At 45.9% G+C, this 144,179-nt stretch overlaps 1 pseudogene; it reads right to left on the minus strand.

The window, feature by feature from the left end:
* Positions 1-38,165: 38,165 nt before the first annotated feature.
* Positions 38,166-104,211, minus strand: LOC146190215 (uncharacterized; annotated as a pseudogene).
* Between the last annotated feature and the right edge of the window lie 39,968 nt (positions 104,212-144,179).

Below are 144,179 nucleotides of genomic sequence, written 5' to 3' on the forward strand. Positions count from 1 at the left end.
ATAGTGGAATCATATTGTATTTCAACGGATAATAAGTGTGTCAGCAAGACTTCTCTTGCTCTTTCAAGCAGAGAGGTGTCTTTTTTAAGTGATTTTTTGTGCAGCAGGTGAACCCAGGGGTTGTTTCACGTGACTGTTTCGTTTTCTTTATATTTGTTTTTTCTGGGCCTTGGAGTAAAGGGCTTAGGCATAGTTGTGAGTCAGCGCTTGTACTGTGGCTTTCTTATATCTTGTCCTTTGTCTTCGTGTTCGCGCTGTTTATACTAAGCGAGCATGGCGACATTATCCTAGAAGCAATGAACAATAATTTCAGAGTTATCATTACTGAGTACGCTGTAGAAGTAGCCGGTAGGATTGTTAGAGAGGATACCGGTAAGCTGTCTTAGGAGACTAAAGATTTCATTAAGAAACGCAAGAGTATGAAAGCTTCCGATCCAACAGATCAGATCGAATTGGCCGAGATATCAAAGCTGGCCGATATAAGGAAAGGTGGCCGATATAAGGAAGTAACCCATGGAGGAAATTGAGCAAAAATTGGGCATAGGCAAAAACCAGATGTATGTGGTAAAGGACAAGGCGGGAATTCATGGACGAATATGGACAATATATAGTCAAAGTAGCCGAGGAGTTCTATACAGATCTCTACAGTAGCCAAAGTAGTCAGGACCGTAACGAGATTGGCAGTAGGGAAAAACAGTCAGACGTTCCACCAGTGACGAAGGACGAGGTTAAGAAAGCATTAAAAACTATTAAAAGGGGGAAATCAGCAGGAGAGGATCAGATAACTACAGATTTGCTGAAGGACGGGGGAGATATCGTGCTAGAAAAACTGGCCACCCTGTATACGCAGTGCCTAGTGTCATCGACGGTGCCGGAACCTTGGAAGAACGCAAACATTATCCTTATTCATAAGAAAGGGGACTCTGAAGACCTGAAAAATTACAGACCAATCAGCTTACTGTCTGTTACGTATAAGGTATTTACTAAGATAATCGCTAATAGAATCAGGACAACATTAGACTGCAATCAAGCAAAGAATCAAGCAGGTTTTCGGAAACGGTACTCTACTATCTATCATATTCATACCTATCACATCATATTCTATCATAGCTGATAGAAAAATGGTCGGAATATAACCAGCTCTTATACATAGCATTCATTGATTACGAAAAAGCATTTGACTCAGTTGAAACCTCGGTGGTAATGCAGGCATTGCGAAATCAGCGGGTAGACGAGCCGTACGTGAAAGTGCTGGAAGATATATATAATGGCTGCACAGTCCGATAGTTCTGCATAAAGAAAGTAAAAAATTTTACATAAACCAAGGTGTTAGGCAAGGTGACACGATCTCCCCAGTATTATTCACAGATTGCTCAGAGGAAGTATCACAGACTTGGAATGGGAGCCGTTAGGGATAAAGGTAGATGGAGAATACCTAAGTAATCTGCGATTTGCTGATGAAATTGCCTTGCTAAGCAACTCGGTGTATGAACTGCAAACAATGATTGATGACCTAGACAGGAAAAGTAGAAAGGTAGGCTTGAAAATCAATATGCAGAAGAATAAGGTAATGTTCAACAGCCTCTGGAAGGAACAGCAGTTTACATTAGGTAGCGAAGTACTGGAAGTAGTAACGAATATGTCTACTTAGGACAGGTAGTAACCGCTGATCCGGGCCATGAAAAGAAAATAACAAGAAGAATAAGATTGGGATGGAGCGCATTTGGCAATCACTCACAGATTATGACTAGCAGCTTATCGCTCAAGAGGAAAGCGTACAACAGTAGCATCTTACCTGTACTAACCTATGGGGCTGAAACAGGGACGCTAACCAAGAGAGTTCTACTTAAGTTGTGGACAACCCAGAGGGCTATGCAACAAAAAATGGTAGGGGTAACATTAAGAGATAGGAAGCGTGCAGAGTGGGTCAGAGAAATAACTCAAGTTACCGACATTCTAGTGGAAATTAAGAAGAAGAAATGGACATGGGCAGGACATGTATTGCGACGAGATGATAACCGATGGTCGCTTAGGGTAACAAACTGGATTCCAAGGGAAGGAAAGCGTAGCAGGGGGTGGCAGAAAATTAGGTGGGCGGATGAGATTAAGAAGTTCGCAGGGGTCAAGTGGATGCAGCTAGCACAGAACCGGGTTAAGTGGAGAAATATGGGAGATGCCTTCGCCCTGCAGTGGGTATAGTCAGACTGATGATGATGATTATGATGATGATGATGATGATGTTCCAACTAGCCCAGTCTCAAGCACTTCTTAACTACTACAGTTGTCTCTGCCATAAGCCTCAGCGTCTTTGAATACCGGCATGATACAGCGTTCTGAGGAAAGACAGCCATCCTGTCTAGCCACGGCCGCAGATTGGCTTGCGGACACTGCCTGGCTTGTGAAATGCGGCTGACCAGCATGCTCTACTTGCTTTGCCGTCGTCGTCGCTGCCTTGTGGCTGTGGGGGCGTGCGTGCGGTTCTCTGTAGTTCTGTACTCCCTTGTCACTTGTCCTCGACTAGTATGCGGCCTTCGGATATCACCACCTCCATTGATGAGTGTCAAAATCTGCTGAAGCAACGACTGACAGGCTCAAACCGTGGAGGCACAGGCGCCGCTTCGTGCTAGTACCTGACTTCGGAGTCAGCATTGTACAACAGAATTTATTAAGGCCGGTAAACCCGTGTAGGTTTTACACTTTCTTTAGTGCGTCGTTGAACAGGATGGAATCCAAGGTGTGCGGAGAATACACAAACCATTTATTTACTAGGTGGGATGATACCAGGTAAGAAATAAAAGATGGAACTGAAAGATTCACAACTTATTCAACGCAAGAGTGCGACAACACAAAACCAAATTCTACAATTTAAGTCAATATACAATCAAAGCGTGCAATCTATGACAGGCTGCAAATTAAGACAAGAATAGAAAACGTAAAGACAGTCAAACACGGTGAAACATGGTCATCGACGCGGTGCCGGCTCGAAGGGGGCCGACTCGATGCGATGAAGGCTAGCAACCGATACCTGAACTTGATCCCTAAGCGGCCCACAAACAGAACACACACCCTATTTAACAGCGTGCTTCTATACAATTATGTTCGGTGTTCTCGCGTTGTTCATGGGCACGGTTCTCTTGATCAGGCAGCACGCAGAACGTGCCCCGAACAAACGGTGAACGACCAGAAGCGGAAGGGGCAGTGATCGCTGCAATTCTCCTTACGGCTTCATCGCATGAATTAAGCGTGAAGGCCTCCTGCTGAACAGACACATGCATCTTCAGCCCACGTGGCCAAAATAAAGTTGTCCTGTGACAATGATGAACCCTGCGCACATGTCTCTCCTTTGTCGTGCGCGCTCTATTCGGCACCAACAATGGCATCATCCTCTAGCTATCTGACTTTCCTCTTCCATCCCCTCCGCACTGAGCAGTGCTGCTATAGAGGGTGGCAAAATGTAGTCTTCACATATCTATAGCATGCATCATAGTGAAAATGCCAGCAGAATGCGTCGAGTGGTAATGCTGTGCAATGTGCAGTTGCCATTACTGAGCCTCACTCAAGCAATCTTCGCAAAAATTGCAAAGTATTTATTATTACAGCGTTTTTCTGGATCGGGGTGTTATCGTAGCCGGTGCTAGGCGCAGTATTTCAATTCAGAACTAAAACTAGTTCTTTTGTTTAGGTCTGAGTTATATGTGTGATGACTTTCGATCATGATCTACGGAGACATAGGTACCTCATAAATGCAACCCCTTTTTACATAAAGCTTTCGCGCACACCCCTGATTTTAAATGTTCATATCGTTATTAGTATCTTGAAATTGAAAGCATTTTTGTTTCTCGCAGAGTTTTCTTTCGAGTACCATCAACGTTTCTGTTTGAGTAGACTAACCGATCAAAATTGATTTCTTATAGAATCATAAAATATTGAATGAAAAAGCCGGCATCAGAGAGTAATGTAGATGGCTGATAATATATACAGTGTGAAATTAACAACTGGGCTTTCTTCTCATGAAAATACACACTGTGAGCCATTTTCACATAGCACTGTTAGCAAGAGTGAGTGCGCATCATAATACTCCTGTAAAGGTTTGTAAAAAGGATTATTTAGTAGTAGTAATCACTGAAGCTGGGAAAAGCCCCGTCAGTAATATCTATATGTTTTTAGTTTTAAAAATGGCATTCCGATTATATTTGCTGCATGAGCAATTTCCGTGATTACACAGCCTACAGAAAGGAAATCGTGTCCATAGAGAGTACTGGCCACTCCTACGAGCCGCACCCAAACGGGTCGGCTGTCACTTGCCGTTCGCACGTGAGGGCTCGTAAATTAACACCTGACTGATAAGGACTGTGTGAATTCTACCAAAGCCAACCGAATCAGGTGCAAGAGCCATTTCCACCTATAACGCCAACTGCTTTTCAAACGTGACTGCATCGTGCTCTCGGTGGAAGAAGAGTTTTATACGGAGTGAGTGCAGCGGAGTCAGGATTGTCTTCGCCCGTGAGTGGCACGCGTACGACGATGACAACGAAAACCGTTTTCCGGATCTCTTAAAAAGGTGTTTGTTAACCATTAGAGTCCACTACAAGCCACTTCTTGCAATAATGTGCTTAACAGCAGCAGTGAAATGGAAACTAAAGAATCTGTCTCAACCAGCCTGCTAGTCGTCATGTCTTAGCAGCATTTTAGTAGCACCCTGCAAGTTTTGGGAGCAAACGCTTTGGATTATATACCTTTAACGGGGGTTGAAGGCTATGGAGCCTAATTATTAGACGAATAATTAACAAAAGCTACCTGATCAACGTTTTAATTTTGAATTTCGAGGGCAATATAATATGCCAATACTTAGGTCATCAATATAAAAGTCGAGTCGCTTTTATTTTCTTAAACGGCATTACAGCTCGGCTATAGGCATCTTAAATATCGCAAGGTTGGCGTTCGTAAAGTTCATATTATAAAATGACGCCGCTGTGATTGGTATTCTCGACAAAGTCTATTTACCTCCGTCTTCGTGGTCAAATATGCAAATGGCGTCTGTATCTGATGCAGAAAAATCGAAAAGACAGCCTACTCTTGCAATGCGTGAAACCTAAGCAAACGAGATTTTGGACGCATACTTTGGACGCTGCAGATTTCGAGCCATGTTTGTAAATAAGAAAGTTAATGAAGGTCGTTCAAATTTACAGTTCACGGCATGTAATTTTCCTACGTAATATTTTGTCCCTAATATCCCGAAAAAACCATTAGGTTTTGCTTAATTTATTGCCTAATAATCAAGATATCATTAACCTACATAACGTCTGTATTGTTGTGCAACATGCCTGAAAATATCGTACTGAGGTCCTTCTTAGTTTCCAAATTACAAATAAGTAAGCAATACAGACTTCACCCGTCACACTCCGGAACATCTAGGCAGTCTTTCTTTCTTCATTGATTGCAGCGTTTTAGGCGAAAGCCTCTGTGGCCTCGTCGTTGTCGTCAGCAAAAGTGTCACGCTTTTGTGGCGGCTCTGATTGGTCGAGAGGGGATGACGTCATGGAGGTCTCGACCAATCACAGACCACTATCACAGTATGCGCGAATGCATGCCTTATATTGCCATATGTTAATGATCAATTACTGACAATAGCTGATTTATTATTAAATTATTATTACTAATTACCGACTTACTAATTACAAATGAAGCATACAAAATGATTGTTATTAATTAGTGGCAGCTGGTTAAATAAGTATTTACTAATTAATGCCGCGCACCCGGTATAATCAACACACAACAGTAAACGTAGAACAACTGCAAAGATACAAGGAGCGCGACCTCGTCGCTACCAAGCAGAATTCACTGAATAAATGCACTCGCAGAATTCGAAAGAGTAGTCGCTCGCTTTACTCGTAGCAGCCTTCATTGCTACATGCGCAACAGTCGCGTAGCAGAATGCAGCACTCAGGTTTTCGTCTTGCTTCACTTTAGTCGCCAAAGTGCCCTGGAATTTTTTTCGTGTGTTTTTGTGCGCGCACATAAATGCTATCAAGTTTGCATTTGATTTATCAAGGATGTATCGCTATTCTCTTGTTATCAGCTCTGAAATCGCACGCTTATTTCCATGAGAGTCGTGGTGGGCAGAGACCAAAAAAAGGCAAAGGAGTTTTGATGTCCATCGTGACTGCAGCGAGGTTAGGCACAAAAATGTGTTACCAAATCGAGCAAATTCGCTGTACTTCAGCGCTACTGCAGATGCACTATCAAGCCATGATCGCACCAAAGTACCCTGTGGAAGAGTCTGCGGTACGCAATTATCTCAGTCTACACGTTAGGCGACAAACAATGATGTGGCTGCCTCAAAAAGAGTATCACTTTGAGATATATCTGACGAAATGCAGGAGAAGGTTTAAAACTTCAGAAGCGTACTCCGCATTGGTGTGGCCGCGCCTGTACAGAGACGTTGACAATAGTTGTGAATACCGTCGAAACAGTCATTCTAGGTTTATTTGACAACTACTAAAGAGGACCAATTCCTTCTGAGATTACTGTACGAGTATGACATATTGCTTGATATAGACCCCGAGAGAGACGTTTTGATGAAGGTGGAAAGTCATGCACACAAGTGATGCGTGATGTTAGTTAGTTCCCGTAAAAGAACTGCGGGTCGTGAAATCTCCCGAAGCTGTTCACTACGAGGCTTCTCAGAGCCTGTCTGACGCTGAAACAACACACAACATAGATGATGCAGTAAAGCAAAGCTGGAAGAAACGCCCTGAGAATCAAATACAGTGTAACAAAGTCGGCGATTAGTGCATTTAACGATAGTGCGACGAAGTAACATCAATGTAGGCACTTAAACCCCGCACGCGGAGAGGGAGTAAGCTATAGCAGTATCTCTTAAAGCAGGGAAATCATCTTTCAAAGTGAAGTGTAAACAATGATTTTTTCAGATCACAAAAAAGCAAAGAGAAATAGAATGTGGGAACAAATGGTCAGATGTTTGTAGGTTTAGAACACGATAGCAGGTAGCCCGTAAAAAACAAAGATTGTACAGGTTTATTTATTTATTTATTTATTGTACCTCAAAGGCCCCTGTTATGGGCCATTACATGAGGGATGGGCATGACAGTTAAAAAATTATGATTTCGATCTTTATCTTGAAATGAATGGGGTTGATAAGGTGCACGGCTTCCGGCGGCAGATCGTTCCAGTCCCAAGATTATTTCAGAAAAAAAAATGATCGGAGATGAGCAGACGTTTTGGCGGCGGGAGGGTAGATGGTCATGTGGTGGTCAATTCGACTGGAGAGACGATGAGCTGGTGATATGACTGAGGCTCCTAGAGATGAATGATAAAACTTGTGAAAAAGGCACAATCTAAACATTTTTCGCCGTGATTCAAGATTAGGTAGTGAGGCTCGTGCTTTTAAAGCAGACATGCTAGTATGGTATGAGTAATCTGAATATACGAAGTGGATAGCGCGATTTTGAATTTTTTCTAGTGTTAACGATAGGTTAGCTTGATGAGGGTCCCATACTGATGAAGCGAATTCTAATTTAGGCCGGACGAAAGTTAGGTATGCTAACAATTTAATAGAAGGGATAGCAAAAAGAAGATTACGGTGCAAAAACCCAAGAGTGCGATTAGCGTTATTAGCGATATTACTTATATTTAAGGACCAATTTAGGCTATGTGTTAGGGTAATGCCTAAATACTTACAGGTGGAAACGGGAGACACTTCAGAATGGAAAAGAACATATTTGTGAGGAATCTGGGAATGCCTGCGATGAAAAAAGATCAAGCATGTCTTAGTAATTTTAAGAGACATTAACCAATAGTTACACCAAGTTTCTATTTCTACAAGATTTTTTTGAAGAATGTCGGCGTCAGCGCGGTTAGAAATCGAGCGGTAAATTACACAATCGTCAGCGAATAAACGAATGGTAGAGGTGATGTTAGACGGAAGATCGTTAATTTAAATGAGGAAGAGCAAGGGTCCAAAAACAGTACCTTGGGGGACACCCGAGGTGACTGAAGAACGAGGGGAAGAGTATTTATTAGCATAGACGAATTGTTCTCTGTTAGTCAAGAAGTTAAGGTTTAGGCGCGAGTGCTTTAGCAGTAATCGTTTATGCGGAACTTTATCAAAAGCCTTTTCAAAGTCTAGTAAGAGCGCGTCAACAGAAATGTTTAGGTCAAGGTTAGAACTAAGGTCGTTAATAAAAAGGGCTAGTTGGGAATCACAGGAAAGCCGATCCTTATATGAAGCCATGCTGGTTAGGGTGAAAAAAATTGACCGAAACAAGAAATTTGACTATGTGTGAATAAATGACATGTTCGATTAACTTCGAGCAGACACTTGTGAGAGAAATGGGGCGGTAGTTTTTACATGAAGATGGACCTTTTTTGGGGACTGGGACGATCTTACCGATTTTCCAGTCTTGGGGAAGTACAGCTGATGACAAGGACTGTTCGAAAAGGTGGCATAAAAAGACACTAACAACGTTTTTAGTATTTTTTAAAAGTTTTGAGTTTAGGCCATCAATACCGGATGAAGATGTGACTTTCAATGATTCAGTTAATTTCATTATTCCGTTAACATCGAACAAAATGTCTTGCATGGCTGGGTGATCTAATACAGGGAAGTTTGGCAGTATGGTGTCGGGTTCTTCAGTAAAAACTGAGCAAAAAAAGGTGTTAAGAGTGCAGCTAACATCGTGTTCTGGAATGGGGTTATTGTCTTCGTCGAGTAACGTTAGTGGCATGGGGCGTGTAAGGTTAATAGTGTTCCAAAATTTCCTGGGGTTGGCACGCAGCATGGACGGCAATACTGTAGAAAAAAAGGAACGTTTGGTTTGGCTGGCTAGAGATAAGAGAAACTAAAGGAGTACTCTTCCTTCCTAAAGGAAAACAAGTACTTTACCGCCCCTCGTTATACCCCAATGGCAGTGAAATCGAGTACGTGGACACATTCAAATCATTAGGTGTAACGTTTAGCAGTACGATGAGCTGGGATGCCCATGTTAATAATATTGTCTTAACGCTTTCTAGAATGGTCGGAATTACTTCACGTAACAGGCATATTCTACCTATCAAAACTAAAATTACTTTATATAATGCATTTTTTTATTTGCACCTTAGCTATTGCCTCCTTGTCTGGGGCCATACAACGGTATCTAATGTCATTAAACTGCAAACATTAAAAAAAAAATGCTTCGCGCAATTGTCAACGGGACGTATGATTCGCCTACTAGACACATTTACCTACATTATAATATTGTACCTTTCAACAAATTATTTGACTACAGATTTGCATGTCTCTATAAATTAACGATAAAAAAGGGTCATTCATTTTTTTCTGAAATTGTTCTTATTACATGTCGCCACTCATCATACGACATCAGACTGCAGAGTAGGTTTGCATTACCAAAGTGCAGAACTAACTATGGGTTTTGTATGTTGAGATTTATTGTGCCAAAGTTCCTAAATACCCCTTTGAGTAACCAAGTGAATATTATGTCTTTTTCTTCCATTCGTAAAAGCTTTATTCAGCAATCTATGCTACAGTGATGTCAATTGTGTTTGAACGTACTGTGCCACTCTGTGTTATAGCCTCACGGTCTTCTGCGTCTATTATTGCTGCCAGTTATGAGATATGTTCTGTCAACCTTGTTCTGTAGATGCACTTGTATTCTTTTTTTTTTACCAGTGGTTGTTCTTGCCTTGTGCCTACTGCTGACTTGTAGGGGTGGTGAGGCCCGTCAAGCGGTGCATAATTCACTGCTTTTTTCTCACCATACCCAGTTTGCATGTACAAACTGAAATAAAGATTGATTGATTTTCGGCACAATTATATTTCCTCCACGCGAAAGCGGTGTTCAAGCGTTTCGCTGATCGAAACAGTCTTTTCTTTTTGTTGTTGAGGCGCTTCAACTCCTTATTAAACCACGGAGATGATGTTTTTTCGGTGATAGTGATAGTGGGTATGTGCTTCTTTATTAGTTCATGCATTTTGAGTTTGAAAAGTGACCAGTTGCTTTCAACTGAACGGAATGAAATATTTATGGCGTACTCTGCCCAAAAGTCGGAGGGGGCAGCGTTCACGGCTGCGTAATTGCCTTTGTCGTAGAGCGTTAGTGTTTTTTTTTTTTTTTTGGGTATGATAGTTGACATGAAAATGTCGTTTGGATTACAGAGTGGTCACTAAGCCCAGGTAAATGGAGTGGCAGTGAAACATTATCAGGGTGAGAAGTTAGAACGAGATCGAGAATGTTGGAAGAATGATCATTCTGCCTAATAGGGTTAGACACTAGCTGAGACAAACCAAAGGTTAGGCAAGAGTTAACAAAGTCGCTTTCGATGTTATCTTTGGATGTAGTCGAGGGGAGGTCAAACCAAGTGATGGATGGAAAGTTAAAGTCGCCATAGAGAATAATGGGAGTGTGTTGACGTCAAGCAGTTATGACGCGAAGCGCTTCATGAAAGTGCGCAACAAAGGAATCCTTGAAATCAGGAGGTCAAACGCCGATGATAACTGGGGGGTAAGTAGCATTGCACTGGATGAAGAGTAATTCAAGAGGAGATGAATGTTTGAGCTCAGAGCAACCATATGAATGATGAGTAGCGATAAGTACACCTCCTCCTCGCCTGCTCATCCTATCACGTCGAAAGATATTGAAATCGGGGAAAACGGAATATATCCCAGAGTCTTCTATGGACGAGTTTAGCCATGTTTCGGTTAGGACCAATATGCCGCATTCTGCCGTTCGTACGAGACTGTCAGTGGTGTCCAGCTTAGGTAGGAGGCTACGGATGTTAGTGTAAAGAATGGACAAAGGGCGATGATCTGACTTCTGGGAAAGTTTATGTATTAGCTATGAGTGCAGGGAACGACTTTCTTTGAAGCGTGGTCATAAGTGTAAGTGGTGCGACCGATGATGAGCTTATTGTGGCGAAGTTTAATTTTTTTCTTTTGCGATTTCCCGAATGCCACTAGCAGCTTCCTCACGAAAACTGTATGTTTAGAAAAGTCTTCAGAAATAGTGAAATCAGTGTTTTTGAGTTTGTTAGCTGAAAAAAGAACGTTTTCTTTGGATTTGAAATGCGCGAAATTAACTATGATTGGCCTTTGTTTACACAGGTTACACAAACTACAGTGATACCCCGAATCGCAAGTTGTTCATGAAGGAACTTTTCGGATAGCATAAGTTTTCATCGAAATAAACAGTACATCTTAGAACCCTCATCCCCCCCCCCCCCCAAAAAAAAAAAAAAAGTATTTGGGTTTCTTGTTTCTATTTTATAAGCGTTCCCGCTACTATGTCTAGCAGTTTTAGCAACACAAATTGTTCTAAGACAGATTTTTGCATGCACAGGTCTGCAGCAATGTATTCAAGGGTACATATTCAGCGCTTGCTTTGAATTATAAGTGTTTTCCAAGAATGCCCTAATCAGTTGCAACTAAGGCTGTGCAACCGGCAGCAATGGAATATTGAAAACGTTCAATGCGTGAAAGGAAACTGAACTATATTTGAGATGCACTTTTCTGACTTCCGATGTTTCGACCCAACTTTCGATAATGAAACCTTACAAGGGCATCAACATTTAAGTTTGATGGTCATCAGTTTACAATCTCCTTTCTGGCTTTTATCAGCGCCTGAAACCTCTGAAAGAAACTTTACAAGGGCACCAACATTTAAGTTGATGGTCATCGGTTTCACAATGTCCTTTCAGGCTTTTATCAGAGCGGAGACGTACTAGTGTATACGTATACCTGTTTACCGAACGGCTTCTACGCAGACGCACGGACCACACCTTGCCCCACCTCTGCAACTGTGTATGTGCCGCGGATGTCCGGTAAACCTGTGCACGTCGAACAAGTATTTCTGCGCCCCGCTATATCTCTCTAACGTGAAAGATACGAAAGCTGAATAGTTAATGTAAGTTATTTAACTTTCTGTGTTTAAGCCATATAACACACCCTATGACCGGCTTCTGCAGTAAGCACAGCGAGTTATCTTTAATAGGTTCTATAATATATAAAGTTGTGCTGTAAATAACATGATTCTTTATAGGAGAGGTGCATCTTGCGGCACATAGAGCAATGGTTAATAATAAAACTGATATATTTCCTAAAATTGAGCACTAATTCGTGCACACTACCACTATACTAAAACCTATCGCCGTGGACGTCCAGTAATCTTTTACACGTCGAGCTAGTACGTCTGCGTCATACTAGATATCTCTAACGTGAAAGATATGAAAGCTGAATAGTTAATGTCACTTAATAAACTTTCTGTGTTTAAGCTCAATGACACACACAATGACCGGCATCTGCGCACATAACACACTATAACCGGCATCTGCAGTAAGCACAGCGACGCATCTTTAATAGATTGTATAATATATTGCCGCGAAACCTTCAAACCTGTATTTGTTGTTTTTTAGCAGCCGCCGGCATGCGGCCTTATCACTATGATTCCGGAAGGCGTATCAATTTTGTATGCTCTTTTTATTAATGCCAGATGTAGCGAGAGGCACCTTTATCAGTTTCATTGTCGCGTAAGATGCGCCGAGGTTTGTCTCGAAGATTCCGATTACTCGCTTATGCTTCTATGTGCTACTATCAGTTTACGGCGTTATCTAGAGGGTTCTGAGCAGCCTTTTAATTGAGCGTTGACGAGTACGACGGGCATTCTTAGTTCGACGATCGACGAGCACGTTTGTTGCTCTCGCCGCCGCCGAGTTGCTTAGTGCGCAAGTCAGTCCAATAAAGAGTCACTTTCAGTACTACCACGCCTGTGTCTTTTTTGGTGCTTACGGTCTTGTCGCCATTACGTGACAATCTAAAGCTGTACTGTAAATAAAATAATTCCTTATAGAAGAACAGCATCCTACGGTAAATAAAGCAATGAATAATATTGAAGCTGATATATTTCCTAAAATTGAGCACTAATTCGTACACACTGCCACTAAATTGGAATGCATAACGCGACAAGACACCGTATTCACTTCTGATGGTATTTTCTGCTTCACAGAGGACACAAAATGAGAATAAACCTTTTGCCGCAATGCTCCACAGTAACTACAATATACTTAAATTATATTGAAAGCACAGAGGGGACAATATTTCGTGAATATTTAATTTGTTAGGATCTCTTTAGTGAATGTACATGTGTTTGGAGAAATTTGTCCCCAGTAGTTTACATTGATTGTTTGCAGGTATGGTGCAAGACAACGGCAGTCGATGTCAGTCTGCTTTCTAAGAGGACGGACATGATTCTTTATACACTTGGTCCATTTTATTATCAGGAAATACATGGGAAATAATTAACAGCTTCACCGGTCGCTCTACTAATTGGCAGAGAAAATGCCGCATCAGAGCGGCAAAATTTTCGCCATGGTCCACGACTTGCCTACGAAATCGCTCGGATCACGTTAAGATGTGAACAAAAATGTGTTCAAACATACGCGTCATGGGAGAGGTTTACCCAATATAATTGTGTACCAATATGTCACTATTAAAATCCCTATATGTCCGTTAGGTGCAGACATTAAATGCAGGTTTGTTTACTTTGTTACCAGCTTACATACAGCGACCGTTATCACATCACATTTTGCCCGGGATTGCATAAGCTATGTGTAGAAATTGGCTTCACGCTGCCCTCAGCGCGTAACTAAACAGTTCGGAATTCTATAGAGCTGAACTGCAGCCACCCTGCAAATAAAGAGCTAAACAACGAAGAGGCCAAAAGTCTTCGCAGACTACAGGCCGGAAATTACCCCAAACCAATATGGCTGCACTACTTAAACATAGAAGACAGACAACATGAAAACTCTAAACACTGCGGACTACGAAGTAAGATAAGAGAGGAGCGCCGATTCTGGCACGCTGCAATGCATTCGGCGTAGGCCGATTTTGTTACACGAACGCCAAGCCACGTCCGGCGCTCAGCTTCGAACTGTACTCTCTCTCTCTGCTTCCCTTTCCTCGCCGACGCGGATTTGGCCACGCTTTTCTCCTCCCCAATCTTCCTTGCAGAATAGATGGATTGATGGATGGAATATAAGAGCGTCCCCTTTGAAACGGGGTGGTAGCAGTAGCTATCATGGTCATTTTTCTTCCTATATCTTAATTATTGTTTTTGATTGGTTAACTATACCATCATTCTATTCATTAAACTTTTGTTTCTACATTACTAACATTATGCCACTACTCTGCTTTTAATTCACCAATCTTTCAGTCGTTTTTGCTAGCTTCGATCGCTGGTTTACTCACCCGGCCAATGGTATCTCTAAGCCCCAGAGCTTCAGGAACAGTGACTGCGCCTACATCAACTTCCGGGTGATACCATTATATTCGAGTATAATATGGTCAATTGTTTCACTGCAGTTACCACATACAGCACATGCGTCATCTTTATTATTAATTTCGTTCTGTAGCTGCGTGTTCTAAGGCACCTTGATCTAGCTTAAAAAAGTAGGGCACTGCCTCTTGAGTTATCAAAGAAAGCTTCCTTCCTGATCTGCCTTTTCCACTTTCGGTATAATTCCACGCTCTGTTTCTTTTACATCGAATTTATCCAATTTTTACCTGCTGTGTTTTTCACCTGTTGCTTAACGCTCTTTATTTCTCAGTCTTTGTGTCTAGCATACTTACTAGTTAGTTTCCTAGTTCTTTTCCTCCATTGTGAGTCAACGCTTTTTAAGTGTAGGTATTTAAACACCTACACCTGTCAACAGTGTTGCGGAACGAAATGCACCCGAGCTTGATCCAGGCGACCGCGCGAGCGTTGCGTACAACTGGCGGAGGCCAGACGGAGGGGTAGCTTTGCGCGTCGTCTGCCAGCCGGAAAACGCACAAGTGGAATCGTGATCATCGCCAATTTGTATCTTTTTTTAAATGTAAAACTTTAAAATAAAGCTCCGTCAGAGTTTTTTTTTTTTTTGTCGTCTGCGTATTTCCTTGAAAATGAGTCGACAGGGGCATGCAGACGAAAACCTACGCAGCGAGATAACCAGTACGCCAACGGAACGGCACACAGCAAGACATACGTGTGAGGAGCGCATACTGTGCACTGCTTCTTTTTTTATATGCGGATGGTAGGATAGGCGATGAAGTGTTTCAAAGAAAACGAAAAAGCCCCCTTGTTTTGGCCTCAAACTGATTCAAAACTTTTCGATCAATGGACGCAGAACATTCCGCAGATTGGCCAGGAATTAACTCAAGAGGACAGGGTGTGTGCGCGGCATTTCAAGGATGAATTTCTTTCTCTAAAATACTATAGCAGCTATAAAAAAAGAACGTATTGCTTAATGAAGAAAAACGGGCTCACCTTGTCAAGGGCGCAATTCCCGCCGTATTTCAGAAAAATTAAGAACCGAAAGCTGTTCAGTAATCCGAATCGGGGGGGAAATTCGTGAGCTGTATTTGAAGCAGATGAGCGCAACGGGACTGAATAGATATATGCCAGTGATAAGGCAGGCAACAGGTGACACCTCAGTGCAGCTCGAAGATGCAGACAACACAATTTCAAGGGATATATTCTCCACGGCGAAGCATGCGATACGCAAGTGCAGCGACAAGAAGCAGACGCGGCGGCAGCACGCCCCGTCGGAGCGGAGGCGCGGCGGCGGCACGCTAGCAGAGTCGGTGATAAATACTAGCTCCATCTATCGGATCTGCCGCCATGCTTTCTCCGGCGTAGCAAAATTTCGCCCTTTCAAAGAGCGGAGTCGGCGCTCTTGTCTATCTTACTCCGTGCTGCGGACAGAGACCACATAATCTGGCAATGCCCCTTTTCACCTGGGGCAATGGCCAACATTCAGGATTTGGTAGCTTGGGAACCCCTTCCAGAAAGTGAAAACCTTGAAACCCAAAAAGAAGTCGTCCGCCTGGCAGCTGAGGCCGCGAGGAATCAGAGTATTCTTGAGCGCTTCTAGTCGTGGAGTCCCAGCCTCCTTTTCGGGTCTGCGTACATGAGTAGGGGAACCTCCTCCTATATCGGTGGCTGTAAAGTTTTTCAATCAATTATTTAATTATGTAACAATCCCACGTAATGTTGTTCTCAACGCCTGTTTTCTCCATTGCCACCTCAAAGGTCGCCAGTAGCCTGCCCCTGACTTCCACGGCGCATTCTCTGAGATCTAGGATCTCCGTAAAATTACTTTCATTTGCCAGTACCAAATGGATCACATTCGGATAGTTACCTGCGACACGGTGTGTCAAAGCAGAAGCTTGTCGGAAAAGCAGAGCTCGTCGTCAAAGGTTTAGTGCAAGTGTTTGATCTGGAGAACAAGAACACAAAGCGCTTTTTCTTTCGTTCGGTTTTCGTGCTCCTTTATGTTTTCAGGGTTAAACAGGCATAGTATTTACGCGTGATCTCCAGAGGCGCGTCAGCGAGGATTGCATAACCTACGTTGTGAAAAGCCGTGCTCCTCGCTACCCTCCCCCAATCCTCCTCCCCCTCCTTGTCAGAGAAGAAGGAAGAACTCTTCTTAGAAGACACGACAGATTTTTATGCTCTTTCCCAAGTAACACTTTTTAAAGTTTTTTTTTTTTTTTTTGCTTTGCATACAGTGTTACCTTCACCGCTCTCCCTTCGTGGCACACAGCTCGTTTAGAGAGTGGGTCAGCCAAGAGAATGGTTGGGTTTGGTTGCGCTAGCGTAGACTGAGCAGGTAATACCATGTGTCTGTGAATGCTGAATTATTTTTCAAGAATTTTTCTGAAACAAGCTTTCATATGCAGCGTTCAAAAATATGTTAAAATTGTTGTGACCTTTAATAATAGTGTAACTATTGAAGGTGTAACATGAGTCGATTACAACGCATCTACGTAGTCCATTTGAGAACCCTTTATATAAACTCTTTATATACATGCTGTGATATCTAGGGAAGTATGGTAAGCCTGGAGACTGGTCCTCTGAAAGTTTTTTTAGGGCTTTATAAAAGCTCATATAAGGCTGCTTCCTAAAACGCCGGAAGGTTTCGCACGAGAGGCGTAGCTTTATATGAGGGATACATCACTTTTTTTCATTATTTCCACTGCTGCTGTGTACGCTGTTACATTTTTTTATTCCCTTCAGTTATATTTACTATTCTTGTGAACGAAGCCCTGCCATCAGCATAATGAATGCAAATGTATGGAAAGCTCAGCTGTGAAGTCTTCTCGGGCTGCGAGTCTAGACCTTCTGAGTGCCATTTTATGATAATCTCAGCGCTCTGTTTACACTCATGCTCACATTTACATCACGCACGCTGTGGAACGCTGTCTACTTCTACCAAACATATTTCGCCATGCTATGCGCACCGCCGTTGCTACTAGCTGAACGAATAAAACGGCGCGAAAAAGACGGGACGTAAGAAACACACAGGCACAAACAAGGCTCATGTCCCATCTTTTTCGCGCAGTTTTACTCGTTCAATTAGTATGAACCAACTAGCCCTTCAGAGTGTATTACTTCTGTGTTGCTACTAGCACTCAGTTTCAAATCTGCCATCCACATCAGCGGTATTATCGCTGCATATAATACCCAAAACATACAATTTATTATTCATTTCTTTAAGTCTCCTCACATTTTTTACTAATGCCGAAGTATTTCCATATACAAATCTCAAAAAAGAATAAATCGAATACTCCAGCTTCTAGTTCCACGCAAACATTCGTTATAGTTGCGTAAGTTTCTCTATCATAAAGAACGGCAATAAAAAATCCAAGAGATCTCAAACAAACTGGTGAATTGTTTACTATTGAAAGCCCTCTAACGTGCCGGAAAAACTTACAGAATACAGCAGAAAATATCTGCAAAAAGTGATCCGTATTTTATGCTTATATGAGCAAAATAAATTAGACGAGCTAGTAAAACACAACATATATTTGATGAATACATCAAGCCATTTGTTATCGTAGACGTAGCTTATGGCAATGATCCTGCTTAATTAACGGTGCAATGTATGTTGCACGTTATAAGACGATATGGTAAAAAAAAAAAAAAGCTTTGCTTCTATATATCCGTGATTTTGTACGCGAAAAAAAAACATTGTCGGGTTCTAATAATGGTGATAAGTTTGAAAAAGTGTTTTTCAATAGAGGCTGGTGCAAAAGTTGTTTCTTTATTATCGCCCTCGAATTGACTTCGTACATAAAAAAAAAAATGGTTTGCGGTGTGTTTTTTTTTTTTCTTGGATAAATGCACCACATTGTACTGATCTTTTCTAACAAGGTGACAGGGTTAAGAGCAATTTATAAATGAATAAAAGAAACGTTTCAGCAACATTAGCAACGGCAGTCCTTTTTATGAAGAAAGCAAGCATGTAGATGAACTAACCAAAGAGTCAAGTTATTAGTACCTTTTTTTTTTTACGCACTTATCTCGCTCACAGTCTGATTACTTTTAATGTGGTGCTGTAAGTATCGCTGTGCGACGAGGGCCTATGATTAGAGCTGACTTACTTGTTTATTGCTTGTCTCATTCAGTTTTTGCAGCAGTGGCGATGTCACGAAGCACATTCGCTTCCTCATTACCGATAGCAAAGGGCACTGCTACAGCCACTCGGGGCGTCAGTGTTTCCTCGACGACGCCGCGGGAACCTCCCGCGCCCATTAAGCAGGCCTACACCTCTTATGGGTAGCACACTATTCTGTAATGCTGGTCACGAGTGCATTCGGCTTTCGCTTTGCCCTTTCGCAATCAGAATAGCAAAGTGTGAGCGACAGAAAGTTCTTGCCTCTTAGCAGAGCATTAGCTGCGAGATGTTGCGAAATACACTGAGGAATATGCGAGGGGAAGACGCTAATGGCACAGAGTTATTCTGGGAGGTTTCTTTGGCGTTCCGACCAGCTGCCATTCCCGGATATCCGAACTACACACTCCCTTCGACCTCACGTTGACGTCGCGGGGGCTGGAGCTCTGTATATAAAAGGAAGAGCGAGAAACTAATTTGAATAAATTTCATGGTTACCACCATTCATGCTCGCCCTAATCGCACAAAACGTCAAGAGAATACAAATAGACGCGAATGGCGATATTACAAGCAGGAACAGCAGCGTATTAAAACAGCGTGAAGTAAATTTGCGCGATTACAAAATGGCACAAAGAGAAAATAATGCCAAAATACGCAACAGAAAAGCATGACGAGAGCACAACGCAGCTCACAATATTGAAGCTCTGCGTGAGCAGTTAATCGTTATTGGATTCGGCCTTGCCGTGGCTGCCCTTTGCGCGGCCGCCGCCCGCTTCCCTGTTCTCCTTTTTCCCTTTCTCCCGCCTTAGGCGACGGAGAGATGTCTGGACGACTTGTCACTGGACGGATGGATGGATGGATGGATGAACGGACGGACGGACGGATGGATGGATGGATGGATGGATGGATGGATGGACGGACGGACGGACGGACGGACGGACGGACGGACGGACGGACGGACGGACGGACGGACGGACGGAAGGATGGATGGATGGATGGATGGATGGATGGATGGATGGATGGATGGATGGATGGATGGATGGATGGATGGATGGATGGATGGATGGATGGATGGATGGATGGAATGTAGGAGCGTCCCCTTTGAAACGGGGTGGTAGCAGTAGCTGTCATGCTCATTTTTTTCCTATATCTTAATTATTGATTTCAAGTTCAAGTTCAAGTTCAAGTTTATTTCCTTTTAGCAAGAAAAGGAGGGGCCAGAACTAAAAGCTGTAAAAACAGCTTGACGGGGTCCTGGCCCCCTTGGTTAACTAGACCATCATTATAGTTACTAAATTTTTATTTCTACATTACTAACATTATGCCACTTCTCTGCTTTTAAGCCACCAATCTTCCAGTCGTTTTTTGCTAGCTTCCACCGCTGGTTTACTCACCCAGCCACTAGTATCTCTAAGTCCCAGAGCTTCAGGAACAGTGACTGCGCCTACATCAACTTCCGGGTGGATACCATTACATTCGAGTATAATATGTTCAATTATTTCACTGGAGTTGCTACATACAGCACATGCGTCATCTTCATTGCTAAACTTCTTTTTGTAGCTTCGTGTTCTAAGGCACCCTGATCTAGCTTCAAACCGTAGGGCACAGTCTCTTCAGTTATCAAAGAAAGCTTCCTTCCTGATCTGCATTTTCCACTTTCGGTATAATTCCACACTCTGTTTCTTCTCCATCGAATTTATCCCATTTTTACCTTCTGTGTTTTTCACCTGTTGCCTAATGCTCTTTATTTCTCCGTCCTTGTGAATAGCATACACACTAGTTAGTTTCCTAGTTCTTTTCCTCCATTGTGAGTCAACGCTTTTTAAGTACAGGTATTTAAATACTTTAGCTGCCCATATGTTACTGTCCAACTATCTCAGGCGTTCCTCATATAATACTTTACTCTGAGCTTCCCGTACTTCGAAAGATGCCCAGCCCATATCTCCCTGTACCGCCTCATTTGTGGTTTTGCCGTCGGTACCTAGTGCTAATCGTCCAACGGATCTCTATTTATTTCTAATATAGACTGTGCCTCTGATTTTAGGCACAAAACCGCCTTTCCGAAAGTAAGTCCAGGCTCCATAATTTCTTTCCAAATACTCCTCAAAACCTCATACCTGTTGTATCCCCACAATGCCCTATGCTTCATTATCCAGAAATTCCTTCGCCCTTCGGCCTTAAGTGATTGCTCATGTTTTCCAATGTATGCCAATCCTTCGTTTACCCATACCCCTAGATATTTATATTTAATGCCCAGAGTAGCAGAGTTCTGCTACTCTGGGCATTTCATGGCCTTGTATTTTAGGACCCTGGTCAGTTGAGCCGTTGAGAATCATCAGACCCGACTTAACTGAGCTAAAACTGAAGCCTAGAGCACCCCCTTCGTTTTCGCAATACTTAACTAGAGTTTGCCATTCTTCCAGACTCTCAGCTAGTGTCACAGTATCGTCTGCATACATCAAACCGGGGAGGCGCTGCTCTACCGCCTTTCCACCTTATCTATGTGACAGGTTCAAACCTAGGTTACTGTCTTGTATCCTCCGTTCCAGGTGTATCATATAAAGCATGAACAGCAGCGGTGATAGAGGACTGCCTTATCTTAATCCTTTGCATACTTTGACATCTTCCGTACTTCTTATCCCTTCCCATGTAATTTCTACTTTGTTATCCCGGTATATTTTCTGTAGGAACTCTATTATTTCAAAACCTATACCTTCTTCTTTTAATGTGTTCCACAGGAGTTCCCTGTTTACGTTGTCGTACACCCCGCTTATGTCCAGGAAGGTCAAATACAAGGTCTACTTTCCACTCTTGATATTTCGATGCATTGGGTAAGCACGAAGAGGCTATCATCAAAGCGCCTACCATTTCTAAAGCCGTTATGAAGTTCTCCGAGAATCTTGTTACTTTCTACCCATGCTTGCACCTTTAATTTCACCGCCTGCATGGCCAACCTGTACATAACAAATGTTATGGTAATAGGCCCGTAGGATTTTATGTGCATCCTCTCTCCTTTCCCTTTATAAATTAATTTCATTTTACTCTGCCGCCAGCTGTCCGGAATTCGCTTATTAGTTATGAGTGTTTCCAGAGCTTTTAACAACGTTTCGTTACTTTTTGGACCGAGTTCATTAATCAGCTTGATCGGAGTTCCATCTATTCCTGTAGATGTGTTTTTAGGAATAATTTGTTCTGCCTTTTCCCGGTTTAGATTGGTCGGTTCTAAGCTGCTTTGTATTCTGCTACCCTGTGTTGCTTCCTGATTTGCGGAGATTACCCTATCGTCGTTTTTAAATGACTCGGCTATAACTGATGTAATGTAGTTCACTGCGTTGTCTCCCTTTAAACAATTTCCCTCGTTATCTTGAATCCAATCTTGCTTTCTTTGATCCGTTTTCCCTAGCCAGCTTATATGGTTCCAGACTTTTTTTGCCGCGCCTCTAGAAGCATTGTGTATGTCAGTCATCCAGCGATCAGTGGACTGTTTTATTTTACTTTGGACGAAGGCCTGTACCTCAAGTTTCTTTTGTCGATATGATTTCCATTTGTGGTCGATTTCCTCCTGAGATACCTGTGCTTTCTTTGCCGCTCAGTGTTCCCTTGAAGCAGCCCGTCGTTGTTCAATAGCTTCCCTGATTTCCTTAATTCACCTGCTCCGTGGCTTCCTCTTTCCATTCCAGCGGTTTGCTACTTTAACCTCCTTAATTTTCCTACTTATGAGTAGTTCTACCTGTTCATAATCCCAGTCTTCCATGGGGCTTTTCTCTATTGATTCCTCTATGTCTGCTGCTATCTGCGCTATTTGATCGTCGTTTAATTTTGCGTTTACGTTTTGTCTAAGTTCCATTTCTCTTTTCATCAAGGGCCCCATCTGCAGATTAATACGTTTATGATCACTTCCCAGACTATACTCTCCTTCTTCGTCTATTTCCATTTTTCTAACCTTGCTATAAATTTCCTGCGACATTAGAAAATAGTCAATGGTCGTCTGCCTGTTGCGGAATTCCCACATGATTTGGCCTTCATCATTTTGTTTCTCTGTTTACTATAACTCGATCGCGTCGCTCACAGACATCAAGCATTAGCTTCCCGTTACAATCCGTGCATCCATCCAGATCGTCGATGCGGCCGTTCATGTCCCCGAGTAGAATATTATTGGCCCCGTTTCCAAACTGGCTTATATCGTCACTGAGACATTCAACAAGATCCTTGTTTTCTTGCCTGCATTGGTGTCCTGTTCCTAAGTAAACTACCCCTAGCCATGTCCTTTGCCGGCAATTGTTCTTGATACCCACATATGTTCTTTACACGATGATTTAATTCTTTGCCAATTTGTTCCGTGGCGTATCAACACACCTACCCATCCACCCTTTTTTTCCGTTCTCGTTCTGTTGCACCCTTCCCAGACGTAGCCTTCTGTAAACGGCGGATCTTCTAGATACCCGAGATGAGTCTCGCAAAAAGCGTACACTCATATATTGTCATCCTTCAACTGCTGTTCTATCTCTAGCCATTTCGCTCTTTTTCTACCTCCTTGCATGTTTATGTAGCTGATCTTAGTGTTAAATTTCTTTTTTGTACTTTTCTTTCTCGACCTCCTCCTTGCCATTTTTGTGGGCTCAGCCTCCGTTATTACACTTTCTTCTGCTTCACTTCTAACTACCTCTGTGCACGGAGTCCTCGCGGACCCCATAAAAAAGCTACAGCCCTGCCTGCCAAGCGCCAGCCGATCTCTGCTCCCACCCTTCTGTTAAAATGGATGCCATCTCGCTGAAAAGCCTTACTAAAATCTGCTTTATGCACCTCCCTGTTTACCTCAACCACTTCGAAACGCTTCTCCAGGCTTAACTTCCTTATGTCCTGATTAACTGTCACCACGTCCTTTTCCAGCTTTCCGTTCAATCCTAGCACTTCCGGTACTGTGCATACAACTATCAGCGCTTCCTGTGCTATATCCCTGATATCGTCAACTCCCTTAGCTAAACTTTCCACCACTCCTGCAGCGTCACCATTTAGGACATGGTTTAGCCCCGCGGCTACCATCACCATACGGCGCTCTGGGGAATATTTCAACAGCCTATTTTTACTCTCATTCAGCACTGCCCTAATTGTGCTCCCTGGGAAGGCTCCAACTAACACTCGCTTATCACCCTTTACACGTTCCAAGATATCTCGCTTGCACCTGCTCATGTTAGAATCTCCGCCGATAAGCACCTGGGCCTTCTCTCTCCTTCTCCCAAGTGCTGGCTCCTGTTTTCGGTTATCTGTGTCCTTCTCTCTGGGATTTTCATAATTATCATCATCATCACCCTGACTATACCCACTGCAGGGCGAAGGCCTCTCCTATATTTGTCCACTTAACCAGGCTCTGTGCTAGCTGCATCCACTTGACCCCTGCGAACTTCTTAATCTCATCCGCCAACCTAACTTTCTGCCGCCCCCTGCTACGCTTTCCTTCCCTTGGAATCCAGCTTGTTACCCTAAGCGACCATCGGTTATCCTCTCTTCGCTATACATGTCCTGCCCATGTCCATTTATTCTTCTTAATTTTCACTATAATGCCGGTAACTTGAGTTATTTCTCTGACCCACTCTGCACGCTTCCTATCTCTTAAGGTTACCCCTACCATTTTTCGTTCCATAGCCCTCTGGGTTGTCCTCAACTTAAGTAGAACTCTCTTGGTTAGCCTCCACGTTTCAGCGCCATAGGTGAGTACAGGTAAGATGCAACTGTTATGTACTTTCCTCTTTAGCGATACCGGTAAGCTGCTAGTCATAATCTGCGAGTGTTTGCCAAATGCGCTCCATCCCAATCTTATTCTTCTTGTTATTTATTTTCATGGTCCGAATATGCGGTTACTACCTGTCCTAAGTAGACATATTCGCCTACTACTTCCAGTACTTCGCTACCTAATGTAAACTGCTGTTCCTTCCCGAGGATGTTGAACATTACCTTAGTCTTCTGCGTATTGATTTTCAAGCCTACCTTTCTACTTTTCCTGTCTAGGTCATCAATCAGTATTTGCAGTTCATCCCCCGAGTTGCTTAGCAAGGCAATGTCATCAGCAAATAGCAGATTCCTGAGGTATTCTCCATCTACCCTTATACCTAACTGCTCCGATTCCAAGTCTCTGAATACTTCCTCTAAGCAAGCTCTGAATGGTACTGCGGAGATTGTGTCTCTTTGCCTAACACCTTTCTTTATGGGAATTTTGTTACTTCCTTTATGCAGAACTATGGTTGCTATATGTCTACTATATGGCGAATATGTCAACTTAGGACAGGTAGTAACCGCATATTCGGACCATGAAAATAAATAACAAGAAGAATAAGATTGGGATGGAGCGAATTTGGCAAGCACTCGCAGATTATGTCTAGCAGCTTACCGGTATCGCTAAAGAGGAAAGTACATAACAGTTGCATCTTACCTGTACTCACCTATGGCGCTGAAACGTGGAGGCTAACCAAGAGAGTTCTACTTAAGTTGAGGACAACCCAGAGGGCTATGGAACGAAAAATGGTAGGGGTAACATTAAGAGATAGAAAGCGTGCAGAGTGGGTCAGAGAAATAACTCAAGTTACCGACATTCTAGTGGAAATTAAGAAGAAGAAATGGACATGGGCAGGACATGTAGTGCGAAGAGAGGATAACCGATGGTCGCTTAGGGTAACAAACTGGATTCCAAGGGAAGGAAAGCGTAGCAGGGGGCGGCAGAAAGTTAGGTGGGCGGATGAGATTAAGAAGTTCGCAGGGGTCAAGTGGATGAAGCTAGCACAGAACCGGGTTAAGTGGAGAAATATGGGAGAGGCCTTCGCCCTGCAGTGGGTATAGTCAGGCTGATGATGATGATGATGGTTGCCTGTGCAGCCACTATATATATCTTCCAGTACTTTCACGTACTGCTCGTCTACCCCCTGATTTTGCGATGCCTGCATCACCGCCGAGGTTTCAACTGTCTCAAATGCTTTTTCGTAATCAATGAATGCTATGTATAAGGACTGGTTATATTCCGAGCATTTTTCTATCACCTGATTGATGGTATGGATATGATCGATAGTAGAGTACCGTTTCCGAAACCTGCTTTATCCTTTGCTTCATTGAAGTGTAAGGTTGTCCTTATTCTATTAGCGATTACCTTAGTAAATACCTTATACGTAACAGACAGTAAGCTGATTGGTCTGTAACTTTTAAGGTCCTTAGAGTCCCCTTTCTTATGAATGAGAATAATGTTTGCATTTCTCCATGATTCCGGTACTGTCGATGACACCAGGCACTGCGTATACAGGGTGGCCAGTTTTTCTAGCACGATATCCCCCCCCCCCCCCCGTCCTTCAGCAAATCTGTAGTTATCTGATCCTCTCCAGCTGATTTCCCCCTTTTCATAGTTTCTAATGCTTTCTTGACCTCGTCCTTCGTAACTGGTGGAACGTCTTTCCCTGCCGCTAATCTCATTACGGTCCTGACTACTTTGGCTACTGTAGAGATCTGTATAAAACTCCTCGGCTACTTTGACTATCTTATCCATATTCGTGATGACGTTGCACGCCTTGTCCCTTATCGCATACATCTGGTTTTTGCCTAAGCCCAATTTCTTCTTTACTGCTTTAAGGCTTCCCCCGTTCTTTACGGCATGCTCAATTTTCTCCATGTTCATCATCATCACCATCAGCCTGATTATACCCACTGCAGGGCGAAGGCCTCCCCCATATTTCTCCACTTAACCCGGTTCTGTGCAAGCTGCATCCGCTTGACCCCTGCGAACGTCTTAATCTCATCCGCCCACCTAACTTTCTGCCGCCCCCTGCTAGGCTTTCCTTCCCTTGGAATCCAGTTTGTTACCCTCAGCGACCATCGGTTATCCTCTCTTCGCACTACATGTCCTGCCCATGTCCATTTCTTCTTCTTAATTTTTGCTAGAATGTCGGTAACTTGAGTTATTTCTCTGACCCACTCTGCACGCTTTCTATCTCTTAATGTTACCCCTACCATTTTTCGTTCCATAGCCCTCTGGGTTGTTCACAACTTAAGTAGAACTCTCTTGGTTAGCCTCCACGTTTCAGCCCCATAGGTGAGTACAGGCAAGATGCAACTGTTGTATACTTTCCTCTTGAGCGATACCGGTAAGCTGCTAGTCATAATCTGCGAGTGCTTGCCAAATGCGCTCCATCCCAATCTTATTCTTCTTGTTATTTCCTTTTCATGGTCCGGATCTGCGGTTACTACCTGTCCTAAGTAGACATATTCGTCCACTACTTCCAGTATTTCGCTATCTAATGCAAACTGCTGTACCTACCCGAAGCTGTTGACCCGCCGGGGTGGCGCAGTGGTTACGGCGCTCGACTACTGTTCCCAAGGACGCGGGATCGAATCCCGGCCTCGGCGGCAGCTTTTCGATGGAGGCGAAAAGCAAGGCGCCCGTGTGCTGTGCGATGTCAGTGCACGTTAAAGAACCCCAGGTGGTCGAAATTTCCGGAGTCCTCCACTACGGCGTCTCTCATAGCCTGAGTCGCTTTGGGACGTTAAACCCCACAAACCAAACCAAACCAAACCGAAGCTGTTGAACATTACCTTAGTCCTCTGCATATTGATTTTCAAGCCTACCTTTCTACTTTTCCTGTCTAGGTCATCAATCATTATTTGCAGTTCATCCCCCGAGTTGCTTAGCAAGGCAATGTCATCAGCAAATCGCAGATTACTGAGGTATTCTCCATCTACCCTTATCCCTAACTGCTCCCATTCCAAGTCTCTGAATACTTCCTCTAAACAAGCCGTGAATAGTACTGGAGAGATTGTGTCTCCTTGTCTAACACCTTTCTTTATAGGAATTTTGTTACTTTCTTTATGCAGAACTATGGTTGCTGTGCAGCCACTATATATATCTTCCAGCACTTTCACGTAAGGCTCGTCTACCCCCTCATTTCGCAATGCCTGCATCACCGCCGAGGTTTCAACTGAGTCAAATGCTTTTTCGTAATCAACGAATGCTATGTATAAGGGCTGGTTATATTCCGAGCATTTTTCTATCACCTGATTGATGGTATGGGTATGATCGATAGTAGAGTACCGTTTCCGAAACCCTGCTTGATCCTTTACTTGATTGCAGTCTAAGGTTATCCTGATTCTATTAGCGATTACCTTAGTAAATACATTATACGTAACAGACAGTAGGCTGATTGGTCTGTAATTTTTAAGGTCCTTAGAGTCCCCTTTCTTGTGAATGAGGATAATGTTTGCATTCTTCCATGGTTCCGGTACCGTCGATGACACCAGGCACTGCGTATACAGGGTGGCCAGTTTTTCTAGCACGATATCCCCCCCGTCCTTCAGCAAATCTGTAGTTATCTGATCCTCTCCAGCTGATTTCCCCCTTTTCATAGTTTCTAGTGCTTTCTTGACCTCGTCCTTCGTCACTGGTGGAACGTCTGACTGTTTTTCCTACCGCCAATCTCACTAGGGTCCTGACTACTTTGGCTACTGTAGAGATCTGTATAGAACTCCTCTGCTACTTTGACTATCGTTTCCATATTAGTGATGACGTTGCCCGCTTTGTCCCTTATCGCATACATCTGGTTTTTGCCTATGCCCAATTTCTTCTTTACCGCTTTAAAGCTTCCCCCGTTCTTTACAGCACGCTCAATTTTCTCCATGTTATGCTTCCTTATATCGGCCACCTTGCACTTATTGATTAGCTTTGATATCTCGGCCAATTCGATCTGGTCTGTTGGATTGGAAGCTTTCATACTCTGGCGTTTCTTATACAAATCTTTCGTCTCCTTAGAGAGCTTACCGGTATCCTCTCGAACTATCCTACTGCCTACTTCTACAGCGCACTGAGTAATGATATCTCTGAAATTATTGTTCGTTGCTTCTAGGGTAATGTCGCCATTTTCGGTTAGAGCTGAATACCTATTCTGTAGCGAGATCCTGAACTCTTCTGCCTTCCCCCTCATCGCTAATTCGTTAATGGGTTTCTTTCTTACTAATCTGTTGCGTTCCTTCTTCAGATTTAGGCTAATTCGGGACCTCACCATCCTGTGGTCACTGCATCGCACTTTCCCGATTACCTCTACATCTTGCATAATGGCGGGGGTTGAACACAATATGAAGTCGATTTCATTTTTAGTCTCTTCGTTAGGACTTTTCCATGTCCATTTCCGGTTCTTCCGTTTTCTGAAGAAGGTATTCATGATTCGGAAGTTATTGCGCTCTGCAAACTCAACTAGTAACTCCCCCCTGCTATTCCTAGAACCAATGCCATAGTCACCTACTGCCTTGTCTCCTGCCTGTTTTTTCCCTACCTTGGCATTGAAGTCGCCCATTAGTACAGTATACTGCGTCTTTACTTTTCGCATTGCCGATTCTACATCGTCATAGAAGCTTTCAACTGTCTGGTCATCATAACTACATGTAGGTGCATAGGCCTGTACAACCTTCAGTTTATACCGATTATTAAGCCTAATTACAATGCCTGCAACCCTCTCATTAATACTATAGAAATCATCTATATTACCCGCTATATACTTATCGACAAGGAAACCTACTCCTAGTTGTCGCCTCTCTGGTAAACCTCGATAACACAGTACATGTCCATCCTTCAGTACAGTATATGCCTCATTCGGCCTCCTAACCTCACTAAGTCCTATGACATCCCATTTCATGCCCTCTAGTTCCTCTAACAGCACTGCTAAACTAGCTTCACTAGCTAGGGTTCTAGCATTAAACGTTGCCAGGGTCAGTTTCCAATGGCGGCTTGTCCAGCGGAGCCAGGCTTTCTTAGCACCCCCTGCTGCGTCACAGGTCTGACCGCCGCCGTGGTCAGTTGTTCCGCAGCCGCTGGTGACTGAGGGCCGGGGTTTTATGGAGCTTATCATAGGAGGTTGCGGCCAATTACTGCACCAGGGTGGCCAACTCCTGTTCTGGTGAGGGAGTGCGTTGCCGGAGGTGTTCACCGGCATCAGGTCGCACCCCAAACCTGCCTATGCAATTCCATCGACACGCGGATTTTTATTTTTTTTTTCATCCGGTGGAGAATTGCGCGGCACCGGGATTTGAACCCCGGTCCTCTTGCATGCGAGGCGGATGTTCTACCGCTACGCCACCGCTGCGCATTCTCCATGTTATACTTCCTTATATCGGCCACCTTGCGCTTATTGATTTTAATTTTCCTTACTTCTTTCTTTTTTTCCCGCTTCTTAGTAGCTGCTTCTAAATAGCTCTGTCTGTTCGGATCCGCCTCACCTACTTTGCTTATGCCTTCCATGCCAGTGCTGGTCCCAGCCACGTCGCCCGCACTGGAATGTTCGTCCTCGTTGCTTCCAAGGACAAAATCCGCCTGACCTACTTTTCTTACGCCTTCCATGCCAGTGCTGTTCCCAGCCACGTGGCCCGCACTGGAATGTTCGTCCTCGTTGGTGCCAAGAACAAAGTCGGCCTTCATTTTTTTTTTCATTTGAGGAAGCTGTCCAAGCAGTTTCTGATTTTCTGCCCTTAACAAACGTACTTCATTTTCTTAATCATCCACACGAGACACTAAACTGCCCCTTTCTTAATCAAATCTATCTAAGCGCGCACTCAGCACCCAAAACCGACACAAAAAGTCGCTGCCTTTCGCTACGCCTACAGAGTCAAAACGCGTTTCCTTGAGATAAACCTGCGCCTCACACTGAGTACACTTTACCTTCTTTTGATTGCACATCTTAAGCATGTATCGACTGAACTATATCTATTACGAATTCTCAGAATATGCAAACTGTCAAACGAAGACACAAGAAACGACTAGCAGACACGCGTTAAAATCAATTCTGCGAAAGCCAATAGCCTAGAAAAACAAATTATTTATCTAAACACAATAGTTAAAAAATGAACGCCGAGAAAACCTAGCTGCCGGCACGAAGAACCAGGCCGCTAGGACAAAGAGCTAAAATCTATTCTTTAGGCTGCACCTAACCTAACTAGCTGAAAGCGAAATAAAGTTAATAAAAGAGAGAACTCATCTGTTTGACGCTTCGGAAGCTCCCGCTGTCGCCAGTCCGTCCGTTTCCGGTAGCCACGTGCAATCGGAGGAGCGATGTAACACGCGTCCACACCAGACAGCTGTCAACGAGATCACCACACTGGCGCCTCCTGGTGGCAAGACTTGTGATGACGTGAGCACACATTCTTCTTACGCCCACGGGTACTGTCTGTCGTCTGCTTGTGATCGCACGTGGACCGAAATGTCGTCAAGCAGCGCTTCAGACTCCAGTTTCGAAATTATTTCGGGCGATGACGCGGATGTCGGCGACATTGCGAGGGACACCCTGCCCCTTTGGTTGCGATGTTTCTTAAGGGTGCAAAATCGCTTTCGACAGCTATTTTTGAGCATCTTACCTGTTCCCATTTCCATGGCCACTTTTTCTGTTGTGCAAAAAAAAACGAAGAAAATTGCATAACGCGAACCTATTAACGAATGCTTTTATTCATCAGTATTTTTTAAACCATATTGCTTGGCTTTCGAGAAATACAATTGACATATTGGACATATAGTATAGCGATATAATTGCCTGGCACAAATTCACATGCTTCATATTAACGAAAACCATTTTCTTGCTTGATATATATTTTGTGGCTATCTTTTTCTTATATAGTTGCTGTAATGTAGATTTTGATGTAGATTTTTTTTTCCAAAAATTGACGAGCATGCTTGTTTTGGTTTGTAGTTTTCTGTAAGCATACATTATTATCGATCTCTTCTTGGGTATTCTGAAATAAATAAATCAGTGCACAGAATTAGCGTACATTGCTCAGCCAAATGATAGTGTCCACTTTTCAGCCGCAACAGCATACCGGCAGTTCGTGCGGTGGGTGTGGCACTGCCTTGGAAGAAGCAACCGGACTGTCCTGCCGAGCTGTGTGGTTAGGACCATACGTGACATATTCCCTTCAGAAGAATACTGTGGCTTTAGGTACCCCGAGTATTACAGAAAAATTTCCAAACGAAAATGATTCACTTTTATTCAGATGCAGTGTACTTGAATAGAAGACAGTACTCATACTCTTTGATTTCCTCTACCTTCTCCTCGCTATCCCTTTATTTCCGCCGCCCCAGTTCAGGTGCTTCAGATATAAGATAGCAGATACCGGGGCTGGCAAACATCTTTTCTTTCCTTTTGTACATACAATAAATAACCACAACAACAACTCATAGAAGCAGGAACACTCACGTGGAATTTGCAAAGAAAAATAACCAAAAAACATTCAATGAAACTTTGCATGCACATCCTTGTGATTCATCGTACTGGCTGTACAAGAAACAAAAGCACGGTACCATATAATCTCATGCCACTTTATCCTATAGTTGTATTGGACTATATACCACAGCAGTTACATGTGAAAATAGCCACAAGAAAATAGAGTACCTGCGATTGCTGAAAACACCTGTATGAGCTAAGTACATGATCACACTACTCATACGCTTGCAGGCAGTACGACAGCAAGGTTAGTGGATGCTCCGAATTGTAAACCTGCCGCTAACACAACAATATGGGAGGCGGTACTGGACACACTTACGCAACTGAAACACCTCAATCAGAGCAGCTTACATCATGGATAGAAGTAGCCGAAGCAAGTGGCAACAGATTACACAATGGAACTGCATAGGGCTCTCTAATAAAGTTAGGGAAATAAAGACAAAATTATTGAACGGCAAGCTGCATTCATGGGTATTCTTGATACAGAAACATAATAAGTTATATTCAATAACAGGATAAATGGGGTACCAGTGTCCGTCTATCCCTGATAAACGAGCAAGAGCAGAGACCGAAATGCCAGGAAAAGCTGCCGTCTATATTACGGCCAACATTCCCTAAACACCACTTGACTTGAGCAAGTGTTGCAACACTCGGCAGGAAGTAGTTGCTGTACTCACGCATCCAAACAAAACGCCCCTGATATTAGTCTCTTGTATGCTTGTGCAAGAAACACAGGACTTAATCTTGGATGGGTTAAGCATATTCGTCATTCATACCCTGGAATTGCGATACTTATCGGTGGAGATTTTAACGCTCCGCACATTGTATGGGAATATGATTATGATTCTAAAAGGGATGATCAAGTTCACACTGCATGCACAGAAATGGAATTTACACTGCTAAATCATCCAGGAGTCGCAACACTACCTGCAACACAAACACACTCACCAGACGGTACAGTGGAGATAAAAGAGGAATAACATCAACATTTACCAAATTGGAGTTATTGGCTGCTATAGAAGACGCGAATGGTAAAACTGCGCCTGGACATGATGATGTTCATTATGAAGTCTTCAAGGATTTACAAGGAACCGCAGTTGACAGCTTGTTGGATGTGGTAAATGAGGTATGGCAAGGAGAGATTCCACTAGGCTGAAAACACACGGTGGTGGTCCCAATAACACAGGCTGGGAAACCAGCCTAGAATCTTTGCGGCCTATCTCGCTAACACCCACAATTTGCAAGATTTACGAAAAGATTATAGCTACCCACCTGTCATGGTGGTTGGAAAGTAATCAAAATACCATGCTTGGCACAGACAATGGACTGGCTATGCTGGCTGAGGAGGTCATACAAGTGTCTCCTTATAGCCACTTTGTACACACTGTAGCGGCTAACGACGTAACGAAGGCATACGACACCGTGTTACATGCCAAGATTCTTAGCAACATGGAATTTACGGGCATTCCCTTACAGGTCATAAAAGCAGTACATAATCTGCTTAAGGACAGAACATTTTCTATGTGGATAAACGAAAAATGAATTTGCAATTAGTACATCTCAAACAGAGGCGCGCCACAAGGGTCATTGGTAGCACCTTTGCTATTCAATATGGCACTGACCCTTCTTAGCAAGGGGTGCTATGAATTCATGGCTCCACTGGACAGGCCGCCATTGCAAACTGACCCTGGCAACGTTTAACCCTAGAGCCCTAGCTAGTGAAGCTAGTTTAGGAGTGCTGTTAGAGGAACTAGAGGGTATGAAATGGGATGTCATAGGGTTTAGTGAGGAATTAGGAAGCCGAATGAGTCATGCACAGTAGTGAAGGATGGGCATGTACTGTGTTATCGAGGTTTACCGGAGAGGCGAGAACTAGGAGTAGGTTGCCTTGTCAATAATTAGATAGTGGGTAATATAGATGAATACTATAGTATTAATGAGAGGGTGGCAGGCATCGTAATTAGCCTTAATAAGCAGTATAAACTGAAGGTTGTACAGGCCTATGCACCTACATGTAGTTATGATGACCAGGCAATTGGAAGCTTCTACGAAGATGTAGAACCGGCAATGCGAAATGTAAAGAAGCAGTATACTGTACTAATGGGCGACTTCAATGCTAAGGTAGGGAAAAAACAGGCAGGAGACAAGGCAGTAGGTGACTATAGCATTGGTTCTAGGAATAGCAGGGGGGAGTTACTAGTTGAGTTTGCAGAGCGCAATAACTTACGAACCATGAATACCTTCTTCAGTAAACGGAAGAAACGGAAATGGACATGGAAAAGTCCTAACGGAGAGACTAAAAATGAAATTGACTTCATACTGTGTTCAACCCCCGCCAGTATGCAAGATGTAGAGGTAATCGGGAAAGTGCAATGCAGTGACCACAGGATGGTGAGGTCCCGAATTAGCCTAAATCTCAAGAAGGAACGCAAAAGATTAGTAAAAAAAAAATCCATCAACCAATTAGCGGTGAGGGGGAGGGCAGAAGAGTTCAGGATCTCGCTACAGAATAGGTATTCAGCTCTAACCGAAAATGGCGACATTACCCTAGAAGCAATGAACAATAATTTCAGAGATATCATTACTCAGTGCGCTGTAGAAGTAGGCAGTAGGATAGTTAGAGAGGATACCGGTAAGCTCTCTAAGGAGACGAAAGATTTGTATAAGAAACGCCAGACTATCAAAGCGTCCAATCCAACAGACCAGATAGAATTGGTCGAGATATCAAAGCTAATCAATAAGCGCCAGGTGGCCGATATAAGGAACTATAAGATGAAGAAAAGTGAGGATGCTGTAAAGAACGGGGGAAGCCTTTAAGCGGTAAAGAAGAAATTGGGTATAGGCAAGAACCAGATGTATGCGATAAGGGAGAAGGCGGCCAATGTCATCACGAATATGGACAAGTTAGTCAAAGTAGCCGAGGAGTTCTATTCAGATCTCTACAGTAGCCAAAGTAGTCAGGACCGTAATGGGATTGGCGGTAGGGAAAAACAGTCACACGTTCCACCAGTGACGAAGGACGAGGTCAAGAAAGCATTAGAAAGTATGAAAAGGGGGAAATCAGCTGGAGAGGACAAGATAGCTATAGGTTTATTGAAGGACGGGGGGGATATCGTGCTAGAAAAACTGGCCACCCTGTATATGCAGTGCCTGGTGTCATCGACGGTACCGGAACCATGGCAGAATGCAAAGATTATACTCATTCATAAGAAAGGGACTCTAAGGGCCCTAAAAATTACAGACCAATCAGCTTACTGTCTGTTACGTATAAGGCGTTTACTAAGGTAATTGCTGGTAGAATCAGGACAACCTTAGGCTGCAATCAAGCAAAAAATCAAGCAGGTTTTCGGAAACGGTACTCTACTATCGATCATATCCATACCATAAAGCAGGTGATTGAAAAAGGCCGGAATATAACCAGCCCTCATACATGACATTCATTGACTACGAAAAAGCATTTGATGTAGTTGAAACCTCAGCGGTGATCCAGGCATTGCAAAATCAGGGGTAGACGAGCCGTACATGAAAGTGCTGGAAGATTTATATAGTGGCTGCACAGCAACCATAGTTCTGCATAAGGAAAATAACAAAATTCCCATCAAGAAAAATGTGTTAGGCAAAGAGACACGATCTCCCCAGTACTATTCACAGCTTGCTCAGAGGAAGTATTCAGAGACTTGGAATCGGAGCAGTTAAGGATAAGGGTAGGTGGAGAATACCTCAGTAATCTGCAATTTGCTGATGACATTGCCTTGCTAAGTAACTCGGGGGATGAACTGCGAATAATGGTTGATGGCCTAGACACGAAAGGTAGCAAGGTAGGCTTAAAACTCAATATGTTGAAGACTAAGGTAATGTTCAACAGTCTCGGGAAAGAACAACAGTTAACGTTAAGTAGAAGTAGTAGGCGACTGTCTACTTAGGACAGGTAGTAACCGCAGATGCGGACCATGAAAAGGAAATAAGAAGAAGAATAAGTTTGGGATGGAGCGCATTTGGCAAGCACTCGCAGATTATGACCAGCAGCTTACCGGTATCGCATAAGGGGAAAGTATACAACAGTTGCATCTTACCTGTTCTCACCTATGTGGCTAAAACGTGGAGACTAACCAAGAGGGTTCTACTTAAGTTGAGGACAACCCAGAGGGCTATGGAACGAAAAATGGTAAGGGTAACATTAAGAGATAGGAAGCGTGCAGAGTGAGTCAGAGAAATAACTCAAGTTACCGACATTCTAGAGGAAATTATAAGGAAATGGGAATGGGCAGGACATGCAGTGCGAAGAGAGGATAACCGATGGTCGCTTAGGGCAACAAAGCGGATTCCAAGGGAAAGAAAGCGTAGCAGGGGGCGGCAGAAAGTTAGGTGGGCGGATGAGGTTAAGAAGCTCGCAGGGGTCAAGTGAATGCAGCTAGCACAGAACCGGGTTAATTGAAGTAATATGGGAGAGGCCTTCGCCCTGCAGTGGGTAGGGTTAGGCTGATGATGATAATGATGATAAACCCATTGGTGTGGAATTTCGCTGAAATATCAAAAGTGCGGTTCATGATATGCGGAGATGATGTCGCGATTTGGTCTGCTCATAAACAACTTGAGAGACAGAAGCTGCATCTGCAAGAGGCTTTACATACCATAAATGAGTACGTCCGAGATACAGGTCTGGAATTGTCACCTAAAAATCTAGCTACATTCATGTTACAAACAAGAATGGCAGAAAACAATTGGCAACGCAACGAGTCACCCTAAAGATTGGAAATCAGGCATTGCAAGAGGTGACGAGTTCAGAGTTCTTGGCTTAGAAATTCACAAATCCGGCAAAGAAACACAATGGCTCCATAAGATAACAAAAGCAGCTGCGACTTCTTTAAATTTGATAAAACGCATTTTGTCTTGGAGAGGAGGAGCTCGAGCGGACATGGCCAGACGTCTTGCGCAATTGGTGTTACAGCCGAGGAAACTATACCAGGCACAATTACAGACTCACGAGGTGGCAGTAGGCGGAATAGAAAATAATAAATAGAAATCCAATGCGCACAACCGCGGCTTTACCAAAATTTACCCCTATTATTCTCCAAGAATTTGTACAGCTGAGTATGTTGGCAGAATTAATTGAACAACGAGAGGCAACAAGGAATGTGAAACGAAAGTATGTTATGCCCATAGCATCCTTGTATGACGAAGTGGCAGTGCAAACACCAACAATGGTTGACCTCCATCGATCCTCGGCCCAGTCACATAACTGCATCACACTTTCAAAACCCTGAAACTGTTGCTCATTTGAATGGCAAGTCTCATCACTACGCGCTGACCAAAAAAAAAAGCAGGGCACCTTTAGTGAGGCCAGGTGCTTTAAAAATGGAATTAAGAGTGAATGTACCCAAGAGTGCTAACGTAGTGCTAACGTAGTGCATTTTGTGGTTCTTTCCTTCTTTCTCCGAAAAAGGCGAAGTCATTGTTAAAATTAGAAATGCAAATGAAAGAGTTAAAAATAAAATGAGCCCGGAGACGCCCACCCTATCCCAGTCCCAAAACCGTTTCGAGCTCAATATTTCCCGTTTGTGTAGCATCAAAGCGTGCTGGTAACTTTGCAGTCTGAATACAGACGTCGGTTTGCATTTTTTGGGGGAAACGAGAGTTCAAAAGTTAAATTTTTAAAATGCAAATTAAAAGGCTTTCACCTGTGCATATATGGCATATGAAGGGCTCTGCTTGGGACCTAACTACAACGTGTGGTCTCATACTGGGCAATCACCTGTCGTAAGCCGCTTGCTCAGTGAATTTTCGCGCTACTTACACGTGCTAGTGTTTCTGCATTTTTCGGAAATATGTGCTTTTGATGTGATGTTTTGCTGAATTGTCAATCGTGGGGCACGGTCGCTGCGTCCAAGTGTTAAAAAAAAGCCACATCACTCGCACCGCGTGGCTACGTGCCGAGCAAACTTGACTTTGAAGCAAACCATGAGGACTGAACAGGTAGAAAGGAAGTTGAAATTCGGTGCCTAAAACAAGAGAGGGGGGGGGGGGGTGAGCCTTGCCTCTTCATTGGTTACGGGTGACCCTAGTGACACCACTGGGTAAAAGAGCGGGCTAGCTAGCAACATACTTTGGCACATATGGCTGCCTTTGAAAGGGGGCATGCGCTTGTTATCAGGAGTATATGGTAAAATTGTGTCCATTCTAGGGAATGGCTGATGCCCATAAAGAAGGAAGAGAAAAGTAAATGCCGGAGAATTGCAAGTAGCTGCTGGCAACTATCGGGCATATAGTTACTTGGTAAAGATGGTTGTCTCATAAAGCTAAAGGTAATGTTTGCTGCAGTGGTTGGCGAGGTGGAAATGGCGCTAATAATGAACGCAAGCCACTTTCCGCTGCTCTACAGGTATATCAGTTACGGTAAGAGTCGAAGTGAGAATCTGCTGCTAAGGGACATACCACAGCTTTGGGAAAGCAAAATGTGAGCCTACACAGTAGGTGTCTGGCCATAAAATGCTAGAACTGCGGTGTAGGGCACAGGAGCAATGAAAGGAACGAGGTGAGGAGCATGAGCTCCATCGTATTGTTCTTGAATGACCCACTGCAACACCAGCACCAGATGAGAGACTGTCATTACACAGGAACACCCTAATAGCCGGCATGCAACTTTGTCCCTAACAGACTGCTTGATCTGGCTATGTGAGGCACAGAAAAAACTTCAACATAAGCAATCGCGTGTCATTATTTCAATTCACTGTAACGTGCCTGCTAGCTTCATAGAACGAGAATAAACAATATATCAGTAATTATACTGTAATTTTTTGTGCACAGAGTGACCTAAACCTACCTTTGCAATCTGGGCTATCACTTGGCCATTTACACTGAAGCATTACAAGAAAAGAAAATTAACTTATAGGTTGTTTAGCAATAATAGGAGCGTATCATGCGGCGAACCACGTACACTAGTAACATGCTATGCATCCTTACAGAAAAGAAAACATATGCAACTAAAGTTAGATGTCTGCATTCCTTTTAACTGAAGCCGACACTATCATCATCTGCAAAGAAGGTTCACTCAGATGAGCTAGGCATTTGGGGGTCATGTAGTTCATAACGTGACCTGCGTGTTTCCACGAGATCTGATATGTTGACGACCTCATAAGCACTTGTGAGGGGAGGTGGCGGGGACAAGGTTCACTCAGATGTGATAGGCATTTGGCGGTGATGTAGTTCATAACGTGACCTGCGCGCTTCCACGAGATCTATGTTGACGACCTCATAAGCACTTGTAAGGGGAGGTGGCGGGAACAGCCGCCTGGCAGCCGGGCTGTCTGAGTCCATTTCTCCCTGCACAGCACAGAGGAGGCGCCCCACATACCCTACAAGAGCCCATAAAGACACAAATGTTTTGAGCAAGCAGAATAATATGGAAGCATAAACCAATTAGTCAGTCTTACAGTTAGTTTCTTTACTGGCTTCGTGTCGCACAATGAATTATCAATTAATGATCACGGCCCTCCAGATATTGTGCGCACTAGCCAACTAGGCTAGAGGTGAAAAGCATCACAGCCTCTTGGGTCATTTTTACCTCAGCATAAAAATGACAGCCACAACCTGCTTGAAAAAAAAAGATTACATCCCGCATAATAACTTGTGAGGGAGAAAAGGTGTGCATTCCTTTGTAGGGGAGCATGCATATAGAGAACAATGCTATTCAAGTTATTTGAAATTAACCTAATTAAACTTACACAACAAGTTACTAGCATGTTCAGTTAAGTTTTGGGTTGTGTAGTGTTGAGGCTATGTATAGACTATGAGTGATGCCATTGAGGAAGGCTCCAGATTATTCTTCAATCATAAAAAAAAATTAATCTGGTGCATTTTATGCGCACTGAACTGTTATTGGACAGTGGAGAGGCATTTTAATTTTTTTTATGTTGAAGTGCAGCTGTCTTCAACGCGATTTCATCCTTCAGTCTCCGGACCAGTCGACAAAACATTGCACTCACTATCTTTGCCAATTTTCCAACTTTCTGCTAGTGCAATGTAATGTGTACAACGAAAGGAAGTGTAATATGTAATACTTTTATAAAACAGTTATCTTATTCAAGCATGGCAAACTGAGAAGAAATACTCTACAAACCATAAGTAGGTGCTTCCTTGATGGAGCACACGGAGACCTCCCCTTTCCTCGTTTTTGGATACCTCCGCTGCCATCGCTGCTCTCCACTTTTTGTCACCGAGTGAATGTTGCCGGCATTCTCATTATAATGTAGAGCCGACAGGGCAGTCCTATAAAGTGTCATAATGCACCGTTGTCCAAGTTCCAAGCGGAGACAGGGCAACAATATATAATTTCAAATGAAATGGTAACATTGAGAAGAAAACGAACAAAAAAAAAGAAAATATAAGCAAAAAGATGCATATTTCATCCTGTTGTTTTGAGCAAGCTGCCTGCTTTATGGGTATTGCTGTGGCATGAAAATTGTTATCAACTAAGTTTTTAGGCAGAAGCCTCTTAGAACCATGACATTGGTAAGGCCATCTTGGCAAGGTTGCTTGATGGAGCCACAACACCCACACCTGAAAGCATGCACAATGAAAACTGCATTAAAGCAACTCATGCAGACCATAAAGTGCAGGATATAAATCAGGATGCACTGTAAACAGAATCATCCGATTCACAGTAAAATTCAATTTTTTAGAGCTTTGTAGAGGTTTGTTTAGCTTTTGCTCAATCGGAATTCCGCGACCTGCTCGTGGAAGTGTAGCAGCACTCTGCACAAAATGAAAGCACCAGATGCCACCTAACCCCCCCCCCTCCCCCTCATGTTATTCAAGAGGTTCCCAACACATTCATGGCTGAGAACTGCGTTAGACCATCCCCAGCAATATGCCCCTCGCAGAACCTAATAATACTAAACACTTTCCTGAAAAATAAAGCGATGTGTAAGGAAGCTGAACTTGAAACATACACCAACCACGAGTGTTACAGGTGACAAAAACAAGATGCAGAAAGAAACAAAACATGTTTCAAAAAGGAAACTAATGGTTTAAACACTAAAAAAATCTATTGGTTAGAGAACAGCCTCCTTGATTTCACTGCAATAAATACTTTTCCCTTTAAGAGAGCCAACAGTTATTTTTTCCCAAGTTTATCAGAGTGCCTACTGCATTAAGGGGACATATGTGGCCCACTTTCTTAGCACTGCTAATTAGTGTGGTAGGTTGGAAATAGTGGAGAAAGCATTCTTTTGCTATAAATCATGAGGCCACTAGTTGAAACTGTAATAATTACAAAGAATTCATGTTAGCCAAGGCTTGAAAGGCAGCTGGACCTTGATTGAACAGACCCACCTTTCTTGCATTCCATGATATGAAAAGGCATAAGCCTTTGGTGCAAACGGGTTGATGACTGCATGGAACGATTCCACACCAAATGTTTGCTGGTGGGGTGACAACTGCCGAATGTCATTCAGGAGACGCTTGCAGTTCAAGAGGCGGCAAAGTTTGTTAAAAGCATCTGAGTCTGAAACAATATGTGCAATAAGAACAAAACAGATTTGAGTACCAAGAAACTGCAAGGAAGCTTGCATTACCACAAAAAACAAGCTAAATGTCTGTTTTCATAACTGAGTGGTGTGCCTCTGCATAGATTAATTTACTACTGTAACGGGTACCCTTTTGCTCAGATAAAATACAAGAAATGCTCAATGCATAGTAAAACTTCAACACCATGACAAGTAATAATATTTGAAATTAGTCTATATTTCAAGGTTCTTTTCTCTCGGTCTTGTTAAACTTTCTGAATGTTAAATCTATAACTAACAAATTCAGAGATTAGTGATTGACTCTTTCATGAACCACGAACCATTCCAACACATAACTAGGCATCTATTTAATTTATAACAAGCAATTTTAGCTGTTCAATATCATTCTAAATTAAATGAAGATGATGTTAATACTTATAAAGAGCACCTGGATGAAACCACTTCAGTGGTTGCGGTTGGCCATGTTGGCACCTGTCATACAGGCCACCGTGGCCATGGTGCTTATTCTGCACGGGGTTCAGCAGACCCAGCCACACATGGTCAACCAGGTCTCCACTGCCAGCACCAGCACTAACCGAAAAATAAAGGTGATTGATTATGGACTTGGTCCACAGCCCAATCAGTTCACAATCTGCGGAATTTGAGGCCGCAAGAAGCTTTTTCCTCAGCCCTGGAAAGAGAACATGGGTATCACTGAAAGTGACAAAGCATGTTGTCTTTGTGTTAAGTGCATTCTTCTGCAACTGACCTTTGCTCACATGCCACGTATCAAAGAGATGAGTCGTCTTCGCCCGGTTGGTCCGAAGTTACTTCCGTACCTGAGGATGACGATCTGTTACGATTTCATTGATTGTCATGTCATGGCTATCCAAAGAGGCCAATGCCCTCTTTAGGCCCTCCAACTCCATGTTGCCACTGCAAGTGACTTCAGTAGACTGTAAGAAATTGTATATTTACATAATGAGCTAGACTTCTGGAAAGAAAACTGTAGTCAAGACTAGTACAAAATTATTCTTGTTCAACTAAACATACTTCTGTGGCAGCTAGCCCACCAGAAAACAAATTTTTCGGCAAACAATTCGTGGCAGACAATTGTTTATTATGTGCTTTGAAAGCCACCATAAAAAAACAAACTTTTAGTCGTGAAGCGTGGTATGCTGCATATTTTTTTAACACTGACTTTTTCTTCCATACTACTAGCCTGATTCCAGGTGTTACTAGAAACATAGGCCATAAACATACTAACATGTATATGCCATACTTACGCCATATTTCCTAAAATACTAAATGCAGTACACGCTGTGTTTTTTCATTCATACTGCTGGCTGTTCTTTCTCGTACTTTCATCAATTCTTTCTGTTATTACCTTACTTCAAATTAATCAGAAAGCATGAGTGGCTGTTGCCTGCCTTAGTGTGCTTCCCATAATGGGCCTCTCATTTCTCTACATTTGTTGGCTTACGTGCCTGCTAGGCTGAACACACCAGTAAAGGTGATGAGTTATTTTAACATGTAAGAAAAATGATGGGTATGACTAATGGTTAGGTGCTTAGGAGAGTTTACTCTCACCTGCACAAGCTGGACATCAATGATTTTATTGTCAGATGTTTCGAGCAAGGAGTACGTGCCATATTTAGCACCATAGCCTGGGGAGTCTGCTTGGCTATCCCCTGCAAGTTTCGCCCCATTGCTTCTCACTTTCAGTGCGTCGAGCAATGCCTCCGCTGCTCTTGCCACACCTTGGGTAATAAAACAACAAGATATGCTTTGTAACATATTTGCAATAGAAATGAAAATTTTCTGTTAGTGACTTTTGTTTGGTCAGAAATACACATTTTCTGAGCAATGCATGCACAAGTTCACCACATGTTCGGCTCATTAAATTTACACACCTTCTGCACTGCTAAAAAATCAGAAGCGGCTCTGTATGCGGTCATACGTTCGCGGTCGTACGTAGTAGTTGCAGAGTGCCCTCACATCGTGGTGAGTTTGGCAATCTCACTTCATTTGGTCAGGCTAAAGAAGGAAATAAACAAGTAATAAATAAGTAAATAAATAACAAGTAAACAAGTAATAAGCAAGTAAGTCTCAACACAGCACATGCCTTTAAGGTTAGAATATACATTTTTGAAATCGCAATGTCTTCAAATTTTTTGTCTGAGTTCTTGACTCTGTATTTAAATGGCCATCTCTTTAAAGTCAACATCAAAAAAAAAATAGTGCGCACATCTTTACAGCTGCTCTCACTGCCGGTTCTTTTGAGCACTCGGTTAGCTACAGCTGCGGCAATGGCGAAATCATTATCTTGCAGTTACTAATCAGTCAAGCATAGCATGCTTAGATAAAAACAAACATGACGAAAACGAAGCAATCACGTGAAACAACCCCTGGGTTCACCTGCTGCACAAAAAGTCACTCAAAAAAGACACCTCTTTGCTTGACAGAGCAAGATAAGTCTTGCTGACACACTTATTGTCTGTTGATATCAATTTGATTCAACTATCTCTCTCGTCATCTTTTCTTTGTGGCGATACAAAATCCTAGCCTGGTCAAACATAGGAATGCACTTCTTCTCCTTCTTCATTGTTTCACATGAATGCTAATATGAAACCAGAAATGTTTTGTCCTTACCACATTCCAGGTTGTTCTGGTGTTCCAGTACTCTCTTAATAAATCATCCTGTTTGTAATAAATCGTCGACCTCGTCACGTAGTGGTGACGAGGTCGACGACACAAATGAAAGGTCGATGATTGCACTAAAGAAACTCTTTAGTGCAGGACAACCTCGACGTCGCCGCCTACCTGCAGCGTGCAGAGGAAGCCCGACGACTCGCACGGCTGCGCCTTAAAGACAACAGCGCACCGACAGCCGACGATACAACTTACGCCGGCGCCACGCAGAGTACAATCCAGGAGACCAAGTGTGGGTTTGGACACCAATTCGCCGTCGCGGACTTAGTGAAAAGTTGTTGCGTCGTTACTTTGGGCCGTACAAAATCATTCGCCGCGTTGGACCACTGGACTATGAAGTCATTCCCAACGGAACATCAGCATCACAAAGGTGACGCGCACGCCCAGAAATAGTACATGTCGTACGACTGAAGCCTTATTACGCGCGTTAAAGAATCTGTGGTGTTTAAACTTCGCAGTGTTTGTTTAAGTTGCTTTGTTTTGGAACATCGAGGCGATGTTTTTTTAAAGGGGGGAGTAATGCCGCGAAACCTTCAAAACTGTATTTGTTGTTTTTTAGCAGCCGCCGGCATACAGGCTTATCACTCTGATTCTCGACCGCGTATCAGTTCCGTAATTTTTGTTTGTTAATGCTCGATGTCGCGAGTCACACCTTTATCAGTTTTGTTGTAGCGCAAGGTGCACCGAGATCTGTCTCGAAGGTTCCGGCCACTGGGGTGTCTTTCCAAAATGTTCCAGACCGTGCTGGTAGCTGTTTGCGACGTTATCTAGGTTGTTATGTGCAGCCTTTAAATTGAGCGTTGACGAGTGTGACGAGCATTCTTTGTTCGACGATCGACGAGCACATTTGTTTCTATTGCCGCCGCCGAGTTGCCTAGTTCTTTTGCGGGCGCAAGTCAGCCCAAATAAAGAACTTCCACTACTGGAGGCTTGTCGGAGACGCCGCCTACCTTGTCTGCCCCCTCCCCCCCCCCCCTTTCTCTTCAGCTTTACGCCACCTAAACATCCATGGTACCGATGGCTCGAGGTCGCATCGGGCAGCTGGGCGAGGCGGGGGTTGCGTGTTCTTGTCTTTCGGTTCTTCGGGTACGTCGGATCTTTGCTCTAATCTGGTCTCTGGTCAGTTCATGTATGCGCCTTGTTTTCAGACCTGGGCGGGGGGTTGGGCGGCGGTAGTCGGTCGGGTTTGGGCAGGAAGGGCTGGAGAGAAGCTACGCGGCGATATCTGTTGAAACTTGCGTTTTTCTCTCTATTTTTTCTCCCTTTGTGTAAATATGTTCGCCTGACACGAAACAGGCGCCTTTCAGCAATTTATGGCCGGCGACAGCTCCTCCCCGGGTCACCCTCTGCGGGATGCCATGGGAGAGTGGCCAACGCCGGGACAAGCGGACCGCGGACCCCTCCGACCGGAGGGAAAAAGAATGCGGGCAAACAGAACGAACGGGGAGCCCCATCGATAAGCATGTCTTTTGGAGCTCTTGCTCCCCTCTTAAAGAAGTTGTATCTGGTTCTTAATTGTTTGTTGTAAATAAACGAAGTTACTTAAAACTACAACAGCCGTAACGAATTGAATCAGTTACAACAGTAAAAATTTTGGTGCCGAAACCAGGGAATGGAAATCAGGACTATCGAACGGACCCAGCGACTAAACGACCTACGACAGCAGCGACATGGATGTTCTGAGGAAAAAGAGAAAGACCATCAAAAGCCAAGCGACGCGGCTGACGAAAGAAACGAACGACATCTTGGGCGCTGAACCACCATTCACCATCGAAAAGTTGAGCGTTCTCATCGAACGTTTACAATTGGTAAAGCAACAGCTTATCGATGTGGATGCGGCAATAGAACCTACCGTTAAAGAAGATGAAGCAGAAGCTGAATTTGAGCAAGTCATCGAATATAGCGACAGAGTGACTACCTGCATCTGCCGTCTAAAATTGAGAAAAGATGAAGCTGAACACGAAATCAGGACTCAAGATATCCGGAATCAAGCTTCAATTGGTACCAGTCCCGCGGCTCGGAAAATTAGACTTCCGAAGCTGGATCTGGCCAAATTCGACGGCAAACTGAAAACCTGGCAGCCATTCAGGGAACAGTTCGAGGTGGCAGTTCACAAGAACATAAATCTTTCCAACATAGATCGCCTAAATTACCTCAAGACGCTGCTGACACGAGAGGCCAAGACAGCTATCGCCGGATTGAAAGCATCAGGTGATTGCTACAATGACGCGGTCGACATTTTGCAGCAGCGCTTTGGGAATCAGGAAGCGTTGATTCAGGATCACATGTAACGCCTGATTGATGAGAACCTGTATTATCTGCGAAGAACGTGGCGGCCTTGCGGCGGCTATATGATGATGTACAAGTTCACATGCGGGGACTCAAGGCGCTGGGCATTGACGAAGGTGGTTACCAGGCAATGATGTACCGTCCTTCTCCGTGCTATGTCGAAGGAGTTGATCCTGGACTTTCATCGAACGTATGCTGAGGCCCACAAGGCAACAGCGGCAACGATGGGCGACGATTCAGGGTCAACAAGCTCGCCATCAGACACCGCACAGGTGACGCCTCTGCAATCTCTGCTGAAGTTATTCCGCTTGGAGCTGCAGGGCCGCGAGGACGATGGAGGACAGGCCCGACGACACGCATGGTAAGCCTCCTTCTCATTTTGATGGGCACAAGACACGGATTCAACAAGAGAACTTTCACCCTTCTTCCGCCTCAGCCCTGCATGGCGCCGCATCCTGCATGGAAGGCGTATTTTGCAAATGGAAAGGTCATGACAGCCAAGAGTGCCAATCAAAGATGTCAGTCAAAGAAAGAAAAGCAATATTAATAGCTAAAGGTGGATGCTTTCGGTGCACGAAGCATGGACATCGTTCAAGGCAATGCAGAGTCCATATCAGCTGCAAAAAGTGCAAGCGCAGACATGCGACAGCGTTATGCGACCCTGCAATCAACGAAGCCGAGAACACATGGTCGGCCAACGAAGGGGTGCAACCAGTAAACCTGCATGCTTCAGGATCAGAAGACCCCAGTCATCGCACCGTCCTAATGCCTACCGTGACAGCCATGAACAAGGGAAGTAAATCACGAAAGGTTTCCCGAGTTCTCTTTGACAGCGGCAGTCAGAGAACATTCATTATAGAAGACTGCTCTAAAAAAGTTGGTTGCAAATTGCTCGGAACAGAGATACTGTCGATTGGGGGTTACGGACGACTGCAAAAGCAGCGCACATTCCGGCGCGTTGAGGTGTGTACATCGGCAAAGGACGATCCGAAAACTAAATTCAAATTTGAAGCCTTAGAAATGCTTACAATATGCGAACAGGCCATTCCTTGTCCAGATAAGCGAATTATAGAGGCTCTCCACGAGCTTTCTTTGCCATCGGGTGACGAATGCTGTTATCCCAATACAGCAGGGATCGACGCACTGGTGGGCTCAGATCACTTTTGGGAGTTTCTAACTGGCAAGGTTACGAAACGCGGAGACAGGCTAACAGCACTCGAAACAGTGTTTGGCTGGGCAGTGCAGGGGCAAACGTTTTTCCCCCTGCAAAGATGTCACTTGCGCCCGTGCAGTCGTGCTAAGAACTACGGTTGCAGACCAACACGTTGAGCCCGTTTTGAGGCGTTTCTGGGAGCTGGAAAGCATTGCAGTCTCCGATACACAGGAAGATACCTCCGACAAGTACCTCTGGGAAGGCTTTACCAAGATCGTAAAAGTTGTTGATCAGCGGTATGAGGTGAAGCTTCCTTGGAAGGATCAAGTCGATCTTCAAGACAATCGAGCAGTAGCAGAAAAACGATTCCGCCAGCTGGGGAAAAGACTGACGCCTGCTCTAATGAGTGAGTACGATGCCGAAGTGCGACGCTTGGTGACCGAAGGCATAGCGGAGATCGTGCCCGATGAGGCTTGTAACGACGGTCAACATATTTACTATATGCCCCACCAGCCTGTACTTCGTGAGAGCAGCAGCACGACAAAGTTGAGAATTGTCTTCGACGCGACGGCTCATGGATTGGGAGCAAAATCTCTTAATGAGAATTTAGCATGTGGACCAAATTTAAATCAAGAACGTCTTCGGCTGCTGCCGAATTTCCGACGCCATCGAATCGCGCTGGTGGCCGATGTGGAGAAGGCATTTCTACAAGTTAGGGTCTGAAGACACGGATTCATTGAGGTTTTTGTGTTATGAAAGCAGTCCCAAGATGGACAAACCGCTCCTCAGAACCGTAGAGTTAAGAATGGCACGCGTGCCATTTGGAGTTACGTCTAGCCCCTTCCTGGTGGCGGCAACGCTGCGACACCACTTGGACAGTGTCAAAGACCAATACCCCGATACTGCTGAGCTTCTCAAGGGAATCATTTACGTCGACGACTTGCTGTGTGGCGCTGCCAACGATGAAGAAGCCGCAGAAATCTATGAGCAGGCCAGCGTAATTTTTGAAGCAGCCTGTTAGGTTTGGGGCGCGTGCGTGCCTGGGTTGCGTACCGCTGCCAGCTGTTATTACGTGCGGCGCGCGGCCCCTCGGTAGCGTTGGCCTGGCGGCTCCGTGGACGGCGGACGGCATCAAAGGTGCCAGCAAAGACGAGGCGTCTTTTAACGAAACAACCTTTACTGCAACATCATGAAGAAACGGGCAGTGAAGCTGACCCGGAGAGATTACAGACACTCTCACACAGCTGGTGTCTAGCGTCGTGCCAACGGCGTGTGAAAGTAGTCTCTAACTCAGCGGAGTCGGCCGCTGCTTTTTATAGGTTTTCCCGTTCACAGGGAAAGGGTAAACCCTCACAGGAAATGGAGCGCCCAACGTGTCTGGGCAAGATGGGATGACTCAATCGCAAGTGGTCCGAACGCATCTCCTCCACCTCCTGCAGACGGGCGAGGGCGACGCTCTCTCCCTCGAGTTCCAGGCTTGGCCGGCGTTTGCACACACACGCACGCACACACATTTGGCGCGTGGCAGGATCACGTTGAGACTTGTCGGCGGGAGGAAGCGTTGCGCGGCCGATGAACGGCGTCAAAATGGCCGATCCGCTCGCGGTTCTGCCTGTTGCTATGTGGTGGCCGCGTCAGCTGTCCCACTTCTCGGTGGAGAAACGTAACAGACTGCCCCGCCGGGGAAGGGAGATCCCGAAGGGCAGGGGACTGCATCCGCTGTCCGGAGGGATCGGGATGTTGCTGCTAGCCGGGGTCATCCGACTCTGTTTCTCTTGAGCCAAACAGCCTGAAGAAGTCCTTGGCAAGTCCGGTTTCCAAGGCACTCTGCAACTTGTCTTCAGGAGAGATTTCTGACAACCCACAACGTCACAACCACGCTAAAAACTCAACCGTTCAGCCAGCAAGCACGGCACAAACTTCACCAAGTTTTGCCAGACTATTTCCCTCTTATGCCCCCATCTATATTAAAGGGCAGCTCAGCAGCACTTGGAACGCGTCCACAAATTTGAAAATTGCGCTTTCAAAAAAGTTACTTCAAACAAAGATAATACAATGCAATCTGTTCAAAATCCTATGTCAGGAAGAAAAACACCAAGAAGTGAAAACTGGGGCTTCTTCTCACATTATGGGCTTCGACTTAAGCCATCGGCATTACCGTTGAGATCACCCTTTTCACTAAAGCTTCGGCTGTCCGTTTCACGGAACAACCGTACCTTCCTGTTTCTGTGCAAAGAAACATATGAGCATGAATCACTCACTTTTCGGAACAACCTATCCCTCTCCTTACGGGTTGCGCACCAGTCACGCATTTTCTCGGCACGGGCGCATTTGTGCCTTTGGGATAATCGCTTTCTTTTTCGCGATAGCCTCAACTTGCTCCACTCTTTCTCGCGCCTGCCTTTCCGCTTTTTTCTGCGGCAGCACTGGAACACGGGCTTTCTGCTTTCTTTTTGCAATCGTATGCGTTTGGTCTCCTTACGATGGCAGCATTCTTTCTTGCGCCTGCATTTCCGCGTTTTTCGGTGGCAGCACTTGAATACTCTAGTCCCACTTTCTTTCGGCGCGAGCTCTGGCAAGCTAGTGGTCAACGTTCTAGCGGTAACCGGAGCCAGTCGGGCATGGTTGTCGTCTAAGTGGTCAAAGTGCGGCGCCGCGTTTGCATCGTGGCCAGCAGCGCATGACTCACCTTCAGACAAGTCCGAACAACAACTGCTCACGCCAGTCGCGTCAATCCCCCTTCTAGGCATTTGCTCTGGCGGCTCGCCTCTCAGTGCGTCGCCTCGCTCAGAACTAACCGCGGCACGATCAAGCTCCTTCGACAGCTGGGGCGCTTCGGATTGCGCGAGGGTCATATGTGCCACGTACGCGTTCTCACTGGGGTTGCTTTCGCGAATACAACCTAGCATGGTATTGGAGCTCGAACGATTCTGACTCTGCTCTGGTCGCTCGCTGTCGCCTTCGCAAGTCTCGCTCTCTACAGCGGACGCGCACTCCTCTCGTCGGTCTGCCCTGGCTGATCACAACTCGCGGGCTGCGCAGCTTCCCTGATTGGCAATTCGCTTTTCTGCGCGCCCTGCTCTACAACACAGTCGATTTCGGAGACTGAAAGTTTCTCCTCTCCTAGCTCGTTTCCAGCTCCGTCGCGCTCTACACAAGCTTCTGCTTTCGACTCGAGAGGCGGTTCAGTTATTGCCAGTTCCCCACTCTCATTTGATGGAACTGTATCTCCTGCAGCTACTTGGGTCGGCATGCAGTTCACCTCGCTTAACGGCGTCACTTCGGACTTCTCGCCGATTAAGTCTGTGCTAACCGTCTCAGCTAGTGGCTCGACCAAGGTAACAGGATACTCTTCTGTTCCAGGCTCGGTCGGCTCGCTACTGCGGTCACATTGCTCGGCCGCTTCCCCAAGCTGTTTCTCACACTCCGGTGCAAGTTCGATTTGCTCCGGAACTGCCGCACTGTCTAACCATTCGCTTACAGCGGCTTTCAACTGATAGGCCAAATCAAAGTATGCCTCGTTACAATGTTTCTCGCTCTCATATCTCTTCCGAAGATCCTGAGGCGTTATCTGATATCGTATCAGCAATGACTCTTTTAGTTCATCGTAATTTTTCAAGCGGTCGCCAACCAATCGCTTCATTTCCTCCGACGCTTCAGCGGAAAGAAGAGCTACCAACTTCTGCGCCCAACTATCTCGCTCGAAGCGTTTACTTCTGCAGACATTCTCAAAGTCGGCCATATCCTCGGCGATGAGGAACGGTGGTAGGCCATCTCCCGGTATTGAACCGTTACACCGCATGGCATTGTTAATGGCATTGCAAAGCTTTTCCGCGCTCATTCCATGTGCTGACACCTCCAGCTGTGTCAGTTTCATTACACGGGCAGACTGCTTTTCTCTCTCCTCGCGACGTTCCCTACGTTCACGTTCCTCTTCCTCATGACGTTCGTCAATGATCTCAAGGCATTCCGAAAGCTCGTCATCTTCAGCTTCCAACTCAAGAATAGCCTTTAACACTTCTGGTTTTTTGAGTTTGCCTGTCAAATTCAGACCCAACTCCTTCGCAAGCTCCAGCAATTTCGGTTTTCGCAACGACTTCAAATCCAAACCCATGGCTGTTCCGAGTGCTCCCTTCTCTACTTCCCACTATTGCCTTGCTGCAATTAACCCAGCAACAACGACAACACAATTACCAGCTCTGTTCTCTACTTAACAAAAGCCTGGCAAAACTCAGTAGAAGAAAGTCCCGCACTCACCAAACCTCGCAGCCAAGAGTTTAACGCAGTCGTTCCGCTGCAGGCAACCAGTCATCACACAGGGCTCGTTGCACTGCTCCCGCCTTTCCGCTGAGCTGCTTTGATTCACGAGTCACGCCTCGGACATCTCCGCTCTTCCCACCAGATGTTGCACCTCGGTCAGGCCTGGCTCGTTTCACCGACCACGGTCACTGCTTGGTCGTCCTCGTCTCTCCGCTGTTCACAAGTTGTTGGACGACGGTATCGCCTGGCTCGTCCCTCCGACCACGGTTACGGCTTGGTCGTCGTCGTCCAAAACCAATTATTAGGTTTGGGTCGCGTGCGCCTGAGTAGCGTACCACTGCCAGCAGTTATTACGTGCAGCGCGCGGCCCCTCGGTAGCGTTGGCCTGGCGGCTCCGTGGACGGCGGACGGCATCAAAGGTGCCAGCAAAGACGAGGCGTCTTTTAACAAAACAACCTTTACTGCAACATCATGAAGAAACGGGCAGTGAAGCTGACCCGGAGAGATTACAGACACTCTCACACAGCTGGTGTCTAGCGTCGTGCCAACGGCGCGTCAAAGTAGTCTCTAACTCAGCGGAGTCGGCCGCTGCTTTTTATAGGTTTTCCCGTTCACAGGGAAAGGGTAAACCCTCACAGGAAATGGAGCACCCAACGTGTCTGGGCAAGATGGGATGACTCAATCGCAAGTGGTCCGAACGCATCTCCTCCACCTCCTGCAGACGGGCGAGGGCGACGCTCTCTCCCTCGAGCTCCAGGCTTGGCCGGCGTTTGCACACACACGCACGCACACACATTTGGCGCGTGGCAGGGTCACGTTGAGACTTGTCGGCGGGAGGAAGCGTTGCGCGGCCGATGAACGGCGTCAAAATGGCCGATCCGCTCGCGGTTCCTGCTGTTGCTATGCGGTGGCCGCGTCAGCTGTCCCACTTCTCGGTGGAGAAACGTAACAAGCCTCAATGCGTTTGCATAAATGGGGAACGAACAGCGAGAGGATTAACTCAGTTTTCTCGGAAAGTTGCCCGAACGAAAGGCCGCTAGGTCAGCCAGCGGACTTGTTAAAGGTGCTTGGTCTCACCTGGCAGGCAACCGAAGACGTTTTCACTTTTTCCCTGGACCCGATCATTGAATTCTCCAAGGAAAGAATAAACACCAAGCGCTTTGTACTGCAAACAACGGCACGATTGTACGACCCTCTTGGATTTTTATCCCCATACACGATGAGGGCGAAGGCACTATTTCAAGTGATTTGGAAAAAGAACCTTTCGTGGGATCAACCGCTGCCAGGTCACATATTGGAGAAGTGGATCAAGTGGTGTGAGGACCTTTCGTCACTTAACGATCTCAAGATTCCCCGTACCTACCATGCAAACAACTCAGGAGACCCGGTGCGCAGGACGCTGCATGTATTTGCAGACGCAAACATAAAGGCTTACGGCGCCGTAGCCAACCTTTGCACCGAAAGCAGCACTGAGCAGTGCACATCCACCTTGGTAATGTCGAAATGCCGTGTGGCCCCAGTAAAACATGTCACACTTTCAAGGCTGGAGCTGATGGCTGCATTGCTGGCGTCCCGACTTTCCCAATTTTCGAAAAGTCGAGATCGACAACGTGTATCTGTGGACGGACCCCATGATCACTCTGAGTGGATCCGTGGAGATGCGGCAAGGTGGAAGGAATTTGTCAGAAACCGCGTCACTGAGATTCAGCAGAACACGGAAGGCACAACATGGAAGCACTGCCCAGGGAAAACGAATTCTGCTGACCTCATGACCAGGGAATTGACAAGCGCACAACCTTAATCCAGCGAGGTCTGGTGGAGCGCGCCACCGTGGATTACAAGCGCAGCTGAAAAATGGCCAGCCAAACCAAACCTGGCCGACTTCACGACTGAAGAGCTTGAGCAGAAAAGTGAGGTCGGTGTCCTAAATTCCACCTACGATCAAGGAGACGACTTGCTGGATCTGAACAAATTCAGCTCAGCGTCGAGAGCAAACACAGTAACAGGCTGGATTTTCCGATTTGTGCGAAATTTGTGGACTGCTGACAAAACATTAGGCCCTTTAACCGCGGAAGAAATTGAACATGCAAAAATATTTTGGCTGAAAAGGGCTCAGAGATCTGCATTCTCTAAGGAACTCGAGCGCACAAAGAAAGGCCACCGCCTCCCGACCGACTCTCCCATGAATGATTTCACGCTTTGGACAGATCAAAACGGGCTACTGAGAATTCAAGGGCGGATCTGCTCAGCGAACACAACGCTCGATGAGCGGCACCCAATTGTGCTTCCCAGGCAAGCATCGATACTGATCTCTGTTGATGCACCAAGCCCACCGACAGCTGCACCACGCAGGCGCCAGGGACACACTCTTGCAGCTTCGAGAGAAGTACTGGATTGTGCGCGGCCGCCGCTACCGTTCTTCAACATGCACCGACTCCCGCCCCACCGACTACGCTAGTCTGGACCCCTGGACACGACGTTCTCGACGGTAATCAACAGGCACATGCCTGGGCTCGCGCTCTTGCCTACCGAGCTGATTCGCCGCCGAGTTCGCCGGGCCCTTCTCCGGCAGCGTTTAACCCTGTACTCCCTGTGTACCGGGAGATCCTTTAATACTACCGCGCGACACGTTGCGCCTTTCCGCGACCTCACCGCCGCCTCTCGCGGTCTCTCTCCGAATGCTCCAAACTCAGACTTTCCCCTGCCTCACTCGTCTACACCGTACCCATCCAACTCTCTATCGTCCTGAGTGCCCACTCTGTGGGTCTCTAGCAACCCTATACCACACTGTCTGGGCCTGCCAAGCTATTCAAGCGGCCCCTCGTATACTCACGCCAAGTGAGGCGGACTGGGAGAATGCCATTCGCGCACCCGACCTGGAGGACCAGCGTCTGCTCGTTCGCCGGGCTGAAGCAGCTGCGAGGGCTATTGAGACCCTGGACTGAGGGTACCACTCCTCGTCCCTCAATATGTAATCGCCACATCAGAAATAAACGTTTTTTTTTTTCACTCACTGCACGGCCGTCAGCTGGTAAAAAGTGTGGTGAGGTCGTGTGTGGTGTGTAGGCGGTATAGTGCTTCTCATTTCGATGCACAGACTGGGCTCCTTCCGCCTGATCGAACGTCCCAAGCAGACCCGTTCCAGGTCGTGGGCCTGGATTTTGCCGCACCCCTCATGGTGAGGGAGAATAGTCGGACGCTGAAGTCATATATTGTGCTGTATACATGTGCTGTGACACGGGCCGTGCATCTTGAACTTGTGGACATGAGTACTGAGCGCCTAATGCAGGCGTTCCGACGATTTGTCTCGCGAAGGGGCTTGTGCCGAATCATTTACTCCGACAATGCTCTTTCGTTTAAACGAGCCTCGAAAATATGGGCATTTTGTGGAAGCTCCTGCGACACCCTGACACACAGGACCATTTCGCCAATTCAGGCATTGAATGGAAATTTATCGCTGAGCGGGCGCCGTGGTGGGGCGGGTTCTACGGGAGGCTAGTCCGTAGCGTGAAAACCACGCTGAGGAAAACGTTCGGACCTCACTGCCTGGACGCTATTGAGCTGTCAACCGTTTTGGCTGAAGTAGAGGCAGTGATAAATTCCAGACCACTCACGTACATTTGCGAGGACTCTAAGGACGGCGCCCCACTGACACCGGCTAGCTTCTTAACCGGAAGACGTTTTACTGCTCTGCCTTCGCCCGAAACACGAGCCATTGAGACGTCCGCGGCTTCGCTGCGTGCGCTCTGGAAGAAAAGAGGCCAAATCTTGAACTTGTTTTGGCAGGCCCGCGTACGCCTCTAAGCGGACCAATTCCGCGAATCCTCGAGTTGGAGAGGTTGTTTTGGTCCGAGAGAACCGGCCGCGACTACTCTGGAAGAGAGCGGGATCATCCTGGGCGCGATGGAAAAGTTCCCTCTTGTGAAGTCAGGATGACGCAGGGGAAAACGATACGACGCCCCGTTCAGCTACTGTACCCAATAGAGCTGTTCGAAAACGGAGAATGAGCAAACTCATTCGGCGGGGCAGTGTTGAAACTTGTGTTTTTCTCTTTTTTTGCTCCCTTTGTGTAAATGTGTTCACCTGACATTAAACAGGCGCCTTTCAGCAATGTATGGCCGGCGGCGACAGCTCCTCCCCGGGCCACCCTCTGCGGGATGCCATGGGAGAGGGGCCAACGCCAGGACAAGCGGATCGGGGACCCCTCCGACCGGAAGGAAAAAGAATGCGGGCAGACAGAACGAACGGGGAGCCCCATCGATAAGCATGTCTTTCCGAGCTCTTGCTCCCTTCTTAAAGAAGTTGTATCTGGTTCCTAATTGTTTGTTGTAAATAAACGAAGTTTCTTAAAACTGCAACAGCCGTAACGAATTGAATCAGTTACAAAAATATCCTAGGGCCCTCGGTCGATGGTCCTGGCGTAAGGATGGCGTCGATGCTCCAAGGCGAGGATGGCGACGACGTACTCCGCACCTCCAATCAAAATGTTACGTGGCGGCAAGCAACAGAACGGCACAACATGGGGACATGGTGAAGGATGATTTAATGACTAGCCTAGCTCGAGGGCACCTCTCGCGCCACTGCCTATGTTTTTCGCAACAGTATCTTGAGTTCGGTCTCCGACGTTATTTGATACTACTGGGCATTCGAGACCTCATGACTCGCCGCATTTCACTGAAATTTCGACGGTTGGCCAATGTTGCCACCGTGGCCATTGCCCCAGAAACTCCATCTTAAATCCTCCGACGCACCATCAGCGAAATCCTTCGGGATAAGCTGTTACAACGCGAGCACGCCGCCCGGCTCATCTGGCTTCACAGATGATAGTATCCTCTTCCACTTCCCTACGCGTTCTGTTCAGCGGCGCCCAGGTAAAGTCAGTCAATGTCGCCGATTTCTCCAGACGCGACACCCTCGGCGTTCCGCGACTACGACACGACTAGATTTACAACAGTCTCTTCTCCATCAGTGCACCTCATACTCTAACCATGAGAGCCAATGGTAAGCAGCTTAGTTCATCGACTGAAATGATATTAAGCAGCTCATCATTTTGTTTTTCTCAGCGTTGCGGTTGATGGTTGTCGAACAGAGATATGCTTTCGTTGTCCAGACTTGCTGCTTTGAGTCTTCTTATTGTTGCGCACCTGAAAAAAAAAATGTAAAGCTGGCTTCACTTTGGAAACATCATTCTGATCCTCGGCTAAGCAGCCCGTTTTTAATACCTGGTTCAAAACAATGGCTTTCACGCAGACAACTTTGCAGGTAGGACATGGTGATTTGGAATTAATTTAATGAAGGAATAGAATACCACAGTAGATTTCAGTTGATCTATGTAATCTTTTCGTCTACTTGGGTTGAAAAACGAACCAGCCTTCATGTAACATAGGGCAATACAACAGTGAACATTTTTCGAACCGCAGGAATAGAACTGAAAAAGGTATCGAGGTGTGCGACTTGTTTTCAGTCATATAACTCTAAAGTAAAACTCTCCACTGTTCATATTCTAGCAGATGTATATGCAGGCCCTGAACCGCTTTCCATTTCGCCTGCTTTATACACAATGTAGCTCACTGAATAGCTTCAAGAATTTAACAAGAACATACTCCCTAATCGTAATTCTTTTATCGAAAGCAGGGGTCTCATTCAGTGCAGATTTTCTACAGTAATATTAAAAGTTCTTCAGAGCCTTCAAAACGGACGACGACAGAGTGCTACTTCATTCGCTGGTTAGATCTATGTTCAAAAATTTATTTCCACATTTTCGAAAAGCTTATTCCGTCCGATGCTTCCTAAGCAGAACACAAATACAAAAATAGCGAGTTTCCCCGCACCTGTGTACTTTGATTGAAGCTGAAAAGATCATCCAGAAACACAAAACACTGTGATTATTCCAGGAATTACGAATAAATGTTCCTACCCTTCGCTAAAGTGTGTAGTGTTTTGTAATTCGCGTGCCCAAATTTATCCGCAAAGAAAGTTTGCTCTGAACAGCGCCTAAGGCAGGCAGTGTTATTACCGCTGCAGCTTAAGCATTGCTAGGTTGAGACAGCTCTTGATCTCTGTTTGCAGACACCTGGCTACGAATGGCACGCCGCTCATAAATGTTTTTACCTCGAAGCTGAGCGTCCTGAACGTACCAGAGTCCTTCTTAACTTGTTTTAGAAAGCAGGTAATTTACCGCGTTTCTATTTTTACTTTGAGAGCCCGGGGGCATTTTGCTTGTTAATATGTGTGTCCTTGATTTGTTTTTATTTTCCAGCCGCTTTTTTCTTCCTTGCCTCTTTGCCTTCTTTCGTCTCTGTCGAAATTCTGACGCCCTCCGAAAGCACCGAGGCGTTTATTGGCCCCGAGGAACGCCCCCCTCCCCCCCCCCCCCACCCCCCCATCCCCGTCTTCGAGTGGCTGTATCCTTTTTACTCGCCCCTTTTTACTCCTTCTCTTGTTTTATCATTCTTTATCTTCACTTCGTTGCGTGCTGTTTTCTAGCTCTTCAGCTTTACGTCTATGCAGACCCGTACAAGTGTGAGGCATACATTATTACGAACGGATCAACGACCGTGCACTGAAGAAGACGGTCGCGCGCAATCTTTCCACCGCACATACAGAAACGCCCCCACACGCGTAGCAGAAGCAGAAATGTCGCCTATTCGTAATGCAGAAATGCGTTCAACAGCTACATTTTCACCTTCGTTTGTCTGTCTATCCATCGTCGCACATCGCGAGGAAAGATCTTAAGAAAATGGGTAAAAAGAATTCATATTGCTGCTGAATTTCTCGGGTATGTTCCTGCATCCAAGTGAAATCTTTGAACATTTAGAAGGATTTGTATACGGCGAATTTCGACCACAAACCCTTCATTTTGCGAGACGAATAGATAGATAGGGATGAGGATGGAAGGCAGGGTTCTTAACCAGAAAGGCCTGCGGTTGGCTACCATACACTATGGGAAGGGGATTAAAAAGAGAAAGAGAAAGCAGACGTAGAGCGTAGTGAAGAGTTTGTTACTAAAGCTGGCGGCTGTTAAATAACTAACCAGACGTTAAATAACTAACGACGATATGTCGCCGCGCGCGCGTTGTTTTGAACCGGTCGAATGGAGGCGACCAACACAACAAGCAAGAAAAAAACGCGTGAAGGAGGCGCTAGCCGTAGAACAACGCACGACGATATGCCGCCGCTGCCGCCGCTCGCGCGTCGTTTTGCACCGGTTGAAAGGAGGCAACCAACGCAAACAAGAAAAAAGCGCGTGAAAACTCACGACGGCCCTCAGCCAATGGGAGGGTCGAACGCCGGAGAGGAGGCGGACGGCAATATTCCCTTGTTGGCGTTACTTTTAGGGTCATCATCATCATCATCATCAGCCTGATTATACCCACTGCAGGGCGAAGGCCTCTCCCATATTTCTCCACTTAACCCGGTTCTGTGCTAGCTGCATCCACTTGACCCCTGCGAACTTCTTAATCTCATCCGCCCACCTAACTTTCTGCCTCCCCCTGCTACGCTTTCCTTCCCTTGGAATCCAGTTTGTTACCCTCAGCGACCATCGGTTATCCTCTCTTCGCACTACATGTCCTGCCCATGTCCATTTCTTCTTCTTAATTTCCACTAGAATGTCATTAACTTGAGTTATTTCTCTGACCCACTCTGCACGCTTTCTATCTCTTAATGTTACCCCTACCATTTTTCGTTCCATAGCCCTCTGGGTTGTCCTCAACTTAAGTAGAACTCTCTTGGTTAGCCTCCACGTTTCAGCCCCATAGGTGAGTACAGGCAAGATGCAACTGTTGTACACTTTCCTCTTGAGCGATACCGGTAAGCTGCTAGTCATAATCTGCGAGTGCTTGCCAAATGCGCTCCATCCCAATCTTATTCTTCTTGATATTTCCTTTTCATGGTCTGGATCTGCGGTTACTACCTGTCCTAAGTAGACATATTCGCCTACTATTTCCAGTATTTCGCTACCTAATGTAAACTGCTGTTCCTTCCCGAGGCTGTTGAACATTACCTTAGTCTTCTGCATATTGATTTTCAAGCCTACCATTCTACTTTTTCTGTCTAGGTCATCAATCATTATTTGCAGTTCATCCCCCGAGTTGCTTAGCAAGGCAATGTCATCAGCAAATCGCAGATTACTGAGGTATTCTCCATCTGCCCTTATCCCTAACTGCTCCCATTCCAAGTCTCTAAATACTTCCTCTAAACACCAAGCGCTTTGTACTGCAAACAACGGCACGATTGTACGACCCTCTTGGATTTTTATCCCCATACACGATGAGGGCGAAGGCACTATTTCAAGTGATTTGGAAAAAGAACCTTTCGTGGGATCAACCGCTGCCAGGTCACATATTGGAGAAGTGGATCAAGTGGTGTGAGGACCTTTCGTCACTTAACGATCACAAGATTCCCCGTACCTACGATGCAAACAACTCAGGAGACCCGGTGCGCAGGACGCTGCATGTATTTGCAGACGCAAACATAAAGGCTTACGGCGCCGTAGCCAACCTTTGCACCGAAAGCAGCACTGAGCAGTGCACATCCACCTTGGTAATGTCGAAATGCCGTGTGGCCCCAGTAAAACATGTCACACTTTCAAGGCTGGAGCTGATGGCTGCATTGCTGGCGTCCCGACTTTCCCAATTTTCGAAAAGTCGAGATCGACAACGTGTATCTGTGGACGGACCCCATGATCACTCTGAGTGGATCCGTGGAGATGCGGCAAGGTGGAAGGAATTTGTCAGAAACCGCGTCACTGAGATTCAGCAGAACACGGAAGGCACAACATGGAAGCACTGCCCAGGGAAAACGAATTCTGCTGACCTCATGACCAGGGAATTGACAAGCGCACAACCTTAATCCAGCGAGGTCTAGTGGAGCGCGCCACCGTGGATTACAAGCGCAGCTGAAAAATGGCCAGCCAAACCAAACCTGGCCGACTTCACGACTGAAGAGCTTGAGCAGAAAAGTAAGGTCGGTGTCCTAAATTCCACCTACGATCAAGGAGACGACTTGCTGGATCTGAACAAATTCAGCTCAGCGTCGAGAGCAAACACAGTAACAGGCTGGATTTTCCGATTTGTGCGAAATTTGTGGACTGCTGACAAAACATCAGGCCCTTTAACCGCGGAAGAAATTGAACATGCAAAAATATTTTGGCTGAAAAGGGCTCAGAGATCTGCATTCTCTAAGGAACTCGAGCGCACAAAGAAAGGCCACCGCCTCCCGACCGACTCTCCCATGAATGATTTCACGCTTTGGACAGATCAAAACGGGCTACTGAGAATTCAAGGGCGGATCTGCTCAGCGAACACAACGCTCGATGAGCGGCACCCAATTGTGCTTCCCAGGCAAGCATCGATACTGATCTCTGTTGATGCACCAAGCCCACCGACAGCTGCACCACGCAGGCGCCAGGGACACACTCTTGCAGCATCGAGAGAAGTACTGGATTGTGCGCGGCCGCCGCTACCGTTCTTCAACATGCACCGACTCCCGCCCCACCGACTACGCTAGTCTGGACCCCTGGACACGACGTTCTCGACGGTAATCAACAGGCACATGCCTGGGCTCGCGCTCTTGCCTACCGAGCTGATTCGCCGCCGAGTTCGCCGGGCCCTTCTCCGGCAGCGTTTAACCCTGTACTCCCTGTGTACCGGGAGATCCTTTAATACTACCGCGCGACACGTTGCGCCTTTCCGCGACCTCACCGCCGCCTCTCGCGGTCTCTCTCCGAATGCTCCAAACTCAGACTTTCCCCTGCCTCACTCGTCTACACCGTACCCATCCAACTCTCTATCGTCCTGAGTGCCCACTCTGTGGGTCTCTAGCAACCCTATACCACACTGTCTGGGCCTGCCAAGCTATTCAAGCGGCCCCTCGTATACTCACGCCAAGTGAGGCGGACTGGGAGAATGCCATTCGCGCACCCGACCTGGAGGACCAGCGTCTGCTCGTTCGCCGGGCTGAAGCAGCTGCGAGGGCTATTGAGACCCTGGACTGAGGGTACCACTCCTCGTCCCTCAATATGTAATCGCCACATCAGAAATAAACGTTTTTTTTTTCACTCACTGCACGGCCGTCAGCTGGTAAAAAGTGTGGTGAGGTCGTGTGTGGTGTGTAGGCGGTATAGTGCTTCTCATTTCGATGCACAGACTGGGCTCCTTCCGCCTGATCGAACGTCCCAAGCAGACCCGTTCCAGGTCGTGGGCCTGGATTTTGCCGCACCCCTCATGGTGAGGGAGAACAGTCGGACGCTGAAGTCATATATTGTGCTGTATACATGTGCTGTGACACGGGCCGTGCATCTTGAACTTGTGGACATGAGTACTGAGCGCCTAATGCAGGCGTTCCGACGATTTGTCTCGCGAAGGGGCTTGTGCCGAATCATTTACTCCGACAATGCTCTTTCGTTTAAACGAGCCTCGAAAATATGGGCATTTTGTGGAAGCTCCTGCGACACCCTGACACACAGGACCATTTCGCCAATTCAGGCATTGAATGGAAATTTATCGCTGAGCGGGCGCCGTGGTGGGGCGGGTTCTACGGGAGGCTAGTCCGTAGCGTGAAAACCACGCTGAGGAAAACGTTCGGACCTCACTGCCTGGACGCTATTGAGCTGTCAACCGTTTTGGCTGAAGTAGAGGCAGTGATAAATTCCAGACCACTCACGTACATTTGCGAGGACTCTAAGGACGGCGCCCCACTGACACCGGCTAGCTTCTTAACCGGAAGACGTTTTACTGCTCTGCCTTCGCCCGAAACACGAGCCATTGAGACGTCCGCGGCTTCGCTGCGTGCGCTCTGGAAGAAAAGAGGCCAAATCTTGAACTTGTTTTGGCAGGCCCGCGTACGCCTCTAAGCGGACCAATTCCGCGAATCCTCGAGTTGGAGAGGTTGTTTTGGTCCGAGAGAACCGGCCGCGACTACTCTGGAAGAGAGCGGGATCATCCTGGGCGCGATGGAAAAGTTCCCTCTTGTGAAGTCAGGATGTCGCAGGGGAAAACGATACGACGCCCCGTTCAGCTACTGTACCCAATAGAGCTGTTCGAAAACGGAGAATGAGCAAACTCATTCGGCGGGGCAGTGTTGAAACTTGTGTTTTTCTCTTTTTTTGCTCCCTTTGTGTAAATGTGTTCGCCTGACATTAAACAGGCGCCTTTCAGCAATGTATGGCCGGCGGCGACAGCTCCTCCCCGGGCCACCCTCTGCGGGATGCCATGGGAGAGGGGCCAACGCCAGGACAAGCGGATCGGGGACCCCTCCGACCGGAAGGAAAAAGAATGCGGGCAGACAGAACGAACGGGGAGCCCCATCGATAAGCATGTCTTTCCGAGCTCTTGCTCCCTTCTTAAAGAAGTTGTATCTGGTTCTTAATTGTTTGTTGTAAATAAACGAAGTTTCTTAAAACTGCAACAGCCGTAACGAATTGAATCAGTTACAAAAATATCCTAGGGCCCTCGGTCGATGGTCCTGGCGTAAGGATGGCGTCGATGCTCCAAGGCGAGGATGGCGACGACGTACTCCGCACCTCCAATCAAAATGTTACGTGGCGGCAAGCAACAGAACGGCACAACATGGGGACATGGTGAAGGATGATTTAATGACTAGCCTAGCTCGAGGGCACCTCTCGCGCCACTGCCGATGTTTTTCGCAACAGTATCTTGAGTTCGGTCTCCGACGTTATTTGATACTACTGGGCATTCGAGACCTCATGACTCGCCGCATTTCACTGAAATTTCGACGGTTGGCCAATGTTGCCACCGTGGCCATTGCCCCAGAAACTCCATCTTAAATCCTCCGACGCACCATCAGCGAAATCCTTCGGGATAAGCTGTTACAACGCGAGCACGCCGCCCGGCTCATCTGGCTTCACAGATGATAGTATCCTCTTCCACTTCCCTACGCGTTCTGTTCAGCGGCGCCCAGGTAAAGTCAGTCAATGTCGCCGATTTCTCCAGACGCGACACCCTCGGCGTTCCGCGACTACGACACGACTAGATTTACAACAGTCTCTTCTCCATCAGTGCACCTCATACTCTAACCATGAGAGCCAATGGTAAGCAGCTTAGTTCATCGACTGAAATGATATTAAGCAGCTCATCATTTTGTTTTTCTCAGCGTTGCGGTTGATGGTTGTCGAACAGAGATATGCTTTCGTTGTCCAGACTTGCTGCTTTGAGTCTTCTTATTGTTGCGCACCTGAAAAAAAAAAATGTAAAGCTGGCTTCACTTTGGAAACATCATTCTGATCCTCGGCTAAGCAGCCCGTTTTTAATACCTGGTTCAAAACAATGGCTTTCACGCAGACAACTTTGCAGGTAGGACATGGTGATTTGGAATTAATTTAATGAAGGAATAGAATACCACAGTAGATTTCAGTTGATCTATGTAATCTTTTCGTCTACTTGGGTTGAAAAACGAACCAGCCTTCATGTAACATAGGGCAATACAACAGTGAACATTTTTCGAACCGCAGGAATAGAACTGAAAAAGGTATCGAGGTGTGCGACTTGTTTTCAGTCATATAACTCTAAAGTAAAACTCTCCACTGTTCATATTCTAGCAGATGTATATGCAGGCCCTGAACCGCTTTCCATTTCGCCTGCTTTATACACAATTTAGCTCACTGAATAGCTTCAAGAATTTAACAAGAACATACTCCCTAATCGTAATTCTTTTATCGAAAGCAGGGGTCTCATTCAGTGCAGATTTTCTACAGTAATATTAAAAGTTCTTCAGAGCCTTCAAAACGGACGACGACAGAGTGCTACTTCATTCGCTGGTTAGATCTATGTTCAAAAATTTATTTCCACATTTTCGAAAAGCTTATTCCGTCCGATGCTTCCTAAGCAGAACACAAATACAAAAATAGCGAGTTTCCCCGCACCTGTGTACTTTGATTGAAGCTGAAAAGATCATCCAGAAACACAAAACACTGTGATTATTCCAGGAATTACGAATAAATGTTCCTACCCTTCGCTAAAGTGTGTAGTGTTTTGTAATTCGCGTGCCCAAATTTATCCGCAAAGAAAGTTTGCTCTGAACAGCGCCTAAGGCAGGCAGTGTTATTACCGCTGCAGCTTAAGCATTGCTAGGTTGAGACAGCTCTTGATCTCTGTTTGCAGACACCTGGCTACGAATGGCACGCCGCTCATAAATGTTTTTACCTCGAAGCTGAGCGTCCTGAACGTACCAGAGTCCTTCTTAACTTGTTTTAGAAAGCAGGTAATTTACCGCGTTTCTATTTTTACTTTGAGAGCCCGGGGGCATTTTGCTTGTTAATATGTGTGTCCTTGATTTGTTTTTATTTTCCAGCCGCTTTTTTCTTCCTTGCCTCTTTGCCTTCTTTCGTCTCTGTCGAAATTCTGACGCCCTCCGAAAGCACCGAGGCGTTTATTGGCCCCGAGGAACGCCCCCCTCCCCCCCCCACCCCCCCATCCCCGTCTTCGAGTGGCTGTATCCTTTTTACTCGCCCCTTTTTACTCCTTCTCTTGTTTTATCATTCTTTATCTTCACTTCGTTGCGTGCTGTTTTCTAGCTCTTCAGCTTTACGTCTATGCAGACCCGTACAAGTGTGAGGCATACATTATTACGAACGGATCAACGACCGTGCACTGAAGAAGACGGTCGCGCGCAATCTTTCCACCGCACATACAGAAACGCCCCCACACGCGTAGCAGAAGCAGAAATGTCGCCTATTCGTAATGCAGAAATGCGTTCAACAGCTACATTTTCACCTTCGTTTGTCTGTCTATCCATCGTCGCACATCGCGAGGAAAGATCTTAAGAAAATGGGTAAAAAGAATTCGTATTGCTGCTGAATTTCTCGGGTATGTTCATGCATCCAAGTGAAATCTTTGAACATTTAGAAGGATTTGTATACGGCGAATTTCGACCACAAACCCTTCATTTTGCGAGACGAATAGATAGATAGGGATGAGGATGGAAGGCAGGGTTGTTAACCAGAAAGGCCTGCGGTTGGCTACCATACACTATGGGAAGGGGATTAAAAAGAGAAAGAGAAAGCAGACGTAGAGCGTAGTGAAGAGTTTGTTACTAAAGCTGGCGGCTGTTAAATAACTAACCAGACGTTAAATAACTAACGACGATATGTCGCCGCGCGCGCGTTGTTTTGAACCGGTCGAATGGAGGCGACCAACACAACAAGCAAGAAAAAAACGCGTGAAGGAGGCGCTAGCCGTAGAACAACGCACGACGATATGCCGCCGCTGCCGCCGCTCGCGCGTCGTTTTGCACCGGTTGAAAGGAGGCAACCAACGCAAACAAGAAAAAAGCGCGTGAAAACTCACGACGGCCCTCAGCCAATGGGAGGGTCGAACGCCGGAGAGGAGGCGGACGGCAATATTCCCTTGTTGGCGTTACTTTTAGGGTCATCATCATCATCATCATCAGCCTGATTATACCCACTGCAGGGCGAAGGCCTCTCCCATATTTCTCCACTTAACCCGGTTCTGTGCTAGCTGCATCCACTTGACCCCTGCGAACTTCTTAATCTCATCCGCCCACCTAACTTTCTGCCTCCCCCTGCTACGCTTTCCTTCCCTTGGAATCCAGTTTGTTACCCTCAGCGACCATCGGTTATCCTCTCTTCGCACTACATGTCCTGCCCATGTCCATTTCTTCTTCTTAATTTCCACTAGAATGTCATTAACTTGAGTTATTTCTCTGACCCACTCTGCACGCTTTCTATCTCTTAATGTTACCCCTACCATTTTTCGTTCCATAGCCCTCTGGGTTGTCCTCAACTTAAGTAGAACTCTCTTGGTTAGCCTCCACGTTTCAGCCCCATAGGTGAGTACAGGCAAGATGCAACTGTTGTACTCTTTCCTCTTGAGCGATACCGGTAAGCTGCTAGTCATAATCTGCGAGTGCTTGCCAAATGCGCTCCATCCCAATCTTATTCTTCTTGATATTTCCTTTTCATGGTCTGGATCTGCGGTTACTACCTGTCCTAAGTAGACATGTTCGCCTACTATTTCCAGTATTTCGCTACCTAATGTAAACTGCTGTTCCTTCCCGAGGCTGTTGAACATTACCTTAGTCTTCTGCATATTGATTTTCAAGCCTACCATTCTACTTTTTCTGTCTAGGTCATCAATCATTATTTGCAGTTCATCCCCCGAGTTGCTTAGCAAGGCAATGTCATCAGCAAATCGCAGATTACTGAGGTATTCTCCATCTGCCCTTATCCCTAACTGCTCCCATTCCAAGTCTCTAAATACTTCCTCTAAACAAGCTGTGAATAGTACTGGGGAGATTGTGTCTCCTTGCCTAACACCTTTCTTTATGGGAATTTTATTGCTTTCTTTATGTAGAACTATGGTTGCTGTGCAGCCACTATATATATCTTCCAGCACTTTCACGTACGGCTCGTCTACCCCCTGATTTCGCAATGCCTGCATCACCGCCGAGGTTTCAACTGAGTCAAATGCTTTTTCGTAATCAATGAATGCTATGTATAAGGGCTGGTTATATTCCGAGCATTTTTCTATCACCTGATTGATGGTATGGATATGATCGATAGTAGAGTACCGTTTCCGAAACCCTGCTTGATCCTTTGCTTGATTGCAGTCTAAGGTTGTCCTGATTCTGTTGGCGATTACCTTAGTAAATACCTTATACGTAACAGACAGTAAGCTGATTGGTCTGTAATTTTTAAGGTCCTTAGAGTCCCCTTTCTTGTGAATGAGGATAATGTTTGCATTCTTCCATGCTTCCGGTACCGTCGATGACACCAGGCACTGCGTATACAGGGTGGCCAGTTTTTCTAGCACGATATCCCCCCCGTCCTTCAGCAAATCTGTAGTTATCTGATCCTCTCCAGCTGATTTCCCCCTTTTCATAGTTTCTAGTGCTTTCTTGACCTCGTCCTTCGTCACTGGTGGAATGTCTGACTGTTTTTCCCTACCGCCAATCTCACTACGGTCCTGACTACTTTGGCTACTGTAGAGATCTGTATAGAACTCCTCGGCTACTTTGACTATCTTGTCCATATTAGTGATGACGTTGCCCGCCTTGTCCCTTATCGCATACATCTGGTTTTTGCCTATGCCCAATTTCTTCTTTACCGCTTTAAGGCTTCCCCCGTTCTTTACAGCATGCTCAATTTTCTCCATGTTATACTTCCTTATATCGGCCACCTTGCGCTTATTGATTAGCTTTGATATCTCGGCCAATTCGATCTGGTCTGTTGGATTGGAAGCTTTCATACTCTGCCGTTTCTTAATCAAATCTTTCGTCTCCTTAGACAGCTTACCGGTATCCTCTTTAACTATCCTACCGCCTACTTCTACTGCGCACTCAGTAATGATATCTCTGAAATTATTGTTCATTGCCTCTAGGGTAATGTCGCCATCCTCAGTTAGAGCTGAAAACCTATTCTGTAGCGAGATTCTGAACTCTTCTGCCCTCCCCCTCACCGCTAATTCGTTGATGGCTTTCTTTCTTACTAATCTATTGCGTTCGTTCTTCAGATTTAGGCTAATTCGGGACCTCACCATCCTATGGTCACTACATCGAACTTTCCCAATTACCTCTACATCCTGCACAATGGCGGGGGTTGAACACATTATGAAGTCGATTTCATTTTTAGTCTCTCCGTTAGGACTTTTCCATGTCCATTTCCGGTTCTTCCGTTTGCTGAAGAAGGTATTCATGATTCGTAAGTTATTGCGCTCTGCAAACTCAACTAGTAACTCCCCCCTGCTATTCCTAGAACCAATGCCATAGTCACCTACTGCCTTGTCTCCTGCCTGTTTTTTCCCTACCTTGGTATTTTACCATAAAGTACTGTCGTGACGCTGGGGCTACGTCGTCCCGGCCTTCACTTGGTAGCGTGCAGAGACTCGGGGTTGATGTAGGATTGAATCTTCGAAGTTGGTGAAATATGTACAAGCAGGTTTAATGGCACTTTGAGAAACTTATTTACAAAATTATTTACACGAAAAAGAAGGGTACATCAGCAAAATGACAAGCGTTAAGAGTTCATAGCGAGTAGCGACTGGATGAGCCGTTTACCCAGGGCTCAGAGCGACATTTCGTGCTCTGCAGCGTCCTTAAAACCCCCTATGTCCAGCCCCTCTCTGAAGATGCTGACCAATCAGTTCCAGGGCACGCCCCTCAGATATCGGCATCCAATCGAACACATCACTGCACTGATGGTCTGAGGCACTGACTGGTCCGGCATTAATTCGTTGGGCGTGATCACTTGTTGGCGGGAAAAGCTTGGGAACGGCGAGGAGGTACATTTCTATTCTTCAGCCAAGAATCGATAGGCAGCTGGTTCCGGCAAGGAGATTTACTTCTCAGAAACCCAAGTACACGTGCGCGCCGCATAGGGCTCCCAGCATTGTCCCTTTTCGACAATTGCAAATCTTTCCTGCATTCCCGGGAAATCACTTAATGGCCGTATGAGTCATGCTCCTTTCTTGTCCTGCACGTCAGCGGACATGTCACTCTGTCGTCTCCTTTGGATAGGAGGCATTCATCACTGGAGGATAGCACTTCTCGACTGGAAGGGTGAACAAAAGAAAGAAAGCACTTCCTGCTATTTCCCGCAGGGGGACGTTTCTTTGTGTTTTTCCAGACGTTCTCTTGACAGGGTCAATTTGGCATTTGCAGGGTGTCCACAAAGCAAAACAGGCTTACAAAACAGGATTCCTGGAAACAGGCTCACTTAGAGCCAATGGACCATCACCACATATTCACAATACTTTTCCATGCCCACAGGCGAACAATAGAGCGCGCAAATGCGGATGCACGGTCGTAACAGCCTCCTCCCCCGCCAGAAGAGTCACGGAGGGCAGCAGTCGCCGCTGCTGCATGAAGAGACGACTTAATGGCCTGCACGTGAACGCTTGAAGCTCGCTGTTGCTTGTCGCGTTGTCTTGATTGTTGTAGGCCAAATTGCTCGAGCTGTCTGAAACTCAACCACATGTCTAAACAAGCACTCGACTCCCGTCTGAAGAGACCAGGTTAAAAGAAAACTGCCATTGTTGTTCGAGAAAAGCCCACTCTCAAGACGTTCAGGACCCACGTATGCCTAGAAAACCAAACGTGCTGCTTTACATAGTCACACATATACAAGCGCACGGAAAAAAAAAAAAAAACCTGATTATCAATTTCGATACATGGTGAGGAACATCTCGGACCGCTTAGAAAGAGCGGCTAAGCGCGTCCGCATTCCCATTTAACTTCCCCTTTTTGTATCTTATTTCAAAATTGTACTGCTGTAAAATCAAGCTCCACCTAAGAAGGCGACTGTTCTTCGATGTCGCAGTTTGCAGCCAAGCCAGGGGACAATGGTCCGTCTCTACGGTGAATTTGGCCCCTCCAAGATAGCACTGCAATTTTTGAATGGCCCATACAATGCAAGCGCACTCTTTCTCTGACGCGCAATAAGCCCTCTCTCTAGAACTCAGTTTTCTGCTCAGGTAGAGCACGGGGTGCTCAGAACAGCACCTAACCCTCGATCACTGGCATCACACTGGACCGTGAATTCTCGGTCATAGTCTGGAGCTCGCAATACCGGACGGCTAATCAGCACAGCCTTCAGGTTTACGAAGGAGGCTTCCTTTTGTTCGTCCCAGACTACATTTGTCGGTTCTGTCTTGCGGAGAGCGTCGGTCAGAGGGCTAGCCAAAGCTGAATAGTTAGGGATGTAGTGATTGTAGTATCCCGTCAGACCCAGGAATGCTCGAATTTCCGTCTTCGTGCTCGGCCGCGGGTAGTCTGCTACCGCAGAAATCTTAATCTCGCTGGGTTTCCTGAAACCCTGACCTACATTGTGACCCAAGTAGTCCACGGTCGCCCTTGCCAGGCAACATTTCTCGGCCTTTACGGTTAGTCCAGCTTGACGCAAAAGGCTCAGTACAGCTCTTAGATGTACCATATGGTCCGCCCATGAGTCGGAAAAAACCGCAATGTCATCTAAATAAGGCGCCGCGAATGTTTCACACCCCTTTAAAACCCTATCCATGAGTCGGGAAAAACAAAATGGAGCATTTTTGAGCCCGAAACTCATCATTGTTGGCTGGTAGCTGCCCGTCGGAGTGACGAAAGCCGCGTATCTGCTGGCGCGTTCAGTGAGCGGTACTTGCCAGTATCCTCGAGTAAGGTCCAGCGTAGTCACATATGCCGCTCTACTGACCTGTTCTACTCTCTCCTCATTATTCGGAATAGGATACACTTGATCCCTGGTGAGAGAATTTAGTTTTCGGTAGTCTACCACAGGCCTAGGGTCTTTACCTGGAGCTTCTACTAAGATCATAGGCGAAGCATAATCGCTTTCCGAGGGTTTTATTACTCCCAATTCCAGCATGCGAGTTACTTCCCTATCCAGAATTTCTCTTTGCCTTGGAGAGAATCGGTAGCACCTTGATCGCACTGGCACGTCTGAAGTCAGCTCAATATCGTGCTCAGTCAAATCAGTCCTGCCTGGCCTGTCCACGAAACAGGCCTCAAACTCTGTTATTATTTCGCCCAGATCGGACAGCTGGGATTTCTTTAGTTCTCCTCTCTGCTCCGTCTTTTTGAGAAGCTCCTGAGCGTTGCTTCCTTTTCCGCTGAGGCGAATCAAGTTGTCCCCCATCTCCTCGGGAAGGTTTAAAGTTAGATTTACCACGGCTTCCCTCTGCACATAAGGCTTCATAAGATTGCAATGATAAATGCGCACTTCTTTACGCCTACCGGGAATTTTCACTGCGTAGTTAGTGTTAGAAAGCTTTGCAACGACTTCAGGCGGTCCTTCCCACTGTACTTCGAGCTTATTCTGCCTTGAACTTCTCAGCAACATCACCTGGTCCCCGATACAAAACGTCCTTTGACGGGCTGACTTATCATAGTACACCTTGGAACGAGCCTGGGCTGACTTCATGCTGGCCTCAACGAGTTCCTTAGTGTTATGTAAGCGATTCAAGATGTTCAGAATGAATTCTACTACTGTTGGGTCTTCTCCGCGCCCCTCCCAGGCTTCGCGCACCATTCGCAAAGGTGAGCGCAGTGACCTTTCGTACACCAACTCGGCTGGGCTAAATCCAGTGGATTCGTGCGGCACTGACCGCAAAGCGAAAAGCGCTGCAGGCAGGCAGGTATCCCATTCGCGCTTGTTTTCATAGCACAGTCCCCTCAGGACTCGTTTGAGAACAGAGTGCCATCTTTCTACGCTGTTGCTCTGCGGATGATGGATCGAGCTATGCACTACCTTAATGCCGCATCGCTCGAGAAATGAGGTGGTGAGGACACTCGTGAAAACGCTACCCTGATCACTTTGGACCTCGGAAGGGAATCCAACTCGTGCAAACACTGACAGCAGCGAATCCACTACACTCTCGGACGTCACCTCGCGCAGCGGAACAGCCTCTGGAAACTTTGTGGCTGGGCATAACATAGTGAGGATATAACGGTACCCTGACTCTGTCACAGGAAGTGGCCCAACTACATCTATTACTAACCGGTGAAACGGCTCGGTAATGATTGGTACTAACACCATCGGAGCTTTCCACTTATCTTGCGCCTTTCCAACCCGCTGGCACGTGTCGCATGACCGTACAAAATTTTCCGTGTCCTTAAAACATCCAGGCCAATAGTATTCTTGCAACAGCCTCTGCTTTGTTTTCTTTATTCCAAGGTGACATGACCACGAGCTGCCATGGGAAAGTCGCAGTAAGTCTCCGCGGTACTTTTGGGGAACGACTAATTGGTCCCGCTCTACTCCGCGCTTATCCTTGAATAAGCGATACAGCACTCCCTTTCTCATCTCGAAAGAAATATTGTTTGCTGTCTTAGTGGCGCTCCCTTATCTCCTGTATCTTGGGATCATTGGCTTGCTCTATAGCTAAGTCCTCTCGGGTTCCACTTAAAAGTCTCGTGAGATTACTAGATACTGGCGGCAAGAGGTTACTCTCAAGAACGTCCTCATTCCGCGTCTCATCAAGCTCACTTTCAAGTTGACATATCTGAGATGCCTCGCTCTCAAAGTTTTCTGACCTGCTATCTTCCGCATTTACCACTGTTTTAACTGCCGTTTCCTCCGCTGTGGATTTTTCTGGAATGAGCAGTGTAGCTAGTTCTCGCGCCTTTGAACGTGTTAAGGCTTGCACAACTCTGTCTCCGAAAAGGATGCCCCTCTTTCGCAGCAGCATGTCCGATTTGTTGGAGAACAAATACGGATAGCACTTAGGAAGCTTTCCTGAAACGGCAGCCTCGGTTGTTAATTCGCCGAAAGGGCCCTCGATGACCACGTTCGCGATCGGCAAGCACACACTCTGTTCCTCAACTACCTGTCGGATCCATGCACACTGTCCTGTATAGTCGGAAGGCGATACATACGCCGGATGGACAACATCCATCGTTGCGGCCGAATCGCGCAGTACCTTGCAAGGCTTCCCGTTGACTACTAGGTCATGCAGGTAGGGTTCTAAAAGCTGCATATTTTCATCGCAGTCCCTGACATACGAGAAAGCAATCTTTTCTTTCCGGCAGTTGACGGCAATGTGACCCTGCTCATTACACCTAAAGCATGTGAGCGGCTTCCTAGCCTCAAGCTTATTCTTTGTGTTCTGCACGTTGGTCACTTCCCCACTTTTCTCACTGCCGTCCTTTCTAGGGAATTTGCCTGAAGAAACCTTCATTTCTTCGTTTCCAACTCTAGCAAAGTGCCTTTCCTGACGGTTTTTCACACTGAACTTGGGATTGCGGGGCCTATCCACTGCTGGGTTGCTGAATTGTCGGCGCGAAGCATACTCCTCAATAAGTTCGGCAGCTTCAGTTGCCGACTTAATTTCGCCTCGGTCCTGTAACCAATTTCTTTCCTTTTCTGGGAGGCAGTTATAAAACTGCTTCAAAAGAATTCGCTCGACTACAGCGTCCCTATCACTGTAGGAATCTGTGCTCTTTAGCCACTCGCCCAAATTTACTCTTAAATTGTACAGGAATTCAGGGTAACTCTCGTCCCTGGACTTAGTAGCGTTCCGAAAACGTTGTCTGAACGCCTCGGCGCTAAGCCTATACTTTCTCAGAAGGCAAGCTTTGACCTTCTCGTAGTTGTCCGCGTCCTCCTTGCTTAGCCGCGCGACAACCTCCGCTGTCTCGAGGGCAGAACCGTCAATAATCTCTGAGACCAAGTGTCTCGCTGGAAGGACAGTTTTTCGCAGGTTCGCTCAAAGTTAGCCAGATACAGACCGATATCCCCTGATATCACATATGGCTGCATGTACTTTGACATCTTGAAATCTGCCTCCTTGTTGAGAAGAGGTACCGCTAGCTGGGGACAATTGCCCGACCTCTTGCTCAACTATAGTTCTAATTTCCGGAGCTCAATTTCTTGGTCCAGCTTTTTTGCTTCTCTTTCACGCTTCTTTTCCTCTTTTTCCCACTCTTTCTGCTGTCTGAGCTGTTCCTTTTTTTGACCGACGAGGTTCCATGCTGCACTGAGCTCCTCATCATCGGTTCCCAGATCAGTGATTGCCTTTATAATCAAGGGTTTTCGTGCCAAACCACTTGTATCAATTCCCAATTACTCACACAATAGCAACAGGTCCGGTTTCTGCAGCTTTTGTAGGTCCATGATCGCTCCGAGTGCCGGCTACTTCCAAAACAACAGTGCAAACTACCAAACCTAAAGGCGTTTCAACACTTTTTACCAGTTCTAAAATCTAACCCTGTTCTAGAACCTGGTCCACATCAGAAGAAAAGCCAAGCACTCACCCACACATGCGATCGATGTTCCGAGCTGCTTTCTTGTTGGCCGATTGTTGCTCCTGCTTGTTGCTTGAGATGCCACCTCCGATCACAAGATGTGGCTTGTAGATTCTGATCCACCTCGAATCACCAGATGTTGTGGCTTGTAGATTCAGATCCCAACGCTGGTCACCAGTTGTCGTGACGCTGGGGCTACGTCGTCCCGGCCTTCACTTGGTAGCGTGCAGAGACTCGGGGTTGATGTAGGATTGAATCTTCGAAGTTGGTGAAATATGTACAAGCAGGTTTAATGGCACTTTGAGAAACTTATTTACAAAATTATTTACACGAAAAAGAAGGGTACATCAGCAAAATGACAAGCGTTAAGAGTTCATAGCGAGTAGCGACTGGATGAGCCGTTTACCCAGGGCTCAGAGCGACATTTCGTGCTCTGCAGCGTCCTTAAAACCCCCTATGTCCAGCCCCTCTCTGAAGATGCTGACCAATCAGTTCCAGGGCACGCCCCTCAGATATCGGCATCCAATCGAACACATCACTGCACTGATGGTCTGAGGCACTGACTGGTCCGGCATTAATTCGTTGGGCGTGATCACTTGTTGGCGGGAAAAGCTTGGGAACGGCGAGGAGGTACATTTCTATTCTTCAGCCAAGAATCGATAGGCAGCTGGTTCCGGCAAGGGGATTTACTTCTCAGAAACCCAAGTACACGTGCGCGCCGCATAGGGCTCCCAGCATTGTCCCTTTTCGACAATTGCAAATCTTTCCTGCATTCCCGGGAAATCACTTAATGGCCGTATGAGTCATGCTCCTTTCTTGTCCTGCACGTCAGCGGACATGTCACTCTGTCGTCTCCTTTGGATAGGAGGCATTCATCACTGGAGGATAGCACTTCTCGACTGGAAGGGTGAACAAAAGAAAGAAAGCACTTCCTGCTATTTCCCGCAGGGGGACGTTTCTTTGTGTTTTTCCAGACGTTCTCTTGACAGGGTCAATTTGGCATTTGCAGGGTGTCCACAAAGCAAAACAGGCTTACAAAACAGGATTCCTGGAAACAGGCTCACTTAGAGCCAATGGACCATCACCACATATTCACAATACTTTTCCATGCCCACAGGCGAACAATAGAGCGCGCAAATGCGGATGCACGGTCGTAACAGTACCCTCTGTAATATTTTGAAATGTGATGACATATATAATGGCGAGGCTACCAAAAAATACATAAAATAATATGCCTCTGCCCGTGCAAATAAATGTGATGACAGTGCTGATAAATAATTTCTTCATAGGACGTGTCAATCTTTTACTAATAGTGAACTACGTGTATTGAACACAGCATTACACCAGCGGCACAGGAAGTATTTGTAACAGAAAGTTGCCTTTTGCCGAATAAGAACACAAGAGAAAGCTAAATTTGGAAATCTTTTCGAGGACTTCTGTTCTACTGGCAACACTGGTCGGAATTTTACAAATAATTTTTACAACCTGAATTTTGAAAAAGAAAATACAATATGCCAATGGATGGAATTGGATATCTGTAGGGACACAATAGGCCTCAAGAATGGTTTATCAGGGTGTCATCAGTGTTCATAGATTTTTCATCACATTCCTGAAAATTTTGGGCTGAAAATGGACTTCATATCTCGCCGGAAAATATTCCTACGCAACTTTTATGTTCAAAGCTACATTAGTTATTTTTATAGATAATGTGCGCAAAAAACTTGCAAAGATAAGATATCTAAAACTATAAACATTTTCATGTTTGTCTTCATTTGTTTTAACATTGTTTTCTGCTTGCTCAAAATAGCGAATATGACAGCGCAGAAAAATTTTTCGAAAGCGCTGCAGAATCTGCATTGGAGACACACGTACACCTGAGAATTTCTTTGTGTCCACGAGATGTTTCAGTTTTCAGGTTTTTATTGTCAGAAATGTATTACACAAATCAGTATGCTTTATTTGGTACGAGTGACAGATGCAGGGCCTTCCCTTTCCTGTAAACCACCTAATTAGCTCTAAATAGCTCTAATTAACTACCTATTTACCCACATTAACAATTTTTGTCTCTTGCAATCTTTCATTGATGGTCTATTGATGTACTGTTCTTTTTCCGATACACCAACTAGTTCTTCGAACCCGACCTCGGCGGTTGCGTTTCGATGGAGGCGTCCGTGTGCTGTGCGATGTCAGCGCACGTTAAAGATCCCCAGGTTGTCGAAGTTACTCCGTAGCCCTCCACTACGGCTCCTCTTTCTCTCTTTCCATTTTCACTCCCACCTTCCTTCCTTCCCTTACAGCGCGGTTCAGGTGTCCACAGACACAAGTGTGACTGATACGGCGCCTTTCCCTTCCTCTGAACCAATTATTATTATTATTAATATTATAACTAGTTCTTCGTCTATCGTTCTGACAAGGTCACGGCCATGCGAAACGAGCCTACATTGCCATACAATGCTTACGCATTAACAAGCAAACGTACGTTTATATTACAAAAGTAGAACTAAACTACTAATCCTGATTCCCAACAACATATAAAATGGTTGGTTGGTTTGTGGGGTTTAACGTCCCAAAGCAACTCAGGCTATGAGAGACGCCGTAGTGGAGGACTCCGGAAATTTCGACCACCTGGGGTTCTTTAACGTGCACTGACATCGCACAGCAGACGGACGCCTTGCTTTTCGCCTCCACCGAAAAGCTGCCGCCGAGGCCGGGATTCGATCCCGCGTACTTGGGAACAGTAGTCGAGCGTCGTAACCACTGCGCCACCCCGGCGGGGTAACAACATATAAAATCGTTGTTTTAAAACAGTATTGCCTTCCTTTTTACTGCAAAAGCAAGATTTATAAACTGAAATATTTGTGGCAGGCATGATTAATGCTTCACTTATGAAAGCAACGGTCCCTTCCCGCACTGCTGATTTCTGTCCCGCCATACTAAATATTTCACTGAAACGAAGGTCACTATGTATAGAAATTTAAATTTAAAACTGTTATTTTTGCGAAATTTATAATTAGATTCGAAAATATTATGCTAAAAGAATACTTAATTTTAACAAATGTAGAGTTGAATTACTGGCCATAGAGCGAAATTTGGGGCCTGTTCTTTTTTCCGGGCAAAATGTGATGGCATCGCTTTATTGAGCGAACTGCGCTCAACTTTCTCTCTTCGTTTTTTCTTTCCTTGGCATCAGCCCCTTCCTCATGTCTACGGTAAGAATGTTATTGTTGTGATATTCGACACTATGTTTTATTTTATTTCCCCCTCGCTTTTTTCTCTCTTTTTGACAAGAACATTACAAGCATAAAACATAACTGTTTTCTCTGTCCAATCGCCAGAGGTCGATGTAGAACTATATACTGTGTTGAGCTGACAGTGGCAAAGCCCGCGTTATTCAGGCGTGCTTATGTACTGCGATGCGTTTCCCCTTGGCACACAAACACGCACCACTGTACCCAGAATAGACGGAAGTTGATGCTCACAAGCCTGTGAAGTGGCCCATTCTGCAGACAAGGTTGTTAATGGAGCTCGGCGTCGGGAACAAACAACGCGTTCTAGAGGCGCAGAGAGCTAACGACACCGGAAAGTTCCTGCGCGAGAAGAAAGCAATTGTACCCCGTAATGACAGCAGGAAATCTCTTTCGGAACGCCTCGGTACTATTTGTCATTGCGGCATATAGGTGTAGGCCGGCCATTCAGGTTAGCTTTCTTTCTCTGTCCTCTTTTGTGTAGGTGCAAGGGTGTGTAGAAGTGATTAGTCAAAAAATAGGAGGCCTCCTTTTTGTTTCAGGTTTCCTTCCAGTAAGAGGAATAAATGAGTAAATCTATTTCCGGCATTAAAGGCAGGAAATGTAAGCGGCTTATATCAATATCAAATTTGGGTGCATATTTGTTTCCTAACTTCTGCTGGAAACTCTTGCGAAAACGTTTTTGTGACATGGTTTACGAATGAATTGCCGGAAAAGAACTCCATTAAGAAAACAAGTTTAGAGCACCGCGAAGGCTTAGAGGACATAAAAGCTATAGAGCGATGAGTCTATCGATGCTTGTTGCTGTATTTTAGATGCATTTTGCATGCGTTCAGCTCGGACGGCGTGTTGATACTTATTGCGACGGAAACAAATATAGGGGGACACCTAACTGTGCCTTTTATGGTATGACATGACAGCGTTAAAGTAGCTGTTCAATTGTTCCTCTATTATCTCACGCATACAGATTAGCATACAGCAGTAAGCTAGCAAATTACCTAAAAGAACGCTCTAAATACACACAAAGACCAAAATAACCGAACCGCAGAGCGGCCTGAAATGCCTAGGGGTACGGAGTCTGACTCGGGCCTCGTGCTAACGGTGGGTATGATGCACATATTGAAAGGGCTGCCAAATTTGCTAGCATTCTCTCATTTCGGCCATGGCAGGCTTCGTCGTGACGTCACGCTACTGGCTGGTTAACTAGTACCCTGCCACGTCCCCTGACACCCAAACTATTCCCTGCCGGAAGCATAACCTTGAGAAAGACCGAACATACATACAGAGGACGGCTTATTATCGGTGGAGTAGATGTCCTAGAGTAAGTGCTCTAATAGCCGCTTCATCTTGGTGATGCTTATAATGAAACCGCCTAACAAAAGTATCTTGCCGCAGTAGATCCAACTAAATAATTAGTCTGAACTGCACGTAAAACATACACATAAGCTACTACCTGCCACTGCTGACAGGCAGCAAAGTGGAGAACATGAAATCCGCCACATGACATCAGAGTTTGTTGGTGTCTTGGTAAGTGACAGCTATTGGACAGGAAGGGTAGGTGGAGGGAGCTTCAGTTGGTGCATACTTCGCCTTTATTTGGCTGGCTGTATTAAAGGGCCCCATAAATGCTACTTGCGGTAAAATTCTAATGCAAAAAATTCGTAGAAGTCTTTGTGAGTGTCGAGCCAAATTTGCATGAAGCCGGTAATTTGCAAACATTATTTAATAACTGCTTTTGGCATCCACTCGCAACCGAGTGGGGTGACACATCTTCGCGCGAAAACCTTTCCATTGACGTCATTTGGCCGTGCTGGATGCGCCCGCTTATTGGACGCTCCTAAGTAACGAGGGCGGGGCGGGGTGTGGCGGGGCGACATCGCGACTTGCTTTTTTCTTTTCTCGCAAGTCGGCGTGGGTTGAGATGAGGGGGAGAGCAGGCGCACCATTTTCGATCGCCGATATGTTCGCTGCTACTATTATTAGCTTAAATATTTTTGAGAGGGGATTGATGGAATAGCTATTTATAGTGCACGTTTTGTGATTTTAGTAACTACATTTTCATGGGCCCTTCAATACCTCGGCAGACACTGAAGTGATCAGCAGCAAGCGTTAAATCAAGGATGCATGTAAAAGAAATAAACACTGCCAAACAACGAGAAATAAAGCTTAGCGAGAACTCTTAGCATTTGTGTCGTGTTTTACGTAGCCAGGTAAATCAGGATCGTTTCTATGCCTTTATCGCGATGTAGCACTAATATTTTGCAAAAAAAGCAATGTGGTCTGAAAGATTTTATGCTTCGCTTCATAGACTAAACTTAGCAATTCACTTTAGGAATCAGAAATATATTTTATTCAAACGAAAACTAAGATAGGGAATTGTAATAGATTATATGGAAATTGTGGGCGCCTTGCTCAACAGCTCAATTTCGCATCCTTTTCAATTCTTCCGCTTTGAAGCTGCCTTATGTTCATGCAAGATTTTGAAACAGGTGCGTTTATCTTTCTACATTGAAGCATTTTCGGAACAATTTTTAGCTGCTGTTTTAGCTCTTCTAGAATTCATCTAACGCTCCATGAAAGTGATTTAAGTATTTTGTCCTAAAAAGTTCTTTATGTCTATGACGCATGATGTTAGAACTCGGATAGGCTTAAATTTATGTCGTGATTCCTCAAAACACAGACAAGAGATAAGAATCGTTTCTTTGTATTGGTCAACAGGCCTGTCTGTATGAGCGGTAAAAGGTGAGCATTAGGTGGAAAGATGGAAGGCTAGGCAGGTTTACGGCACTGTCGCGACAGAATGACCAGTGTTCAAAATGTTTTCCACTCCTCCTCTACGGCGTAGCTTATTGGCATAAAATTTGCTTTCTTGCATCTACCCTTCCCGAACTACTGCACTGGCTATGAGCCACATATGGCCGTTAGTTTGCAACATGGTTATACTTTATTTTGTTGGACCTACGGCCGCTTTCTATCTGCGCTTAAATTTTATAAGGAGCCTGTGTATGCAGGACAAATACAAACAGAAATCAATCATTTCTCTACGTACATTCATGTGCAAGTATTCACTCTATTTCAGCACTTTTGCGTTATATGCAAAAATTAGATCAATCTAAATGATGCTACTCCAAACATTGTTTTGAACAAGTGCTCCGGACGTTTTGCAGGTCCCAAGTGGCGGCGAAGTGTTATTATTGCTGCTCTGTCAGCGCCGTGATTGAGTCTACTCCGAACAGATCCGCTTGATATGAGCACAGATGGTGCACTTTATGAATACAGGTGTACACGCTACTTGTAACTGAAGTGGTTCTGTGATCAAAACCTATTTCACCTGCAATTTAAGGCTTACAGCAGAGGCTAACATATACCTTACGACCGAAGCTTATTCCATCGACATTTCCTCCCCTAAGAACGTTTTGTTTTAAATTCTACTTCGAAAAAAAAAAATGGCTTCAACTCTATAAAAATTTCGAAATTATGGCATCACAGTGTGGCCCACAAACATTTTCGGAAAGAGAACAAGGTAAATGCTACAGTTTTTGTGTGGCTACAATATGATTAAACCAGTGATTCGGGAATTTAAATGCACTACGCCTCACCTGATTAGCACATAACTATCACGTGGTAGTGTCAATGCCGTTGGCAACAAATGAGGAGACGATCTCCCCAGGAATCAACTTTTTATAGGGCTGACGCGCCCGCAAAAGAACTTAGCAACTCAGCGGCGGCGATACAAGCAAAGCGGTCGTCCATCTACGAATGCCTGTCGCGCCCGTCAACGCTCAACCTATAGGCGACGAAGAAACATCTAGATAAAGCCTCGAACGGTGACACGAATAACCTGGAACATTGTAGACAAACACGAGAGTGGCTCGAATCTTTCATATACATCTCGACGCATCTTGAGGGACAGAAAAAATTATAAAGCATAGTTTCGGGACAACGAGCATGAACAAATTGATCCGCGCTCTAGGTTCACAGTGTTAAAGCCGCATGTCAGCGGCATTAAAAAAAGAACAAACTAAGATATCAATGATTATATCATTTTAGCGATAGCATATCAACGATAAACGGGAAGACGACACTTTCCAAACATCCCAGATGCCGTTAAAAGACGCAGCTTTGTTCCACGAAATTTCCTCTCATAGCGAAATCTTTTTCCATTCATTCGCTGCGCGTCTACTTAGCCATTTTGAAGTTCAGTGCAGGAAAAAGGGACTAAGCTTTGCCACTGATTTGAGAACTTGCTTAAATGTCTTCAGCAGCGTGTCATTATGCAGCGCGCGAGAAAACTTCTACATAAACGCAGGAAACGCGGTGTTAGTATGCATAGCTGGGGAGCACTCATGTGAGGTGTTGGTGCCGCGCTAGCTTTCTTAGGGAGTGCATGAGCGTTCCCGAGTTCTTATTCTAAGTGTTTTAAGTATATATAAGCAGCTGGAATAAAGTGTTCCTACATTTAAACAGAGTAAGAAGCGCCGCAAAATTGCTTCGTAAAGTTTGAGAGAGCTTTTGAAGATAAGGCATCATTAGACGCAAGCACGTGTTAATCATTAGTACTGAAGAGACAGCATTTTCAACAAAAGGAGGTCCTTTAGAACCAATTGCATCTTCATTAAAATATTCGCAGTTTTTTTACATTCCAGCTTGGCTTTCGGCTTTGGTTTATTCAAAATTATGCCTTGGAATAATGTTACTAAGACTTATTTCGGCGCGTCATTATATCAATCTTTTTTTATCGCTGCGTTCGCAACCGAATCATGTGATATACTCACAAAGAGAAAAGAATAGATAAAGGAAACAGTATATGCAAATTTAGAGCGCAGAAACAGAGAGGAGAAGGAAGGAAGAGGAAGAAAAACGTTTTTCGAGACCCCAAAACTGACCAATAAAGTCTACAGTTTAAATGGGTGACATAATGGAGGAGACCAGACAGTGAGTCATTATAGTATAGACTCTCGAAATGGATTGTGTGAGATTTTAGTAGATGTCAGAGGGAGAAATAATTTAATAATCCAGTATGCGTTATAGAACCGAGGACCGCCACTTTATTTTCTAGCGATGAAAGAAAATCTTACAGCTATTATCACAGGCTGACCAGGACGGGTAGGAAGAAAGTCGGTTGAAATGCAGGAGAAAACCGAAAGCTTCAGCAATATTTTATTGCTTCTCAGGGCACAGAAAATGTGCATTGGTAGATGCCTAGGTGGAGTAGAACTTCCCGCTCTATATTAGTATCTCGAGAAATAGATTTGTAAAGCACGATAGGTAAATGTAATACCGATAATACCACCCAAAACCACAGATCTGACTAAAAAATTTCAGGGTTACTTAAACTGCGCTGTTATGGTTACGACTCGACAAACTAGTGTATTGTTAAAGGTGGGGCTCGGGTGCCGCTGGACGGATCCTCGGTCGCATCGACGCCCGCTCCACCTCAGGAAGAAGTGCCGCTGAAGAAAAGCAGTTGCGAGTAGAAGGATGACACCTTGGTTTATTTACATTGTTAATAGTAGGAATGAACTCCGGAGAAGAACTGATGATGCCCGCACACACACACATAGTTTTAAAGAATCCGTGTTCCCCAGGTTCCCTAGGTGGAGGGCGGGCTCGTCGTCGAGGGAGTGTCCTTAACACTCTATTGTCACTCAAACTGACACACTTTCCCTCTCACAAACACGCCCCCTCGAAAGTTTATACTTGGTGGGGAAGGGGGAAGCCGCTGTGGTGGTGTAGAGGGCAGCACACGAGGAGCTCGCTGACTGCCAGCGTCTCACAGTCTGGCACGCACCTGCGTCGATCGGCGTCTGTCTGCGTCCCATTGTCGGGGGCACTTCTGCGTCGAACCATGTCGAACGCGCCACTGTGCGCCGTCGGCAAGAGAGAGAGAGAGAAAACATTTATTGCTCTAAAAAGTTTCTGGTTTTAGCGGCGGGCCGATGTCTTCATATCTTCGGCCTCTTCACAAGGTCGGCGCCCCTATTCCAGGGCACCGCTGAGTCTTGCTGCTTCGCAGGCGTGCCGCACCAGTGCCCTTTGGGCCGTGAGCTCGCTGCTGGTCAGCAGACCCTCCCATTGTTCCGCACTCGGGCTATTTAGTTTGTGGAAGGCTCTGTTTCGTTCGCATTCCCATGTGATGTGGTATAGTGTGGGGGTTGCCCCGCACCACGGACATGTGTTCCTGTATTGTGTAGGGAACATCTTGTGTAGTATGTATAGATTGTGGAATGTCCCTGCTTGCAGTCTCCGCCAGCAGACCGCCTCGTGCTGTGTTAATGATGTGTGGGGTGGTGGGTATTTGAATCTCCGCCCTCTCTGGCAGTTTAGTATTTCTGTATACGTTGGTTCCACCGTTATGGGGTCCTCCAGGGCTTCTGACTGCCCTGCTCGGTTCGTTATCTCGCGAACTAGGCTGTCTACCCTCGAGTTACCCTCTATCCCGGTGTGTGCCGGTATCCAGAAAATCCTGTGTCTTAAGGTCTTATTTGGAAGCCTTGCTTCGAGGAGGATGCTCAGCGCTTCCTTGCTTATTTTGCCCCGTGTGTAGTTCCTGCATGCTGCTTTGGAGTCTGTTAGGATTATGAGAGATTTGTTCCTACGGTAACCTTCGGCGGCCGCTAGAGCTACGGCAGCCTCCTCCCCCTCCGTTACCGTACAGTTTCTTAACGTCGCACTGCTGATTGGTTCCCCCATGTGGTCTACCACTGCTGCCGCGACTCTGAACTTTCTGGTCCGACGAATTGGAGAAGCGTAGTGTAGATGGCAAACGAGGAGCTCGGCGCCTTTTGGTCTGGGCCACCCCGTCGGCGTCGCAACGGCCGCCGCGCGCTGTCGGCCAGACGAAGGGGATGACCGCGTGGCCGCCTTGAGGGAACTGGCCCATGCGGGAGACGCCGGGATCCACTTGAACCTATTTTTTTCCCAATGGCCTGACTTGGACTACTGTCGCCGTCAGGCCGAACACCCCGCGTTCCTTTCCGGGGGAGAATTCTTGTCTCGATGGTTGAAAGCGGTGGTGGTGGTGGTAGAAAACATTTATGTATGATACAAATACAGGAGGTTATGCGTGAGCTGACCCTGAAGGGGCCAACCCTCACAAACACTAGGTGGAGGTCCCTAGTTCGGGACCCCAGTGGCGTCTGCCGCCGCTCGGGCTCGCCCGACTAAGGCCCGTTGGGCCTTCAGGTCGGAGCAGCCGAGCAGGGTCGCCTCCTAGTCCTCCCTGGTTGGGTTGGGGTGAGGGGGGATAGCCGGATTTGAGGGGCAGGCCCACACCATGTGGTAGATGTCCGAAGACACCACCCTACAGTGCGGGCAGCTGCCAGAGAAAGCAGGGTCGAAGTGTTTTAGAGCTGCCGGGTACAGCAGTGTGTTGGTATAGAGGCGGAGTAAGAGCCGCTCATCCGCCTTTGAAAGGCCTTTACATGGGCGGGGGTAAAGGCTGTGGCTAGATTGCTAGTAATTTACGATATCTTTGAATGTATAAGCCGGATTAGGATCAGCGTCCTGGTCGGAGGTGGAGGAGGAGGAAACTTCCCGGAGAGAGAGCGCGCGGGTGGCGGCGTCGGCAGCCTCGTTTCCAGCCAGCCCCTGATGAGCAGGAGGCCAAATAATATATCGGATAGCGGAGTCCCCAATGTAGGAGCTATGTTGTAGTATTCGGTAGGCTAGATAAGGGGTCCAGCCCTGTTCGACATTCCGACAGGCACCTCGCGAGTCGGAAATTATATATTTCGAGTCAGAGTGGGAAGCAGCCAATGCTATGGCGACCTCCTCCGCATGATTTATGTTGCGGGCCCTGAAGCTAAGACCGTTGACTGTTTTCGCCTCGTGGACGACTGCGGCCGTGTACCACCCCCCATGGTGCGGGCCAGAGGCGTCCACATAAAAAACGCCGGGTTTAGAACCATAATGGCGTGCCAGGGCTTTCGCCCGCGCCAGGCGTCTGCCATCATGGTCTTCGCGTGCCACTTTGGAGGGAAGAGGGCGTACGCGGAGGGCGCATCTCTACGGCGCTGGAATGCGTGCCCGTTCTTCCATAAGTGTCGTATGTTTGATGTGGAGCCGGGCATGAAGGCGGCGGCCCGACTGTGTCTGCGACAAACGCGTATATTGATTTGTGAGGTGCGCTTCCCTCAATTCCCTGAAGGTGTTCACCATTCCCAGCGCCATGAGGCGCTGGTTTTGAGGCATTCACCGGAATATCGAGGGCCCGCTTAATTATTTTGCGGAGAATGACCTCGAGGGCATCCTCATCTTGCTTCAGCAGGTGGAGATATGGAGTCGAATAAAGGATTTGACTGGTTACGAAGGCGTTTGCCAGCCGCAAGGCATCCTTGCTTCGTAACCCCCCGCGTTTATTGGAAACCCGGCGGACCATGCGGCCCACCTGGTCCCCCACCTTGCGGAGTTTAGCCAATGTGGTGTCTGGCTTGCGGTGTTGGTGAATGAAGAGTCCCAGTACTCGGACTTCTTGTGTTTCTGGAATTGGACCTGATTGAAGAGTAAGTTGAACTTTAGTAGTACATTTTGGAGAGGGGCGGATGTGCACAAATTCCGATTTCTGTGGGGAGCATTGAAGGCAGCTCTCGTGCTCGTCTCGTTGTCGCCATCCTTAACAGCTCCTCCGCGGCCGGGGAAAATCTCGACTAGCGGTCGCAATCACTTGCCGAAGAGGGCTGGGCTTGCATTTGCTCTGGTGGCCTGTCTTGAAGGAGATCGTCTCCCCAGGCAACAACACCAAAAGCCAACAATCGCCAACAAAGGAAAGCATAGGTCAAACTTTCCACACAGCACAGCACTGCCACGCGCGCAAGCGTTCGAAATCCACGTAAGATGCACCAGGCTTTTAAACAAAGAAATGATATTCCTGCATCCTGATCCCTTCAATATTGCCCGAATTTCGAGTCAGAGTAGGCTCCCATGTCGAGTATGAGGCAACCAAAGGCAATTACAACAGGCTGTATACGAAAAGGTGGATGGGTGTTCTACACAGCCAGAAAATCAAAACTAATATTCTCATCACCACTCCCATACCCCTATAACCAGAATAATTGAAACAGCCTTCCTTTCTTTTTTCTGAACGTTCAGGCTTACTTTGGAGCGCTCGTCGAAGCAGAAAAAAAAAATACTCAAAATTGAGATGACCCGAAAACGGCACTCCATGATCGGCAAGCTTGCCCCTGATACGTTGCCGCAATAGCTAAGAAAAACAATTAGGCAGTTCCCAGCGGTCTGTGCTCTTCAGTGTAACGATTGCTAAAGGAAAACGTAACTAAAACTGGCCAACTATGTGCCTCAAACTGAGTTTAAACGTCTCCTGTATGCGTCTCTCGTCTACGTGAGACTTACAAGCTCTTCTGAGTGCCTTTTCTTTTCTTGGTAGCGGTACCATTGCGGATACTTGACCTTTGCATCTGAAAGGCACATACCTTCTGAAATTCGGCGATGAATCTCTCAGGACTGAACAACTTCGAATCAATAGCGCAAAACAAAGTAGCACTTCCCTTTATAAATGCGAAAGCTAAACAAGAAAAAAAAATCTACTTAGAAACGCTACGCGAGGTTGATTATACCTGCCCCTCCGAAAGGATCTCTTTCAGGCGCGCCCTGCGGGGTCGCAGCCTGACTCTTTGTACCTCTGTCGAGGCGTGACAAAAGGTGGCGTATCCAAAAGCGTCGCGACAAGTCTCTGCTTGACCACCGTCTCCCTGTGCACTCGCGGCGTCATTCATACGTTTACCCTGTGCATGAAGTCGAAAAGCAGGGCCGAACAATGAAGCGAGAGCCAAACGAGTCTCTTGCCTCCCCCGTCGCGTCGGGCCTTTGCAACATTTCTTTCCTGACTGCTCTTGACAATGCAGATCCGCACATGTTGTGGGCGATTCCTTCGAGGGGTGAGCCTGCATTTGTCCTATCCTGCTTTAATTTCGTGAGCGTCTACGCGTAGTTCCTCGCTGCATATTTTGTCTATTCGCTTCAGACACCTCAGGCTGCTTTACTTGCGATCCTATTGCGTTTGTTTCTGAACGGCAGCTTTTTATTCCTGCCGGATTTTCACGGACTTCGCTTCCTCTGTTGCTCGTAAAAGCGCTTTTCCTTTCCCGTTTCCATGGCTAGCGCTAGCGCTGGCTGCGACCTCTCACAAAAGTCACCTGATCACGAACCGCTTTCGCGCGTTTCCGGGGCGCCCCGCGGGAAAGGTTTTTCCTTGGGAGTCCAGCATTCCTGTTACTATGGCTACCTGCAGTCGTTCGAGAGAGCAAATGTGGAGCCTGACACTTACCGCCGTATTCACAAACGCACCTTCACTCGAACTTCAACTCCAAGCGGCCCTCCTGTTTTTCGTTTCACAAAGCAATCTCCACTCGAATCGCTCCTCCAGCGGCGGAGAAAACTTGAGGTTTCTCGAGAATCTCGAGTCTTCGACGACGCTACCTTGGCCGCTCCTCGACCGCCACTCCGCTTGTAAACATGGCCGACATCACATCGCTCGCTCGCTGTGCGGAATTCGTTCTACCGGCATACCAAAAAGTTTCACGAAAGAAGATACGACAAGGATGCACGGAACCTTTCGCTAAAGCATCAGCTGAGAGTGACAGTGACCCGGGACTTCTGGCACGCTATCGTTTTACGAATGTGGTCATGCCTAGCCTACGGCCGTCCCTGCCGCTCACGCCGAACATAGATAACCGTGATCAGCCACCGACGTCTGTGTTGTTTGATCGTCGCATCGTCGCATTGCGCGTGTGTGGCGCAGGGCACATTTCAATAAGTCATCACTGGATAAATGGATAACCTTTTCGGAGCCCACCGAGTGCAGAGTTGAGGCGCGATTTGGCCAAATGGTAAGCTCGCCCGCGGCCGGAGTCGAGCTGCGGCGGCGCACTTTCCGTGGCTCGCCCCGCGCGCTTCCGCAGACAGCGCCGAACTTGTGGGGGAACAGCGTCTTGTATCCAGCTGGTGAGCACCGGAGGCGCGGTGGGATTGTGCGGACATAAATGGCTTGCCCGTCGCCCGAGGGTACGTAGTACGTCTGCGGACACGCGGCCGGCGCGGCTCTGTTGAGGGAGCGCGTTGGTGTGCTCCTCCTACGGAGGGATATTCGCCGCCGACGAAGAGCATGACTTTTCAAGCACGTTTTCAATTAGGGCTCCGTACTTGTTTGGAAACCGCACGCGGCATTTTGTTCTGGAGGGTCGAATTCAGCGTGCATATGAGCTGCAATGCGCTGCGAAGCAGCACGCATGTTTAGCTCGCCTCCGAGCAGGCCAGAGCCATGCTGGTAGGAGTTCGCGGCTTGTACTTTTTTTTTTCCTGCAATGTATTTTGACGCCCGGCAATAAAAAAAAAGCATGGTAAAAAAAAAAAGTCGGTCAAGCCTGTCAAAAAAAAAAAAACGTCTGTCAAAGCATGGCAATAAAAAAAGGCAAAGCGGCGAAGGCCGAGCGTAGATCTCACACCAAAAAATAAACCGAAGTATTCACACCATTTCTCGAAGCTGACGTCACCAGCAGCGACTGTTGCCAGATGCGAAAACATTTTCAGCCATTTTTCACAGCCGCCCTTTTCATCCAGCCTACAAAACAAGTTACACTATGCTGTTAACGTCGAGGTCGGTTGCGAAAGTTGTTTAGAAGACTTGACATGAAAAACTGAGCATATTACACAGTTCAGCACGCAGTTTTCTGGCCGAAAGTTCATCTTAATCTCGTCCCCATATGCCACTTGCGCTGCTCCGAGTGGAGGAGGTATTCTCGAGGAGAACTTGTCGGAGGAAACACCGAGGGGCGTTCATGAATCCGAATCAGCCCTGGAGTGGAGTAGCGGCTGTATTCTCAGCTCCAACGAGTGGAGGTGGAGCGTCGAGTCGAGGCTCGTTTGTGAATACGGGCGTTAGTCTGCTTCAATCTCGCACTGGCTCTTGCTCCCTCACGCCTAGAGTGTTTCTTGCGCTTTTCGCTAACGAAATCGGCTTCCTGCCGATTTTGACCCACACGGCGTAAACACTCTTCCTCCTGTACCGAAATGGCATCTATGTTCTCGCAGCGTAGCGTCATCACTCTTGAATCGACTGGCTGCGTTTCGTACACTGACGATGCTACCTGCACATTTCGCTCTCCGCTATTCCTACCTGGTAGTCGTCCAGACTGACCTATAGCCTGTGCAACTCATCTATTAATGACCTCTCGCTCTCTGCATCAGTGTGGCCCAATATAGGCGCACTCTCGCTGCCCAATTCCTTGACTATCTCACTCTAACAAGGAGTCAAGTCTGCCAACTCTGTGCTCTTAGACGGCAATTACCCCTCACTTTTTCTCGGCTTAGCCTCTGAACTATTCGCACGCGTTGCACAATCAGAATTTATTCTCTCTTGTTTCTGATACGCAGTGCGGATGGTTTCTTGGAGGCAGACTAGATTTTTCCCTCGTCGGGAGCGGAGGCGTGACCTTCAACATTAGAAACAGAACTCCCAAAACGTTATTTAAACCCAGGAAATGGTCTTTTTTTAAAGCTAAAGACAAGACTTCAATACACAGGGAAAAGATTTTGTGTCACTAAGCTCTCGTATTCCGTCCAGTAGTTTATGTGGACGAAAGCAAATTACTTTATTCTTTCCAGGTCTTCAAAATAAGAAGACTGAAGTTTTAAAGCACAAATATATGGCGAAGCGACGAGCACGCAATGAAGGAGCTAAATATATTCTCCGAGCAACATGTGAAGGGGTCACCAGCACGTTTTATTACGCTAAAATGAAACTAACTAGCCTAGTAGAGAAAGTTTCATTCTTTTCTGACAGTAGTAATTGCCTAGTAGAGAAAGTTTCATTCTTTTCTGACAGTAGTAATTTAAACAAGGTTTCTCCGTGCCGTTGTTTCTGCCAAGTAAATGAAACATAAAAAATATTGCATTCAAATTTAAGAACAGAGACATTGGAGAGACTGACGCTAATAATGACGGTAAACGAGATTATGCGATAAATAAAGTAGAGGTTATGCACTACTTCACCAATGGTACCAAAGAAACACAAATCTCCTGATGCTTGCAAGTTTCACGTATCTTTGCAGCGAGACGTTCACAAAGGCATTACGAAGTTTAGCCATGCTAATTGACCTTGTTCTGAGGAAAACGAAAAATCTGCATTTAAAGAGTCTTAAAAATTCATCGCAGTATGTTTTCTTACGACCGGAAAAAGGAAGACCGCATGCTATATGCATTTATAAGAGAACCCTTTAAATATTTCTCAGGGAATATTGGTAATCGTCAATAAAACTTGAAACATTCCTTGGAACTCAGGTGTCTCGGCATTCCATGTCATATCAAAAAGGACATGCTCGCCTGCTGCCTGACTTGTTTTTGCCTCAAAGTTTTCTTGGGAAGCTGAGTGGTCATACAGAACATCTGTATTTTTCATTATCGCTTGTAGCTTTTTTTTGGCTTCTTTCGTAGCTTTTAACCCGGTCCTAATGTTCTATATATAATATTTCGGGGTGCGATTGCAACCTTCCAGAGTGCACAGTCAAGAGCGTCCCTTGATAATCATAGTCAGAGATGTGTAATGATTTAGCCTCTTGAAAATTAGGAGGCCAGCCAAAGTGTTTTTCAGGTTCTTTATACAGCAAAGGGCGACTGCACGCCACAGTATTTGTTGAAATAAATATACCTCTTAAAAAGGAATCACAATTGTATAAAATGCTTGAAAAATCATCTCTTGCTAATCTCATAGACTCTGGCAACATCAATTTGCGCTTTTGTTGCTAGATGCCCTGTTAACTTCAGTGATTATCATTTTGCCTCATTTTTTCTCTTGACTGACGTCTAGCCGCTACACTCATTTTTTTTTCAACCACAGTATTGCGTAGTTTTGAAGTTTGGCTACATATGGGAAGAGGAAAAAGAAGAAGAAAGAAAAAGAAAGCAGCAGCAGCGGCAGCAGCAGCAACAGCAGCGGCAGCGGCAGTAGCAGCAGCAGCAGCGGCAGCAGCGGCAGCAGCGGCAGCAGCGGCGGCAGCGGCAGCAGCGGCAGCAGCGGCAGCAGCGGCAGCGGCGCCAGCGGCGCCAGCAGCAGCGGCAGCGGCAGCGGCAGCAGCAGCGGCAGCAGCGGCAGCAGCGGCAGCGGCAGCGGCGGCAGCAGCGGTGGCAGCAGCAGCCGCGACGGCAGCAGCAGCGGCAGCGGCAGCAGCGGCAGCGGCAGCAGCGGCAGCGGCAGCAGCGGCAGCAGCAGCAGCAGCAGCAGCAGCAGCAGCAGCAGCAGCAGCAGCAGCAGCGGCAGCAGCGGCAGCAGCAGTAGCAGCAGCAGCAGCAGCAGCAGCAGCAGCAGCAGCAGCAGCGGCGGCAGCGGCAGCAGCAGAGGCAGCTGCAGCATCAGCGGCAGCGGCAGCGGCAGCGGGAGCAGCAGCAGCGGCAGCGGCAGCAGCAGCGGCGGCGGTAGCGGCAGCAGCAGCGGCAGCAGCAGCAGCAGCAGCAGCAGCAGCAGCAGCAGCAGCAGCAGCAGCAGCAGCAGCAGCAGCAGCAGCAGCAGCAGCAGCAGCAGCAGCAGCAGCAGCAGCAGCAGCGGCAGCAGCGGCAGCGGGAGCGGCAGCAGCGGCAGCAGCAGCAGCAGCGGCGGCAGCAGCAGCAGCAGCAGCAGCAGCAGCAGCAGCAGCAGCAGCAGCAGCAGCAGCAGCAGCAGCAGCAGCGGCAGCGGCAGCAGCAGAGGCAGCATCAGCGGCAGCGGCAGCGGCAGCGGGAGCAGCAGCAGCGGCAGCGGCAGCATCAGCAGCAGCGGCAGCAGCAGCGGCGGCGGTAGCGGCAACAGCAGCAGCAGCAGCAGCAGCAGCAGAGAGAGAGAGAAGACCATTTCAAAAAGTAAAAGAAAAGGAAAAGGAAAAAAGAAAAAAAGAAAAAAAATGGGGGGGGGGGGGGGGGGCTATTGCAAAATCCAGTGCCACTGGGTGCCAGCGCCCCAGCGCCATACCTGATTATGGTCCCAGTATGACGCTTGAAACTGGGCGCACTGGGACGCGTCATACTGGGACGCTCCGCGCTGGCGGCACTGTTCGCCCGGAGAAAAAAGGCGTGGGATAAAAAGTTAAAAGTAACGAAACAAGTTAGATACATTAAAAAACCCTAAAAAAGTAAAAAAAAAAAATAGTGCACCAAGCGCGATTCGAACTCAAATCCCTAGGCACATATCAATCACTAGCTATGCACGCTAACCACTCGCCCGCGCCGAGAATTTTTTTTTTCTTTATTGCATGGAAAAACTTCCGTAAAAAGGAACAACGACACTTACTTAAACATGTCCATGTCTAAAGTTACCGGGCTGCTTAATACGAGCCCGTCGTATCCCCAGCCCGACAATGCACAATCATCAGAACATCAAAAGTCTGGGAGACATACACATGCGTCTAGATAAAGCATCCAGTTTGGAGGTTCTTCACGTGCAGCATATACACTTCTCACCAAAGCACACTGCTCCCGAAACACGGATTTCGACGATCTTGGTGGCTCTGCATGCCTGTCGATCATGCGGCTTTTCCAAAGGCTGAACAGTCCCATCAACACAAATAGATCGTAAGGCACGACAGAGTTTTTGTCAGGAGGCAAAAATCTAATTGTATAAGGCGTAATTTCAATGTCCTTTTTAAGAGTTCTTTGTAGTATGTCCCAAAAGAACATAGCATCGCGGCACAGAATAAAGCAATGATCAATTGTCTCAGGCACGTTACAGAGACGACAATTTACCGACCAGGGCACAAACATCTCCTTATTGTGAAGAAATGTCTTGACAGGCAACGTCGCTGTATGTAATTTGAAAAAGAACGTTTTTGCAGCTGCCTGAATGCACATTTGCCTAACACGCTTTAGAACAGTGGTGTCCAAAAACCCCAGATAAGGCTGCCGATACAACGGTGTAGGGAACAAAGACTCAGTGAGAGCCTGGGTCATCTGCTTTCTCGAGAGGCTATACAGGTAATCTACAGAGAAACGCACAGTGAGAAAATTGAAAGTGTCAGCAACCTCCTTAAGGAATCCCCATAAACGCCCCTCACGAGCCTGCCCAGTTGGTGCGAATAAGTAAGGCAAATGTGGACTAAGACGCCTAATGAGCACAGTTACAAGAAACGGATGGTTTGCCGATTTGAAAAAGAAAAAACGGGAGACAAGTTGATGCACAAACAAGTGAACAAGGCCCACTCCACCAGACTCTAAGGGAAGAAACAAGTTGTCACGCCGCATGGGCTCCCATTGAGAGCGCCACACAAATGTTGCAAATATTCTGTGTATAACTTGTACTTTGCTCCTCGCACAATGCAGGACTTGAAGGACATACGCAAGCTTTGCAAACAAAAATATGTTACAGACCTGTGCCCTAGCAAACACTGAGAGTTCCCTACCCATCCAAGCCTGCGTTTGTCGCCGCATAGGTACGATTTGTGAATCCCAGTAGGCTGCGCTGTTACGAACTTGGTGCAGCGGAACCCCTAGGTACTGAAGAGGACTACAGTCCCAGCATATGCCTCCAAACTGGCTTGGTCTAGTGCCCCAGTGTCCCAACCAAAAACCTTTGGATTTATCTAAATTAAGGGCCGCGCCTGATACATCGCAGAACTGTTCAGTCAAGTGTAAAGCCTCAAGTACACTCTTTTTGTCAGAACAAAAGAGGGCGATATCGTCCGCGTAAGCTAAGATCTTAACTTCACATTGAGCCAGAGAGAAACCACGGATGGCTGCACTGTTAATTACACTGAGACAGAGGGGTTCCAGATATAAGCCAAACAACAGTGGAGACAGTGGACATCCTTGACGAACAGATGATTCCAGTGGTATTGGTTTCGTTAGCTCCTGATTAACAATTAGTCTTGTATACGAGTTCATATAGCACAGCCTTATGCCTTTGAGCAAAACGTCACCAATGTTTGCATTCTCCAAGACCGCGAACAAGAAATTGTGCCGAACTTTATCAAACGCCTTCGCCAGATCAATTTGAATCAGAGCTACTTGGCCTGTCTCATCTGATACTGTCTCGATTACTGAACGTGCAATATGGATGTGTGTTTGAATACTGCGCCCTCTGATACCACATACCTGATGCGAACCTATCAAGTCCATGATAACCAGCTGCAAACGAGAACAAAGGACCTTGGCAAAAATTTTGTAATCAAAATTACAGAGGGAAATTGGACGATATCCTTCAACAGTTTTCAACCGATTAGTATCTTTGCTTTTGGGTATTAATATTGTGTGGCCTGAATAGAAAGTGGGAGGCAGGGAACCCACATCATAAGATGCTTGGAATACTTCCATCAAAACAGGCGTTAGGCAAGGCGAAAATGTTTTATAAAATTCGCTAGTAATACCATCTGGGCCAGGAGATTTCTGGTTCTGAAGGTCTGAAATGGCTGATTTAATTTCTTCCAAAGTGATGGGTCCCTCTACTACAGCACACTTCTCATCGTCTAGTCGAGGAAAGTTCTCAAGTAAGGAATTATAATCGAAACCCTGATTTGGATCTTTACAACTGCCGAACAGCTTTCGATAATAATCATAGAAAGCAGCAAGAATACTAGGAGCATCACTATATGTGCAACCACCATACTGAATTTCCAATATTTCCTTCGTAAGAGCATTCTCTCTTTCATCACTGAGGGCCCGACGTGAAGGTTGCTCGTCAAGAAACCTTCGAGTCCTAGATCTTATTAGGGCCCCCTTGTATCTTTCCGTCGCAATTTGTGGAAGCTCTGCCTTTACGTTATTAATTTCTTCAACATAGGCACCCGGGCTAACCCTCTCTAGCTCATGTAGCTCAGTTAGAGTGCGCCCAAGCTCACGAAGGTGGTGTCTCATTAGGAACGCGATTCTTGCAGAGGCTTCAATTGCTAAGTTTTTGGTTTCCTGTTTGAACAAGTCCCATTTTTGAAAAACTGACAGATCATGGCGTGACCATATGTCTTTCAAACAAGTAGGTACAGCACGCTTAAAGATTTCATCTGAGAGCAGACAGTTATTCATTTTCCACAGTTCCCACCGAGGGTGAAGTATCTGCCGACTGTACCTCCCTACCTGAAGAGACACCATACAATGGTCACTGAAGAAGATGGGCCGCACCCAGTAACCAAACAAATTTGCTAACATGTCTGCAGAAACATAAATTCTGTCAAGGCGGGCATTAGAGGAGAACTGAAAATGAGTGAAATGAATACTGTCGCCTTTTTCCTGCCCCACATCCACAAGGTTGTATTCACAAGCCAAATCGTTAAGTAATGCAGCACTAGGGTCATATCTCTTACATAATGCTGATCGGTCCTCATCCCTACAAACACAATTAAAATCTCCCAACAACATAATTTTGCGATCTGTGCACAAAAAATTAACTAATGAAAGAAAAAAATGCCTTCTGTCTCGCTGTTTTACAGGGGCGTAAACACAAATAATTCGCCACTGCACACCTGAGATTGTGAGGTCACAGCATATAAGTCGTCCCTCGCCATCTATGCAATAAGACATGGCTGTCATCTCTAGTGTTTTGGCCAGGAATAGCATACACCCTCCGGACAAGCCTCTAGCGTGGCTAACAATAATGTTATATTCCGGCAAAAACGGCTCAAGAGCAGCTTCCGTCTCTTCATCGGAGGACAACTTTGTTTCCTGAATTGCTGCTACAGACACACTCCATTTCTTTAACAGATGTCTTAACTGCTGCTGTCTCCGACGATTACGCATACCCCTGACGTTAAGGGTAGCGACTTGATATGCTGCGATTCTAGCCATTTTTAGTACTAGTCCTTTTAAACATCATCCCCTGGAATGGGGTGGCCCGCCTGCAAATTGGCGGCCTTTCGGGCAGACATCGCCCTCCTCTTTAAAGTCACCCTTGCTGTGGCCTCTACACAGTGTGCCTTCTGGCCAGCACCATCGATACACACCTCATCATCTGCGGGACGCTTCAAAGGCACTGTGTTGTCCATGTCCTCCTCTGAGACACTCAAGGCTTCGGCCCACGAACCTGATTGGAGCACATCGCTCGCTGCCACACTGACAGCCGACAGAGAACCGGACGCACCAGAGATCGGCGCCACAGACGGCTCACTGTTACCCTCCAACGACGAAGGAGAATCAATGACGAAGGAGGATAGGCGAGCATCCACTGGCAGTATCTTCTCCATTGATTCCATAGGAGGCATATCCAGACGTCCTTCAATGACAGGCGGTTCTTGGCCAGCAAGCGCAGCACTCTGAGTGGCACTCACAGGCGGGCCTGGGTCCGGCGGTTTTGGCTCTGGAGACGCTGGTTCTTGATGGCCAGTCACTGCAGATACTTCTGAGTTGGTGTGAAGTGCAGAAGGCTTCTGGTCCCCATCAATTTGAGGTTCACGACCTAACTCACCAGTTACATCAACAACCTCTGACACATCCATGATATGTTCGGACGCCACGTCATCTTCTCGTGACCACTGGCCTTGACGCAGTCTATCGGCATAACTTAATACACAGTTCTCCACAGTATGGCCAAAGCGCCGGCACTGGGTGCATCGTGGCGTTCGGCACTGACGCCGTACATGACCTACCCGGTTGCATCGAAGACACAGTGGAGGTCTCCCTGAGATAAGCACTAATGCCTGCACCCCATAAACATTAAGAGTGTGAGGAATTGTACTTGCTGACACTCCGTCCTTGAGCGTGAGGGAGATTTCACGGTTCGCCGTTTCCATGTGCTCCATCCCAGGGCACCGCCACTTTTCACGTTCCACAGATTGAATCGTTCCATAAGGCTCGAAAGCTTCCACAATCCTCCGGTGCTCCATATAGCGTGGAAGCCAAAGGAGCTTAACCTTGACATTCTTAGTATCCGGGTCGAACACCATGCACCGAAGTCCTTTCACAGGGAACTCTGCTTTGTTAATTAGCTTCTGCTTTGAAGAACTACTCTCGCAGGTAACCATCCACACGTGGCTCATTTGGTATTGACCAATGCACAAAATTTCCCGGAGGTCCAAAATCTGTGCAAGTGCGTCTCGAAAGTCAGGTGCTCGGTACGGGTGACCCTTAAGGTCGGCATGCAGGAAAACGGTATTAAGGACAACATTACCGGTGGGCAGGCGTGGAAGGACAACTTTGTACGTTTCGGTAGTGTCCTGAGGAGTCGAAAGACCTCGGCCAACGGCCGATGCGCTGTTTCCAGCAAGCAACATTTTCGGGCTCAGCCGCCCAGAACCCGCCGAGAACTGGGCTTTCATGAAACATTTTTGCATTTTATGTCAGGACCCGCATTTATAAGGTTGACACTTCGTGTTTCCCAGTCTACAGGCCATTGCTACCGCTCTAACAATTGCAACTTCTTGATCATTTTAGCTTGCTGTCTGCTCTCACGACTTGCAACTAATGTTCTGGGTGCCTGTGCGCGCTATTTTGTGGACTGGTATCATTTTAACATGTGGAGTTTGACATCGCTGGCAAATTTACCAACGCCGGCTCTTGGGTGGTGCTCTGCTACCGTGGGCGTAAATTTCGCTGAACACGGAGCTTTAGTAGAAGCCTTAAAGGGAAAAAGTGCGACCAAGCTTCAATATCGGCAAGCGCCGCAGCGATGACCCTAATTTCGTGTAACTAAACCTTATTTGTAAGTAAACATTGCGGGACGCGTTGCGATGACCGAGGGCTCGGCTGCTTGATATGCAGAGTAAGAAGGAGCGCAAAGGCTTTAGAAACACGCCAAATATTATGTATTACAAGTGCTGTATGTTGTTGCTTTTTCTCTCATGGGCCCATCGCTCGGTAAACTACTCTCTTCCTGGTTTTAGTTTTTCTTTCTGCTGTTTATACTGGACCGTGGTGCAGGCTACGCTCGCCTGCGATCGAGCCCGGATTGAACATTTTGACAGTAATCATTGTGTTAGAGTGCCCTTAAGATCAGCAGTGAAGTTGGTTATGCATGATAGCCCACATTATTCAATTCCAGCTTAAGTTGTGCGTTAATCGCCAGTGTGTCATGAGATCGAGGCGCGGCGGTCGTTGTCTCTCTCGAAACGAACTATTGAAACATGGAAACTCTAGAAAAAAGATACCGCCTTTGTTTTCCTACAAATGCGCAACGACTTCGCAGCAAAAAGCGCTTGCTTGAACCATATTTTTCATATGCCCCCGATGGTCGATTGAAAGTACGCTCTTGCCGTGTTGGCCCCTGAGGGATGCTACTCCGGCTGACGCCGCAGGCCGCACCGGCTATACTGGGGCACTGGGACCAGTGCGGCCCCAGCGCACATACAGTGCTTCTCCCAGTGCATCGCGGATGCCAGCGACTCACCCAGCGTCAAAAGGCTAATCCCAGCGTTTTTCTTCCATCGCACCAGTGCAGCCAGTGTCTTCCCGTTACTGCTCCAGTGAATATCGCAGACCTCCAGCGTGCCCAGCAGATCCAGTGCAAAACCAGCGCGAAAATCTTACTGGTTTCGCACTGGAGACGCTGGTTTTTGCAATAGGGGGGGCAGTGAGTGGAGTCTTCATTTCAAGACCCCAGTGGCCTGGGCTGCCGCTCTTGCCTGAGTTACCAGCCTACGCTGGTCTCTAGATCATATCATTGCATAGTGGCCTTCCAGTGCGCCTCCGAATGGTGCATGTTTATGTGTGCAGGTTTGGGGCCTGTGCACCCCCATGTGATGTGGTAGGCGGTGGGTTGGTCGTTGCAAGAAGTGCATATGTCTGTGTAGTGTTCTGGGAACATTATGTTGTATTGATGTATGTTGGGGTGAGCGTTGGTTTGGAGCTGTCTCCATTCCCGCATTTCTTGTGCATTTAGACCCTTGTGTGGATGGGGATAAATCCTACGCTGTTTTCGTAGGTACTTAAGTCGCGCGCCGTAATTCGTTGGGACAGGAATGTTGGTTGTGAGATCGGGATTTGTGGCCGCTTGGTTTGTGTCACCTCGAGCTAGCCTATCTGCGACCTCATTACCTTCCAGTCCGCAGTGCCCCGGAACCCAAGTGATCTGATGTTTGAGCTGTGAGTTTGTAGCCAATGGGTTAGTTGTGAAGCGAGCTAAATTTGTAGGTATTCTGCCTGCAAGAAGGAGCCGACACGCCGCTTGTGAGTCGGTGATTACGTGAAGCTCTCGATTGGTCGCGTCTCTGTAGGTAATGGCCAGCACGATCGCCGCCACTTCCGCTTCTGTGATAGTACAGTTCGGGATGGACATGCTGGAGACTTCTGTGTATGAAGAGCCCACCACCACGGCTGCTACTGCGTTCGATGTATGCTCGTATAGAGCGGCATCCACATAGAGAGTTCTCGGACTGCGTTCCACTGCACGCTTAAGATAATTCACTCGGGCGTGTCTTCTGCCTTCGTTGTGGACTGGAGACATGTTCTTTGGGAGCGGGGACGCATATAGTCATGCCCGGTATGGAACAGGAATGTTAGTCGTTGACTGTATAGCTTGTACGTCCGAAGGATAGCCAACGCGCTCGAGAATGAGCCGGCCGGTCTCAATTAGCAGAAGGCATTCCCTTTTGGAGAGGAGGACAGCCTCTTGAATTTCTTCAAATGCGTTGTGCAGTCCAAGAGCTTCCAGCTTCCAATTTGACGTTGGAAGTTTATGGTGGCAGGCCTAACGCGTTCCTGTAAGCTGCACGTATCATTGCGTTTACTTTGTTGAGATCTCTTCCGAGCAGGGTGAGGTAGGATAGTCCATAGGAGAGGAGACTGATGACCAGCGTTTGCACCAGACGGATCGTGTCTTCTTCCCGCATGCCTTTTCTGTTTCTAGCCACCCGGCGGATCATTTTAGAGATCTGCTGTGTTGTATTCTTGAGGAGGTGGAGCACGTTGTCTACGTTTCTATCGATTTGGAGCCAGAGACCCAGGATTCGTATGAGTGGCACTTCCCGGATTGGGACCCCATGCAGGAGGATGCTAAGATTGCCTGGTGATGTATAGTGGAACCCACGTATGCGGATGACTTCAGATTTATCTGGGGAGCATTGGAGCCCGCATCGAAAGGCCTCTGTTTCCACGCAGGTTGTGGCTGCTTGAAGTGTTTCTTCTTTCTGGCCTAGAGAGCTGTTGTTTGTCTAGATCGTAATGTCATCAGCATACAGGGCGTATCCAATGTTCGGAACCTGTTGCAGAGCCCTTGCGATTCTAATCATGGCGATGTTGAATAGGAGCGGTGAGATGACCGATCCCTGTGGCGTGCCCTTGTTTGGCATGTCTTGAAGATCCGATCTCATGTCACCCATTCCTATCGTTGCCGTTCGGTTGGACAAAAAATTCTTCACGTATCGGAAGGTGCGTTCGCCGCAGTTTAGGTTACTGAGCTCGGATAGGATTGCCTCGTGAGACTCGTTATCAAACGCGCCTTTTAGATCTAGCGCCATAATGAGGTGCTAGCCTCCTCTCGGAATGTTAGAAAGTACCTCCTCCTTGAGGAGAAGAAAAGCGCCTTGAGTGGACAGGCCCGATCTGAAGCCGATCATGGAGGGATGAAAGAGGCCGTTATCTTCTATGTAGTGTTGAAGTCTCGTCTGGATGACTCGCTCGTAGAGCTTGCCCAGGCACGAGGTGAGTGATATGGGTCGTAGCGTTTCGACCGCCGGCTTCTTGCCCGGTTTCGGAATTATGATTATCTCCGAGCGCTTCCACTCAGAGGTAATTTCATTCTTGTCCCACAGCGAGTCGTTCAGATTCTTTGTGAGGTCGCTGATATGTGCCTTGCTGAAATTGCGGATCATGGCGTTGCTGATCTTGTCCGTTCCCGCCGCCGTGTTGCGGGTGCATGATTGAACTGCAGCATACACCTCGGCTTCAGAAATGGGAGCATCGAGTGCCGGATTTTCCTCGCCCTGGTAGGTCAAAGAGAAAAGCGGAGCTGGGCTGGTGCCGATATATTTGTCCTTAAAGGGCCACTGTCCAGAGAAGGCCCTTTTAAGCAAAGGAGCCCAGTGTTTCGATCAGGTACCGGAGATAGTCTGTGCAAAATGCTGCAGTGACAGGCGCGCCGCAAAGCATCGAAAATACAATTCAAAGCTCTCTCATGCTCTGCTTTGGGAAGCCAGCTTCCCCGTTTCCTGCGCTGGCCCGACGGGCCCCAGTAACGACGTACGTACCGCGAACGACGTCCATTGGGCCGTCTCGCTGACTGACGGGAGAAGGATGGGTGTCTCTCGCTCGCTGCGCGCTTTTCCCTCGCCACGGCCAGACTGAATCCAGCGGCGCGCGTTCCCTCGGCCGTTTTTTTTTTCGCGCTCGCGGAGTGCCACGCCCCACCTCCCGCCAAACGCCGAGGAGGAAGGGGAATTTGTCTTGCGGAGGCTAGACGACCTCGGGCAGGAGAGTGAAACGGAGTGAACGGACGGAGAGAAGCATGACAGAATCGGGTGATTGCGGTGGCTGTAACTGCGTTATTAGTTACTCTTTTCAAAAAAATTTTGCGGCCTTGCATTCTAGGGGCGAAGTCTCACAGTCACCGGGGAAAAAAATATTTTCGACCGGAGGGTGGACAGTGGGCCTTTAAGAGCCTGAAGAAGCGTGGCGTCGTCCCCTGGAAAAAGGTGAGCAATACGCTTCAGGGTCCGTGTAGATGCGGATTTTGATTTAGAGGGATCAATGAGGTTCCGCAGGATTGTCCAAGTATGGGACGTTCCCAGCGTTCCTCTCAATGACTCGCAAAGCTGTTGCCAATTTAGTTGTGCTAGGTTGGTGGCGTATGCCTGGGTTTCCTCCGTGAGCTGCGCAATCCGCAGACGGAGAAGTCTATTTAGGCGCTGTCTCTTCCATCGCCTTACAAGGCGGCTGCGCTTCTGCCATAGCTTGAGAAGATGGCGATCTACCTTTTGGGCTTTCAGTGTGCGTTGTATTATTTCGGTGGCTTGCTTGTGTGCTTGTCTGACGTCTTCGCTCCAGTCCTGTATGGACTGGATTGCACCTGATGGCACGTATGCATTGTGGAATTTGGGCCAATCGGTGATGTGGGCAGCGCCCAGATTCCTCCGGAATTTGGTAGATGATATGGATGCGCTTAGTATGCAGTGGTCACTTCCCAGGGTTTCTTCTAGGTTCGTCCATGTAGCCTCAGCAGCGTTCTTGATCAGGGGGAGGTCCGGGCAGGAGTCACGGGAGACGCTGTTGCCTTTCCTTGTCGAATATAGAGGGTCGGTGAGGAGTTCCAAGCCGAGGGCTTCTATTGCTCCCACAACTGTCACTCCTCTGGCTGAGGTTGACTGGTACCCCCAGTCCCGGTGGGGTGCGTTGAAGTCCCCGACCAAGATATGCTGATTTGCTTGCGCCAGGTGGGTGGCTTCGGAAAGGAGGTTGGTGAAGTCGGCCTTTGCGGGTCGTGGCGGCTTGTACTTGTTGATGACGAATGTACTCTTTCGGCCTCGTTTGTTAGGCACTATTTCTATCACTAAATGCTCAACGTCCGGTTCGGATAAGGAGTGCTCGATTACAGTAATGGCGTTTGCGACGAGGATTGCAACCGACAGCATGGGGGGTTGGCGGACCGTGTAGTAGCCGTCTAGCGTCGGTGACCTGTCGGCTCCTACCTCTTGCAAACAGATAATGTAAGGTCTGATGAGGGGGTGCAGAGATATTGTTTCAGCAAACCCTGTTTTAATCGAACCCCTACAGTTCCATTGCCAGATTTCCATGCGTTCGATGTTTGGGCTACGGTGTGGGGTGCCAATGGTCGAGGGACGCGAGGCCACCTGACTGCTAAGGCCCATACTGAGTTCGGGCGCGGATTTTGTCCGAACGTTCGTGCAGAACAGAGCACGACTCATGTTCTGCATGATGATTCGACGGGCGACCGGCGGCAGCACAGGGGCACACTTAATGTTGGAGTCCCGGACGGAGCGAGGGCAAGCAGCCAAAGCATGTGACCCCGCACAACGGGTACAACACGCCTTCGAAGGATCATTCTTGAGCTTGCACTTCTTCAAAGCCTGGCCATACTGCGGATAAAAAGTGCACAGGGGAACGTGCAGGTCCTCACGAACCTCGACAGAAGTCCAACAAATGGTTACACGACGCGCCGCACAGAGGCGGGCAAAAGCGGGTGGGTCAGTTTCAATAACATGAACAAACTGTCCGGAACGCTGTGCAAAAGAGAGCCTGACCTTACAGGAAGAAGGTTCCATATGAAGAGCGTAGTTCTGATGGTTGAGTGCCGCGATGAGCTCCTCTGGCCTTATATCGGGGTCAACCCCAGTCAGTCGTAAGTGCAGATTCCGCTGCTTGGGGATTAGGATGTTCACGGAGTTCCGCGTTGCCTCGATCCGTGAGATTGCGGACTTCAGACGGTCGAGGTCCTCAGGGTCCCTGGAGGTAACCGTCAGGGCGCGATGAGAGGCCCTGAGAGTAACAGCTCCGATTCCCACAGCTTCTGGATCGATGTTCGCCTTGAGCAGAGCCGCCACCTCGCTGCCAACGTTGTCCAAGGGTGCAACAGAAGTTAGGAACATCTGGTGCAGCTGAGGATCCGGGCAGGAGTCTCCAGACTGAGGAGGCCTGAACGGATGAGAGGTCGCAGCAGGAGCTGCAATGGCAACGCCTCCCTGTTGATGAGATTCTGAAACGCCGCTCAACGTGGCAGCATACGTCCGAGGGACCTGGGGTTGCCGCCTCACGTCGCAGAGGTCTGCTGGAGTAGTGGTGTCCTGGGTAGTCCCGCAAGCAAGCCGCATTCGGAGGACACCAAGCTCATGCTCTCGCGCCGCCAAAGAGGTGCGGAGCGTTTCTGAATGGTTCAGCTCAGCGACCGCACACGCAAAGAAGTGCGCAGTGTGTCGGTACAGGGCACACAGAGGCAAAAGGACTGCCCTGGTTCCGGGACCAATCTTGTTATCTTTGTCCAGAATTGCCGCAACAATCTGCTCATGGACCCTCTTGGCGCCCGTGTCTATGCCAAGCTCCAAGCGGTTAGATTGCGGCTACTCCGAGTTCGCAGTTGTCCGCGGCGGAAGGCCCAGGAGCCCCGAAAGCTCGGAGATGTCGGGTTCCAAATGGAGACTGGCGGAGATGGAGGCAGGGTGGAACTCAAGAAGCGCACCAGGAGGTGCAAGGTCTTCAGGGCAGTACGAAGTCTGGTCTGCGGCGGTTTTATGAGCCGACCGACATGAGGACGCGTCGCACAGAGACGATGGGTTGCCTGAAGCAGCTTCGTCGGCCATGGCCAAACAAGCAGCCGGTAGGCCTAACCAGCCAGCAGCCAGAGACCAGAACGGGGAAAAAAGCGATCTGAGGGCACGGCCCGTCAGGAAGGAGGCCACTCGGAGATTCTCCCAGGTCTTACCGGTCTCCTCGGAGTAACATGGGTACCAAGCCACCCGGAAATTAATATAAAAGCGAAGTAGCAAGAGAAGCGAAAAGAACTGCCTGTCAGCAGTTTAGGCGAGTGGTTTGGGCGCCCGTCTCGGCTGCGGGAGGTGGTCAGTTCGAAACCCGCCGCCTGACACCCACCGGTAAAATTGGGTACAAGCGTCCCCCGGCCCGGCGCCCTAAAAGTACTCCGCCAGCAGCAATACACTCAGCGGCACTAACGACGGTCTGGCCTGGCAAGCGGCAGCGCCTTCTTTTGTAGGCCCTAAAGAGTGCTTGCATTTGAACTGTCCCCTCCTGAGGCAGGAGTTGGCGGCGGCCCAAGAAATCCGATAGCGAGCGTGCTGGTCAATGCTAATACACAGACTCTAGAGGGAAAGCTGCCTATTCAGTCAATGCATTGGAGTGTTGAACGCATGTTTGCCGCCATCATCAAACTCTTTATTGGTTGCGAGATGACTTTTGCTTGCTAAATCTGACCGATGAAAAACACAATATGAGCAGGCAAAAACACATAATCAAGCATAAGTTCGTTGCGTTTTCTTGTTATAGACAAGACAAATGTATTCTTAATATTCAGTTTTAGGACGCTTCCATGTGCAGCGCGATGTCAGCGCACATTCAAGATCCCCAGGGGGTCGAAATTACTGCGTAGCCCTCCACTGCGGTTCCTCTTTCTCCCTTTCCACTTTCACTTTCAAGGCAGTCGGCGGCAACCCCTGTGTCGCGAACTGACTGCTATTTTTGTGTACGACAGGCAACTGACTCGGACGGCCAGCTGATACCATTATCCCGCGCACATCGTGGTGGAACTGGACAGCTCGGCGCAGCGAATCGTTCCACTTCGGGACAGCGTGACTGGAAGGACGATCACTGCCAGGCTTCTTGGAGACGGCGCTGCTACCGCTGGACCGCTATAAAACAGTGGTTCACCTGGCTCGCCTTTCGCAGTCGGCGGCAACCCCTGTGTCGCGAACTGACTGCTATTTTTGTGTACGACAGGCAACTGACTCGGACGGCCAGCTGATACCATTATCCCGCGCACATCGTGGTGGAACTGGACAGCTCGGCGCAGCGAATCGTTCCACTTCGGGACAGCGTGACTGGAAGGACGATCACTGCCAGGCTTCTTGGAGACGGCGCTGCTACCGCTGGACCGCTATAAAACAGTGGTTCACCTGGCTCGCCTTTCGCAGTCTGCGGCAACCCCTGTGTCGCGAACTGACTGCTATTTTTGTGTACGACAGGTGAGCATTGATGACAACTCATCACTAGCCATTTGTTTCATTAAGCCGCCGACTGCAATTTGGGCAATGTGTGCAAGTTGTACCTGGTCATAACTTCTGCTTTGCTCGACCTGCTAGTATTGTTCTCGACTGTTCACAATGGCACGTTGTGGGATTTGTAATGAGGCTCTACCTACAGATGGAAAACGAACTGTTTGCTGCGAATGTAGCATTGGGTACCATCTCGGTGAATGTTCAGGTCTTTCTGAGAGTACATTTTCATCCATGGGACCTGGAAAACGTCACGGACCTGGAAAGAAGCCACGATCTCTGGCTGCTGTCAAAATTCTTCTTGTACAAGACATCATTCCGGGTCTTAAATGCAGGGAGAATACGCAGAAAAACCCGAGGTACCCCACCTTCATCTCCTCCGAGATACGCCATCAGTTGACGAAGCTGTGGATTATGTCGTTGCCGATCTGCCATATCTTCCGGATTCAAGGCCCCAAGGAATCTGTCTTCCTCATCGTCTGCGCCCCCTGACGACGGTCTCACGGGTGCTCGAGACAAGCAGTCAGCATCATCATGTCTTCTTCCGGATTTATGTACGATCGTGACTTCGTACGCCTGTAGCCGAAGGCTCCACCTCGCAAGCCGGCACGCCGGATTCTTATGATTGGCTAGCCAGCACAGCGAATAGTGGTCGGTGACCACATGAAACGGGCGGCCGTACAGATAGGGCCGAAACTTGGGTATGGCCCAGATGATGGCGAGGCACTCTTTTTCTGTTGTTGAGTAATTGCCTTCCACCTTGGAAAGAGTTCGGCTTGCGTACTCAATAACCCGCTCAGCTCCACCCTGGAATTCTACGAGCACTGCCCCAAGTCCTTTGTTGTGGCGTCCGTGTGCAGTTCATTGTCTGCATTTTGATCGAAATGACCTCATATAGGTGGTGATAAAAGGAGCTTGCTTTAGTTGCCTGAATGCTAAATCTTGTTCTTCGTTCCACACAAAGTCAACACTTTCTTTCGTAAAGTGAATAAGTGGCGCTGCGATCTGGGCGAAGTTGCGAACGAAACATTTGAAGCGCAGAGACCAAGAAAGCTTCTGACAGTTTTCTTGTCTGACGGCGGCGGGAAGGACGCCACGGCCGCTGTTTTCTCGGGATCTTGTTTTACGCATCTGAGGCTAACTATATGGCCAAGAAACTTCAGATCACCATATACGAATCGAAATTTCTAAGGCTTGAGCGTGAGTCCGGCGTTCCGTATAGCACGAAGACCAGCTTCGAGGCGTACAAGATGGTCAGCGAAGGTGCTTGAAAAGATAACGTCATCCAGATAAACTAGAGACGTCTGCCACTTCAGTCCGGAATGTTGCAGGCGCTGTACATAAGCAAAACGGCATCATCTTGAACTCATAAAGGCCATCCGGTGTTATAAACGCAGTCTTCTCTCGGCCTCGCTCATCCACTTCGATCTGCCACTATCCACTTTCAAAATCGATAGACGAAAAGTAGCGGGCGTGACGGAGCCAGTCGAGGGTGTCGTCTATTCGCGGCAGTGAATATACATCTTTCTTTGTTACCTTGTTTAGTCGCCTGTAGTCCACACTGAACCGAAGCGTCCCGTAATTTTTATTTAACAGCTCAACAGGAGTGGCCCACGGACTGTTTGATAGCTGGATGACGTCGTCATGTAGCATTTCCCACACTTGGTCCTGTATTATTTCTCTTTCCTTCATGGAAACTCGATGCGGCGGTTGGCGAATCGGGTGGGCCACGCCATCGACAATAATTCTGTTTCGCTGACGGGCGTCTGGCGAGCCCTGGATGTCATTGAAAAGCAATCGCGGTAACGATGCAAAAGTTCGAGTAATTCGCGTGTCTGGGACGACTCACGTTTTTCCTCGATGTTCAGTTGCAAAGTTTATTCTTCCTCGTGCGGTTCTGGCGGAATATCCCTCTCAGGCAACACAACAGCCTCACGAGCGTCACTAATCTCTTCTATATGGGTTATAACTGCCCCTTTTGTCACGTGCTGCGGCTCGTTCCTAAAGTTCGTCACCAAGATGTTGGCACGTCCTTCCTGAACATCGGCTATTCCTCTCGCAACACCAATTCCCCACGAAAGCAACATTTGCACATTTCCTTCCAGGAGGCCTTCGCCATGTGCGGAGGTCTCGGCTCGAAGAGGCAGAAATACTCTCGAGAGCGATGGCAAGGTAACATGCTCGGCATCAACTTTAAGCGTAACTGGGGTGGCTCTGTGAAACCTCGGCGATGAAGAACGTGCTCGGAGGGTCAGCTTATTCTGCCCTACATCAATGACTGCGCCATATTCACGAAGAAAGTCCATTCAGAGGATAACATCCTTGGAGCAATTCTCTAAGACCACAAATTTGGCGGGACATGTCTCACCGTGAATTTCGACGCGGGCGGTGCATTTCCCAATTTCAACGACGAGGTGACCTCCTTCGGTTCGTATTGGAGGCCCATCCCACTGGGTGGTCACCTTGCGATGTCGGTGACATAACTTTTTGCTAATACCGAGTAATCGGCGCCAGTGTCAACGAGTGCAGTGACCGCGTGACCGTCGTTAATGCCTACATTACTAGAGGCCGCCAAACCATTTTCGTTTCCGCATGTGCCGTTGTTCGTGACGTCAAACGTTCGTGGAGGCTCTTTATTTCAGCCGAATTCGGCAACGCCACCTCCAGGCGTCACCGCACTCAGTTTTCCCGACAAGGAAGAGGAGATAAGCTCTCACGGCGAGACCCATGAGGAGGTGTGGGAGGGCGGCGTGGCGACTGCTAGCGGGATACACGGTCATCGGTTTGCATTGGGGATGAAGTGCTTCGAAGATACTCCTCGATATCTCGGGGTTGTTCACCGTAACGAGGTAGCAGGTCGCTCCGGCTGAATTCTCGCAGGCCAAGATCTCGGTATGGGCAGCGACGGTAAATGTGGTCAGGTTCACCACAGTGCAAACAATTTTTGGCTGTCCGCAGTACTCCAGGTGTCGGATTTTCGTCGTCTCCGCGGCTCCGAGTAGGTTTAATGCTGCGCCTGGAATCCACGGCTTCGAGGCCCAGAATCCGTAGGCCGTTGGTTCTGGTGAGGTACAGGTGGAGGCCGACGGAGAACGACAGCATAACTTTCAGCCGGTTGTTCTGCAGCAGCAACCATCTGCCCAGTAGAGATAGCTTTCGCTGTGAGTGCCTGTCGCACTTCCTTGCGAACGGCCGTAGCGATGGATACTGGTGAAGGCTACTCAGGAGCTGGAAAAAACCTCTTGAGCTCTTCGCGCACGCCTTCGCGAATAATTTCGCGGATGTCGGGGAGGCCAGCACCACTAGGTCCAGAGGAGGCAAAGCTCGAGACGTTGGGGCTAGTTCCTAGTTTCTGGTACTGATTTGTTCTCGTGGCCATTGCGCGCTCAATGTTAGTCGCTTCGGCCACAAAATTGGCTACTGTAATTGGGGGATTGCGTATAAGTCTGCAAAAGATCTTGTTTCGGACGCCCCGCATCAGGACGTGCACTTTTTTTTCCTCCGTAGCCTGTGGGTCCGTGCGAGCACTTAGGCGCAGCACGTCCTCCACAAAATTTCTCACACTTTCTGCACGGCCCTGAAGTTGAGCTTGGAGGAGATCTTCGGCGTGCTAACGTCGGTGTTGGTTCGCAAACGTGCGCACCAATTAATTCTTGCAGAGCTCCCAAAAAGTCAACGAGGCCTCGTGGTTCTTGAACCAGTACCGTGCCGTTGCCTCCAGAGAGATGTAGATATTCTGAAGGCACTGATTAGGGTGCACCCGTAGTGGCGCGCAACCCGCTCGTAATGTTGGACCTAGTCTTCAGCATCGTCCAGGCCATCGCCACGAAATGGGGTGACATTCGTTGGGGTTACAGGCATGTAGATGATCCGCGCAGCAGCCGCACTCTAGGTTTGCTGCGGCTGGAAGGCCATGGTGACGTTAGTCCTGGCGCTCTTCCCCTCGGGCAAGAGTCCGAATTCCAGAGCTTGGCCTTGTTGACGTCGACTGGCATAGTTTGCAGGGGCTGCAGCGAACTCTAAGAAAATTCGGCGGCCTGGACTTAGGACTGGGCTTGAATTAAGTGTAGAGCTACGCTGCATGGGATTCGTACCCGGTGACTCCACCAAATGTCACGTCCTAGAAAAAGGACGGGACGATGAAAGCGACCGCAGGTCAGCAGGGCAGCAGCAGGAACCAGCGCGATGGTGGCGGGGAATCCAGAGCACTGAAAAAGAATCGCCCGCATCAGCGTCTTCTTTCTTCACCGAACGCTTGCAATTTTTCTTCTTCGGCTACAATATATCTTCCAGAACTTTCACGTACGGCTCGTCTACCCCCTGATTTTGCAATGCCTGCATCACCGCCGAGTTTTCAACTGAGTCAAATGCTTTTTCGTAATCAATGAATGCTATGTATAAGCGCTGGTTGTATTCCGAGCATTTTCCTATCACCTGGTTGATGGTTGGATATGATGATAGTAGAGTACCGTTTCCGAAACCCTGCTTGATCCTTTGCTTGATTGCAGTCTAAGGTTGTCCTGATTCTATTAGCGATTACCTTGGTAAATAAAATATACGTAACAGACAGTAAGCTGATTGGTCTGTAATTCATAAGTTTCTTACAGTCCCCTTGCTTATGAATGAGAATAATGTTTGCATTCTTCCATGGTTCTAGTACCGTCGATGACACCAGGCACTGCGTATACAGGGTGGCCAGTTTTTCTAGCACGATATCTCCCACCCCCCCCCCCGTCCTTCAGCAATCTGTAGTTATCTGATTCTCTCCAGCTGATTTCCACCTTTGCATAGTTTCTAATGCTTTCTTGACCTCATCTTTCGTCACTGGTGGAACGTCTGTTTTTCCCTACCACCAATCTCATTACGGTCCTGACTACTTTCGGTACTATAAAGATCTGTATATAACTCCTCGCCTACTTTGACTATTTTGTCCATATTCGTGATGACGTTGCCCGCCTTGTCCCTTATCGCATACATCTGGTTTTTGCCTATGCTCAATTTCTTCTTTACTGCTTTAAGGCTTCCCCCGTTCTTTACAGCATGCTCAATTTTCTCCATGTTATACTTCCTTATATCAGCCACCTTGCGCTTATTGATTAGCTTTGATATCTCAGCCAATTCGATCTGGTATGTTGGATTGGAAGCTTTCATACTCTGTGTTTCTTAATCAAATCTTTCGTCTTCTTAGACAGCTTACTGGTATCCTCTCTAACTATCCTACCACCTACTTCTACTGCGCACTCAGTAATTGTATCTCTGAAATTATTGTTTATTTCTTTTAGGGTAATGTCGCCATCCTCGGTTAGAGCTGAATATCTATTCTGTAGCGAGATCCTGGACTCTTCTGCCCTCCCCCTCACCGCTAATTCGTTGATGGGTTTCTAATTCTTACTAATCTGTTGAGGTCTTTCTTCAGATTTAGGCTAATTTGGGACCTCACCATCCTGCGGCCACTGCATCCCACTTTCCCGATTACCTCTGCATCTTGCATAATGGTGGGGGTTAACACATTAAGAAGTCAATTTCGTTTTTAGTCTCCCCGTTAGGACTTTTCCATGTCTATTTCCGGCTCTTTCGTTTGATAAAGAAGGTATTTATGATTTTTAAGTTATTGCGCTCTGCAAACGCAACTAGTAACTCCCCGCTGCTCATTCCTAGAACCGATGCCATAGTCACCTACTGCCTGGTCTCCTACCTGCTTTTTCCCCCCTTGGCATTGAAGTCGCCCATTAGTACAGTATGCATGTAGCGGCAAATCATTAACAAAAATTTAAAAAATAATCGTGGTCCTAAGTTAGATAGTATTCAAATTTACGGGAATGATCTTCAGATCACTGGTTATAATATCTATGCAGTGACTAAACATTAACATCTAAAATCGGAGTAAATGAACTAGTACCGTTTGCAGTTAGGTGATTTTCTTGGTTTGTAGGACTTAAAACTTGAAATAAACCCAAGTCTATAAGGAACGTTGTATTGTAGATTTATGAAATGTTCAACCATCTTGGTTTTAATGACGTGGACGGTCGTCACAGAATACACAGGAGCCTTGCCTTTCACCTTCATCGAAAAGTGACAACCGCGGCCTGGTCTGAACCGTGTTTTTGGAGCTGTCTAGCGCCCGAACCACCCAGGCATCGGGGCTGGGTCTGTGAAAATAAGCAATAAATTCTTCCTCGGTAGCAACATCAATTGGACAGCTGACCTTCGGAGAGTGAACACAGCTTTTGAACATACCAGCATCACATAGCTATGGTGGCCCTTCAACATGATGCCAAGGAGGGTGCCTTTCTTCGTGTCGCATTGTGCTTCAAAACATTTAGGAGGGGACACTTAAGCTCAGCCTTTCTGGGTATGACACGACAGAATTAGTCTCCCATTCGCAGCTCGCCTTGCGAATCCAAGCTCCCTTACGAGCACTCCGCCACTCGCCTAATCAGTAGGCTCTGAATTTGTGATTCTGTTGACAAATACTCTTCCGCATACATTCGTGCCCTCCCATTGTGTGAGTAAGACAACCGACGTAGACTTAAACATTACGTCCTGCCCCAATCAGTCTGCACCAGCGGTCATGCGGGGCCTACCGGTAGCATCAGTGACTCAGACTGCAAGGATACTGTAGGGTTCGATTAAGTGCATCCCTCCAGCTAAACAGAACAGGCCGATTTGGTAGCTCTTGCCAAAATCACTATGTCACGTGGTCACTTGAAGTTTAACAATCGAACAATCAATTATTGCCCGACCAGGTCAGCTGCTAGCTGTGACAGGCCACAGCGAAGCCCATGATTTTTTGCTCGCAACAGCGACAAAAGTGACGCCGACACCGCCAACAGCGACAAGGCCAACACCGGACTTTCGGTGGCACGATGTCTTGAACGCTGTCAAGACAACCCCCGAAGAGCGGGATAGTCACTCTGCTGGACGAATAAAAGTTCTCTCTCTCTCTCTCTTGAAGGCTATCAAGTTAGAGGCTCCCACTGGCATGGTTCAAACTACGTAATCATTGAACTAAGGAAGCTCTCCATCGTCCCTGGTGGCGTGATTACACAAGTGCGACATTTAATAAAATATTTCAGCTTTATAAAAGAACATCGAAGAGTAAGTGCTACAGTCTTGTGGAAAATAAGAATATAAACCTTTTCATGCGAAGCGGATTTGAAACTGTTCAAATACACAACAAAAGTATGGCTTGGAGGCCAAACGCATTTATTGCAATCCTAATAAATTTGGACTATGTTAACCGACATGCAAGACTGCATATTAAAGCGTTTTCATTGGCAAGAAAAGCCTATAAGGCGTTGCAGTTATGAAAGCATTCCGAAATGTCTTTTTCATACTTGTTTTCAGAAACTGCGCTGGCGGGGGTACTAATTACGATTTGCATCTGTGGTCCTATATTTCACAGGATACCGTCCCGGTGGTACTTTTCGCTCTACCACAAATATAAGAAAACAATAGCATACTTCGCTCACTCTGCGGGAAACAGCACAGAAAAATTCTTATGGTGATTAAGCTTTTAATCTACAAATGTCCCTAAAATATTTTGAGAAATATTCTTCCCGCATTTTGGTAGCCATCTTGGAACAATTTCATTTACCAAAATGCATATCTCGATTAGCATAAATTGTGATTGCGTTCTTGGGATTTTTTTGTGAGTACTGTAACTATCATAATTAATTCCATTGGTATGTCGAAAACGACGCTAAATCAGGTCATTTTTTGGCTCCCTGAAATGCAGGTTTAAGGGCAATGCCAATAAAGTTATATTGCTGAAATCTTGCTAGAAACGAGAAACAACGAAAACGAATGACCGGTTCTTCGAGCGAACTTCAGGCCTCTTACACGGAATGCAGCTGTCTCGTGTTGGAAGCTTCGAGACACTACTGCAAAACTTTCATATGCCTCCGAGACTCTTTTGCGGTCACATTGCCTTCAAATGTGCGAGAAAGTACTGAGTAGAATGAATGGGACGTTTAGGCGCAGAATGAAGTCAAATTCACAGTGTTTTTCCTTGGATAGACTGGAACAGGGTAAACCGCACAGTCAGAAAAACTCAGTCGTTATTTCTGATATACGGCCATGATTGCCGTATCCCAGTATGAGTTATATCCTGGTGCGATTAAAAAAGTCACAATAAAGATAATGTTTGCTTTGATTCATCTTTCCTGAAACGGTGCTGCGCAGAAAAAGAGCCTTTTTGCAGAGAAGGCTAAAGTATAAATTATTGCAGCTGCGTTCTGTCTGAATCTGAATGCGCTCAAACTCCTATGCATAATGGTTCAGGCATATTCATGACGGAATATTTTAGCCAAGATTCGATTTACTCTTCATCTGAAATCTTGACAGCTGGAATCGAGTAGAAGCCGCTTTTGAGGAGATTACCTGCCTCTGGAAACGACATACCAGCAGAATAGGCGCTGGAGGCGAAAAATGTAAATGTGCAGTGAAGTGTAGGACTGAAAAAAATTTTTTTTTTTTCGGCAAACATTACTCTGTTATTTTCAAACACATAATATTGCCCGTTACCAGGCTTCATTATGTGCTTCATAATCTCCATCACGGCTTCTTTGCTAGCTAGGAGCTTGCACTACAAGAGTAAGACGCTGATGCGAGAAGTTATACTTTGAGCTCGAAAAAATTGAGGTTAAAAGCTATCGACCTCTGATTGCATACATTGCCCAATCGTATGACTTCAGTGGTTAGGAACATTGATGGTTTTCCGGGGAAGAGGATGAGTTCTGGCTGCGTTCACCTTATTTATACGGATGTCAAATGTTAGGTTTTTCTGAAACTTTGATACAGAGCGCCTAATGCAACCTGCGGGGCTTACATAAATGTCTAGCTCTCTGCTACCGCGCCACCATAAGATGAGTGCAATTTCAAATGCTATGTTCCGCATATCACAAAGCACATCATGCAAAATTATGTTTGAAAGAGTACATCGTTCGTAAAATCGAAATGCGGATTTATATCCACGACAAAAAAAAAGGAGTGAACGACGATATTGGATATTGCACTGTCTTTCAGAAATTCAGTAGGAAATACATTTCTATTGGGCGCGAGCGCCACCACTGGATCGAAAGGCGCTAACATCGACCTAGGGAAGCAGGTGGAGTCACGTGACTCCCGTTACTGCAGCTGGAGTAGACGCTCGATTGAATTTGTGCGTTTTAAACGCTAATAGTCGCGTTTTCTTCCGTGGTTTTGTTTTATACCTTGTGCCAGCTATGTACTTCGGTCTTGCATCGTTGCTGAGATTGCTGAAGTTTATTTAAACTGTTGCTACGGTCCTTTATTGCTCTGCATCCATACGTACACGCCTGAATCTAGCGTAAATTTCCCCATTCCTACCCGAAATTCTTCCTTATTTAATACTGAATGGGCAAAGAAGCGTGTGGTCGTTCTCATGTGTGTAGAAGACATTTCAGCAATTAAGATTTCGTCCATGGTGTTCGCGCTAAACAGTTCAGTGAGTAGCGGCAGAAATAACGGCGCGCGCGTTTTAATTTGCTCTTATTGCCTGTGAAGATAACGAAGACGTATTGCTGGCATGATGAAAAAGATGCTGCCTTCATGGAGCAGTGCGCTCCCAGAACAAGGAAGGATCGTGCGAAAGACAGAAGGTCTCATTCTTCTGAATAAAAGCGTTGACAAGGAAGTATCATTGAAGTGAACTGAAGACTGTAGCCACAGGCAGCGGTATGCATGATGAGTAGCCTCACGTAGCATCTGCAGTGCTGATGTAATTTCAAAAGTCAGAGTGCGTGGGAAATACAGCATTACATGTTGTGATATGATGAGGTGTTGGTCAGCAAAGCTACTCTGCGCTGGGAAAACAATATGCGCGCCCGAACCATGATTGCAGATGGCAGCAGTCAGTGCGTAAGAATTCGCTGCGTGGGAAGCATTTTTTCACTCTTGCTATAAACAATAAACCACGTCTTCCCCGCACTCTACTTTGTCTGATCTCCTATGTTCAAGGGAGCCGGTGAGCGGTGCCGCTTCCGCCGGCGCTATTGAAGGCGGTCAGCATCTCTCAGGCGCCTGGCAGCTCTGCTTCCTCTAGCAAATAATTCTTATAATTGAGATTCACTGGCAGCTGATTGTGGATTGGTTGTGTGGAAGCTTCAGATCTTTCCATAATAGCAACAACGATGGCCAGTCAGCGTCCTCGTCCAAGTAAAACTATCAGCCGGGCCCACGCTTCGGCAGCTAGCTGGCAGCTCAACTGCATAGGAAACGATCGCACATCAGCAGTTCAATGCGCGTTACACCACTTAGTGGGTCACGCGGGGCTGCCGAGAGGTGGCGCCAAGGTATGTCCTCGCGCCCAATAATCGTTACACTGCACCCATATTGGAGTTCGAGATAAGAGCTACCTTTTAAAGCATTAGAGTAAAGGATGCAACACAACAAACACACCAAAAGATCATGTACTCACGCCCCAATTTAAACAGGCAGAAATTATTATGATTAGACTCTTCCTCGTTCGGGCTTCCGGTCAAAGGAACAGGCTCTGTCTCCAGCTGGTTCAGATCATTTGTGGAGGAAGCGCTAACATAGGAGCCGGAAGACGCTCGGTTCATTGGTAATGTGGTGACAAGCGGGAATCAATAAAGCACCATCGTTTCCTTGGCTATGCAATTGCAGACATAAGAACTTTATGACTGATCGTAACTAATTCGGTCTGCCCTACATCAATCTAGGACACGTAGGAAATGAGATGCTTTCCTCTCACTAACGGTGTCCTGAAAGTTTTTAGGCCTGATAGAACCTACTCAAAAAAAAAAACAAAAAAGAAGGGATGACAATCTGGGAATCGCCGCCATTGAACACCTTCATCGCTTGAAGTATAAAGGCAAATCGCAAAACAAAGAGCACGTTAGAGATGTTTCACGGTAAAACCGACTTGTAACTAATGTCATGACTTGCTCACTTTGACAAAATAATCATTTTAATTGTTTATTTATAGTCTGCCTTAGTCACTGAGTTCCCTAATGTGTATTCACCTTTATTTCTTAAGGTCGGTGTACTGTTAGAATATCGATCATTTGGCACTGCTGGCCTATAAACTTGTAACCGCTCTGGTTGAATTTAAGGGAGGACGTTACCCAACGAAACGTTCGCCACCCTCCCTCCCCCCTTCCCTCCTCCCCCTACCCATGTCTCTCTAGACGTAGCTTGGGCGAGTCCCAACAACGTGGCCACAAAAGAAAAAAGGCATCCGGTTCCTACAAGCCAAAGAACCCTAATGTGAGGTCGAACGTCATGTTGCAAAGCGATTATTTAGCCATCATAGGCTCACAGGCAGAGTTGAGCATTGTAGATGCGCTTTAAGTTTCGTCAAGCACAAGGTAGTTGCACAACTAACCTTTGCAAATGGAATTGGGACGCCACAAACTGTCGTGAAAAGCTATCGCCTTTTGATGCAGCCACTGAAGTTAATATCTGCGGTAGTGCTGCAAGCCGGTTCATTGGGGCGGTGGGAGCCACTCAAAGTAAACTTTATATCCTTCGGGCTCGAGCCCATTTACCATCATCTGAGACAAGAGCCAAAATGATCAAATAATATTTCGCATTACATAGCCTCTATTCCGGGAAATATCATCACGTTGTGTGCTGCATAAGAATTAGGCGTTTTCAGAAATTTTACAATGTCAAAGCATTCAGCAAATAATTGTGGACAATATTTTTTGACCCCGACCAACGCAAAGCAAACAATGTTCCAGGTATAAAAATGCGCTTGAGTATTTTTGTTTCTATTTTCACTCTGAAACTTCTACGCAATCAGCTTCGAAGTGGCTATCAGCGAAGACCATGAAACGTTAAAGCACCAATTACTCTACATCGATCAAACGTGTCGATGTTTTAAGTGTAGTCAGTGTAGTTCTATGAAATTTTGGCGGCAATAAAATAATTGTATGTACACTTTAGAGACAAGCTGCAACTTCTTCACGAAAAAAATAAAAGTAGTGACGCAAATTACGCTCGCTGACTACCGAGCATATTTCATTCGCACTCTACCGAGCATACGTTATCTCCAAGAAGCATTTCTGCAGACTGCTGTTGATAGAAGGGGCATGCAGACATAACAAAACAGATCGAGCGGCTTCAAACACCTCATTGGGAGTAACATGGCGACAGACCAATCCTCCTGCCAGGATACCATTGCAGGAAATTCTTGTATTTAATTCATCTATTTGGCAGGCAGCCAACCCCTACAAGCTTCCTACTGGAGTCATTGGATGAATAAAAACAATCTAATAGTGTCTTTAGCAGAGCACGTAAAAAACAAAAACTACTTTTTCGGCAAAAAAAAAAAAGAGAATCTCCCATGTAGGCTGCATCGTAATACGTGGTTGCAACGCATGCCATTGGCTTACGGATAGCGGAAAATAACATTCCCCTAATGGTATATTATTGCATCAAGTATCTTTTATCATGTATGAATGTGTGTGTCTGGTTTCGTGTGTGTGTTTAATGTTTAAAATATCGAAATGTAACAGAAATCATGGTTCTCAAGCTTGCTTTGAAATGCATGTGCGGTCATTATTTTTCTCCTGGTGACCCGTGTTCTACATGTAAAAATGTTCTGAAGTGCGATGCTGATGTGCGTCGCTCAACTGCGATTCACGAACTAAGCCTTTAAGTCCCACCACGTCTAAAAACTAAGTAGAACTCCAAGCTGCCATTGCGGTTGTGTTTATTTTAAAACGCAACTTCCTTTCGTATCACTTCTGAATGCGAAAAAAACAATTTATGAAAAACATTGGTGTAGAGCAAACGTTTCTTTGATGGTTCGTCTACAGATGTTTCTGTTGTGAACGTAGTTGATATTGACCCAGTTGCTTTCAGCGTGGATTTTGTTAAATCCTGAGACAAAACGTTTCACGACCGGGCGTAAGATGCATGTGCATGGAAGCATGTATTGAAGCCTCGGCTCTGTGTCAGCCTCAATAAATGCGACTACCAACTTCCCACGAGTTATCATTTTTCTAAAGATGATCGCGGCTAGCCTCCTTACGTGCGTGCCCACCACTGATGCGAACAATATTACAATATTATTTTTATTATTGTTGTTATTAATATTAAAACACATAGCTTTCTCTACCATTATTCTGTGAATTCTGTGCTGTTGGACAGGGTTGATGAAATTAATGACCTTGGTGTACTTTTTGACCGCACCCTCAGCTTCTCCTCTCATACTAAACGCATTGCACAGCGGGCTATGCGCACACTCGGATTCGTTTGCAGACTTTCGAGAGAGTTCCATACTCCACTTCCGTTCTTAAAACTGTACCTGTCAATATGCTTGCCGCTCTTGGAGTACGCGTCGGTTGTTTGGAATGGCTCTTGCAAATCGAACTTGGACAAGGTTGACAGAGTACAAAAAAACTTTTTACAGATATTTCATTACCGCTTTCCTTGCCCAACTTCCTCTTCTCGCTCCACCCGGAGCGCCCAATTGAGTTTTCCTTCTCCTCACTGCCGTCGTATCAGAGTTGATATCACTTTTCTGCACAAACTCCTTCATGGCCACATTATGTGCCCTCAGCTCTTAGAGTACATCCTACTGCGCGTTCCGCGAGAGAACATGAGGGAATTCAGACTATTTCAAGTTTCTCCGTCTCTTCATTCCCATTCCCCTTTGGACAGAACGCAGTGGTTATTTAACTCTTTTTTTCCTCACATTGACATCTTCCAAAACTCGCTCTGTTAATTTATATTGGATGTTCGTAGCGTTGTATTCTAAATAGTGGTTTATCACATATAACTCCCACTTTCTAGCCTGAAATACTGTATTTACTTCACTTTTTGCTTTTTCTCCTGTTCAATGCTGTCTGCATCTTGAGCTGCTTTTTATCCGTTTCTTACTTATATTTAACTATAAACTTTATATTCGAATCTTACTGTCCCGTGTGCAATTTTATTTCTTTATTGTATTATTCTGTATTTCTAGCCAGTGTTTTAAGTACCACGCACTTGTTGCGCCTGGAATGGTTATTTATTTTATGTATATTTATATATTACTATAATCAATGTCAGTTATTTGTTGTTTTTTTCTCTGTATCTACCGTCCTTTTTTTTCTTTCGTGATGTGCTCAACAATTCTCTGACTGTGTATAAAAGTGACGCTACTCATTAGTTGCTTTCTTTCCGTGATAGTTTTTGTCTCAATTTCATTTCATGTGTTATTTATTTCTTCTTCGTGTTCTCTCTGTGTGTGTAAACATGTTTGTGCATTTTCATTTTTGTTTCTTTTTTTTATTTGTGCTGCAGCACGAAGACCACACTCAGAGAAATAACTCAAGTTACCGAAATTCTAGTAGAAATTAAGAAGAAGAAATGGACATGGGCAGGACATGTAGTGCGAAGAGAGGATAACCGATGGTCGCTGAGGGTAACAAATTGGATTCCAAGGGAAGGAAAGCGTAGCAGGGGGCGGCAGAAGGTTAGGTGGGCGGATGAGATTAAGAAGTTCGCAGGGGTCAAGTGGATGCAGCTAGCACAGAACCGGGTTAAGTGGAGAAATATGGGAGAGGCCTTCGCCCTGCAGTGGGTATAATCAGGCTGATGAGGATGATGATGATGACGAAGACCACATGGTTGTTCCTGCGCACATTAAATAAAGATTGATTGATTATTATTATTATTATTATTATTATTATTATTATTATTATTATTATTATTATTATTATTATTATTATTATTATTATTATTATTATTATTATTATTATTATTATTATTATTATATCACTACAATATTATTTTTCGCATTGCATTTATAAAACTCTCAGTACATAACACCCATGTGTGTAAATGACGCCTGTTCAAAGCGTGACAAGATAACGGGCAAACTTTTTTATCTGACTAAAGCGAAAATGCATAGTTCTTCGAATAACTTATCATAAATCCGCTCTTTAGCCGTCTTGTAAAGTATTTCCAGAAGACGGTAGTCTTTGTAGGGACGCCTCATTTCAAAGCGGGAGCTTGAGGGCTCCGGTGCTACATTTAAGCAGCGGTAGCATCAACGGTATATAAGTTCTTGCCTCGACCACTAGTTCACAGTAGATACGCGAGTAAAAGGCTTGCGGCTTTGCGGACTAATTAATTGGTTTTGCTCGCACCGCAGTAGAAATATTCGCCATTGGGGCAGAGTAAGTGTTTTCTATCGGGTTTATTATTACGTCTATTAAAAACTTCGATTATGAGAAGTCAGTATCGCTACTTCACGCTCATGTACTAGAATGCTCTGCATATAAGTGCTACACATTTCACGGCACTCTTCGTGCCAGGAGATGAGGTAAATTTTCAAGTTGTTTTGAAGTCGGTATTTTTCGGGCCATTTGAAAACGTTTGACGTGGTTCGTATTTCAACGGCCACGAAGGTTGCCTAGTAGGAAGACGTTAGCTGTTGTTTTTCTGTGCCACCGTCTTCGAGCAGCTCGAAAAATACGTTTTACAAGGTTGTGCATGCAAAATTCTAGTGTTAAAGGTATTCAGGTAGAAGAATGTAACAATATTTTCCTGTAGCTGTCAATGATATGCTAATTTATGAGAAACGTACTGCCTTCTAATCCGCATAAGACATTCATGCTTTCACTTTGGAAGCAGGCCTTACCCATGCTTTTCAAGAAGCTTCGCGTCGAAGGTAATTCAAAATGGAGGAATACCTAAGCTGTGGTGTTAAGAATATGACGTGACAGTGTTTACAATTCCAGTTTGCGGCTAACTATTCAGATTTTCTTTCACTTACATGCATTTCGCTATTGGTATATCGCTCGCGTCTACCTTGCCACACATACTAATACCCCTACGAGTAGCGTAGCAGGCTCTGCGGATTCATTTTCTTGTGGCTTGCGGCGGTTTGTACCATCAATTTGCTGTAATGAAAAGAGCTGCTTACTAATCCTAAGGAACATTTTATAACGATACGCAGTGAATGCGCAAAGCAATATTCATTAATAAACCTTTTCACCACTGATATTTACTGTGTGTAGAGAAATGAACTAGTGCATGTTCCATAACACTTCTAAAACCATAGATTATGCATATGTTAAAAAATCTAATTTTTTACTCTCTAAGCAAGGTTCTTTTAGGTGGCGTTGGCGTTTTAAGGGCAGTTTTCCCTTACAAAAATGGTCGTCAACAGTCTTTAGAATTTGTATTAACACCTTATTGACTCTATCAATATTGTACGTACTTTTAATCTCTATGGACATGTGTAAATACGAAGTTCATACACGGTTACTTTTGTGTATTTAGATCAGTTCATATAAAGTTAGTACATAGCAAGTTGTTACGTGAATATACTTCTCTGTATATACGCCTGTCAATATACAGCAGGGGCGTAGCCAGGGATCTGATTCGGGGTCAAAACACATTCCGAAAGTTTTTGAACTCCTTTTTTTGGCCTTTTTCGCAATTTTTTTATTGATACCGTATAACGCCCTCGACAATTATGTCTTGTTATACCACTCATACACAGCTATTGCAATATACTGAAGAAATTTGGCATGTCAGAAAAAAATGTTCAGGTCGAACGTATATAGTCCCAACTAACTGACCGAAAGCATGCTGTTCATTGCAAATCATATTTGAATTACTCTTTTATTTTTATTATGAGTAACATCTGTTAAAAAAAGAAATGGAAAAAGACAATTGATACGACCAATTTGCAAGAATCATTGATAAAAATGTATAAGTTTATATTTTGAAAAATTTAACTGGTTACAATTTCACTCTTTCTTCATCGCGCATTTCTTCGTCAAGCGTCCGCTCTTGTTGAGGACGCACTGAGTCCTGTTATCGAGCTCGCTCGCACCACTAAAGACTAAAACATCACAAATGGAAGGTAAACGCGGACAGCACGGTGTCACCACCGCGCCGCCAACTTTACGATGGCGAATGTGCGCTGTGTGGTGTTGTCGGGTTACATCGCGCAATGCTCTCCAAGAGGCGCACGCCCTGGACGCTCGGATCCACGTAGCCCAGAAGCTGTATGGGCGCGACTTTAGCATTATTGAGTATATGCACATGTTCAGTAAAATACGAACGAGCTCCCCCCCCCTCCGCCCCCTTCCCTTTTCACGCGCCGAAATTACTGGAAAATGGAGAGTGCTTTTCCCTAACCAGGACAAAACTTTCACCAGAAAAAAAAGAACTTCTCTTTTTTTTTTCTTTTATCGACACGATCGGGATTAGAACTGTGCGCCCAGACGCTGTCGAGCCACCCCACTGTTCACGCAACGCCCCTGCCCACCACTTGTACAAAAAATTCGGACATTTTCTATCGCCGCGCTCAATATGTTAGCAATTGTCTTATTCACTTCTGCGCCACAGCTCCCGTCAAGGCAGCGGCCATATCTCAGCCCATCTGTTCCTACCGCGCGCATCGTATGTTTCGCTCGCGGAGGTTATCCGAGACCACACAGCCGCCTTTGGGCATGTGCGTCAACCGAGCGAGTGCTCTACAGGTTCTAATTTTGTTTGTTATGTTTTTGCTGGAGGTGGTGTCTGGGTGAGGTGCGTGCTAAGGGCAAGGGTAGGGAAGGGAGGCGCGCTAATGGTAAGAGAAGAGAGCGGAATAGGGAAGGCGTAGAGAAGGGGGCGGTGCGGGCGAACTAGCACACATAACGGCATAGAATGCGCCAGCAGAAACACGCATATTCGCTCGCTGCCTTCGCATCGCGCTCATTCACCCTGGTGAACTATATCACCGCGCAACCTGCGGTCCGCAGCACTGACCTTGCACTGTGCATAAATTAAGCGCTCTTACGGCACAATTAACAGCAATTAACATGTGGAACCACGGAATATGAACCAGCTGTAGCTGAACATATTCACCCTTCCGTGTGTTGTGATCCATTGAGAACGTTATGCTAGTTCTAGCTGCAGCCACCCTCTCGAGAGGGTGGTTGCAAGGTGTTTTTCAATTCCAATGCGCGGGGCAAGGAGGCGCTTGACCATCGGATCGCGCGCCTTCGAGCTGGAGGAGGGGGAGCGTCTAGCCGTCCTGCGAGCAAAGCACATAGCAGCACGCACGCACGCATTCTTCACCCCCCCCCCCCCCCTTGAAGTGCCGAAGGTGTGAAAGGAGAAGCGGGCAGGCTTGCCAACGTAGACAGCATGGTATCAAACCTGTGACGGCTTGGAGAGCTGCCCTTGGCAAATCACAGAGCAGACACGCTTTCTTCCTTTCGTTTATTTTTTTAAAGTTTGGTATGGACTGCTTTAGCCTGATCGGCAGCTAGGTAGCGCTGGCGATTTGACTGCTACGTTAACATTTGCGCGCCCTTCAATCATTCAGTCAATCAATCAATCAATCAATCAATCAAATTATCACTCAATCAATGAACTTATTTTCAAATCCGAGGACGAGGGGGGGGGGGGGGGGCTCCTCAGCGAGAAAGAAGTTGAACACTGCTTGAGAGTTTACATGGAACACATTACAGGCATAAACATTGCAGGCATTACAGAGATGAACAGCATCAAAAGTAAAAAAAAGGAAAATGGATATGTGTTTAGCGAATAACAGCGCAATTTCATGGTAATACCGCAGTGATGTCATCAATACAGCGAAAAGGATAGCTTCAAAGTTTCACAAAATATTCACGAAGCTGTCTCCGAGTAAAAGTAACCAAATCAGCAAAAATTTATTTAGCATAAATGGATAATGCTCTCAGTCTTGAGAGCTATATCTTTTCCGCCACTGCAAATCTGCATGTGTGTGAGCGGGCGTGTGTGCAAATAACTTATGCGCAGGTACTCAATATGTGTGGCCCCGCATACGGTCAGAACTCAAGTTTTCATTACAATGAGGAAAGCAAACACACGATCCATGCAGCGCGCTGTGAAGAAGTGGGCTCGCCACTCCGAGTCTCTGCGTCGCCTCGAATACCAGCCACCCCACAAAACCACCGGAAGAAAAAGAACGACAGCAAAAGATTGCGAACGCACAGAACCGGGGCTCGCTCGGCATTCCACGCTTCCCGCCTTTCGTCTGAGCAGCGCGGCAGCGCGACTAAAAAAAAAAAAAAAAAAAAAAAAAGCGAACTCCAAGATACACGTATAGTGCCTAGTGTATAGTGTATTATAGGCACTATAATACACGCGTGAGCGGACGCCGAGACTACGGCTTGGCTTCGGTACCCATGTGTCACGTGATTGCTCTCCGAATGCCTGCAAAAATAGAGGCATGCGTCACGAGATTGTGTCACGTGATGGTGCACCGAAGACCTGCAAAAAAACTTCTCGGGGAGGCGGCGTTTGGCGACGTCGAGCACGGTAAAAAATACTTCTCTCTGCCAGAAATCTTCAATGCAAGTTGCCAAAAAGTTTTCATTCCTTTTTTATAAACCCTTTGCGCATACTCACGGAAAATTTTATGTTTCTGAACTGAGCAGTTTTTAACTTACACGCGTTTACCCATTTTTTAATTTGCTGCACACAGCACGACTAATGTGCTAGGAAGATTTTTCATCGTTTAGCCTTTGTAGCACCTAGTTAAGTTCTAAAAAGTGATCCTCGATGGTCCGCGGCCTCTTTCCGATCATTTTGCAACAAAGTTCGGATAGTTAAGGCGTTTTTTTTTTGCGGAGTTATTACCAATTATTCAAACGTAAACAACCGCTTTGCCTCGCAGCCATAACTGTCAGCTTCAAATAATGAGAGAGGCCTTGTACTGCGTAAAAGCGATGTAGACGCTATTTTTATCTTCCATCAGATGTGTGCGATCGCTCGCTACCTATCTCTTTATTTATTGGGTTTCTTTGCTGAGCTATTTGCACATAGAGCCGGTAATTCGAGGTTGATTGGAATAGTCCACAAGCAACGACTTTTGCGCGTAAAATTATACTGTATTTTAAGCTTTCCTTTCGAGTAAGCACAGATTGGGGAGGGGGGGGGGGGTGATATATCATTTTATTCATAACAATTCGCAGACTCCAACACAGTAATAGTTATATTTGTATCCTCAGTAGGTCAGTACGTATTGTTTATTAAAGTCCCAACGGTTTTTTTTTTTTTTTTTTTTTTTTACGGAGGCGTGGCAAGTTATGTGGCTCAAGCTAACAATTGGCTGTAAATTAAGTGATTAGAGCTTTAAAACTTAATCTTCTGTTTTGGTTAATTTCTAAGAACCTTTAAGCTTCACAGAGAAACAGCATATTTTGAAAAGTGAATTTCAACTATGGAAGTTCTGCGTTTATTAATGTTTGACATTGCTGACAAGGGTCAGAATTGAAACAGATGATAGGATCGAGTTTTTTGGTAACTTATGGCATGTGACCTAGAGCTGCTAGGAATTCATTTTCTGAGAAAGCTTTCCTTTAGGAGTATAGGGAAAGTAATGGTATGTTATGAATGTTGAGAAGCATGGATTTAATGAAGTCTTTCTTTTACTGCGTTTACGGCTTGTTTGGCAATAATGCTTGCAGTCCAGCTGATGCAATTTTATTGTCACACTGCTTTTGCAGCAGATTTCATCTGCCATCGAGGGAGTGCTGCCTGAATATGAAGCAGACAGCGTCATGAATCTGTTGAGGCAGTTTATTCTATCAGCCATTGGATCCTTGCCCTAAAGCATCCTTCCTGTAAAGGAGACATTGAATTGGTAGGTATCACATGCTGATGTATTTTGCATTCATGTGTTTGCTTTAAAACTGTAAATATTACTGGTTCATGCTTTCTTGCATTTATTGTTTTCTTTTGAGAGTATAAAGGGCGGATGTGTAACAGGCTTCATTAAAGCAAAGCTTGAAACCAGCTCGGTGTTGTTATGTGATTCTTGCTGTGTTTTTAGCGCAAGGTGAATCTTGCTCATAGTCTGCACTAAATAAAATTTTTCATGGCCTCTCCAGAGCTTTAAAACAGGAGATATACTTAGCTGTTTTATTGCAGTAGTACCTACTATTTCTAGTTGAGGCTAATTGAGTAAACCTGTGTTTTAATAGCTCAGTGACAAACATGGTTTCATAATATAGCTGACTGCACTGTGCATATGTGTGCATGTTCATGCTGACATTCAGTTACTGTTTATTTAGACTGCCTCAGCATATGTACACATACAGTGATGCTTCACTTGAACAAGTTCAAGGGACCTTAGGAAAAAGTTTGTTGAAATGAAAGTTCTTTGGACTGAAATAAATGCGTGGAAGATTGTTTCCATTAGCTTCAAGAAATATTCAGTTTAGTCGTTCAGTCATGTCCGACTCTTCGTGACCCTATGGACCATGTCACGCCACGCTTTCCGGTCTCTCACTATCTTCCTAACATCATATAACTTCATCTGCAGTGCCTCGAGGATGCCATCTAACCATCGCGTTCGCTGCCTACCCCTTCTCCGGCGACCCTCAACCTTTCCCAACATCAAATCTTTCTCCAGCGACTCCTCTCTTCTCATCAGATGACCAAAGTAGCTGAGCTTTAACTTTAGAATTTGACCCTTCAATGAGCAGTCAGGGTTTATGGTCGACAATATCGACTGATTGGATCTTCTGGCAGTCCAAGGAACTCTCAAGAGTCTTCGCCAGCACCACAATTCAAACGCGTCAATTCTTAAGCGGTCAGCCTTTTTCACAGTCCAACTCTCGCATCCATACATCACAACTGGAAAGACCATAGCACGAGTTATACGGATCTTGGTTGGCAGACTAATGTCTCTGCTCTTTACTAAGCGGTCAAGGCTAACCATTGCTCTCTTTCCCAGAAGGAGGCGTCTCCTAATTTCATGGCTGCAGTCTCCTTCCGAGGTAACCTTGGAGCCCAAGAAGAGAAAATCTGTCACAGATTTTTAGGTTGTTCAAATCTTATCTGACCCCATTTATTTGTCACAGCGCTGATTTGCAAGTGAAGAATGCGTAACCTTTTGCAGCACTTTTGAAAGGACTACAGTGGTTTTGAACTCGATTACTGTGCAAGCTCCTGAGAATCTTGCCTATCACAACGGCCTGCTGAGGAGAAAAGGCTTTCATTTTCTCCAAGCAGATCATGGTTAACCAAAATGCACACATTCGCAATTCTTGGAGCTAAAGGGCCTGGTAGGGCTGAAGATCTGGCTTTGACTGGCTATGACTGTACAGCTAATTAAGCGTGCAGACAGCTATGGATTCATCTGGTTGCAAGCTAGTTTAGACAGCCAATTTACTTTAAAGCTAAATAACGGCCACTTTTCTTCACCCGATAATGAAGAGTGTTCTTAACATAAAAATATGCTACAAAGAGTGTGGACTATGCTTTTTTAAGCGCTCAGTATGACTTTGAAGACACAGGATAGCACCGCGGAAAATGTTCGTTGAACTGAAATGAGCAATAACTGAAGTTTGTTAAAATGAAGTGCGTTTGCATAGTGTTCAATAGAGCTTCAGTGGGGGGATTTAATAAAGTTCGTACAACTGAATACATCGTCGAAGTGACGTTCGTTCAAGTGGTATTCTGTTTCTCTGTGACTAAATGAGAACATTTACTTTGCTCAAAGCAACATATACACAAATATTTACTTTCTTGCTATTCACCAAGATTTGCCATTAACTTCCGAACTCATTTTATTCACAACCTAAATAAATGCATCGTTAACCCTAGAGCCAAATAGTTACTAGCAATAACAATAGTAATATGTTGATATTTATCTGTTGGAGAACATTCTTTGTTTAATTGTTTTGTGTGTTTTTTGAGAAGGGGTGGGCTGCAAGAAGAAGGGAAGTATCAGTGTGGCGGCCCTTTTGTGTTTATCAAATAATTATGCATCCTAACATGTAAAACGAATGCCTTTACAGCCTGCTAAAAATCTTTTTTTAAATTGCATGTTTGGGTTCTGCCTGGATACACATAGATGGTAGAGAGAGACCTTTCTGCCATGGGGTGTGAACTGTATTTTGTGCAGAAAGCCAGAGGCTGTCGCACATGTGTTTATAGATTGTTGTGATTGGGTTTTTTGGGGGCAATATCCTACAGTGAACTTTTGTCAAAGATGTCTCTTTAAACCCCCATGAAATTTGGTTCTCAGGTGTTGAAAATTACAACAGTGTTCTGTAAGATATGATAAGGATATTAAGCTTGCATAGCGCATGGAAGCGCCGAATGGCTGTTCGCCATGCTGATCTTTATTATCAGACCTATCCAAGAGTATAATAAGGGTTTTGTCCAAAAGATGATGTTTTGAAAGCTCAGCCATGTGTACCTGTGTTTATCGATGTATTTGAAAAATGATCAGTTTGAATGCGATAATTAGAGGTATTGTATCTAAACTAGCTCTCGGCCAGCCTGTAGTGTTTGTGAAAAGGCAACAGTGACAAGAAGGGTGTTTTGCTAGAGCTTTTAAGGCTCTTAAATCTGTGCAGCTCTGCTTTAGTACATGCATTGTCTCCTGTACATGGCTAGTTAAATGATTTTTGTTCATTTTATTACAAAAAGTCATTCTAAATCTTTAGATAAGCTTGCTCACCTCTATTGTTTGTTTTCATCGTGTTCACGCATGGTATAGCTGGAAATGATGCAGTATTAGTTACAAGTAAATAAATAAAAGGAGCAGCAACTACATTTCCTTCGTCCGCACATTTTTAAGAGAAACATACATGGGCTCATTAGATTTTAGTGTTGTTTGCAACTGTGTTTGATACTGAAAGATCTTCCTGTCATTGCATAGAAATCTTTCAGAAACTTCTGAAATAGTTTGATACCTGGTGGTGTGGAGGTTGACTTCCCAGGCAGTAACGTATTCCTATAGTGCCGTATGCATGCACAATAGATAAACGTAACCCCTTGCATATATCACTGAATCTTCCACTCTAGAAGAGAATTTTGTGCACAAGCATTTTACTGTAGTTTGCCTCTGTGGAGCATTGTATTTCCAATTCTGTGCTTCTCTTTTTATGCTGTTACTCAGCAACATATGAAGTATTCTTTGTTTGTTTCTGTTGTGCATTTGACTTTTCCTTTTTTTATTATTCAAAATAACTTTCTTCCTGCTGTTCTGACGAGTTCTCGTATGCATATGCAGCCCTCTTGATGCTTCATTGAGCCATATCTGGAGACTCCCTGTTGCCGTGGTCTGTGCCGACAAGTAAAAACTAGGCAACCTGACTTCTGGGACAAGTAGCAGTGGGACGTAGCTGCATGGTTTCTTCAGCATCCATGTGTATTTCTTATAAAAGACAGGTATTTCTCCTATATTTGACTTTCATATGTGATCAAGGTTTTACCTTGGTGACAAGCTCTTGAAGGAAAGGATGGACATGAATGGCACTTTCTTGATTTCTTACTCTCGGGAATACACTATTACGACTTGTTAACTGCATATGTAGCAAAAATTATGTGTGACTGCATATTCCAGCAGTAAGCTGCATGATTTTTTAAGGATGAAATAATTTAGCTCCTATTTTCGGTAGCCTACTATTGACGATCCAAAGCAGGCAATACTATGTACCAAAAAGTGATTATGCGGGGCCGGGTGGGTTTTAATGAGACAAGCTCTCCACGTTTTAAGCCTTTGTACAGGGCCAACGTGTCTCCCTGAATGTGTCTGGGACACATGCAAGTCTTGTATCCTCAAAAGTACCTTGTCTAAATGTAAATAAAAGTAGTGCCAACCTATTTTGAGAACGACCAGTTCAGCAGTAAGCTCAAAATTGAAGCAGAAAGCATTCATGTCCTGTGCGATATCAGTGCATGTTAAATAGCCCCAGCTCGTCGAACGCTCTGAAGTCCTCCCCTACAGCATTTCTCATAGCCTGGGTTGCTTTGGGATGTTAAACCACATAAACCAAACCAGTCATTTTTTACCACCCCATCTGACTTGTCTTTCCACGTATCTCCAAAAGATAGTGCCTACATAAGACTTGCCACTATTCCTGAGATTAAATAGATTATTATGTATTTATGTATTTTATGTTTATGTAATTTTCCTCAGTGGAGCATTGCGTTTCCAATTCTGGGCTTTTCATGCTGTCACTCAGCAACCATATGAAATACTCCTCCTACGTTTCTTTTACTTGTGCATTTAACTTTTCCTTTATTATTCAAAAAATCTTCCTGCTGTTCTGACTAGTGTTCTCATATGTACATGCAGTCCTCTTGTTGCTTCATTCGACCATATCTGGAGACACCCTGTTGCCGTGGTCTGTGCCGACAAGTAACAAGGCAACCTGACTTCCGGGACAAGTAGCAGTGGGACGTAGCAGCATCCATGTGGACTTCTTATAAAAGAAAGGGATTCTAAATTTTGCTTTCATATGTGATAAAGATTTTACCTTGGTGACAAGCTCTTGAAAGGAAATATGGGCATGAGTGGCACTTTCTTATTTTCTTACTCTCTGGGAATACACTATTGAAACTTGTTACCTGCATATGTAGCAAAAAGTATGTGTGACTGCATATTGTAGGATAACTATAATATACTTCATCATTCCCTATTATTGCTCTTGTATTCAGCTAGGTGCTAGGAGCAGCTGGTCTCCTTCAGTAATTACTTAGGTGTGTGTGTTATCTGCTATGGCTAACATAGGCATCACTCAGGAAAAATGGGAGCAAACAGGCATAGTGGCATCACTTGCTGGTAGCATGCACCAAAATGTATGTATACATACTGATACGTTGCCGCTCAACATGTGTATTTGCTTGATGTAGCAAATGGCAGAGGAGAGAGTTTATCTGATGACCGAGCATACTGGCGTGTAAATTTCACTCCTTTGTTTCCTGGGCCCCTATTGTGATAAACTAATGTCGAATGATATAGAGGATCAAAAGGAATACAACTAAACACAGCAATAGTCTCTATCTCCTGAGGGTGTTTTGCAGGTACTAGTTTGTACAGAACGTGGTTGGAAACCAGTTAGCATATTTTGAGGAAAAAGAGGCATCTGAATGAAGAGAGATGTGTGTGATGCTAGCACAAAGCGTGTGAAATTGGCAGAGAAATTTTGAGCATGTATATTTCTTTTCTAGGTGACACCATGACAAATTTGATATGGCTGCTACATCAAACACACAATGTCGTTGCCATCGGAAACCAAGTGTTTCTGTGTCAAGGGTTTGTGCAATAAATGAAGGTATGAATTTGCATCTTTCTTTCACCACTCTCACTTTTCACGAAATATTACACGCATGTGAACAGTGAGTAAAATACACATTATTATTGGACATTTGAAATATAGTTAGCATAACAGAAGATATTAATACTTTGTATGAACACGATTCTTTAAAATAACGGTGGCCAAGTATCGGAACACAGTCGTTACAGTGTCCATATACGCTATCAATAGGCTAATCATAGGAGGTATAAATACGTTCTATGTAAATACATTCTATTCAATCACGGTGGCCAATTGTCGGAAGGGAGGTCATACATAGATCATACGTGTTCTAAAGACTTTCTTTTGATGGTCGATAGCTTCTGTGATCATATTGTCTAAAGACATCGCATAAAGTGATCATAGACATTTTTGTAAGAGTTGGTTCTCTTTTTATAATGGTGACTGTTTGTCATAAAACGAAGTCGCATAGTTAGCGACCTTCGTACTGAAGTGAGAATAATTTTTAAACACTTTATTGAGTAATTTACTCGAATCTGTCCAGCCTGCTGCTGAAAGCAAGGTATTGGCGATGTGAACTTTAATATCATCAGCTTGAGGATCATGTTGCATTATTATCAATATTTAAACTTCTACATGAGGTTGTATTCAAAAGATCGTAAAAACAGAGCTGGCCTTTTACCTGATACAATCCTTAAATATAATGTATTAAAAAGGTATTTTAAAAAGGGGGCTCGTGGTAGATATAAAACCGAAGCAAGCTTCATATTATTTAAGGAGAAGGCCGACAATTTGTAGGGCAGTGTAAATAGATTGATTCAATCAGTAAATTTCTCCTTGAACATCTTCTTGCATCTGTTCGGGCTGCAGCTCAATAGTGCGTGACTGTTGCCTGACAGTCGTATCTGTTTAGTTTAATGCAGGTAGGGTAGTGCCAGCTCAAGCCTCCGATGACAGTCTATAACATTCTGGACTCCTTGGGTGTCCAAGACACCAGTACTACACATGAAGCGGACGTCCGCATCTGGTACTGTTCAGGCAGGATAATCCAACATCAATGCCTTTTAAGTTTTTAATATTGAGCTACTCCTTCCTGCCTAAATTTTAGTCAATAAAATATGTGTTCAGAAATTAAAATGACACGTTTTATTATGCTCACTCATATACCAATGGCTCCACTGATTGCACTGGTCAACTAAAAAAGTTGCCATGTATTCGTGAAGGCTTCAGTTACTTTGCATGTCAACATCACCTGCGACGGAAGTTGTTGTTCGGCAGCGTTTGCCAGAATGCCTTGTGGTAACAATATTTTATTAGATGGTATATCAAAAGGCTGTTATGCAAATGAGTTTAGTTATTTCATGGTATTTAACTAGTTCCAATATTTATACAGCCACCAAAACCTTCAACTAGCTAGTACGGCGGCCGTCTTCTCTGTGCTCCGGCACGTTACAAAGGAGCTAACTCGCCAAAAGTAACAAGGCTAAGCAGATGCTCAAAGCGACGGCGCCTAATCTGCACCTTTTCAGAATGTTAATTTGGCCTTTGGGGCAGGGACACGAAAAATGTATCCATCGTGCACGCAAGTTAAAGATATCGTCTGCGACACATGTGCCAAATATATAGTCGTACTGCTGTATTGCCATTATTGATGGCGATCAAACATTCCTTGGCTACAGAGGTACACCAAATTGTCATAATTGCTTATTGCAATGATCAGCGGTTGGCCCAGAGAAAAATCCTGACGTCTAAAGCCGGTCTTGTACTATTCTTGCGAGGCTTATTAACTAACATTTAGCATAACGCTTGCACAGCTACAGCAAGGCTTTAGGCTTTCTACATCTGAATGGCAGTTATAATTAGACCGCAACAAGAATCGGGTGTGCTCTTACTGAGATATTTGTTAGATGCAGTCTAGTTCTTTGTGCATTCCTTGGTAAGGAAAGAGAAATTTATGATCTGTTTTAAATAAAATTGCATTGTCACTGCGTTTGATACGCTGGCAATCACGGATTGAAATGCAATAAATGCTGGCAAAGTGCTTACTGTAGCAGCCCGTTGTTTTAACGTACCTCTAGAATCTGATCAACAAAGTTCGTTTCAGAAGAGAGCTATCATGGAACATTGAGCACTTAAGTCTATGTGCGAAAAATGTAGAGTGTTAACGTGTATTTTTTGCTAAATATATTCCGACTTTTAGAACTTAGCTTCAAAAGCGATAAAACGCTCTGAGACACGCACCGTTCCAGAAATAAACAGCTAACCTGTTCAACAGCGCTGGTGTCTGGTCTATTTTCGACTCTGTCTTGTTCAGTTTGAATCATGCAGCATTAGCTAGCCCGACACATTGGTCCTTTTAACATTCCACTTTTACACCACTCCATGCACCAAGTGTAAAAAAAAACACCCAAGAACTGTTGTGCGAGGCGACCAGAATTGCTTCTAAAGGACTGGAACCTCTCTATGCAAAAATAAGTTCTCGGCAAACACACCACACCATCATACCTTTGCCCCTATTCCCAAAAGGGATTTCTAAAGAAATGCAAGTTCCACTACATTTGTGCCTCGTAACCAGATAACAATTCCTCCTTGGCAACACCATACTTTAGACTCTCTGTGCCTGTAAACGCGCCGAGCGAACAATACAGCAGCGCCGTCGGGCAAAGTTGCGCGGAGCTGCTGCTCCCGTCGCTGAGGGCGGCACTTACGTAGGTGCCGAGGCGTACGGGTACGAACGTCGGCGCGAGGGCGGGAGCGCTGTTATTCGCTCGCGGGACTGTCTCTAAGCATGAATCGTGCATATTCAGCTTTTTTACTTGTAGGGCCGACATTCTCTAATCATAACAAGTGATCATGATATTTGTTAGGCAATGACACCAACGCTATGACATTTTATGTGAGGCAGTTTCAAGAAATTGCGCATAGCTCGAAAAACTGCATGACTGCTCCGCTAGCGCCAATGGTAATAGAAAAATTACAATGCAAGTCTGCGCTGCGGTAAAAGAAAAGTTAAGAGGAAAGGCACTAGCATTTATTTACGCATTTCACAACAGCAGTTGTGCTACAAGAGTACCAGAAATGGTGTCATGAATAGTTTCCACAAGTAAGGAAAATGTTCACAGTGATTGCCGTCACTGATAGGGCACTTCAAAAGTCAGCTTGATTTACAGATGATTGGAACAACGGCATCGCAGTTTGCCATTGGGATCTGTAAGAAAAACAATCTTAGTATCAGCTGTTATATTCAATGATTCAGTGCGTCGTTCAAACGTTTTATTTCTTTTTAACTTGATAAACAAGAAAGACAAATATACGCGTTGCACCTTTCTGTTTCGCTCACTCCAAAGTAATTGTCACCATAGGCAAAGTTTGTGTTTTTATTTTATCATAGAATTGCATAGTTAGTGAAACAAGAAATATTGCGCCTGAGTGGTAACATACAACACAGACGAACTAACCAGGGAGGAAGTTATCACCGCAGTCCAGAAAATACACGCGCACGTTTATTATTATTATCACCGTACTGACGCGTAATAAACACATTTTCTGGTGCTGTCATTATTTTTCACAGGCCTCAATATGGATGAGTACGAGATTTGCGGATTCTGATGCTAGAGAGGGACACAGCAATTACTTTTTACAAGAGAAACTAATACAGGCTTTGCACGGTTCGGTTTAACTCAATTTAAAGTAGTCATCTTTACAATAAGTAAAGCTTGTGTTTCTAGTTTATCACAAAATTTCGTAATCAGCTTATACTGCGAAAAAAAAACTGCACAGGAGCAATTCCAACACACTACGCAGAGGAGCTAAGCAGGGAGGCAATTAGAATTTCAGTCCAGAAAGCGCACGTGCACATATTACATTACTATTGCAGTATTGATGCTTAATAAACACACTTTTTGATAGTGTCACTATTTTTCACAAGCCTCAAGGCAGCTGAACACTACGCAGAGATCGGCGGAAGTATAAAGCAAAGCTAGCACTTTCCTGTTAGTGCAATGCTGTATTATTTCAGCACCCGAAGGCAGAGAAAAGTAGTAGCATGACCTTGCACACTGCTAAACTGTCCACGAAACAGCGAGAGGGCGACAAGTAGACAGCGCGTGGCTATCCTGACCGCTTTGCAACACGGCGCACCCGGCACTCGCCTGGCGAGGGTGGATGGATGGAATATAGGAGCGTCCCCTTTGAAACGGGGTGGTAGTAGTAGCCATCATGCTCATTTTTCTCCCTATATCGTAATTATTGTTTTAGATTGATTAACTAAACCATCATTCTATTTAATAACTTTTTGTTTCTACATACTAACATTATTTCACTTCCCAGCTTTTAAGCCACTAATCTTCCAGTCGTTTTTTGCTAGTTTCCATCGCCGGTTTATTCACCCGGCCACTGGCATCTCTAAATCCCAGAGCTTCAGGAACAGTGACTGCGCCTGCATCAACTTCCGGATGGATACCATTACATTCGAGTATAATATGGTCAATTATTTCACTGGAGTTGCTACATACAGCACATGCGTCATCTTCATTGTTAAACTTCTTTTTGTAGCTTCGTGTTCTAAGGCACCCTGATCTAGCTTCAAATCGTAGGGCACAGTCTCTTCAGTTATCAAAGAAAGCTGCCTTCCTGATCTGCATTTTCCACTTTCGGTTTAATTCCACACTCTGTTTCTTCTCCATCGAATTTATCCAATTTTTACCTTCTGTGTTTTTCACCTGTTGCTTAATGCTCTTTATTTCTCCGTCCTTGTGACTAGCATACTTAAACAGGCTATGTTTCTGGGCGAGTTGGTTATTCATTGTCAGAGAAAGAACGCTATAGCAGACGACGGACCAGGAAGAGGAGGACACACACACATGCGCTCACTAACAACTTTATTTTGGAAAACAGCCGATCCGCGTCTTATATACACACAAAGACTAAAAGTGCGCAAGAGCACGGTTATCAGAGCTCAAGCATCCAAGGAACGGCATCTGATATTGAACAGAAATTAACGCATTGACATGGAAAGTGAGGGGTGGGGCAGATGCAAAGAACAGAATTGGGGCGCACATGAAGCCCAGATAAAATGATAAATGAAGGGAGCCAACAAATAACAAGGTTAAAGGCGAAAATGAAAGCATGAGACTAATAACAAAAACAACAACAGCGCGGGGATAAGCTCAGTGTAAAAGGCAAGGCTGTGAAAGTCAGCGAAGGTAACGGCGGTAAAATATGAAAAAGGATAGAAAACATAATAATATGGAAATATGGAAATATGGAAAATGCAGCTTTCCTGCCTGCTACGTCACCGGTCCCAGACTTGCATGCGCCGCCGCCGCCGGATTACCTGATCCTGGATCGTGCATGGCCATCCCCAGCGAGACAACCATCATCGACTGAAGCATCTATAAATGTGTCGCAAATGTCGCCGCCGCTCTGTGGGCTCGGTAGCTGTGCAAAAGCGCAGACTACTAATCCGTTTTTCTTCATAATGCAGGTTGGTAACAAGTTCTCTCTTTTCGCTAAAAAAACTAGTAATTACTTCCTAATGCAGCTGCCGAGCCTGCAGTGCTGCGCTAGTGTTGTTGTTGATTGTTCACGTGCCATTCGTTTACTACTACTCTTGTCGGGAGATGTGGAGACCAACCCTGGGCCCGAGAACTCTGAGACTATGCTGTTCGAACTGCAGAAATTGACAACTGGACAAGCTACGCTAATTTCCGACAGGCAGGACATAAAAGCACAGCTCAAAACAACTGACATAACCTTAGCCGATTTAAACAAACGCATGATTACCCTCGAATCGCAATACGCCACTCTTTCTGCCCTTAACTCTGAAATAGACAGCCTGAAAACATTAACAACTGAACTGAGCCAGCAGATCATCAAACTAGAAGAACGCGTTGATGACGCAGAAAATCGTTCCCGGCGCAACAATCTGATATTTTATAATATCCCTGACACTAATGCGTCTGAAAACTATCAGGACTCAGAACAATCATTCACCACTGCTCCGCGACTCTAGATTATGAAATTGACCCGAATCAAATCGAGCGCGCTCACCGTCTCGGCCGTTATTCCACAGATCGCATAAGGCCAATCGTTGTAAAGTTCTCGTCATCCAAAACAAGAAACCATCCTTACTTATGGCAAAAAGCCTAAAGGCACATATTATAGCATTGGTGAGGACTTTTCCCCTGCGGTGTGTAACATTCGAAAACAGTTAGTTACCTACGCACGAACAATAACAGATAAATTCGCCATGCATTTTAAAACCCTGCACGTCGGTCCTAAGCGTTACACTTACGACGAAGCTTCACAAACCATAAAAGAGATTAAATAGCAGTCATTCCGTCAACATTCGGCAAACAGTTCTAAACATGCACCGCAACCTACTCTTTCTTTCTCAGCGATTTTCACGAATATCCGCAGTTTTATTTCAAAGCGCGACATCGTTTCTAATCTGGTCTTATCATCATCCAGCAACATTCTTTCTCAGCGATTTTCACGAATATCCGCAGTTTTATTTCAAAGCGCGACATCGTTTCTAATCTGGTCTTATCATCATCCAGCAACTTACTAATCTTGACAGAAACGTGGCTGCACTCTGACATCTCTGACAGGGAGGTCCTAGCTGACTTGCCAAATTTTCGTCTTTTCCGCAAAGACCGTAAAGACAAGAGGGGAGGGGGAGTACTGATTGCAACTAGGCAGGAGCTATCATGCACATACATTAACTTGTCATCAGATATCGAAATATTGCGGATCTTACTTCACTCTTTACCACACTCAGTTCTCATTGGCGTTTGCTACAACCCCCCTAATAACAGTTCAGATTTCCCTCGTAATTTAACAATGCATTGAATGAAATCAGAATAAAGCACCTTAATGCCACCATTCTACTCTTTAGAGATTTCAATTTTCCTACCATCAATTGGGAGACTCTAACAGCAATGGGTAACAGCGATGCTAACGAATTTCTGGATATTTGCCTTAATTTCAACCTGGTACAAATAATATCCGAACCAACTCGTGTAACCCATGACTGCGCTAATACCCTCGATCTCATATTGACGGACCGTCCTGATTATGTTAAATCTGTCACATATCATCCAGGTATCAGTGATCACAAAATAATACATGCATGTTTCACCATTAAACCCCTTTCTCGCATAATCAATAAGCAAACAATTAAACTATATGATAAGGGAAACTATACTGCCATTAATAACGGTCTTCGCGCGTTCCAACTTTTTTTTTTTAGTCAAACTAAAACCAAAGAACAGTTCATGACAACTGGTCACTATTCAAAAGGAAAATTGAAGATTTGGTTGAAAAATTTATTCCTTAAATGACCCGCACGAAACAACCAACAAAACCCATGGTTCACCAACACATTAAAACGTTTGGAAAACAAAAAGAAACGCCTTTACCGTTCAGCTAAAAACCAACACACTGACAACTCATGTAATAAGTATTACGAGGCCGAGAAAGTATACCTAATAAAAATTCGTGAAGCCAAACGCACCTTTTTTCATTCCGATTTACCTAAAATGCTGACCACTAACCCCCGGAAGTTTTGGCAACTCATTAATCCACAACATGCGCGTACCATTTCAATCGCTGATGAGTCAGGTGAAACAATCTCTGATACAGACTGCGCCAACATATTTAATGAAGCGTTTTCATCCGTATTTACTAACGAATGTGATCCACCTCTTCCTGTACAACAGACATTTATTCACCACCCTATGCCTCCCCTAATATTCTTTCCTGCAGGAATCTTACCATTGATAGAAAACATGAAGCTGTCATCTTCTGCCGGCATCGACAATATCAACACTAAAATACTGAAAAACACCAGACACATGTGCGCCTTTGTTGTCATTGTTGTTCACGCAGTCACTACTCATAGGCCAACTACCCAACAATTGGAAACGTGGGAAGGTCGTTCCAGTCTTTAAATCAGGTAACAAGAACTTGCCATTAAATTACCGCCCCATTTCTCTAACCAGCGTACCCTGCAAAATCATGGAGCATGTTATCTATACCCATATCATAGCCTTCCTTGATTCTAACAACTTTTTTCACCCCGCGCAGCATGGGTTTCGTAGGGGCTACTCTTGTGAAACCCAACTGGCTATTTTCGTGCATGACCTGCACATTAACCTGGATTCTAATCAACAGTCCGACGTCATATTTTTAGATTTTGCTAAAGCCTTCGATAAAGTACCCCACAAACGCTTAATGATAAAACTTTCCCTATTAAATCTGCACCCCAATATTTTAAATTGGATTGAAGAGTTTCTAACTAATCGCTCCCAGTTTGTTACTATTAACAGCAAGTTCTCTAACTCCCTTCCGGTGACGTCAGGTGTTCCCCAGGGATCAGTACTTGGCCCCCTACTTTTTCTTATATACCTTAATGACCTACTAACACATGTAACCTCTAGCATACGCATGTTTGCTGACGACTGTGTAGTTTATCGTACCATCACTGGTCCGACTGATCAATCAACACTACAAAATGACCTTAATGCTGTACATAATTGGTGTGACCACTGGCTAATGGAACTTAACCCACATAAATGTAAACTTTTATCCTTCCACCGTCGTCGTAATCCTCTTATTTTTTCCTACGTAATCTCTGGAGTGCCCGTACAACCTGTTCAGTCATATAAATATTTAGGCGTAACACTTTCTAGTGATCTTTCTTGGAATTTGCATGTAACTAACACAATATCATCGGCCAATAAAACATTAGGATTCTTAAAACGTCATCTACATTGCGCGCCTCAACATGTTAAACTCTTAGGCTATAAATCACTCGTCAGGTCTAAACTGGAATTCGCGTCATCCATTTGGAACCCCCATCAAGCTTACCTCATTAATTCTCTCGAGTCCGTTCAAAATCGCGCTGCCAGGTTCATCCATGCCCTGTATTCTTATGATGTTAGTGTCTCTGCCCTAAAAACAGCCTCAGGTTTATCATCACTATCTCTCCGTTGTCGCACTTCAAGCCTTTCTTTATTCCATAAAATATTCAACAGTCCCATGCGGGCCGTCCCTTATATTCTTACCCCAGCACGCATATCACCCCGCACCAGTCATCGCCTGCACGTCGCCCGTCCATTGTCACGCACCGTTACCTTTTCGAATTCCTTTTTTCCCCACGCAGCTGCAGACTGGAACGGCCTTCCAGGTGACATCGCTGTTATCACCCGCTCATCCAAGTTCCTTGAAAATGTCAAAAAATATGTACAATAACTATGTTTTTATAATGTTTCCCACCCCTTATGTAGTACCCCTTCCTGGGGCCTTTAAGGAAATAAAATGAAATGAAATGACAACTAAAAATTCGCTAAATGAAAACAAATCAGACAAAACCATAAAAGGCAAGTAAAAGGACACTGAAAAAAGTGCATACGCCTTGCACACTGAAACAGGACGGGCTAAAGAAATAACCACAGATGCATGAAACCTGATGGCAATAAAACGGTGGGGAAGAGACAGAATTGCTTAAATAACAATTACGACAGGCGAACGCGGAACAAACCAAAACAGGCGAAGACTAAAAGAATGCACAAAAAAGATCCAGGTGGACAGGAATGAAAATTCTTTTTCCAGCAACGCAAGGGAAGGAGTGCTAACGCACTCATGTTTTTGCACGTTGATAGCGGCGACTTCAATGAGCATACTTACTAGTTAGTTTCTTAGTTCTTTTCCTCCAGTATGAGTCAAAGCTTTTTAAGTACAGGTATTTAAATACTTTAGCTGCCCATCTGTTACTGTCCAATTTCCTCAGGTATTCTTCATATAATATTTTACTCTGAGCTTCCCGTACTTCGAAAGATAACCAGCCCATATCTCCCTGTACCGCCTCATTTGTGGTTTCGCCGTGGACACCTAGTGCTAATCGTCCAAAGGCTGTCTGATTTATTTCTAACGTCGACTGTACCTCTGATTATAGGCACAAAACCGCATTTCCGAAAGTAAGTCCGGGCACCATAATTCCTTTCCAAATACCCCTCAAAACCTCATACCTGTTGTATCCCAGCAATGTCCTATGCTTGATTATCCCGGCATTTATTCGCCCTTTGGCCTTAAGTGATTGCTCGTGCTTTCCAATGTATGCCAATCCTTCGTTTACAAATACCCCCAGATATTTATATTCTGCCAGTATAGGTATTTCATGGCTTTGTATTTTAAGACCCTGACCAGTTGAACCGTTAAAAATCATCAGACCCGACGTAACTGCGCTAAATCTGAAGTTTACGCCGTCCCCTTCGTCTCCGCAATAATTAACTAGAGTTTGCAATTCTTTCAGACTCTCAGCTAGCAGCACAATATCGTCTGTATACACAAACCGGGGAGGCGCTGCCGCCTTTGCACCTAATTTATATGACGGGTTAGAACCTAGGTTACTGTCTTGTATCTTCCGTTCCAGGTTTATCATATAAAGCATGAACAGCAGAGGTATATAGAGGACAGCCTTGTCTTAATCCTTTGCATACTTTGACATCTTTCGTACTTCTTATCCCTTCCCATGTAATTTCTACGTTGTTATCCCGGTATATTTCCTTTAGGAACTCTATTATCTCATAACCGATATTTTCTTCTTTTAATATGTTCCACAGGAGTTCCCTGTTTACGTTGTCGTACGCCCCGTTTATGTCTAGGAAGGCCAAATACAAAGGTCTATTTTCCACTCTAGATGTTTCGATGCATAGGGTAAGCACGAACAAGCTATCATCTAAGCGCCTACCATTTCTAAAGCCCTACGTTGCTGTCGCCATCTCTCGGCAGCCAGCGGCGTAACTTCTCAACGGAGGAGGAGCGGGGACGACGGCCGCGGAGCGCGGTGCGCGTATTTGCCAGGCACGGACATATCTGCTCAGCACCAGTTTCGCTTTCCCCGGAAGTGCCTGCGAGATTGATTAACCTGGCGAGCAAAGCCAATAACAGTGTCGCGTTAAAAGGATGGACGCTTTCATCAGGCTTTGTTTATAGCTCGCGTCACGTATCCCGCGCTATCTTTCCAGGCGACGTGGACATAAACATTTTGGTTGATGATGGCTTCTGCCAAGGCCGACCTGAAGCTGCAATACCCTGCGTTTCCTCGTATGACAACTCCGTAGGGTCGTAAATAGTTTGTGTAGAAAAAGCTACGATTTCACAACCTCGTATGAAGGTGATTGATTCCAAATATCATTTTCTCAACTTTCAGGCGAAAAGGTCGCAGAAAATACTTGTTACCCATCTGCGACAGGCTTGCTGCAATGTGTGATAGCCGTGCGGAGCGCACTTGACGGGATCTATAATATTTATTATTGACTTCGTCCGCCCTCATTTCTTTCCTTTCATCGCTTATTTCGTCTTCCACTTTTTTCTTCCTTCTTCACCTTTTTTTGCTTCCTGTATTTATCTTTCTCCTATCGCTTTCTCCGCTGGCCATTGCTCTTATAGAATCTGTCTGCAAGGAAGGACAATCGCCTTTTGTCAGTAATTAAGAACTAACCGAGTCACGTCCAACAGTAAACTTACAGAGCGGCCACCGGAATTTCCTCGAGGACCGTGCGAGAACATCTGCCTCTCTTCTTGTTCTCCTTTTCCTTCATCCGTTCTTCCGAGACAGCCCATATCTAAAAATTCGCACTTGATAGACAAAGCGCCTGTGTGAGTTAGGCAGGCTGTTGAGAATAAAATCCTTTGAGCCTATAGCGACCTGGGCCTGTATTCTGAGTTTGCGTCGTTATCGAAGTGTCGCTATCTCACGTGACCTCGAGCCATCTGATTGGTGGAAATACCGGAACATGACATTGCCGCCTCTGCCACTACCGTATTGACAACACCTGGTTCCGGCGTTTCGACCGATCAGATGGCTCGAGGTCATGGGAGATAGCAACACTTCTATAACGACGCAAGCTCGGAATACAGGCTCTCTATCTCCGAGGTACTGTTAGAGCGTCGGCCGTTTTCAGTGGGGCGCGGTATGACAGTTCAAATCACGAAGACACTCCAGTACAACAAATGGGCCGATAT

The sequence above is a fragment of the Amblyomma maculatum genome, chromosome 4 (assembly GCF_055883805.1).
Source record: "Amblyomma maculatum isolate TAMU_Amacu chromosome 4, ASM5588380v1, whole genome shotgun sequence".
NCBI classification, from domain to species: Eukaryota; Metazoa; Arthropoda; class Arachnida; order Ixodida; family Ixodidae; genus Amblyomma; species Amblyomma maculatum.